This window comes from Trichosurus vulpecula, chromosome 2 (assembly GCF_011100635.1).
Source record: "Trichosurus vulpecula isolate mTriVul1 chromosome 2, mTriVul1.pri, whole genome shotgun sequence".
NCBI lineage: Eukaryota > Metazoa > Chordata > Mammalia > Diprotodontia > Phalangeridae > Trichosurus > Trichosurus vulpecula.
The window spans coordinates 118,640,943-118,743,960 of NC_050574.1; the positions used below are offsets into that span (position 1 = coordinate 118,640,943).

General features: G+C 41.1%; 1 protein-coding gene across 1 annotated transcript; it reads left to right on the plus strand.

Annotated features, from left to right (window-relative positions):
• Positions 1-20,326: 20,326 nt before the first annotated feature.
• On the plus strand, positions 20,327-92,769 carry GDPD4 (glycerophosphodiester phosphodiesterase domain containing 4; the record flags this gene model as incomplete). The annotated part of the gene is made up of 20 exons (XM_036743924.1): positions 20,327-20,608; positions 24,202-24,305; positions 29,487-29,580; positions 34,184-34,243; positions 38,615-38,713; positions 38,794-38,887; positions 39,959-40,030; positions 42,704-42,849; positions 49,446-49,528; positions 51,097-51,247; positions 55,647-55,871; positions 57,625-57,782; positions 74,373-74,520; positions 75,870-75,952; positions 81,725-81,774; positions 85,282-85,374; positions 85,993-86,058; positions 87,170-87,238; positions 89,665-89,730; positions 92,744-92,769. Coding segments are annotated over exons 1-20 (2,169 nt in total), but the record flags the coding sequence as incomplete, so codon positions are not given.
• Between the last annotated feature and the right edge of the window lie 10,249 nt (positions 92,770-103,018).

Consider the following 103,018-nt stretch of genomic DNA (forward strand, 5'->3'; position numbering starts at 1 on the left):
ATCAGGAAATCAGGCTGGAGAGGAGGATGGGGGTGGGGCTGGAAATCACCCCTGGTCCTTATTAACTCACCTGTGCCCTGCTCTTACCTAAGGGTGTATCTGGTGAGAAAGGGCCTTGCCTCAGCTCCGCATCTTTTCCTGAGAGACACCAAGAGCAGAGATTAACCACTTCTTTATTTTCTTCTTTTTCTCCACTCTTCTATTCTTCCTCTTTCCCCTTATTCCGCCTCTTGCTCCCCTTTTGTCCTTTTCTCTCCTTCATCTTGAATGATAACTCATTAATACAGCGTTTTGAAGTTTGCAAAGGTTTTTACACATGTCATGTCATTGGAGCCTGACAACAACCTTGGAAAGTGATACAGGCATGATTATCTTTGTTTTATAGATAAGGACAGAGAGAGATTGAATGACTCATTACTGCTCCAGAAGCTTGCTGTGTCAGAAGCATGATTTGATCAGGTTTTCCTGACATCAAGTAGAGTAGATCAGTTCAGGCCGCCTTCCTGAACAAGAAAAACATAGCCACGCTCTTTATGCTTCTCTTCATCCTGCCCTTCACTTTCTCACCTGAAAGACTGTTGAGTTGGGAGAGTTATGTCACCTGGCTTGGAGTCCTAGCTTTTACCATCTTTATTTGATTATTGAATTTGCCCAATTCGACTTATCCTTCATTGTTGAATTTGTCCAATTCGACCTCTCCTTTCTGGACCTCATTTATCTCTTCCAGCTCCCAAGCTTTATAATTTTAGGAACATAAAACCATAAAGGGGCCAGCAATTTTCAACCTGGATCTGTGAATTTTAAAACTTACTTAAAAGCATATTTCAATAGAATCTATTTTATTTGTGATCTATATATTTTGTTGAGTATGTTAAGAAACCTTATTGTGAAGTCTATATAGGCTTTGCTAGACTGCCAAAGTGGTCTGTAACACAAAAATGGCTAAGAACTCCTGCCCTAGTCAAGTTAAAATGCATGTGTTGCTGGAACGCACAAAAGGAGATTATTCCAGTAGCATAAAATGAAACGATAGCTTGTTTTCAGGGAGAGGGAACCTCTGTAAGAGTTGCGTACTTCACAGAACTTAAAAGGTTTAAGATTTTGGAGACTCCCAGAGGGGACTCTCCCATGAAAAAAGGAATATCTACCCTCAGCCTTAAATAGAGGAAATCTAGGCGGACCCTGCTTTCTTTGCCCAAAATCACTTGTGTAATAGTCATAATTTTTTGCCTTTCTTTAGAGTTCTATGGTTTTTTTCAGTCATTTCAGTTGTCTGACTCTTCGTGACCCCATTTGAGGTTTTCTTGGCAAAGAGCGGTTTGCCATTTTCTTCTCCAGCTCATTTTACAGATGAAGAAACTGAGGCAAACAGTTACGTGATTTGCCCAGGGTCACATAACTAGTCAGTGTCTTGTGAAGGATGAGCTCTTTGTTCACAAAAGCCCTTCAAGGTCAATAAGCAAGTCATTCCCGTTTTACAGATGAGGATGCCAAGGTTTGGAAAGGTAGAGTGAATTGCCCAATAGCTAGTGCATCTGCTACTTTCAGGTTTTCCCATAAAGCTTCTGGAGAAAGGACCTGCTGCTGCTTAGAAAAGGGGAGATTGCTACAATCTCTGGAAAGCAAATTGTAGATACATGGTGGTGATTAAGTCAGAACAGTGTAGCTGAGGTTCTTGATCAAGAATTGCTCCCCAAACGGTTGAAAGAGTCAACAATTGTGATCACTCTTGTCGCCGTTTGTCATACCTTAGTGGTGTTGAGTGTTTCTGTCCCATTCAAAAAATTTTTTTTAATTTTATGTAAAGGAAAAGTTTTTTATTATTGAGTTAGTCTCCAACAAGTAACATATATTCCTATGTGCAGGCATGAGCTTAAAAAAATGGAGAAGTATTTTCATCTTAAATTTTATTCTCACAAAATAAACCACTGCCCCACCCCCCGATGGTAAATTATTGTACCTGTCCACAAACTTGTTATTTGTGATTGTTAACCTCATCTCTAGAGGAGTTTCTTAATGTTTTTTTAACTCTCTTGATTGTGTCCATAACATCAGTCAGTGGCTGCCTTTGCAATCTTTAGGTTGTGACCATTGTTAACCATTTAGTTTTTTTTTTTTTACTGAAAAGGTATGAATTAGCTTTATTCAAAAGAAAGTTCATCCTATTTCCAAAATAATAGTATGGCCATAGAGGTAAAGTTCATGGTAAAAGAATGGTATTTAAGTAATGTATTAACTTTTAGGTTTTTTTTTAAAATCCATATGTTATTTGACATTTTTAGTTTTGAGCATTGATTTCTGCGAGGAGCTTTATTTACAGCTCTCGCGCAACTGTCCCCCCCACTGCTAGCCCGTCCTCTCACTCACCAAGTCGCAGCATGATGAGTCTTCGGGGCGCCACCGGCCTCCGCGACCCTCGCGGAGGAAGAACCAGACAGAACACCTGAGGTAAACAGGGAGCTCTTTATTCTGTCGCGACTACATCCCTGAACGCCGCACTTCCCCGAAGCGAGTGCTCTTATATCTTTACCCCTCCCTATGCGAGCTCTATCGTCCAATCACAGGCTGAGTCCTACTTTATATCCTAATATGGCAATTACAGCAAGCTAGCTCTAAGTGTTCCCGCCCCCAACAGATTTCCAAAAGATTTTGAGTTACAGATTTTTGCCCCATTTCTACTCTTCCCCCCTACTCCAAGGTGGAACATATTCTGATTGCCCTGTTCCCCAGTCAGCCCGCCCTTCTATCACCCCACTCCCCCCATCTTTTTCCCCCCTTACTTTCTTATTTGCCTGTAAATCCTATTTCTAAGTTGCATGCAAAAACAACTTTTTTTGGGCATCTGCTTTTACAACTTTGAGTTCCAAATTGTCTCCACTCTTCCCTCCCCACCCACTCTCCCTAAGAAGGTGAGCAGTTCAACATAGGTCACACATGTATCATTATGCAAAACACTCCCACAAATAGTCATATTGTGAAAGACTAACTGTATTTCCCTCCATTGGTATCTTGTACCCCTTTATTCACATTTCTCCCTTCACCCTGTCCCTTTTCAAAAGTGTTTGCTTTTGATAACTTTTTCACCCTATCTACCCTCCAAAGGGTCCCCCTTTTTTATCCCCTTCCCCCTACTTTTCTGTGGGGTAAGATACCCAATTGAGTGTGTATGTTATTCCCTCCCCAAGTCAAATCCAATGAGAGCAAGATTCAGTGATTCCCTCTTCCCTTTCAATAAACTGCTTTTTTTTTTTTTTGCCATTTTATGGGAGATAATTTACCCCATTCTATCTCTCCCTTTCTTCCTCTCTCAGTACATTCCCCTTTCATCCCTTAATTTGATTTTATTTTTTTAGATATCCTCCCTTCATATTCAGCTCATTCTGTGCCCTCTTCCCTTCAACTACTCTAATGCTGAGGAGGGTCTCATGAATTACACACATCATCTTTCCATGTAGGAATGTAACCAAAACATTTCCACTTAAGTCCCTTATGATTTCTCTTTTATTGCTTACCTTTTCACGCTTCTCTTGATTCTTGTCTGTGAAGCTTGAAAGTCCTCTATTTTATTGAAAATCCGTATTTTGCCTTAGAGCGTTATATACTCAGTTTTGCTGGGTAGGTGATTCTCGGTTTTAGTCCTAGCAAATTTGACCTTCAGGATATCATATTCCAAGCCCTTTGATCCCTTAATATACAAGCTGCCAGATCTTGTGTTGTCCTGATTGTTTCCACAATATTCAAATTGTTTCTTTCTGGCTGCTTGCAGTATTTCTTCCTTGATCTGGACTCTTTCAATTTCCACTTTACCCTCTGGCTGTAGAATATCAGGTCAGTTCCCCTTGATAATTTCTTGAAAGATGATGTCTAGGCTCTTTCTTTGATCATGGCTTGCAAGTAGACCAGTAATTTAAAATTATCTCTCCTGGATCCATTTTTGAGGTCAGTGGTTTTTCCAATGAGGTATTTGACATTGTTTTCCATTTTTCCATTTCTTTCGTTCTGTTTTATAATATCTTGATTTCTTATAAGGTCGCTAGCTTCCACTTGCTGCTCCAATCTAGTTTTGAAGGTAAAATTTTCTTAAGTGGTGTTTTGGACCTCCTTTTCCATTTGGTTAATTCTGCCTTTCGAGGCATTCCTCTCCTCGTTGGCTTTTTTGGAGCTCTTTTGCTATTTGAGTTAGTCTGGTTTTTAAGGTGTTATTTTCTTCAGTATTTTTTTGGGCCTCCTTCAGCAAGTCATTGACCTGTTTTTCATGATTTTCTCGCATCACTCTCGTTTCTCTTCCCAGTTTTTCCTCTACTTATTCATATTTTTTTGGAGGCTTTTGATGTAGGCTCTTTGACTTCGTTGACTTCTTTTGGATGTATGTTTTTTGGTCTAATTTGTCACCAAAAAAAGATTCCAAAGTCTGAGTCTGAATCTGAGTCTGTTTTCGCTGCCTGTGCATGTTCCCAGCCAACTACTTGAGCCTTGATCTGTCGTTGGGGTATGACTGCTTGTAGAGTAGTCCCAAGCTTGAGGGGCTACACTGTTGTTTTCAAAGCTGCTAATACACCACCGACTCAGACTACAACCCAGATCCAAGCTGGCTCTGCACTCCTGCTCCGATCTGCCACTTATTTCTTCCCACCGGGTGGGCCTCGGCCTGAGCTGCACCACTTCTGTGCCCCACCGGGGCTGGGGCCGATGTGCACTCCTTTAACTCGGATCCAGCAGTTTTTCCCACTAACCTACTCTGTTGTCTTTGGCGCCTGTGGGTTGAGAAGTCTGGTAACTACCATGGCTCACTGCTTCAGGGCCCTACGCCCTGTTCCATCTGGCTGGCTCCCAGTCTGGTTGGTCCAGGCACGGCCCATGCTGGGCTCTGCTCCACTCCCCTCCCAATTTTGTGGGATAGACCTTACCCAGCAACCATCCAGGCTGTCCTGGGCTGGAGCCCTGCTTCCTTCTGCTATTTCGTGGGTTCTGCAGTTCTAGAATTTGTTTAGAGCCATTTTTTAGAGGTGTTTTGAGGGACCTGGGGGAGAGCCTAAGCAAGTCCCACCTTTCCAGCCACCACCTCGGCTCTGCCCCGCCCCACCCCAATTCCCTTGTATATAGTAGTCACTTCTAAATTCTTGTTTGTGTTGCCCTTGTTGTGTTATCTGTCTTGAGACAATCTCTATGTATGGTAGTAAATAGGCTAATATCCACTGAGGGATGTTGGTTCAGTAGTTTACGTATTGAGGTACCTTCACTCAGTTGATGTTTTATTTTTCAGCCATTCTCTATGGCAGACTGCATACCTATGAAAAAGACTTGGAGGGAACATGCTAGTTTTCCTCTAGTATCTGAAGAACTGCTCTTCTGGGCTAGACCGGATGCAGGCTGGTCTCATATGGTTTAGCTTTGATACTGGAACAAAATGAGGTACTAGACGGCAACTCGATATTTACCAGGGGTTAGCCACGGCTGGAGGAAAGCTGTCCCACAAGGACAAGTAGTGTGGCTGCATCACATGAATGCACCCGAGAGGACTTCCCTGGCCCAACTTGTAATCATTTAGTTTTACTTGGTTTACTTTGTAGCACTTAATTGATCTTTCCATATTTTTACGAATTGTTCAAAATCTTTGTTTCCTATGGCATGATAATATTCTTTGCATTTACGTGAGCCAGTTATTCCAACAGTTCCACAATTGTTTGTTTGTTGGCAGTTTTAACTTTGTTCTGTGGCAAGATTCTTGTCAGCAGGTCTCTCTCCCTCCTCTCCCCCCTCTCCCCCCACCCCCTGCCATCCCTGCCACCTTCTGGATGTAACCTCTTTAAGGTAGCTTATACTGCTTGTGTGGATGAATCTGCACTTTTTTGTAACATGTTTAGCAATTCCGTTTGTCTTTCCGAAAAGGTTGGACCATCAACCAATTCTACTAGCATTATGGTAGCATACAAAACTGTAAGTGTAGGAATTGTTACGTGAGGTTTGCAGTCTGAGGCAGATTTAAAAGGACCTAAGTTTATAGACACTGTGTCCTTGGAATGGTAGTTATGAGACATACGGATGGCTCGTGAGCATGCCCCCAATTGGAGAGGGAAAACTCTTGAACAATGGGCAAGGGGGATTAGGATCCTAGCTTTGCATATGGAAAGGTTGCTCTCTCTCCTCTAGATGTCCAGTGACACCATGCCTCAAAGGATGTAAGGAAATGCACAGGACAGGGTCAGCCACAGGAGTTCATAAGAAATAAGATTATACCAATGAGATGTGGTCATTAATGGACTAAAAAAAAAGTTTAGTCAGGGGGTTGGGGTTAGACTACCGGTTCCTTCATGTTGGCGTTTTGGGGTTTCTCTGAAGTGCTCCAGACTCCTAACCCTTGTCCTTGTCCCTTCGAATTTACACCTGGGTTTGAGGAGGGAAACAGCCACATCTCAGTTCTCTGTGTATTCTTTTTCTTCCCTCTTGAGGGCACAGTGGGTAGAGCACAGGACCTTGTGGCAGGAAAACCCAAGTTTAAATTCTGCCTCTGACCCTCACTGACAGTGTGACTCTGGGAAAGTCAACTTGACCACTGTCTGGCTCTGTTTCTTGCATGTATAAAGTGGGAATAATAGAAGCACCCACCTTCCTAGGGTGGTTGTGAGAGTCAAACGAGATGATATTTGTGAAGCACTTTGCAAACTTTAAAATACTACGTAAATCGTAGCAATTATTATAAATCCTTAAAACTCCCACTGCAGGAGGAAATTTCTGTCTTCCACAGGTCATCTTACTATCTTTCTGAGTTGGAAAGAAATGTGGCTTCCAGAAATAAAGCTCATGATTTGGCTCAATCAGGTTTTTAGCAACTTTGGCCGCTCTGTGTAAGAGCCTTGCTGGAAGAAATGTTTGTCTGATGAACTTTTGATTAGAAATGGTAAGCAAGACGTTAAAAGGAACAGTGTTGTCTCAGTTATTACATTTGTTGCGAAGTCTTGGGTTTTGGGGTGGAGTCAAGATGGCAGAGAAAGGGAAGGGACTTGCCCGAGCTTTCCCAAATTCCCCCCAAAATAACTTTAAATAGTAACTCAATTTGAATTCAGGAGTGGCAGAAACCACAAAAGGAGGGGGGGCTATAACAATTTTCCATTCAAGACAACTTAGGGCGGCAGAGAAGATCTGTCACAGTGCATTGTGAGTGGAGCAGAGGCCATGCCCAAGCAAAGCAGTAGCAGGACTTTGGGGCAACTGAATGAGTGAGTAGTGGCAGCTTCTAGATCTCTCAGCTTCAGACAGCAAGGGAGTTGGACAACTGGTCAGAAGATTATAGGGGTTCTTTGCTTCTTGCATTGCCTATATGCAGATTTGGGTCACAGTCCCAGGCATACCAGAGCTTACAGCCACAGGGAAACATGGACCTGAGTCACAGTTACAAGGTCTAAACGAATGCCTTGTGATTGCTCAAAGACCAGAGCACAGGCCAGGACATACTTTCCTTGTATCATACCACTTTGGAAGAACCAAAAACTTAAATACTCAATAGCTCTGAGAACAACAGCATGAAGAGCCTGAAACTTGGGACAATGTATTCTCTACCCAAGGAACAGAGACCAACTTCTTAGCATGTTTAAAAGTCAAGAAATAGGTTAGGAAAATGAGCAAACAGAAAAAGAACCTGACCATAGAAAGTAGCCACGATGGTAGGAAAGATCAAAACACAAACTCGGAAAACAAAGTCAAAACTGCTACGTCTAGAACTTCAAAGAAAAAATGCGAATTAGTCTCAGGCCCCAAAAGAATTCCTGAGAGAACTCAAAGATTTTATTTATTTTAATCTTATTTTTTATTTTTGAGATTTTTTTACTTTTAGTTTACAACGCAAGATTCTACGTAATTCTCCCCCCCTCCCCCCAGACGGCTTGGAATCCAATATATCTTCTACGTATAACTTAGCATTGAACTTATTTACACATTAGTCAAGTTGTGAAGAAGTGAATTTTAGCCAATGGAATGAATCATGAGAAAGAAGAAACAGAACCAACCCCCCCCCCCCAAAAAAAAACAAAACAAAAACTAAGGAGAAAAAAAATGGAAAAAAAGGCAAGGATGAAGTGTGCATCAATCTGGATTCAAACTCCATAGTTCTTTCTCTGGATGTAGATAGCATTCTCCATCGTGAGTCCTTTGGAGTTGTCTTCGCACCTTGTGTTACTGAGAAGATAGAAGTCTATCGGGGTTAGTCGTCACAGAATCCATTTATCTGTGGTTGTGTATAATGTTCTTCTGGTTTGCTTGCTCAGCATTATATCATGTAGATTATTCCAGGTGGTTATGCAGTCCGTATCTTCCCTATTTCTTACAGCACAGTAGTATTCCATTACCTTCATATACCACAACTTGGTCAGCCATTCCCCAATTGATGGGCATCCCCTTGATTTCCAATTCTTTGCTACAACAAAAAGAGCCACTATAAATATTTTTGTACATATGGGTCCTTTTTCCACTTGTGTGATCTCTTCGGGATACAACCCTAGAAGTGGTACTGCTGGGTCAAAGGGTATGAACATTTTTTATAACTCTTTGGGTATAGTTCGAAATTACTCTCCAGAGTACCTCCACCAGCAATGTAACAGTGTTCCAATTTTACCACATCCCCTCCAGCATTTCCTGTTATGTCATTTTAGCCAATCTGACAGGAGAGATGTACCTAAGAGTTTTGATTTGCATTTCTCTAATCAGTGGTGATTCAGAGCATTTTTTCATATGCCCATAGATACCTTTATTTTCTTCCTCTGAAAACTGCCTGTTCAATTTTGGGGAATGATTTGTATTCATGACTTGTATTCCTATATATTTGGCTCAGTTCCCTGTATATTTTAGAGATGAGGCATTTATCAGAGACTCTGGTTGTAGAGATTTTCTCCCAATTTTCTGCTTCCCTCCTAATCTTTGTTGCATTGGCTTTTTTATACGAAACATTTCAATTTAACGTAATCAGAATTATCCATTTTGCATTTTGTAATGCTCTCTATCTCGTGTCATGAATTCTTTTCTTTTCCATAAATCTGATAGGTAAACTATTACTTGCTCTCCCAAATTGCTTATAGTGTATCAGCCTTTATTCCTAAATCCTGAACCCATTTTGACTTTATTTTGGTATATGGTATAAAATGTTGGTCTATGCCCAGTTTCTACCCTACCATTTTCCAGTTTTCTTAACAGGTTTTGTGAAATAGTGAATTCTTAGCCCAGAAGCTGGATTCTTTGGGTATATCAGAGTTAGATTGCTATAAATGTTGACTTCTCCATCTTGTGGTACCTATCCTGTTGTACTGATCCACGACTCTGTTCCTTAGCCAGTACCAGGTAGTTTTGATGACTGCTGCTTTACAGTACAGTTTAATATCTGGTACGGCTAGGCCACCTTCCCTAGCATTTCTTTTCATTAATACCATAGATACTCTAGACCCTTTGTTCTTCCAGATGAATTTTATTTTATCCAGCTCTGTAAAATAACTTTTTTGTAGTTTGATTGGTATGACATTGAATAGATTGATTTAGGTATAACTGTCATTTTTATTATATTAGCTCGGCCTAACCATGAGTGACTGATATTTTTCCATTTATTTAGATCTGACTTTATTCGTGTGAAAAGTGTTTAATAATTCTGTTCATATAAGCCCTGGCAGATAAGATTCCCAAATATTTTATAATGTCTACAGTAACTTTGAATGGAAATTCTTTCTATCTCTTGCTGTTGGGTTTTGTTAGTAACGTATAGGAATACTGAGGATTTATGTGGGTTTATTTTATATCCTGCAACTTTGCTAAAGTTGTTTATTATTTCAAGTAGTTTTTTACTTGATTCTCTAGAATTCTCTAAGTAAATCATCATACCATCTGCAAAAAGTGATAATTTATTTTCTTCTTTGCTTATTCTAATTCCTTCCATTTTTTTCTTCTCTTACTGCTACAGCTAACGCTTCTAGTACCAAGTTGAATAGTAGGGGTGATAGTGGACATCCTTGTTTCACCCCTGATCTTAATGGAAATGCATCTAGCTTATCCCCATTACAAATAATGCTTGTTGATGGTTTAGGTAGATGCTATTTATAATTTTAAGGAAGGCTCCATATTCCTATGCTTTGTAGTGTTTTTAGTAGGAATGGGTGTTGTATTTTGTCAAAGGCTTTTACTGCATCTATTGAGATGATCACATGGTTTCTGCTAGTTTTGTTGTTGATATCATCAATTATATGGACAGTTTTTCTAATACTGAATCAGCCTTGAATTTCTGGAATAAATCCTACCTGGTTGTAATGCATTATTCTTGTGATAAGTTGCTGCAATCTTTTTGCCAGTATTTTATTTAAAATTTTTGCATCAATATTCATTAGGGAAATTGGTCTATAATTTTCTTTACCTCTTTTGGGTATTAGTACCATATTTATGTCAGAAAAAGAATTTGGTAGGACTCCACCTATTTTCACAAATAGTCTACAAAGTATAGCAATTAATTGTTCTTTAAATGTTTGATAAAATTCACATGTAAAACCATCTGGCCCTGGAGATGTTTTTCCTAGGGAGTTCGTTGATGGCTTGCTCAATTTCTTTCTCTGATACGGGGTTATTTTTACTTCCTCTTCTGTTGACTGGGGCAATCCCTAAGGTGGTCAAATTTATGGACATACAATTGGGCAAAATAATTCCTAATTGTTTTGATTTCCTCTTCATTAGAGGTGAATTCACCCTTTTCATTTTTGAAATTGGTAATTTGATTTTTTTATTTATTTTAATCAAATTGACCAAAAGTTCGTCAGTTTTATTGTATTTTTTTCATAAAACCAGCTCTTTGTTTTATTCAGTAGTTTTTTCAGTTTCAATTTTATTAATCTCTCCTTTGATTTTCAGTATTTCTAATTTGTTAATTAATTGGGGATTTTCAATTTGTTCTTTTTCTAGCATTTTCAGTTGCACTTCAAATTCATTGATCTCCTTTTTCTCTATTTGATTCATGTAATCATTTAGAGATATAAAACTTCTCCTAAGAACTGCTCTTGCTGCATCCCATAAGTTTTGGTATGTTGGCTCTTAATTCCCTTGAACGAAGTTATTCTTTCTATCATTTGCTCTTTGGCCCACTCATTCTTTAGAATTAGATTACTTAGTTTCCAATTAATTTTTAGCTTATTTTTGCATGGTTCTTTATTACAAATAATTTTTACTGCATCATGACCTGAAAAGTATGCTTTGACTACTTCTGCCTTTCTGCACTGGATTGTGAGGTTTTTATGCCCTAGTACATGGTCAGTTTTTGAGTCTGTGCCATGTACTGCTGAGAAAAAAGTATATTCCTTTTTATCCCCATTCAGTTTTCTCCAGAGGTCTATCATATCTGCTTTTTCTGAAATTCTGTTCACCTTATTTATTTTGAGGTTAGATTTATCAAGTTCAGAGAGAGGTAGGTTGAGGTCTCCCATTATTATAGTTTTGCTATTTCTTCCTGTAACTGCCTTCTAACCTCTCATCTATGAATTTGTATGCCATACCACTTGGTGCATATACATTAAACAATGACACTGCTTTATTGTTTATGGTGCTTTTTAGCAGGATGTAGTGTCCATGCCTGTTTTAATTAAAACCATCTTTTGCTTTGTCTGAAATTAGGATTGCTACCCCTGCTTTTTTTACTTTAGCTGAAGTGCAATATATTTTACTCCAGCCTTTTACCTTTACCCTGTGTGTTTATCCCCCCGTTTCAAATGTGTTTCTTGTAAACAGCATATTGTAGGATTATGGCTTTTAATCCATTCTGCTATCTGCTTCTGTTTTATGGGAGAATTCATCCCATTCACAGTTATGATTTCTATCTGTGTCTTTTTCTCCATCCTATTTCCCCCGTTTATGCTTTTATTTTTCCCTTTCCCTTTCCCCTTCCTCTCCGCAACAAAGTTTTGCTTTTGACTGCTGCCTTTCTCAGTTCACCCTCCCTCTTGATTCCTCTCCCTTAACTTAACGTTTTCCGCTTGCTACTTCTTCCCTCCCTTCTGACCACCCCACCCACTCCCTTTTTTCCCCCTTTCCCCTCCTACTGCCCGTAGGACAAGTTAGATTTCTATACTTCTCAGGGTATGCTATCCCTTCTTGAACCAGATCTGATGACAGTAAAGCTCAAATACTGCTCTTCCCCCCCCCTTCTTTCCCTCTATGTGTTTTGTGCCTCTTGGTTTGATGTAATTTACCCTTTTCTACTACCTCCTTACCTCTTCTCCCATAACCCTCCCTTTACATCACTTAATTGTTTTTTAATCCTTATATCAGTTATTTTATACAGACATCCACAGTCTATGTGTATCCCTTTCAATTGTCGTAATAGCTGTACTATTCTCAAGAGAGACATATATATGTATATATATATAAAACATAAGATGATATAATCCTATATAAAGATGCGAATAATTTGCCCTTATTAATAAGGTTTGTCGGGGGTTTTTCTCCCATTTACCTTTCTATGTCTGTGTTGAGTTTTGTATTTGGAGATTAAATTTTCCATTGAGTTCTGGCATTTTTATCAGGTAGGTCTGGAATTCCCTTATTTCATTGAATGTCCATCTCCTTGCCTGGAAAATTAGGCTTAGTTTTGCTGGGTAGTTGATCCTTGGTTGTAGTCCCAGCTCCTTTGCCCTTCGCAATATCATATTCCAATTTCTCCTGTCATTTAATGTAGAAACTGAAAGATCTTGCGTGATCCTGACTGTAGTCCCACGATATTTTTATCTTTGGCTGCTTGCAGTATTTTCTTGACTTCGTAACGGTGTTTTCAGTTTAGGGTATCTTTCGGGGTGTGATTGGATTCTTTCAATGACTATTTTGCTCTCTGGTTTAGGACCTCTGGGAAGTTATCTTTGATAATTTCTTTGAAGATACTGTCAAGGCTCTTTTTTTGGTCGTGCATTTCCAGTAGACCAATATTCCAGGTCAGTTGTTTCCTCAATCAGATATTTCACGTTTTTTCTATATTTTCATTCTTTATATTTTGTTTTACTACTACTTGATGCCTCATAGAGTCATTAGCTTACATTTGTTCAACTCTAATGGGCTGCTGTCTTCATTTTGCTTTTGAGTCTCCTTTTCCAGTTGGTTGATTTTACCTCTCAGAGTGTCATTTTCTCTATTTAGATTTTGAATCTCCATAGCCATTTCGCCAATCTTATTTTTTAAGGACTTGATTTTGTCAGTGGTTTTTTCCCCCATTTTTTCCAATTTTTCTTTTATCTCCCTAATTTGTTTTTTAAAATTCTCCTTTAGCTTTTCCAGTAATGCTTTTTGGGCTTAAGACCAGTTCTCATTCCCTTTTGAGATATCAGATGTGGGTCTAGTGTCATTGCTATCTTCTTCCGAGTTGGTATTTTGATCATGCTTGTCTCCATAAAAAGAATTAATGGTCCTTGGCTTTTTTGTGTCGTTCTTCATGTTGGTTAGCTTTTTTTCCTGGCTTTACAGTAAATTTTTGCTTTTGCGTTTTAGGGTTCTCTGTCCCAGGTTTCTTGTTCTGGGGATTGTGAATCTAGTTACTGGCTTTGTGTGTTATAGCCTTCAGTTTCTTGAAGTTTGGGGGACGGGTCTGGCTGCCTGAAGTCTTCTCTTTCCCTGGGGCTGCTTTCCAGGACTGTTCAGTTTTTGTTGTTTGTGCTGGTATCTGGCACTTCCCCTGGGGGTGCAAGGGTATGTCTGGGCTCCTGGTGTTGACCCCTGCTGGCTCTGCCCCTCTGGGCCTCAGGAACTCCCACTGCTCAGCCACTGAAGCACCACTCCTGTCTCCTGTATTCCAGTGTTTTTTCCCCAGGAATTCTCTGGGTCCAGAGAGGGGGGTGGTGGTGGCAGGAGAGAGATTAGAGCCATGTACCTGGCCATCATGTCTCCCGGAAGTTCAAGAAGATGTGTTTCATACCTTTGGGCTGCAAGCCTCAGGTGTTGATGTCTCACGGCCAGTGGTGTTGCGCAGCTGCCTCTCGTTGCTTCCACAAGAGTCCCATCGCGAAGCCTGGGGATCTCCGCTGGCTTTGGGCACCCAGCTTTCTCCAAGTCTATTTCACTGGTTGGTTTCCACAGTTGCTGCTGCTTTGGTGCTGTCCTGTACAGTTCTGCACGCCGAGCACTCTCCCAGCCTACAGATCTTACCCGTTGGCCTTTTGGACTCTCCTGGCTTCGAAATTTGCCCCACTCAAGAGTGCTTGTGGTTTCTAACTCTATCATATCTGCTCGCATTCACTTTTTTATAGGTATCAGAGAGCTTGTGAGAGCACTGTGGTAAGATGCTGTTTTCACATGGCCATCTTGGCTTCACACCCTTCCAAAAAGATTTTAAAAATGCAATTAAGGGAGGTAGAAGAAAAATTGGGGGAAAAAATGAGTGATGCAAGAAAATGATGAAAAAAGTGAACAGCTTAGTAAAGGAGGCAGAAAAAATAAGAAAATAACATCTTAAAAAACAGAATAGGCCAAATGGTGAAAGAAGTAGAAAAATCCACTGAAGAGAAGAACTCCTTAAAAAGGAGAATCGGCCACATAGACAAAGATGTATAATTGGCCAGATGGAAAAGGAGGATACAAAAGCTCACTGAAGAAGATACCTTAAAAATTAGAATTGGGCAAGTAGAAGCTAATGATGCCACGAAATACCAAAAAACAATAAAACAAAACAATGAAAAACAGAACATAATGTAAAATATCTCGTTAGAAAAACAACTGATAAAATAGGTTGAGGAGAGATAATTTAAGCATTACTGGACTACTTGAAAGCCATGATGAACAATAAAAAAAGTCTAAACAACATCTTTCAAGAATGTTTCCAAGGAAAACTGCCGTGATATTCTACAACCAGAGGGTAAAATGGAAATGGGAAGGAATACGCTGAACACAGTTGGAAAATAAATACCCAAATGAAAAACTCCCAGGAATATTTTAACCAAATTCCAGAGCTCCCAGATCCCAGGGGAAAACATTGCAAGCAGCCAGAAAGAAATAATTCAAATGTGTTAAGCCATTGTCAGGATAACACAAGATTTAGCAGCTTCTGGGTTAAGGAGCTAGAATTACAAGCAAGAATAATTACCCAGCAAACCTAAATATAATCCTTCAGGAGGAAATGGATATTTAATGAAGTAGAGGGCTTTCAAGCATTCCTGATGGAAAGATGAGAGCTGAATAGAAAATTTGACTTTCAGACACAAGACGCACGAGAACCAAAAAGGTAAACAGGAAAAAGAAATCAGGGATTCAAAAAGGTTGAATTGGAAAGATATTTGTAACTTCTAAGACCTTTCTCATCAGGGCAGCTAGGAGTATACATAGACGGAGGTAATGAGTATGTATTGAACATGATGGAATGATATTTAAATAAAATTAAGAGGTGAGAAAGGAATGTACTGGGAGAAAGGGAAAGGGAGAGGTAGATTGCGGTAAATGATCTCAAAAGAGGAATAAAAGCTTTTGCAGTGGAAGGCAAGGTGGGAAGTGGGGGGCGGGCACTTGAACTTTAGTGTTACCAGAAGTGGCTCAAAGAGGGAATAACATATACTCAGTTGCATATAGAAGTTTATAATACCTTACAGAAAAGTGGGAAAGGGAAGGGGATAAGAGAAGGGTGGCAGTGCTGATAGAAGGGAGGACAAATGGGGGAGGCATACTCAGAAGCAAAACACTTCTCAAGATGGGACAGGGTAGAAGATACTAATGTGTTGTCAGTTGTAAACGAATTCAACCACTCTGGAGAGCAATTTGGGAGTATGGCACCACAACTACTACATCTGTATCCCAAAGAGATAAAAAACAAAGTGTGCATACACACATATGTATACACATAAATATTTATAGCAGCTCTTTTAGTGGTGGCAAAGAATCAGAAATCAAGGGGATGCCTGTCAATTGGGGAATGGCTAAACGATTGTGGTGTATGATTCTGATGAAGTACTATTATAAGAAATGATGAGCAGGATTCTTTTAGAAAAACCTGTAAGGACTTGGATGAACTGATGCGAAATGAAATGAACAGAATCAGGAGAACGTTGTACACAGCACCAACAATACTATATGATGAACAACTGTGAAAGGCAGCTAATCTCATCCATATTGTGATTCAAGACAACTTTGAAGGAGAGTTGTAATGAAAAATGATAACCATCTCTAGAGAAAGAACTGACGTGGTATGGATGCAGATCGAAACCTTTTTACTTTATTTTTCTTGTTTACCTTTCTGGAGGGGGGTCTGTAGTTTTTCTCACATGTCTTAATATGAAAATATGTTTTGCATGACTACATGTATAACCTATCAAATTGCTTGCTTTCTCAATGAGGGGTGAGGATGGGAAGGTGGGGAGATAACTTGGAACTCAAAATTTTAAGAAACGAATGTTAAAAGATTTTACAAATTTTTACATGTAACTGGAGAAAAATAAGATATTTAATATGTTAAAAACAAAGGATTTCTTTTTGAAAAATATTTAAGGGGAGTTCCCTGTTAGAGGAGGAAATATTTTAAATTAAAATTTTTAAATTAAATTTAATTAAAATTTAAAAAAATTTTAAATTAAAATTAACATTGTATTCAATTCAACAAGTACCTTTTACGTGTAAGGCCGTATATTAACAGCTAGGAATGCAAAAACAAGAAATGAAACAATCCGAGCTGTGAAGGAGTTTATATTCTAACAGAGGCATTCTTTATTCACTATGCTGTTCAGTCAGTCTGACTGTAGAGATGTCATCTGCCATGTAATACTGTATGGGGAAGCTTGCCTGTTTACTTCTCCCGTTTTCATGAAGGATTCCCTTGTTTATCTGTCTCCATCATCTCTATCTCCCTCAGCTGTATTCTATCTCGCTCCCTCCCTCATCTGTACCTATCTATAGAAAAAAACTTATTTATGGATTTCTATTTATAGATATCTTTCTACATGTATTTCTGTCTGTCCATCTGTCTAATGTTCATAAAGATTTTCTAGAGGTTGCAAAGTAGGCATAAGGATCAATAATTATTAATATGCTTGTGACCATGGTTTCTCAGGAACTGGTCTACAATTTATTTTTCCTGAGAGTTGGGTATTCTCCATTTCAGTCAGTAAGAATTTGTAAGTGCCTACTATGAACCAGATGTTGCGCAAAAGACAATTCTTACTCTTAAGGAACTCACAGTCCAATCGGTGTGTGTGTGGGGGGGGGGGTGGGGTAACAACATGTAAACAATACAAACGATATATACAAGGTAAGTTTGATCCCTTGATGCCCTTAAAATGTTGCTTCTAGCATGGATTGCTTCTATGTATATAGTTGTCTGTTTCAGATAGTCTTCCTGTCTTTTTTTTAAAAGGCCTTTAATATTTCTTAATGCAGCATGTCAGTGATATTTTAGTCTAATATGTTATACTCTAAATGCTCCGTGATTAATATATATGTGATATATATGCTTTACTAATACTCTATTCTCCAAATGTGGTAGCTCCAATTGTTATTAGTGGTGAAAAGAGTTTGTTAAAGAAACTGACCATTTTGGGAAGAGGGGAGGAAGGGAGCAAATTTTGGAACTCAAAATCTTGTAAAAATGAAAGCTAAAAATTGTCTTTGTATAATTAGAAACACTTTTTCCGGAAAAAAAAGGTGACTTTTTTTTGGTTACCCTTCTACCAGTTTTGTCCTAAATGTTCTTGGGATGATTTAGCTTAATAATTAGGTCTCAAGTTAAGCTTTTCAAAAACCTGTCTTTCCCTCCACCACTCCTTCCTATTTTGTGAGAGCGGCAATGCTCATAATCTTTCTCCATCTGTAAGAATCTCCTGAAAGATTGTATAGGCAGATTTATATTCGAAATTCGTTATGCCTTTGGCTGCTGTAACTACATAGTAAAGAGATTAAGGTTTTCTGGTTTAGGTGATTTCTAAAATCTTTGGGTGACTTTGCAAAGATTAATTAAAATATGTTCTCCTTCCTTAGTTAATGGTGATGGTGTGGATATCTGCTCTTTCATCCACTCCCCCCCCCCTTTTTTGGTGTCATCAGCTTGTTTAAGCCCATTTGGAGTTTTCTAATGTGTGCTCTCTTTTTGCAATTTTGTTTTAATTTCTGTCCTGACAATTTGATGATAATACTGTATATCAGAAACTGAGAAAAGTTTTCCACATTGGTAACTTAACATTTGTTGTTTTTAGGCCATAATCCATTTCATTGTGACCTTCTTTGGGGCATTTCTTGTTAAGCACCTACGACCGACTCTCTTCTTGAAGATCAAGTGTTCATGTGAGGTAATGAACTCGAGTTGCAGGATGAAATATTTTGATTGAACGTGTGTAATTTCTTCCAAGGGTTTTGTTTGTTTTTTTCACTTCGAAGAGAAAGTACTTGTTCATTGAAAAGATTTTTTTAAAGGAAAGTTTTGACCTTTATAGGATTGATTTACCAGTTTTTGACCTCTCATTTATGAACCGTTTACTCTGTTTGCGTTGTTGTTTTCACCAATGTCCCCCATTCCTCAAAGTCACTAGGTATTAGAATATGTTGATTTCATTTTCAAGTGAATATCTGTTACTTTATAGAATTTCTCTGTGTCTCAGCCTCTGAAGCACACATTTTTTGCATATTGACTACAAATATTCTTGTAGTGTTCCTTTAAGAAAAATTCATACTATTTCAGAGGGTCAATGGAAAGACCATTGAATTCAAGGTCAGAGGAGTTTGGTTCCAGTCCTGGCTCCGCTGTTTACTACATGTGGGCCCTAATGCATATCTTTTCACCTTTCCGAAATAAAAATGGAAACAGCAAAGTTATCGACACACTGTCTCCTTTACCAGATTGCTTCTCCTAGGGCAGGGATTCTTTTGGTCTACATGCGGTCCTGGGCTTGGAGTTTGGAAGATTCGGGCTCCAGCACTGTCTGGACAAGTTACTTTACCTTTCTCAGCCTTGTTTTCTTCATCTTGTAAAATGAGGATATTTCCAAAGTGCTATGTAAATGCTGTTATCATCCTCTTACAGTATGTTCACATATTGTATATCATTGTCACATCATCATCATAACATTTATCATCATCACAGTCACCATCATTATTGTTTCCTGATGCCTTTTTACCCTTTCTTCTTTCTGAAAAATCAGGCCACTCTACTAGGATTTGGAATAATGACTTCACTTACTCACAATAAAAGCAAGATTACAGTTCTCCCAGGTAACGGGGCCCCAGGAAAGAAAATAGCCCCATTTAGAGATCAGCTAGCCCACCTGTCATCCGTATAATCAATAAATGAACATTTCTTAGTCTGTTGTTTATTATGCACAGTGAGTACTCTCTGTTCATGACTGCAGCATCCCCAGAAGAAGAATAAAAATAACTGCCAAACTTGAAAGGCATTTGCAGATACATGTGTGTGAGAAAGATGGACCCACAGAAACATCCCTCACACACATACAGATAACTACAGGTGACACGATCCCCAGTTAATGATCGAGCTGTGTCTATTTGGATGGTTGTTTGCCAAAGTGGCAAAACATATAGTAAAGGGCTCTGACTGGATGGTGTTTTGGGGGAGGGAGATGACCCAAATAGTCCATTTTTAAAAAGTGTTATATCTTAAAAGGTAGAGGGACAGTGTCATGTGGTAAAAAGGGTCCTAGATTATTATTCCCAGTATTGCTTTTGCTGTTACTGATAGTACTGTGGGGTAGTGGGTAGAGAGCTGGCCTGGGAGTCAAGAAGGCCGGCCCTGGCTGTTTAACTTTGGCTGGGCAAGTGTCCCATCAATTCTCTATAGCTAGAAAGGGTGGAGAAGATGCTCCCTTGCATTTGTAGAGGATGTTTCCTCACCAGGGATTTCCTGATACTAATTAAACCACAAATCAAGTCCCTGTCTTTCTTGCATGCCACATTTAACTTTTCAAAGCATTTTCCCATCCATTAACTCAACTGAGTCTTTTCAACTATGTAAAGTGTGTTAGGGTGTCATCATTTCAGTTGAAAGAAGAAAGCTTTTTGACACTGGGTCTGCCCATCTATTATAGGCCTTGAAATAACAGCAGCCACACAGGCCCAGTCTCCCTGGTGATGGGCCTTTGCTCTTCCTTAGGCAGCATGGGGACTCCCTATTGTTGGTGTGCAACCTGGTTTGGCTATCTAATTGACTTAGCCCAGAATCCTGGGATTCAGGTGATCCACCAGCCTCTGCCTCCCCAGCAGCAAGGAGTACAGGCATGTGACACCGTGCCTGATCAATTGCCAATTTGACCAGGGCCACACAGCGTGTTTGTATTGGAGTAGAAGCCCATTTTGAGGTTCCTAGTCCAAGGCCATACCTTGTGGGAGGGTGGCTTCCTGTTGGGTAATGGGAGTTGGAACCAGGTTAGAGACTGACTTGGCTGGAATCAGAGACACTGACTCTCTCACCTTGGTCCTTCCAGAAACACGCATGCTTTCGCTGCCTGTACAGGGCAGGTTTTTTGATCCTAACATACTGAACGTGAGCAGACTAAAGAGGCTGAAGCGGAGGATAACCCAGCATTATGAACGACGTCACTTCATCACTCTCCTGCAGGGCCTATACAGCTGCCGCTGGAGACGCTACCAGTGGTTTGAGCTGGAGTCTCGTACCACTTGCTGTTTGAGGGTAAGGGCTAGTGGGGGAAGCGCCTCCCCTTCCCCATTTTTCCTGGGGGCAGCTTGGGAAGGTGGTAATCAAAAAGATGAAAATAGGGTATTTGGGGACTGAAATCCCCACTTGCCACACCTGAGCAAGGACAAGTGAGAACATCTGTCTCATCATGTAGTCATAGGACTTAATGGTTGTAAGGGACCTCAGCCAACATCTAATCCTGTCCCTTACCCAAAGAAAGACTATCTCTGTGTCCCTGACCAATGGACATTCAGACTGAGCCCGAGGACCTCTGAGGCCTACAACATCCCAAGGCATCCCCTACTCATTGTTAGGATATTTTCACTTAGATCAAACCTTAATTTGCAAGCTTACACTTCCTAAACCCAACCAGAATAAGTTAAGTTGCTCTACATAATGGCTTTCAGATCCTTGAAGACCTCCACCATGTTCTATTACTCCTTTTTTTCCACAGAATAAACAGAAGTTGCTCCCACTAATCTTTATAGAGATGAAGCTTATTAACTTCCTTCCTGGAGGACATTTTTTCTTGCCCCATAAATATTTGGTCATCTTTTTTTTTTCTCTATTTCTTCTTGGAAGTATTTACGAATTACCTAACACATACCAGATACTGTGCTAAATGCTTTTTGACTATTGATTTCATTGGATCCTCAAAACAACTTTGGGAGGTAGATGCTCAATTTATTCTCTTTTTACGGATGAGGAAACTGAGACAAATAGGTTGGGTGAGTTGTCCAGCATCCCCTACCTAGGAAGTGACGGAGTATAGATTTGGATTTGAATCTTCCTGATTCCAGGCCCAGCCCTCCATCTATCGTACCACCTAGCTGCCTCTTCCTTTTACCTTCCCATTCCCCTCCTGGTCCTTTACACCACCTCTTCTTCATCCTTTTAATACAGACACAAAGCAGAAAGCCAGGAACAGAACAGGGTTCCTTCCTGCACCCCCCCCCCCCCCCGCCCCAGCCTTGAGGGCTGGAGCTTCTCAAAAGAGGCAAGGATCAGCCAGTATTACCCTGCAGCCTGTTAGGATGAAGAGATGAGGTTGAAGGATTGGACCCTGCTACACTCAGAAGATCACAACTGGAAGAGGCTTTAGAGATTATCATCTAATCAAAGTCCTTAATTTTGCTCTCTGGCTGGGGAGACTGGATGCCCAGACGTGAAATGTTTGGAGAACATAAGCCACCTGTCATCAAATGCCAATAAAACAGGTTTTAGACATGCTACCTAAGATCCCCAGTCTTCAGATCCAGGAAGTTTTCTTGGTACAACTTAGATGATTGGATGATACTTGAGGTCCTTTCCAACTCCAATATTCTGTGAAAATGAGTGGTACAGACCATTTATAGTACTAGTTCACATTTATGTTGCATTTCATAGTTAACAGAACACCTCTATCACGTAGAACATCTCAGTGGAGCATCATGACAGGGTAACCCATTTTATAGGTGAAAAGACTAAGGCTCATAGAAAGGCAGACAGAAATCTGAAGGCTAGAACAAGGGGGATTCCTCCATTTTCTGCTGTGGCCATATTATATGTGTAGCAGTGTTGAGGTTGGTTCTGTACATTAAGAAGGATATTGACAAGCAGAAGAGGGGGTCAGGGACTGTGCTCTTTGGGTGGTAGTTGGATGAATTATAAATGGTTAGCTTGGGCGTGAGAGTAGGGCGCAGAACTGGTCTTTCCTTGAGTATGTGTGTTGTGGCAAAGAAATCAGACCTAGGACCAGATGGTCGTAGGTTGAGAGCTAGAAGGGCCACCACCTTTAGTGGCCAGGATCACACGTAGCTAGTAGGTGTCCGAAGTGGGATTTGGATGCAGTTAGGTCTGTCTCCCTATATCCTACACCAGGCACCAGTCCTAACCTTTTTTTGTTTTGGACTTTATTAGAATGTTTTTTGCCTCCATTTGTGATGGAAGGAAATAGTAAACTGCAATTAGTGATTAGTGAAAATAAAAATACATTTTCCTCATCCACAGTCATGGTCTCCGCCTTAGGTTATGAATTCCTACCTTACACCATGCTTAGCCCTGGGGGGTGGGGAAGAGAGAGAGAATCCTTGGGAAAAGATAATTCTTGGATATTTCAGGCTAAATATTCTTAGTTCATCCAACTGGTACCCGTAGGATATGGTCTCTAATCCTCATTGGTGCTTGAAAATACTTCTTTATAGGGGGTTCAGTGGAAAGGGGTGCTTTCCTACAAGCAAAAGGCTATAGATTTATTCCTACATTTCTTTCCAAAGCATTCCCTTTTTCATCATTTCTTCAGTTCTGATTACACTAGAGACAGAGCTTCTAATTTCTCTTGACCATCTGTCTTGTGATAGCTAAGGAGGGTTGCTTAACCTTTCTTTTGAGCAAGGGGTATTCTAAGGACACCTAGAGAGAGCAGTCTCAACTCTTGAAGAGAAGGTATGTGCTGGCAACTTTGTGAGAAGCTGTTTGGGCAACGCCTCAGATCCCCAGTATTAAGATTCATGAAGTTTTCTTGGTACAAGGTGGACTAGATGACATCTGAGAACCTTATCAACTCAGATATTCTGTGAAAAGTGAGTGGTCCTGACCATTTGTAGGACAGGTTCACATTAATATTGTGCTTTATAGTTCTCAAAACACATCCCATACAACATTTAATTGGAGCCTCATGACAGGATAGCCCATTTTATAGATAACAAGACCAATGCTCACAGTGATGACATGGCTAAACCAAGGGCACACGACTGAACAAGTAAGCCTAACAACTCCATAAAGTAGAGGCCAGAGTTTACATGATTATTTTCATAGCAATCAAAAATACTTTTTCTCCCGAGTTTCTTTTCATCTAATTTTTGTCATTACGACACCTTCATGAGGTGGACAGGGTTGGTGTTCATATTGTCCATTTTACAACTTGGGAAATTGAGGCCCTAGCAAGTTGGATACCCTACTGTCTACCAGATTCAATAGTGAAGCATGTTCTAGTGAAGCCAGGTCACCCTGGGCCCTGGCCAGACCACGTTTGGGAGTACTGACTTTTGTCCTGAGTGTTACATTTTAGGAAGGACATTGAGCTAAAGCAGTGGTTCTTACATACTTTTGTACTGTGGGCTCCTCTGATGGTCAGTGTAGTAAAGCCTGTGGTCCGCTTTTGAGCATCGTGTTTTGCATCATGTTTACTAGGTCTATGACCTGTCAATCTATAAAGCAAAGGGTTTGTGCTGGATGATGTGTCTTTCAGAGCGGTTTAAGGGCATTTCTAGAGCTAAAATCGATGGTCTCTCCACTAAATCTCTATTTTGAGGACCTTTGCAGCTCTGAACTTACATCATTCTATGAACACAAACCCAATTTAATAAATTGTCTGAGCCAAACATTAAAAAAGGAAGTTAGCATCTGTCCCTTCCCAAACACGTGTGCACATATGCATACATACATGTACACAAATAGATCATGGGATTACCTCCTGTTTGGCATTTACTCACACCATTGCACCTGTGCAGAAAATTCATTTGTCTGTCTTGAAAAGGATATGCTAAGGTTTCTTTAGGGCAGCTTGAATCAGAGATAAGCCAGGCTAATTTTCTTTTCTTTCTCAGGGAGATCAGATATTTTTCCCCTTCATGGTTGCAGCATTATGCATGTCGTCCATATTTCTATACATGTGGCTGGAAGCAAAGAATGACTATGCCAGTTTTGATGAGTGAGTTTCCCCTTTCTGATTTTGTCCATGCTACAGTCTTGCTACAGCATCCCTTCTCCAGGGCTCTCTGGGGCATAACAGGAAGAGTTGTGAGATGCCAGAAGCCTGGGCTATAAGCTAGCCTGGCTCATTGCTCACTCTGTTTCTTTAAGCAAGGCACTTTTTCCTCTGTGGGCCTTGGTTTTTTACCTCTGGAAAATAAGAGGGGAGTCCAACTGGATGGTCCCTGAGGTCCCTTAAAGCTTTGGAGCCCAAAGCTTTAAAAATGAATGTTAAAAATTGTTTTTACTTGCAACCGGGAATTAAGATGTATTGGGGTATAGAAATCTTATCTTGTCCTACAGGAAAATAGAGAGGAGGGGGATGGGAGAGGAGTGACAGAAGGGAGGGCAGATGGGGGGGAAGGGGTGGTTGGGGTGCATGCTGTCCTGGGTTGGGGGGAAGGGAGAGATAGGGAGAAAATTTGGAATTCAGAATCTTGTGGAAGTGAATGTTGGAAACTGAAAATAAATTTTCACATATATACATACACACACACACACACGTATAAAAACAAAATTGATCTATATAACCTTTTTGGTTATTTATATACTTATGCATGTAGGTATAAATAAATTTATGCATTGTATAAAAAAAGCTTTGGAACTTCTGACATCCTTCAGGTGTTCAGCATGTACCCATCACTCCTGTGTTTAAAGCAGTGGTGGATTGGGAGCCGTGGACCTCCGATCCTGGTCTTGGTCTGGCTTCCTGCCCCTTCCATCTCCAGACAGAGTAGTCCCCATCTGCATTGCTTTCTCTGTCTCCGATTTCAGGGCTATTGTATGAGATGACGAGTGATGCCCAGTGTCTAGCTCTATTCTTTAGGTGGGTTCCCCATGTCTAGCACAATTTTGCCAAGCATAGGGCCCCTTCCCCATACACACACTGTAGGTGCTCACTGGATAACGGTTAAAGTGATTGCTGTTCTTGAACTGCCCAGAATCTTTGATCTGGATTTCTCTTTTCTCTTACATCTACTTCTCTCCGCCTCCTTGTCCTCATCTAAAATGAATTAATAGCAGCAGCTTCGTCCTAGGGCTGTGTGAGGGTGAAATTGAGGTCATTTTGGTAAAGTGCTGTGCAAACATGACCTGTTCCTTAATACCAAGATTATTCTTACTTCATTGTCAAAGTGTTACTCGTCTATACTGGTTGTGTGTTGATCCTTTCACCTCACTCCCCTGCTCTAGAACTCCAGGGGCATTTATATGTTACTGTTGAGTGGTTTTACTTGTGTCCGACTCTCCGTGACCCCATTTATAATTATTGGCAGAGACACTGGAGTAGTTTGCCATTTTCTTCTCCAGTTCATTTTACAGGTGAGGAAACTGAGGCAAAAAGGGTTAAGTGACTTGCCCAGGGTCACACAGCTAGCAGATGTCTGCATCTGGATTAGAACTCGGGTCCTCCAGATTACAGGCCTTGGTGCTCTATCCACTGCACTGCCTAGCTGCCCAGCATTTACATAGTGCCTACCATGTGCTAGGCCGCTGTATTAAGTTTTTTAACAAATATTTCATTTGGTCCTTCCAACAATAATGGGAGGGTAGGTACTATTACTATCTGCATTTTAGAGATGAGGAAACTGAGGCCGACTGAGGTGAAATGACTTGCCCAGGATCACACAGCTAGGAAGGAATCTGAGACTGGGTTTAAACTCAAGCCTCCCTGACTCCAGGCTTCGTTCTCTGCCCACTGCACTGCCCAGCTGCCTCTATCTGCCACCTGCTGCTTACTGAACAGTGACCAGGCACCTTTGTTTAGCGTTCCGGACCCTTTGTATGTAGTACGTGTGTTTGTTTCCTCTTGTCCGTGCCTTGTACCTTCCTACCTCCGTGTCTTTGGTCAAGCTGAACCTCTTTGCAAAATGACTCGGGTTCATCGACCATAGATTGGAGAGCCGGAAAGGATGCTTCAGGCCAGTCTCCTCATTTTACAGATGTGGAAACTTGGGCCCAGAGAGTCTGAAGGATTTAGCGTCTGTCTGCGTCTGAGTGTGTCCGTGTCTCTGATTTTTATCGAGGAGGGACTTACTCTTCAGGTCACCTGCATTTTTGAGAGTCATCCTGCTAAGCACCCACTGTGTGCCTGGAGCCCTAAGTGCACCATACTCTGGGGGATACTGAAGTTACCTGTCTCTCCTTCCACCTCTTCTCCCTTTCCCCAGCCCACATATTTGTCTTTTGAAAACTGATGCATCCTTCAATGTCCAGCTTTGAGATAATGTCACACATACCCCCCTGCCTGGGAAACTTTTCCTCCTAGCTGGAAAAGATCCTTTCAGCTAGGTGGCACAGTGGATAAAGCACTGGGACTTGAGTCAGGAAGACATGAGTTCAAATCCAGCCTCAGACATTTAACTAGCTGGGTGACCCTGGGCAAGTCACTTAACCCCTAAATGTCTTAGTTCTCTCGTCTGTAAAAATGGAAATGATAATAGCCCCTCCCTCCCAGGATTGTTGTGAGGTTTGAAAGAAATAATATTGGTAAAGCGCTTAGGCTAGTGGCTTGATGCAGTCATTGCTATGTAAAAATGCTAATTATTATTAAATGTTAGCTGTTGTTGGAGAACTTTCTGGATCTTTTTATTCCGTTTTGCTGTGTAAGGTTTGTTTTGCTTTTTTGGATTGGAGCTATGATATCCTTGGTATACGGCATTTCCCAATGAGGGAATTCTCTTTCCTTACTGATGCAGATGGCATCTTCTCTATGCAGTGTCTAGCTTGGGAGAAACCCCATGGGAGTCACTGACGGGTTACTTGGCTTGCCAGAGGTCCTCCCTTCAGTATGTGTTGTATGTACTTTGTAGTTCAGTGACACTGGTTGTCTTGTCCTTCTCTTAATATAATAAATACCCCATCTCCACTGGCTTTCTCCCTTGGCAAGAATTCTCTCCTGCCTCATCTCTGCCTCCTGGCTTCCTTTCTTCAGGTCCTGGCTAAAATCTCACCTTCTGCAAGAAGTCTTCCTTGATTCCCTTAAAGGGGACCTTCTAGGGTTATCTCTAATTTATCTCATCTGTATCTTTCTCGTATTTGGCTGATTGCATGCTGTTTCCTCTGTTAGGGTGAACTCCTTGAGAGTTTGGGGTTTTTTTTTGTTTGGGTCATTTTTTATCCACTTTTGTGTCCCCGATGTGTAGCAGAGAGCTTGGAACATAGTAGGCACTTAATAAATGCTTGTCGACTGACTGTCAGGAACTGTCGGGTTCAGGGGCAGGGTGGAACTGAATTGCTGTGGGAAAGTGGTAGCGATACTGGCTGCAGTAATTCATATGGGCATGTGTGTGTATACGTGTATATATATATATACACACACATATAAATGTGTACACATATGTAGATGATAGCTGTAGTAGTTGTAGTAATATATATATATATACACACACACGTATATACACATATTTCTATATATGAATTACCACAGCTGCTATAGCCACCGTGTGTGTGTGTGTGTGTGTGTGTGTGTGTGTGTGTGTATAAGTAGGTGGGTGTGTGTATAGTCTCCCATTCACAATTAAAAAACATACACAAGTCAAAAGCAATTAAGATAAACCTTATTTTTATTTACACAAGTCTAGCTTTAGAGTCGGGCTATTTAAATCAGTTAAAGAAAAACAACTTAAAAGAACAGAAAACTAGAATTAAACATTTATATTTGGGGCAGAAAGGTAGCAGGGAAAGGAGGAAGACAAAAGAAAAAGAGATACTTCACCGGGGGAAAATCTACCAATAGTTAGACGTGCCCCACATTTTGGTTACAGCTCCCCCTTGGTGAGGGAGTTTTTATCTCTGCTCTTGGTGGAAACAGACCTATTGCCCTGGTGGAGTCTGAAGCATACTCCGTGTCACTTCCTTCCCAGCCTGAAAGAGTGTGTGTGTGTGTGTGTGTGTGTGTGTGTGTGTGTGTGTGTGTGAGCTGTGGTCTTGAGCTAATTGAGAATTTTGTGGTTTATCAATTTTGGATAAATGTTCCAAAAGTCACAATTAAACCAAATCCATAGTTCTGTAGACCAAAAAGAAAGCATAGTATTATTTTGCTGGCTAGGACAAGGTTGGGCTGTTAAGTCACATTGCCTCACTTATTCTTTCCCCCTGCCCCCTCCTTCCTTCATCTCAATGTAAGGAAGGATCTTAAGGATAATGCTTAGGGAGTAGGAATTGGCTTGTGGGGAAAAGAAAAATGTATGGCTGGATCTGCCCGGCAACACCCACATTCCAAAGGTGTGAAGGCCAAAAGAGGGTGCAGTCACTTCCAAGCCTGTATGTGGACAGGAACAGAAAGCTCCATAACACTAATCCTTAAGTCTTGCAGCCCAAAGAAGGTCTTTCTTACTGTATGCTTCCCAAGATCGTACCTTTGCTTCCCCTGAACTCTTATTTCCTCCCCCCCCAATTTAGTGTTCATGTTTCCCTCTCCCCCCTCTCCCTCTTTCTTTCTCCCCCTCTCCCTCTTTCTCTCTCTCCCTCTCCCTCTTTCTCTCTCTCCCTCTCCACCTCTCCCTCTTTCTCTCTCTCCCTATCCACCCTCTCCCCCCCACCTCTCTCTCTCTCTTCCTCCCTCCCTCCCTCTCCCTCTCTCATCTGTCTATTAGCATTCAGTTTTTAAACATTTTGAATTCCAAATTCTGTCCCTCCCTGCAACCTCCTCCTTTACCCCACTGAGAAAGCAATCATGTTAATTTGTCCAAAAGTTTATTGGAAAAGAGAAGACAATAACTAGATAATTTAAAGGGAAAAGTTCTTTAGGTTAGGAGACCCCTGAGGATATTTATGGAAAATGGAAGGGGGCTCTAGGAAAGGGCCACTGACAATAAATAGAAGATTGAGGAAATGGCTGATAGAGTGAGGCCTTGGAGAAGCTCGGAGTGGACAGGATCAAGGGTACAAGTGGAGGGATTAATCCTAGCCCAAAGGAAACAGGAAGGGAGGAGAGAAGGGGTGAGTTCTGAGGTCCGGGGAAGTCAAAGATTTCTCAAGGCCATTCATGATAAGGCTTCTATGTTAATTTTCAAAGTTTCTATCCATCCTCTCCATGAACCTTCCTTCTGCCACAGCCAGACTGGTCTCCCTCTCCCCTATACAGGCATTACTTGGTTTTCACATGTTTTAGACAGTGCAATGCCTTGCTGTGTTTCAGGTACATTTACCAGTTCACAAATTACTGGTTTTTCTGGTCCTTCTTTCTGGTGGTTGCAGCTTCAGTCATGTTCACTTACATCATACTGCTCATGGTGAGTATTGGTAAGCTCCCTGCACCTTAACCCCTTGTGGTGTTTGGTGCTGGGAGCCTGGTTGTTCCCTTGGCCTGGGGGCGGGGGATGGCTTCTAGTAGTCACCAGCTGTTCATAGAAAGAGACCATGTTTCAGCTAGAATATTCTTCGGTCTCCCCAAACTCTGGGATCCTATCTCCTTAGGCAGCACCTCATCATAGTTGAACCAGCAAGAGACAAAATTGTGACGTGCATGAGCTTGTCTTTTACCTTCCAAAGACATTTTTGGTTTCTTTCCTAAGCCCCTGGAATTTTATTATCTATGCCCTACGAGTGATGAGATGAATTTGCAGACACACGATCTCCTGAGAAAATAACCAGCGCTTTCATACCTTGCCAGTTCAACCCTATTTTAACTGCAGAAAACATAGATCAAAGCATTTAAAGCTGGTGGGGATCTTAGGGATATCTAGTTTTACCTCCTCATTGAGGGAGAAATTGAAGCCTGGATTATATAGTGCGTTAACATTGTTCTTCTGAGACTATCCCCATCATTAGGACGGACTGTCCTCTCTGACTGCTACCCAATGCTGCCTCTCAGCCACCCAGTGGTTGTTGCTGCTTTTCTTCTCTCCCTTCCTCTGAATTTGCTGAAACGTCTTTGTTCTTTCTCTCTTTTATTCCATTGGAATAAGGCTCTTTATGCCTTCTGTGGTGACGGTTACAAGCTAATGGGATAAAAGGCCGAAAGGGACAGTCTTTTCTTCCAAATCATTCCTTTCTGGACAACGTGTCCATTTAACTAGTAGTTTGCAGAGATGATGTCCCTTTTACTGTCAAAGTTTCAAGCAATAGGAAGAGACATAGACTTTCATTAAGGCAGACAGATGGTGAAGATGTCTCTAGAGTCACATGAGATTTTGTAGTATTCCCGTATCAGACCATGTAGGCAGCCATCTACACCTATAAATAAGGCCGACCTTGGTCCTTTACATGAGTTCATTTCCCTGTCTTGCTACCAAAATGACCCCGTGACCTTGCAGAAGAATTGTTTCGTTACACGTAACAATCTCGTGTAGATTTTGGACCTAATGTGGTTTAAATGATATTCCTCAAATCATGGAAATGTCATAAAATAGGCACCAGAGATGAACAAGTTCAGTCCTTTAGTTGATTGTTCGTTCTAGACATTGCAAATGGAGTTTATTTAAAAAAAAAATTAGTACCATCAAGAACTTGGAGAGAATTTCATGACATTACCATCTTTTTCCCACCTAAGATCATCGCACATAGCTATTTGGTCATAGTGTAGTGGGAAGAGCGGCCATTCAGTCAATAAACATTGACTAAGTGTGCCTACTATGTGCCAGGCGCTGTGTTAAGAATTGCAAGTTAAAAAAAGACAATCCCTGCTCTCAAGCTCACAATCTAATGGGGGAAACAACAAACAAATATGTACAGACAAGCTATATACAGGATAAAAAGAAATAATGAAAAGAGAAAGGCACTAGAATTAAAAAGCATTGGGAAAGTCTTACTGTAGAAGATGAGGTTTTAGTTGTGACTTGGTCTGTAGTTAGAGCAGGAGAGTATTTCAGGCATGCAGAAAAAAATTGATGTCTTGTTTGTAGAACAGCCAGGGGGCCAATGACACTGAATCAAAGAGTACATATTGGGGAGTAAGGTGTAAGAAGCCTGGAAAGGTAGGAGTACAGGCTTCAGAATTAGAAGACTTAAATTCTTTTCCCCACTCCGTCTGTGACTCACTATATGGATTGTATAAATCACTTCTGGGCCTCCATTTTCCCACCTATAAAATCCTAGTTCTCAGGTTATTGGTGACATATGAGACCGTTCTTTAAACAAAAGTATAAAGTGTCATTTATGACCTTACCAGAGGGATTATGCTTTTAGAACGTCCTTTACTACACCTCCCATCCCCAAGGCTTCACTCAAATTTAATTTTTAAAAAAATCGTATTTATTTTTTTAAAATGTTTTATAGGCAGAAAATCATTCAAAATGTCTTTATAAAGGGCCGAGCCAATGGCTTTCCCCTCATACTCCTCCCAAACCTGGTTTCTTTGGAAGGAAACAGGTTCTTTTATTTCATTCACTGAATGAGTTAAACTACAGATGTGGCAGGAAGGTAGCCAAATGAAATGAGTATCTAATCCTGTTCCCCACCATCCCCCCGAAATAGCAAGGTGTGCTAAAGAGAGTAAAAGAGCAACAATGGGGCAGCTAGGTGGCGCAGTGAATAGAGCACCGGCCCTGGAGTCAGGAGGACCCGAGTTAAAATCTGGCCTCAAGACGCTTGACACCTGTACTAGCTGTGTGACCTTGGGCAAGTCACTTAACCCCAATTACCCTGCCAAAAAGAAAGCAACAACAACTAACAGAGGAGATAGTAGAGTATTCATCCCTAGGAAGACCTCACAGAAAAACCAGCAGAGACGGTAGAAGTAGTAAACAACAAATTTTTAAAAATAGGACAATGAGCAAATGCTATGGAAAAGGAATGTGAACCCCCCCCCCAAAAGAGAACTCCAGGAATGATAATGGGACCACAGTAAGATCCTCAAAAGCAGTTAGAAGATGAAAGCAAAAATCAAAGGTAAAAATAAGGATAGGAACTACAAGAGAAATTAGAGTTGTCAAACAAGAATTTAAAAAAAAAACAAATGAAAATGGAATATTTAGAACAAAAAATGGAGAATGTCTGTAAAATTGATGGGGAAAAGACAGTAGCATGCCTGGAACTCAAATGCAAAAAAGAAAAAAAATACATTGGAACAAAATTCAAAGACAGTGATATGAGAAGAACACCTGATCTCCGCCTAAGAGGCAAAATAACTGGTCTTGCAGATGGAATGCAACAAGAAAATCTGAGAACTATTGCTCTTCCAAAAACGTGATGAGATTAAAAAAAAAGTCAAATAATATTTTAATGAAGGCATATGAGAAAATTGCCCTTAAGTATTGGAAACTGAATGGATTAATAGAATGTAAACAGAGACTACCCACCCCCAAAATCCGGGTTGCCTCAAAACACTGTGATCGAGTTGCAGACCTTTAAGTACCAAATATCACATGTATCCATGAGAAAGCCTTTTGTATAACATGGAAAATCAGAATTGCTCAAGGCTATTTCTTGTCCAAGAGAAATGAAAGTAAAAATTGGAACAGGTTATTCTGAAAAGCAGAATTGCCTGCATCCTAAAATAATGTCCTTCAGTGTAAAGCTTAACATCAGTGGAAAAAAAGAAAAAAAAGAAAAAAAAATTTCCAGCAAAAGGAAAAATCTCATTCCTCCTGGGGGGAAAAAAAGCCAGAAGTGAGCAGAAGACAGAATATATCAAAGAGAAGAAACTTAAGGAAGGTAAATAATCCTGTAGATCATGAGAAGACTAAGAAAAGAAGCTTATGTACTTCGAGGACTAAACAAAGACACTGAATTTTTAAAATCCTCACTTTGACTAAGTATCAGCGAGAACAAAAAAGCCATTATCAGCTAAAAACAAGCAAACTTAGGAAAAGAGATGGAGGGAAGATTGAATTCTTTCCATCTCTTTTTTAGCTAGATTTGTTTGTTTTTGCCTGAATTAAGTGGTTTCTTAGAAACAGGTATCGCAGATGATGGTCCACTCAAAGACATGGGGAGATAGGGGAGAAATGAACAAACACACTGCTGAGGAAAAGAAGCAAAGGAGACAAATCGATGCCCCATTGGAAATCTCACTTTGACAGTCATTTAAAGAACCAAGAGAGAATACTGATGGGCAAAATCAATGAGAGAACATATGAATTATCCTCGTGATATTGAGTAAAGGGAAGAAGGGGTAGAATTCAACGTTTCTAGAAAACTGGGAAGAGAGGAGTGTGTATACAGGGAGCTTGGATTCACACTAAGTTGGGCTAGGAAAAGGAGGAAAGCCTATTGTCTTACAGAAGCCTTACTATTATATATTGTTTTATATGATTCATATTTTTAAACATTTATGTCATAATGATGTTATAGCCTATTTATGTAGTACTGTAAGGTTAAAAAACCACTTTGCATATACCTTGTTTGATCCTTGCAACAACCCTGGGAGATAGGTGCTATTATCCCCATCTTACAGTCGAAACCAAGGTAGAAAAGTTAAAGGACTTAACTGGAATCACACGGCTAGTGTTGGAGACAGATATTTGAGCACAGAACGACGTAAGTAAAGTTGAGAAAATCTGAGCTTAGGTTGAACAAAACAGTGGGAGTTTAGATGGGTTAGAGAAGGGATTAACTTTTTTTGTGACAGAGATGCATTTGGCACTCTGACAAAGCCTGGAGACTCCAAAATAATGTTCTTAAATGCATAAAAGAAAATGGGTAAATTTTAAAGGAAATCAATTATATTGGAAAAATAGTCATAAAATATATACACATATGGACATATATAATACATACATGTACATATATAGATATGTATGTATACACATATACACATTCACAGACCCCAGATTAAGAAACCTTGGTAGAAGGAGGGACTGTTACTGGATGACTGAGGAAAACAACGCAGGGATCCAGTGCTAGTTTTAATGATTTTCGGAGCCCAGCCTCCGTCTTTCCCGTTTTTCTTTGCAGATCCTAGGGATGTGTTTGCTAGCAGAAGGCCAGCAGCTATACCTGCATTGGTGCAATAAGGTAGGACACACGAAAGCCTACAGTCTGCTGTACATCCCATTGTATGCCTTCTCCACCCCATCCTACAAAGTCTGAGGAAGAAGGATGCAAAAACTGTGCCTGTGGAAAGCATGAGAGGGATATATGCCTGGAGAGATTAATGGGGTGGGGCATAGGTTGAGTTGGATTTAATAGGCTATTGATATGTGTTTTTTTTTTTTAAATAGTGATTCTTTGTTTTACTGCCTAGATCGACTAGCAGGTCAAAGCTGCCTGTTTCCCCTCCAGGACCACATCAGTTTTGCCCTACAGTAGGCATCAATACTTTAATTAGCATTTTGAGTGTTCTAATTTATTTACCTATATCTACTTAACATTCCCCTAGCCCATGTCTTGGTCTTGTCCACAAAAATATCGTAAGATACTTTAAGCGCAGTAGTGCAATCAAGATAATTTATGGCTACAGTGTTCCTTGATTGGCCAATCTAATAACTGCCAAAAAAGGACGTGAGGTTATCCTAGCATGACCTTTTATTTGTGAACCTATATTGATTATAAATGATTATTTTTTTAAGTGCCCATGAAACACGTTCAACAATAACACTATCATTTTGCAAGAGATCCATGGAAAGCTGAGACATCTGTAGTTTCTGGGATGTATTATGAAGGCAGAATTTACGATTTCAAAGAGAGTCATATATATGTCTGAAAGGTTTGGAACCACAGGATATAAGGAATTCTCTAGGTAGAAGGCAGAAGAATTAAAGCATGTATTTAAGCTCCAAAGTAACAGACCCACGAACCAGTGTCCCCATTTTGATATTTTGATCAAAAGCTTCCAGGCCCAATAAGTCCGCCTCACAAGGGTAACCAGCAGTAGGCCACAGAGAAGCATGATGGTATAGAGCAAAATCATATACATGCTTCCTCTCTACGGTAAGATTACCCACTGGCCTCAAGTCCTTGCTCAGCACTCCTCGGCCCACATGGGCAGGTTGGCTCTGCTACCGGCAGCTCCTGCTTCAGTTTCGGCTGTAGCTGTCTCTGGCTCCGACAGGAAAAAGGGATCTTCAAGCTGTCTTCTTTCCTCTTACAGAGTTTTTGACATCATCAAGCATCATCTGAATGACCAGAGCCCAGGCTCTGGTGATTGGTTCTTGAGTTGGCCCCTCCCCTTAGGACCCTGGGAGGTTCACATCCACATAGATTAGGTTAACACCCAATAGGGCATGGCTCTGGAGTTAACACCTCCCCTTAGCCAGCCCCATTTTGGGCCCCACCTTAGTTGCCAATCCACACCCACTAAGGTTTTACACCTAACAGGGGTTTGGGCCTGGGGCTTAGCACTTAGTAAGACTCAATCAAAGACACTGAATTAATCAAAGGAAACAAAGGCCAAACTTTTCAAGGGCACTTGTTGAATTAAGTGCTAAGGAGCCCATTTTGATTACCAACACAGATGTATCTTCTCCTCCTTTTTGGCTCCTCTTTTGTTTTCTTGGGTGTTTCTTAAAGGTCCTGAACAGAGATCCCTTTGTCACATCTACATGTTCTTTCCTAGTTTCTATTTCATCTAGCCTTGGAGTCTGGAAGTCATTTAGAGTAATTAAAATTTGACTACTAATTATTGGATGCTCTCCTAGTATTGAAGGAACTGGGGGTATGTAGATAAGGTAAGAAAAGACTAAGGTCATGAACTGTTCCCAAAAAGTGACTGTCGTGCAAAAGAGGATTAGCTTTAGCATAACTCCTGGTCCCCAGGAGACAATGGATGGAGCTTGTAGAGAGGTTAATTTTGGCTTTGTGGGCCGTCTCCCATACCTGGAATGCTCTCCATACTCCCCTCTGCCTCCTGGCTCTTTTAAGACCTAGCTCAGATCTCACCTTCTGCAAGAGGCTTGCCTCTTCCAGTTCCCTCAACTGCTAGTACCCATCCTCCAATATTGCATAGTGTTTCTGTTTGTATCTTCAGAATGTTGTTCTCAAGCACTTCCTATCCTACTAACCTGCAGAATTTCAGTCCATTAGCTCCTTTGTCTGAACACCTTGAAACTGAGTCTCCAAAGAGAAAGCAAAAAATGTATATATGTATTGTATAGATAGATATGCATGCATAGACTTATACATATATATATATACACATATGTACATACATCTACTTATATATATTCCTCCAAGTAAACTATCAGAGAGAGTAACAGCTATAGCAGAAGGAAGAACACCACTGTAGAGATGTTCAGGAATTCACAAGAAACAGATTCAAAACCCACAGCCTGAAATGTTGATGCACATGTGCATAAATGTATAAACGACAAGCAATAAAACTTCAGATCCTCATGTGAAGAAGTAAATTTGGCCTTAGAAGTATCACTGAGATTTTCTGGGCTTGAATTTGTGATTGGAATATCACTCTGGAAAGGAATAACTTATTCAGAGGAACAGAATTTTCCCCAGTAGATCAAAGGATCTGAATAGGCAGTTTCCAAAGGAAGAAATCCAAATTATCATCAACCATGTAAAAAATGTTCTAAGCCACTAATTAAAAGGAATGAACACTAAAGCAACTTCGAATTTTGCTCATCAGATGGGGAGACATGATGAAAAGGGGCAACAGGCTCACCACTGGCCTGTGGGTAGAGATGTGAATAGGTCCAGCCATTTGGAGCTGTGCCCCAGTATTTGTCTTTGTGTCTCCTGTCTAGCCTTGCACGTAGTAGGTGCTTAGCAAATGCTTCTTGAATTGGACTATTTAAAGAATAGGTGGGGCAGCTAGGTGGCGCAATGAGAAGAGCATCGGCCCTGGAGTCAGGAAGACCTGAGTTCAAATTTGTCCTCAGACGCTGGACACATTTACTAGCTGTGCGACTTTGGGGAAGTCACTTAACCCCAATTGCCCTGCCTTCCCCCCTCGAAAAAAAGAACAATTGGCTAGTGGGGCCCCTTAGGATCTCTGGACCTAACAAGGAAAGGATGTGGAAGGAGGGATGGTGTCCTTGTGTGTCTCATGGAAACTACCTGATGGATTAATAGTGTCATTTTCCCATTTCCTCCCATGTGGCTGTGTGGTATCCTATTCTGAACATTATGAGAAACCTTGGGATCTGTATCCCAGGGTATGATCCCAGCCAGCACGAACCCCTGAAGAATATGGGACTCAGAAGCAAATCACTCTGTGTCTTCTTCCTCCGCAGCATTTTGTTGTCCGGTCGTTGCAGTCATGTCTGACTTTTTGTGTCCCCATTTGGGATTTTCTTGGCAAAGATACTGGAGTGGCTTGCCGTTTCCTTTTTCAGTTCATTTTATAAATAAGGAAACTGAGGCAGACAGGGTGAAATGACTTCCTCAGGGTCACACAGCTAGATTTGAACTGAGGAAGACAAGTGTTCCTGAATCCTCTCCGTCCGCTGTGCCACTTAGCTGCCCTTACACAGCATTACAGAAGAGTGAAACCTGGTTTGAGCAAACATCTCTGATGATGGAGGGGAAAGCAAAGGGAGGCCACGTGTGTGAGAGCCCACAGTGCCAAAGGGATTGACCTTAAGCTCAGTCTGACCGTGTCACCCCCTATTCCATAAAGGCCAGTGGTGGTTTTCCTATTACCTCCAGAATCAAATACAAGTGTTTGGCTTTTAAAGCTCTTTGTAACCTGGTCCCTTCCTGCCTTTCCAGTCTTAGGCTTTACCCCTGCATACTCTTTGATCCAGTGTCACCGGCATCCTTGCTGTTCCTCAATAAGGCACTCCCATCTCCCAACTCGGTGCATTTTCACTGGCTGTTCCCCATGCCTGGAACTCTTTCCTGCCTTATCTCTACCCCCTAGTTCCCCAGGTTCCTTCAAGTCCCAGCTAATATCCCAACTTTTGCAAAAAAGCCTTTCTTAGTTTTCCTTAATGTTAGTTCCTTCTCTCATGAGATGATCTCCAATTTGTCATCTGTCCATCTGTCCATCCATCCATCTGTATTTTGTTTGTACATAATGATTTATATAGTATCTCTACGATCAGACTGTGAGCTCTTTGAAAGTGAGGAGCTGCTTTGTTGTTTGCCATTTGTATTCCTAGCACTTTGGCACAGTACCTGGCACATAGTAGTTTCTTTATAAATTCTTATTGATGATGGTCGTCACCAGGCAATTCAGGATTGTTTTGGTGGGCTTTGTGGGTATATGTAGTTTTACAGAATTAGTGTATGGAGATGAGCCTCTGGTTTTTTGATTGCCTCCCACTATGCCACCTCTTTCTCTCAGCTCCCAACTTCCAGGCTTGTTCTGAGTCACTGGACTCTCCATTCTCCCCGACCCTGCAGTAGATTAGGGTTCACAGAACCCTATGGGTTGGGCATGGTTTATTGCACCCTGGGCATGCTTCCATCACAAGGTGTTTGTCTTTGCAGATTGGCACCCTGCTGGTCTTGAGCATATGCATCTTTGGTTTTCTAATCGTAAACTTACTTTGTGAGGAAAAATGGAAAGCTGCTGAGGTATCACTACAGGTAAGCATACCCCAAAAGGGTCATAGTTGTATGTCCATTAGAAACTGATCTCAGCCTAAATATTCTGATTTTCTTGGCAGATAACTGCTCCCTACATCCACATCTTTGGAATATGCATGATGGTAGTTTTCTCATGGCCTATTGCCCTCTATTTTGCCAAGCTGAATACAACAGGTAGGCCAGGTTGCATAAACCTGGAGTTTATTGGGCAGTAGGGAGGAAAACACAGGTCATGGAGGCCCTTAGAGATTTTGCCAGAGGAGAAGGGCTTAGGAGGATTCTTGATCAGTCGTGACCAGAGGTATTGACAGTCTTGCCGAGTACCAAAAGATGTGTTTGGAACAAATATTACCCTCAGCTCAGGAGGACGTGTAGTGTAGGGGACTGAGGTGGGAGAGTGGTTACTCCCATCCCACCATCGGATAGTTTATGATTTTAACCATTCTTACTGAGAGGCAGGGAGCTATCGTGTATAGAGATTTAGATTGCAGAGGCATGAAGAGCTGCCTTCCAAGTCCAAGCCTCTTGATATACGCTTAGCCTCTCATTCTTAGCTCTAGGCATCTCTTTAAGACTCTAAATTTCAGGGAAGCTGCCAATGGGGATAGGCGGAGGCCCTTTTCCCGCTCTAGAGTTCTATGAATGCAATCACTGCTCCAGAACCTAGCCCATTGCCCCTGCTAAGTATTAAGCTGTGCTGTTTGTTGCTGAAGGACTGCAGATTCCAATGTCAGCTGCCTCTAAATTAGGACAAAGCTCTACTTTTCCACACTCTTCTTCCTGTCCCCAGGAATAGCTTTGTATTTGATTTATTATTAACCCTTTGCCCAATTTGCCAGGTCACCAGCTCTCCTTGAACTCCTCAGAGATGATGATGAGCTCAAGTATAGTTGTATTCTCTGTTTCCAGAGTAGAGGCAGTCTCACCTGTAGGGCCTCTGAGTTAACTCTAATCTGAATAGAGTAGATGTTCCCTGGGAGGCCTTGTCTGATAATAAGCATTTATGCCAGGGCCAGAGAGGAAGGATGACTGGTAAGTCATAGCTGCAATCATAGGATCGTATATTTAGACCTGGACCCTGGAGGTCCTCTAGATTCTAGAACAACTCCTTCATTATTCTTGTAGTTTGGGGAGGATAGTGGTGCCTGGAGAGGGATGGCTTTATCAGGGTATGGGACTGCCATAGAAGAAGAAGAAACTAATAAACTCATGGTGGTTCTATTTTCCCCTTTTGTTAAGCTTTAGCTCTTATGGAGGTGGAACACAGAGGTCAGAAAGAAGCCTATGAAAAGTCTAGGAAGATAATGAAAATTAGAGGTAAGGGTTGGTGCAATAGATTTGAGTGTCTTTTGGGAGATAATTGAAATTGGGGAAGGGGAGCAACTCCTACAAGTGAGAGAGGACAAAGGCACGCTAATCAAATTTTTGGATGACACAAGGCTATGAGGGGAAACTAATGCATTGGTTGAGAGAATCCACGAAGATCTTAGAGCAGTGAATTGAATCTACTGAGATAACATCAATGGGAATAAATGAAAGGCCTATACTTGGGCTAGAAAAAAATCAGCTTTCTAAATACCCAGTGGGGGAGTCATGGCTAGACAGCAGTCAGGCTGTCAATAAGCGTTTATTAAATGCTTCCTATGTGCCGGGGACTGTGCTGATCTTTGAGGATATAAAAAAAAGGCAAAAGGACAGTCCCTGCTCTTAAGGAGCTTGCCACAAGTGACTTTTGCAAGTCAAAAAAAAGTGACTGCAAACTTACTGTGAGTCTGCGAGTATAGTAAGGCAGCCAGACACCTTAACCAGCATGAATTAAAAGCAGTATGGGGCCAAGAATGAGAATCATCCGCTCTACTCTGTACAGACTCCGTGTAGAAGTAACTACCTCGTAATTCTAATAGCATTTGAGTTTTGCAAAATGCTCCTTTTATAAACAAAATGTCTGATTTAGTTCTCACAACAACCCTGGGAGGTAGGTGCGTCTGTAAAATGCATCCACATTCTACAGATGAGGAAACTGAAGTAGACAGAAGTTTAGTGACTTGCTCAGGGTCATACAGCTAGTAAATGTCTGAGGCTGGATTTGAACTTGGGACTCCCTGACTTCCAGTCCAGTGCTCACTCTGCTATTCCAGACACACCCGGAAGCCCCTGAGTTGTTGTTATCTTCATGGCAGCCTGCTTGTCCCAAGCACTAACTGCAGAGCAAGGTGACCAAGTATTCCATGACATGCTGCTTGTTGTCTTTGAGTGCGTGATGAAACCAACTCACGCACCCAAGGAAAACCTTGGAGTCGTCATTTGTCCTTAACTGCAACTTTATAAGGTCTCCTGATTTCATATTTTTTTGTGGGAATGTCGATGTGGACACAGTCGATTTCCTTCAGTAGTATATCACCTTGGCAGTCATCAGACAAAAGATCCCACATTCAGAATGCCAACAGTTTAATGAGTGTTTATAACTGGTCTAAAACCTGTTGTGATTCTTGTCTCCTCCCACCCCCTTTACTGCCTTTTTGCCACCGTTATGGTGGAAGCAGATGGAAGGCACAGGAACGAGGGCCATTTTATATTTTTGTGTATTTCGTGAGTCACCATGGCCCAACTAAAATTCTGTTTTCTATAGGAAGTCTTCTCCATCCCCTCCTCATTCCAGTGCCTTTCCTCTATTAATTTCCTGTTTGTCTTGTATGCATACATTGCTCGCTTTAGATATATTTGTTTGCGAGCTCCTGGAGGACAGTGATCCACCTTTTTCCTCTTTTTGTATCCCCAGTGCCTGGCACAGGGCCTGGCACATAGTAGGTGCTTAATCTTTATCGATCGATTGGCCCAAGAATTTGCCTCGTGGTGACCTGCCTGTTGGTGTTGAATCCTGTTCTATTTAGGGAGGCTCTTCTAAGTGTGTGGGCATGATATAATGCTGAGAGCTTGTACTTTGTTGACAAAGCCCCTGAGAACCCCAAATTACTTCCATGACGTAATGAGACATTGGAGCAGGACTTTAGTGGAGAAAAGTGCTCAAAATATCATGTTTTTAGTATCATTGTCATTGTAGGAATAGGGACTTAGACCTATGTTTTTGTTGATACGGAGGACTCCTTGTGTAAGAGGACTCTCTACCAATGCAGTAGTATAAGCCAACAGCTTCTTTACTGAAGCTTTGTAGTTTCAGAGTTGCTAGAACACAGAGATTTAAGAGACTGGCCCAGGGTCATATAGCCCTGATGGTGTTATGTCAGAGATAGGACCTGAACCCAGATCTTCCTGGCTCTGACAAGCTTTCTACCCATAGTGCTTTGCTGCCTCTTCCATTCCACTTTTGAAGTCAAACAGTTTCCCCAAGATCACAGAGCTAATGAGGGGCAGGGCCTGGGGCTTGGAGTGTAGTCTGTCTCTTAAGTCCGTAGCTCAGATCAGATTGTGAGGCACTCTACTATACACATGCCTCTCCCCCTGCCCTTCCCACATGCACGTTTGTGTCCAGGTAAGAGCAGGTTAAAGTATATATAAGCCAACTTTAACAACAACTTTGACAAGTGACAATACTTTGACGAAGAAAGCAGAATATACAATCTTGGTGGGAAGGATAGGACTTTCACGCTTGGCTCTGCCTTGGCAATGGTAGGGGATGTTGCGGGGCATTTGTATCCGTATGAGGTCTCTTTTCTCCCCATCCAGCATCCCTCCTTGACTATTGACTTCCCAGGAGAGAGCGTGGGACTAAAGCTTGGGCCTTAAAGGGCATCCCCCCCTTGATTTGTGGTACTTAAGGGGTGGCTGGATCTTCTTGGGAGTTCCAGTGATGGAGGGTAGAGGAAGGTCTTTGGCAGCAAGAAGTTGAGGGAGGAGTGGTTTAATGCCAACCAACCATCATAGGAAGTGGAACTTACAGGGCATATAATGAGACAAAGTACTTCATGATGCGAATCCCCTTGGCTTGTCCCTCAGTGAATGAACTTCTCTCTCTGCTTCAAATTCTTCCAGCCATTCAGTTCATCATCATTATTTTCTTCCTGGCCGTTCTTCTCATTATGTACGTCATCCCCCTAGGGATACGTTCTCCCTGTCTCCGACAAAACAAGACACTGGGACCCAAACCAACTTTCTTTGGGCACAGAGGCGCACCAATGGTAGGTCTGAATGTGTGGGGCAGATGCTAGGGGTAGGGTTAGTAAGAGAGCAGTCAGAGACCAAAGACTGTGGCTGGGACTTTGGATCATAGGCTTCATAATCGTAGGCTTCATAGGATTTAGAACCTGAAAGGACCCAACCCTTAACTTGGTTAGTTAGGAGGCAGGGTTGTGGACTCCCAAGTTAGAAAAACTGGAATCCTGCCTTTCCCCCTCTACTTATTAGCCGTGTGACTTTGTATCTAAGGGCCTCGCTTTCCTCATCTGTAAAATCTCATAAGGTTGCTAAGGTAATCAAGTGAGATGATGGAGGTCATGGGTGGCAGAGGCAGAAGGACTTGCCCCCCACTCCAAAAGCTTGACTCAAAGGGCAGAACTTTTAACTTGGCTCAGATTTATTTGGGAGTGGATGGGAGATATATACAGCCTCTCCCAAACTTGCAGTTTTCCTAAAAAGCATTTTTCTTTTGAGCAATAGAGCAAATTTTAAATTACTTGAGTTAATTCAAGGATATGTGATTTCACCAAATGTGTGCTCTTCCGGGATGATCTTGACCCATCTTTGCTTTAGGAGACTGTCTTCATGCATTGATATGGCTGAAGAAAAAAATCATAAGTAACATGATGGTCATCTCTCTTTGAACTTAGTGTGTTCCCTTGAATGACAAATATGGTTCATTACTGGTCCCCTACTTGGGATCTTTTCAGCTTGGTAGGATCTAGTGGAGCTTGTACCTCAAGAAACAGGGTCCTCTTCACCCTATTAAAGAATTAGAGGAATACATCGGTAGAACAGGGCAGGTGTAGCACAGATTGATAATTAAAAGGCATTGAATCAAAAGCTTTTTCCCAATAGTTCTGAGGAGGGGAAGAAAGGGGTAGCTTTCTCCATAGATATGACTGCACAGGGACTTCTCTGCTGAATCTAAATTTTAAAAGAACACATTAAAATAGGATTTAGGGCATGTAACACTGAAAGAATACAAAAGCTGACATAGTACTGTAACTCCTAAGCGTGAAAAGTCATAAAGACAATAGAACAATCTTTTTTTTTGTTTTTTGGGCGGGGTATAAGAAGAATAAAGAATGGATGAACTTGGGGTGAATAGGACATTAAAAGAAAATAGAAAACAAAACTACCGATTTCCTATTTTGCCTCTTTTTTTCTATACTAAGGCGAATCATCTGAAGATGAAAAGGATAGTAAAGAAAAAAAGGCCAAAGGGAATTGAGCCTCAGGTTAAAGAGAGATGAGGGTACTATAATAGCAAGTACCCTAGCATACCCAGGATGGCCGGCTAGCACAGGTTCTTTCATCTGCTTTTCTAGGAAATACTGCTCAAAAATGGATTAACAATCTTCTTTAATTACATTCACTAGTTCAGGGGAAAAGTCAGCCCCCTGAACTTCGGAGAAAATACAAGCAGATAAATTAGCACAAAGACCAACAGACAGGGCTCTGACTGCATGAATCAAGCAATACTGCTATACACTTCATGTACAACCATTGGATTGAGAGAGCCTCTACATCTGAGCAGTTGGGGAGCTCTGAACGTATGGCTACTCAGTCTCCACCAGGAAATCAAAAGGTCCTTCTCATAAGCAAGCCCCCAAAGCAAAATACCAACTCAAAGTATATGTACACTTCTCAAAGCCAGAAGGCATCACAACCTTCGTGACCTAATGAACTTAGTACCAAAAGGTACAAAGCAAGCCTCCCCTGAGCAAGTTTCCCTCCCCCAATAGGCTCTGTGATTTAGGATGTATCACAGCTGTGGGCTGGGCCAGAGCTCAAAGCAGGTCACCTAGGCCTATAATGGATGGGGAAGATCTTCCTATTTTATTAACATTGCAAGTACAAAGTGCACCTTGCTGTCTTCATTGGAGTCCACAGAATTCAAAAAGGACTGCATGGTCTTCCAGGCCAACCCATACCTCTGAAAGAATACCTTCTTGGTTCGAGTCATCTCATCTAGAGGAACTACATCTCACAAGAAGCTTATGTATGTGATTGCTGAAACACCATCCATGGCCTTGGAGAAATCCTGGTGAACCAGAGAGAAGCTACAGGAATGGAAATGTGTAAAGGTCATTCCTATTTGTTTCAGAGTTGAATTCTTTTCACTTTGAGCTAGTGAATTTGGTATCCATCTCTGGAAAAATTCTGGATTATTAAGCCATTTATAAGCCAGTAGAAAGGGAAGTGGTGACTACTAGGAGCCAGCATGGGTTCCTAGAGAACAAATCACACCAGACTTGTGGCATTTCCTTTATTGACAGGGTAGCTCAAGGAAATGACATAAATTTTAGACCCCTGTTGCTGGAAGTACTCCACAGAAGATGCTATAGATTTAGATGCAGAACTAGGTGAGGATTGGATAAGATGATCTGACTGCTAAGGACCCTTGTAACTTCAAGATTTTTGGGACTATGACAGAGATTGAATTTGGCTTCAAGGGTTTTAAAAGAATTTATGATGCTCTTTGAGAAAAGTATATTCATTTCTAGGGAGGAACCTCAATCTTATAAAATGATAGGGTGGGATAGATGATCTCTAAGGACCTTACCAATTCTTAATATACTTCACTTGAAAATGGAGATGTCATTAAGAACAACTATTAGTTTCTCTTAGTGACACATAAAATAGTAGATTGAATATGCTGCTGAAATATTTGTTAGTTTATATTGAAGAATAAAATATCAAGAATATCGGGGGAATTGATGAAAAACATAAAGAGACCTAGCATTACCTGATCTCAGACGATTCCACAAAGCTGTAACTGTCAAAACAGTTTGGTTCTGGATAAGAAATAGAGGTTAATCGGTGAAACTGATTCAACATGCGAAGTATGGAAGCAAATGAACACAGTAACTTAGTTTTTGAGAAATCCAAAAGAGATCCTTACTATTGGGGCAAGAACTCACTATTTGATGAAAACTCTTGAGAAAACTGGAAAACTTAGCATGGACCAATATCTGACACTAGGATAAGTTCCAAATGGGTATATGATTAAGGCATAAAAGGTGACACCACAAGCATATTAGAGGAACTTGGAAGAAATTAACCTTTCAACTTTCCGGGTAAGGGAAGAGTTCATGGCCAAACAAGAGGCAGAATGGGCAGTTTGGATTACATCAAATTAAAAAGGTTTTCACACAAACAACCAAAATTGGAAAAGAAGAAACTGCCACCTTGTTAGTTCAAGTGTTTAAAGCATAGATAGAATAGTTACAGGCAATTTGCTCCCAATTCTGTAGTATCACGACCAGGAAGTAGCAAAGTTGGCACCTGTTTCAAAGCCTGGCACTCATTTCCCTTTCCCCATGCCAGCTGCTTGAATACCTACAGAGAAGAGCTTAAAATAGAACGAACCAATTCGTGGAGTGGTTCATTGGATAGAGTGCCAGGACTGGAGTTAGAATAGAATTGAGTTCAAATCGTGCCTCCGATACTTACTAGCTGTATGATTCTGAGCAAGTCACTTACTCTGCCTCAAGGATTGTTGTGGGGATCAAATGAGATATTATTTATAAGGTGCTTAGCAAAATGTGTGGCACACAGTAGGTAATCCATAAATGCCTATTCCTTTTCCTCCTCTCTTCCTCCCTCCCATCCTTTGTAGGTTCTGATTGCTAGAATAGTCTTCCTGGCATGGAGTTAGAATTTATTGGTTGATTGTGGTCAGCTCCAAATGGAGGAGAGGGTTACCCTGAATAAATCATCCATGAATCCAAGCCTTTCAATTTTAATTTTAGAGAACATCAGAGCTATTTAAATGGCTCTGTTGACTGGCTGGACTTTGGCCTCACCACTACCCACCTGGGCCTGTGTTGGAACCTTGAAGAAAGCTCACTGATCTGTGTGTCCCTCTAGCCTCTGCCTGATAGCTGGAGGGAGGCAATGTGGCATAATTAGCATTGTATTTGAAGTCAGAAGACGTGGTTTGAATTCTAGCTCTGCTCTTTGTTACTTTTATGACCTTGGACTAGCCACTCAATTTACCTGGGTCTCAGGTTCCTGTTCTGTGAAATTCAGGGGCAGCTCTCGAGCCTATGTACAAGGTTTTTATGTAATAGGCAGTAACAGTGAAGAAACATTTATAAAGCACCTTCTGTGTGCTGGGCACTGTGTTAAGCTCTGGGGTTACAAAAAGCAAAAGACGGTCCCTGCTCTCAGAGAACTTAGAATCTAATGGTGGTGGCAGTGGAGAGATGTTAGAAGTCAATACACTCAACTTTTCCCAGGCTAGAATCTGGAACCCTTGTTGCCCAAGATACAAAAGTGGTTCAGTAAGGAAAACTTTTAGAGCCTATTGGTCATTGAAGCCACAGCCAATATGAAGTGATACTCTTGAAATGGTGAGTTGTGAGGAGAGAGCCCACTAGTTCATAGCATATCCAGTGATCTGGGGAAGAAGAGAATCCGAAGAAGTATAACATAGTGCAAATAGCCCAGGACTTGGAGGAAGAGGACTTGGGTTTGAGTGCTTGGGCAAATCATTTCAGTCTAAGCACCATGCTATGGTTTCCTCGAATGACAGTCTCAAGATTGGGAAGAAACCTGAGAGTACATCCACCTTCTTCCGCAGTGAACCCAACAAGTAGCAAACCAGCCTTCCTTTGTTAGGGGTTCAGCGATGGAGAACCCACTAGCTCCTAGGTAGCCTGACAACTATAGCCTTTCTCTGAACCCTTGGAAATCTCTTTTCTCTAAATCTGTGTTATATGACAAACTGCGTCACGCTTTCTTCTCCTCTGCTACGGATTCTAAGGCGGGGTGGTCACTTCCCCCCGAGGTTCATCATTCCCCCCATCAGTTTCTTCTTGTTTCTAAGCATCAGGTCACGAACAGCTTTTTCCTTCATTTTTTCCTCCACTTTTTGAGGAATGAGGTTATCATCAAGGCAAGTCAGGAAATTCTTAGCTGCTACTCTGCTGTCGCCAGAGAGAGAATCACAACAGATGTTAAGAAAGTTAAATCTCTTAGCATTATCATATCAGGCTTATTAATGATTCCCAGCACTCGTCCTTCTGACCATTCAAGTGGTCAATAGTGTTAAATTTAGTGATAATATTGCTTCTTTTTCTGCCTCTTGAGTCAGTTTCCTGCTTCTGGGGTGAGGAAGACCTGAATTCAAATTCTGCCTCAGACACTTATTAGCTGTGTTACCCTTGACAAGTCATTTCACCTCTGCCTCAGTTTACTCAGCTGTAAAATGGGGATAATAATAGCCTTTACCTCTCAGGGTTGCTGTGAGAATTGCCTGGCACATAGTAGGTATGATATATAAACATTAAGATCTCTGCTTTTTCTTCCTTACTACCCATGATTGTTTTCTTTTATATGTCTAAGGCCATGGACGCTATTCTTGACTTTTGGGATTATTGGGGATGGGGAGGGAGAGCTGTCGATTGCTATTATTATTCATACTTTATAGCTACTCCCTTGTAACCAATATACATAGCGAAGAAAGACAAATTCCCACAGTGCCCATGGCCAAGGATGTGTGTCTTCCTCGGCATCTTGAATCCCTCACCTATGTCAGAGGGAGGGTTACACAGATCATCATCAGTTGTCTGGGATCTTGACTGGTCACTGCATTGAAAGTAGCCACTGCAGCTACTTTCAAGGGGACATAGCTTTGGTAGATAGACATGGTGTTCATTCTCTCTTCCTATTTCATTTCAAAGCCCCTCCGATTAGATTTGCAACTCTCTAGGTAAATACCTTTTTACACTTAGGTGAGTTTCATTTCTGACCAGGAGCAGATCCCTATATTTTAAAACAAGTCCACAAATAAGTCCACAAATTGAAAACCTACACTGCCTTCTTAGTGACTTTCCCAAATCTGCTCTTTTCTTTTGATTGACAACAGTGAGAAAAATACAACCTCTCCCCCTAAGACTTTCAGATTTCTTGCTCCAGTCTTCATAATCCTTCCTGCTGCTTTCTGGATTCTTTCTGATGGTTTTAATTGTGCCCTTGTGAGTCTTTGGACAAGTTTGGTAGCCATCATAGTGGCGAGTCTGGGGAGGGTCCCCATTATATCTTCTGTATATGCCAACAGACTTCTGTTATTAATGCCAAATTGACAAATAGTTGTCTCCACCACAGAATCATCCTAATTCCTCCCCTCCACACCCAAGTAATGACTAGAATTTTGGTGTGTTCTATAAGTATATCTCAAGCCTGAGTATAGTGTCCTATGGCCAAATTATTCTGGGAAACTATCATCTAGTCTGACCCCCTCAAGGAGGAGGGAACTGGGGCTCCGAAAGAATAAGTGACTTGTTCAGAATCACATAGAGGCAAATCTAGGACCAGAAAGAGATCTCTTGGCCACCAGTCTGATGCTCTTTCCCCAGATGACCAGTGTTCCTGAAAGTAGATGGAACAAAGGGACCTGGTGAGTGTTAGGTCAGACTAAAGCTATTTTATTGGGCAATTCCAGGGCTGCAAGGAGAGGCCATGGGCAGATGGGAGGCTGTGGGATCTCCTCCTCCCCTCTTGTTGGGAGATGATCCTTCCCTTACTCTTAGGGAAGGTAAAAGAAGGGATGTGCACCTCATTCTGATTTCCTGTTCCCTTTCATTAGCTGGCGCCAGAGAATACCCAGATGGCCTTTGAGAAGGCTATTGAACATGGTGCCGCAGGGCTGGAGACTGATGTCACCCTCAGGTAAGAATAGAGGCAGGACATTTTGTGTCAGGGTAAAGTATCTGCACATACAGAGACTCCACCTCACTAACACACACATATCACTACCCCGCGCAGGCGCTACCTAGCCACCTTTCACAAGAGCACAATGTCTTCCAATCCACAAAGAACTGCCCCCCCAACACAGACACATGCTACACAATTTCCTCCAATGTAGATGAGATACCTTCTCTCAAATATGCACAAATAAACCGTGTACAAAAAATGTACATCATACCTCTCCGTACATAAATGCCCTGTCTCCATACCAAATAAACTCCTCCAGCACCCCACATTCCCACACATATACACACACTGTATATTCTATAAATTACGCAACCTTCCTACAAACATGTATAGTTCTCTGCCACCCTTTTTCTAAACACACCATACAACTTCTCTACACACAGTTGTGATGACCCGAGTGGATCACAGCCACATCCCTTCAGTGTTAGGTCATGGCCTGGCATATAAGACTTCCAGAGGGAACGCACACCCTCAGGCAGATATGGAAAGACACTCAAGAAGTATGTCAGTATCTTTGATAAAAACAGGAGGAGGAGGGAGAGGGTGGGGTGGCATACCCATGATGGTAATAATGGGATGGACCCTGTGGAGAGAGTAGAGATAAGGACCCTGAGTCCAAGGTCAACTGATTTCATACTTTTGCTGCCAGTAGCCTTGCCCAAGTCTGACAGTAGCAACCTTCAGCAGACCCCTACTGGCCTTTCAATAACTTGAGTAAATATATGCATGGGGGCAGTGATAGTCAAGCTCCCTATGATGGCACAGTGTAAACAGTGAACGTGTGAGCAGAGGGAAGAGCCTAGGCTGCTTGGGCCTGTTACATTAATTGTCCTCGGGATAACTGGAAAACAAAACAATTGAAAGTCAGAGCTTTTCAGGTGCTGGTGGTTATCTAAAACAAGCTGCATCATTATGGGTGATGCAGAGAATATTGCAGCATTTCTTGAAGTGAATGAGGATTCAGGGTAGCTCTGGCTCATGTGAGTCTGTGTGGGCCCTTTTGATTTTTTAAAAATAAGTTTTATTGGAATCATTTTTTTACATCACCATAATTTCCTCCTACTATCCCTCCCCCTCTTCCCCCCAGAGCCACCCCATATAACAAATGATATTTTTTAAGACAAAAAGAATAAGAATTTTTAAAAATCAGTATAACAGGTCATCACACTACAAAAGTCTAAAAATACGTGTGCTGTACTTCGTAGGTTCTTTATGTGGGCTTCAGACTAAGGAGTTGGCATTGTCAATATTTTGGGACAGTGGTGAACCCTAGAAAGATTATATAGGTCTCTCTTTGCAGCTATTGGGTTATGAGTATATGTATATTGGAATAAATTACAGTCATGACCTGGAATTTGATGCACACGATCCCAGACTCCATTGGTTAAGCATGAGTTTAGGGGGAGCTTCCATCATTAGAATTCAGTAGCCAGAAGATGAAACTAGCTGACCCTTCCAACCGTCTTCCCTTGGGAGATGCCAATCAAGTAAATACCCCTTCCTTGTCCTCTGTCTGTCCACAGTTATGATGGTGTTCCTTTCCTTATGCATGACCCCACCCTGAGGAGAACAACTAATATCCATGAGATCTTGCCGGATTTCTCTGACATGCCTGCCTCTATGTTCACTTGGAAAACCCTGGAAACCCTGAACTCAGGCCAATGGTTCTTCAAGGTAACAGGGCCCGGGTCAGAGCTGGCCAACCTGGAATGACACACGGGCCACACTAATTGGGTCTCCGTGTCAGAATTACAGGATTTTAGAATTGGAAGGGACCTCAGCAGCCATTTAATCTGACCCATTCCCAGACAAGTGATTGCCCTGCCTGTGCCCTTAAAGTTCATGTCCGTTTGGGTGGCTCACCATTAATGTGACTGTTGGCAGGAGACAAGAAAAAAAGTCATAGACTTGCAAAGAGAACATAAAGTTCATCTGTTTTGTCCAAACTCCCTATTTTATTCTATAAATGAGGAAATAGATCCAGAAAGGAATAAGAGACTTGTTGCTCAGATTTGGAAAGATTTTGGGGGGTGAACTAAGATTTCTTCCTCAAACATGGGCTACTAAAACTTTCACTCAAAGGTACATTTTAGATCAACCTCTCTTTCAAACCACAACCCATGAGCCCGCATCTGATGCTTGTTTTTACCAGGCCACACCAGAATGCACATTAAGTCAAAGCAAAAGCATCTATTAAACAGAATATCAAGGTAGATAACAAAGAAGGAAACTCCTCCCCAGCTACCTCAAATGACATATTTGTAAAGCATTTAGCCCAATGTCTCGTACATGAGTGGGTACTTAATAAATTTTCATGCCCTTCCCCTCCCCCGCCCTGCCTCCTTCCCCTCTATCCTAAATGCCATAGCACACTCTCCCAAAGATTTCCAGACTTGTAGTAGAAGATGAAACAGGTAAAGCTTGGATAACTCACACTGTTAGAGCCGTAAAGGTCACGCAGGTCTAGTCAAACAGATTCGTTATCTCATGCTTCTTTCAGTTAAGGTTGAACAAACTAAGAACAAATTAGTAAAGAGACTAAGTTACAGATTTAAACACTCAGTTTGCAAAAACCTTATACTTATAAAACTATAATGCTATATTTTAAAGAAGTTACAATGCACTAATTGAAGGAAGGAGATTTAGATATGACAAACGTAACCAAAGGTTGAGCATCAGGGGGAATCCTTCCAGCAGTAAAATTCCTTGAAAGGTTTTTTTTTTAAAGAATTTGTAAATGTCTTCATTCCCTTCTTTCTCTCATTTGGTTTCTTATCTGAGGAATATCGGAAGTCTTCCTTTAATGCTAACATTCAATGAGTCAGGTTTTAGCCAGGTGAGGTTAATAGTAATAGAAAATAGGCTTCAGTTACCAAATGTTCCAAGAGGCATTGCCCTAAGTTCCAAACAATAAAATCCAATGAAAAGAATTTTTTAAGATATTCTTATAACATTTTATAAAATTCTCTTCATATTATCATCTATCTCCCTCCAGCTCACTGTCTCTCCTTTTTCAAAGAGTCAATCTAACTCAGATTTCCTTTCCATCCCAACCCCTGTCCCTATTTTGGTGGCTTCAAAACCATGACATAAGTGGATTTCCCCTTATATGGCCTCTTGTCCAAGTTCGTCAGACTCTTCAACTACTTCCCACAGAATGGATTCCTTATAATTTCCCCAATGCCTAACCCTTTTTCAGATTTTCCTGTCTCTGGTACCCCATCCTTCCAGTAACCCTGGTTCACAACCTTGGAGTTATCCTTAACTCTTCCTTCTTCCTCAGTCTTCATATCTAAGTTGAGAAGTCTTGTGCTCCTGTAACCACAACATCTCTTACATCATATGGTAGGCCCTCAGCACCTGTTGTCTAGACTGTACTAATAGCCTTCTAATTGGTCTGTCTACTTCTAATCTTCCTTCAATCCATCCTCCACACAGCAGCAAATTGATGATGCTAAAACACCCATCTGGCCATATTGCCACCCCTGTACCTATATGATGCCTTTTGTACTCCCAAGAATTACTATTACTGGGTCCCTCTTGAAATTATTCTTTATGATAATACAATTATTTGTCCATCCTCCTTGTAGAATATAAGCTCCTTGAGGGCAAGGACTATTTCATTTTTGTCTTTGTATGCCCACTGACCAGCACATTACCTCGGACAACAGTAAGTGCTTAATAAATGTTTCTCAAATCAAATTTTGTTCCTCCGAGTTAATTTTGTTATTGTTTTGTCTGGTATTTGGCAGTTAAGCTGGAATAACATTGTCTAACTTTTTTTTCCTCCAGAAGTGATCTGTGGGTTCTATTCATTAATACTTTGTTTTCTTTGTTCAGAAATTTAGAGAAGTTACTGTTATTATGGGGCTTGGTCATTTTGTTTGTTTTTCACTTGTGTTCCTTTGGTAGATGTGTAATTCTTAGGTTGTCTCTGTGACCTGTCTCTGAGATCATTATGTTTGACTTGTATGGAGATCATGTTTTCTTTCAACATCATTTCTTGCTTTTCCTTTTCTAGGTTATCTTTCTCTTATGTGCATTTGTATCCCCAGTCAGTTATTCCCTCATTTGCTTCTTGAGTGTGACTTGCTATAATGAATTAAAGATTTTCTATTCCGATTATTTCTGCCTTAAACCATGCCTTCATTATTTCTCTTCTAAACCAGTCAGGAACTTTCTGTTGTTGCACACTCTTTTTAGAATCCACAAGTCTTCTGCCTCATGAATCTGCTGATTCATGTCCCTTTGGCTTATTTTTTTTCAGAGATGTCTGTGCACTTTTACTTGATCAGGAGGTCATATTACCTTTTGTTATTGATGTCTTTCCTGTTGGTTTATCTGCTGCTTAAGGTCTTTGAATTTTCTTCTTTTTAAGACCTTTGGTAATGTCACTTTTTATAGTCCTCTATTGCTCACTTTATGATTCCTTTCCCTTTGATTATGGTTTTCCTGGGGACTGAACCTCAAATCTATTTAGCCCCCTTCTTCCCCTTTACTGGGAAGTTCATGATTTTACAGCCTCTATTTCTTCCCCAAGTAACTTCTTGGAGGACAACTGATCCTAGCTGGATTCTGGGACCTTTTGTTCAGACTTGCTAGAAGGCCACACAGTCACATGTCCTGCCTCAGTTCCTTGTGTTTCTCAGTTCTTTGGCTGAGTTCTTTTAATAGTCATTAAATAACATCCTTGCTTTATCCCTCTACCTTTGAGAAAAATTTTCGGTGCTTCCCCATTGAAAAAAATGCTATCATGTGATCTTGGCTATATAATTTTGAACCTGTTAAAGATGAGCCCTTCCATTCTAATCTTTTTTAGGGCTATTTAAAAAAAACCTATAAGTGCTATATTTTGTTAGACTTTTTCTATATCTATTTATATGATTAATTATAGTAGTAGTTGTCCTACTCTTGGACTATCATTGCATCCTTGGTATAAAAACCCACCTTTGTCATAGTGAATAATTTTGTGGATAGATTAAAGCAATCTCTTTCCTAAGATTTAATTTAAATTTTTTTGCATTGTTATTTATTAGTGAATATCACATAGTAATCTCTTATCTAGTACTATAGTAATATATAGTATTATATATAGGTATATATTTTCCCCATTATCTTTCGTTAGTTTGAATTCAAGACTATATCTCATAAAAGGAATTTTACACAGTGTACATTTTAATTATTAGAATATTTACAGCAAAGATATAAATTACTATTTGAGTATTTGATAGACTTTACTTGTAAATTCGTTTGGAACAGAACTTTTTCCTTTGATTAATTTATTTTTTGCTTGATTTCCCTTTCTAAGATTTTGTTTTTCTTGCTAATCAGAATATTTTGTATTTTTTCAGATAATGATCCATTTTCTTTAAATTTTCAGTTTTCTGGTATTTAATTAGAGAGAGTTTTTGGATGATTCTTTTTATTTCCTTTCTCCATGTCAATTCAACTTAATCATTTTTATTTTGAATAATTCAATTTTCTTCTTTTATAGTTAATGATTTATTGATTTCATTGGTTTCTTAAAAACAACTTAGTTTTATTAGTTAAAACTTTTTTCCATTCTCTTATAATTTTTAAGATTTCTTCTTCTGTATTTGTTGTTAAGATTTTGATAATTTATTTGTTTCCTAGTTACTTAGGTTTCATGCTCAGTTCCTCAATCCTGGGACCAGTGTGCAAAAGTTGCGGAGGCAGAGTTAGGCTCAGTGTAATTAAAAAACTTTCTAACGATGCACTGACCAGACATGGGATGGGCTTCTTTTTGAGGTAATGAGTTCTTTATCAAAGACTAGAAGTCTTGGAGTAGAGTTTGGAGGAACACTTGTCAGACAGTGTGTAGCATTGAGGATTCCTGCTTAGGCATGAATTGGACTAGATGGCTCGTGAGCCCTCTTCTAGCCCTGATTCTGTGATTTTGTAAGGAGCAGAAGAGAGCAGAAAGGTCGCCATAAGGAGATTGATTCTGCTTTGTACGTGAACAACACATAGCATGGGAAGCTGGGAAATATTTGTTGTCGCCACTGTATATTTCTACTCCACTTTATTTAATGCCATTATTGCTTAATTCTAGGCTAAGCCATATAAATACATGGCGCCACTGACTAAAAAGGATGAAGAGATGGCAAAGAATCAGTCAATTATGAAACTAAGCAATTTCTTGAGACTTGCAAACAAGGAAAATAAACTGGTGATATTTGATCTCTACCGTCCCCCAAGGAAACATCCTTACAGACATAGATGGATCATGAAAGTGTTAGAAGTGATGATCAATGAAGTCGGGATTAAAAGTCACCTGGTAGGCCTGTCAATTAAATCAACCTTTTTTTTTAAAAGTGTCTGCTGTGTGCCACATAATGTGCTAAGTGCTAAATTAGGAGGGGGGAGGGAAAAAGAAGAATGAGAAGTTTATCATGTAGTCCTAGTGCCCATCAGTCTCCCTTATTTGTTGCTCTTACTTTCTGAAGGCCCCAGGGGTTGGACTCAAATATGAATGGTGTTGGCCCCCTGAGCATCAACTAGAGTGGTATGGAAAAAGTACTGTACTTGGTATTGGGAGATAGAGATTTCAGTTCCTGGTTCTGCCACTTACTGCCGTGTAACTTGGGCAAATCATTTAATAGAGATTAATTAGGCCCTGATTTTTTCTTCTGGAAAATGGGGATAATAATACTTTGTAGGGGTTTATAAATTACAGAGTGCTGTAGAAATGTTAGCTATTCCTTGCATGTTTCTTTATTTTTGAGTGGTTAATGTCCTAATAGGAATATCCATTTGCAAATGAGCTAAGCCTGAATTGGTAACATTAACCAAATTTTATTTGGAACCAAGTGAAACATCAACCCTCTTTTAAGAGAGGCATAAGTATACAAATAGCTATAGCTATTTCTTTGCCATTTGCCTATTTCTGCTCATAGGTCCCATTACTTACACCAAACTCATAGGATTTAGCGCTAAAAGGGACCTTAGACACTATCTCTTCCAACTCCCTCATTTTATAAATGGGGAAACAGAGCCAGTGGGGGGAATGGATTGCCCAAGGTCACAGAATAACCAAATAATCCTAGACTAATCTCTCATGAAGGTGTTGGGTGGCATCAACTGGCCTCCAGCATAAGAGTCTCGCTTAATAGTGGGTACCAGGCTCATGGTGTGGACAGCTGAAATAACAGTATTCTTGAGGAACCCCATTCTGGAAATACTTCAAGGAGGGTTCCTGGAAGAGCTTACCTGCTGAATATTTGTTGGATTGATGCTCCAAAGCTGGCGATGGGATCCTCTTTTGTCAAGCTTCACAGGGATGGAGCCAGTTCCAAATGGAGCTTGGGAATGTGCCAGGGTGGGGGAGAAGGGGGTTTAGTTCAATGAAGAAAAAGGAAGACTAAGGAGGGGTGGTGGTGTGGAATGGAAGAGAAATTATATTTGTACTTCTTCGCCACCGAGTTGCTGAGGGGGCAGATTTTGATTTGATGTAGGGAGAAAACTTCCTAACAAAGATGTCTTGAAAGTGGAATTAATGGGTGCTTTATAAGGTAGTGAGCTTGCTGTAACTGGAGTTCTCTAAGAAAAGGTGAAATGATCATTTGTTGGGGATACCACAGAGGGGACCCTTCTTCAGGCACGGTTTATATCAGATGCTCTTTGCAGTCCCTTTTGACTCTTTGAGGCTTGGTTTAGGGACTCCATTTCCCCTCCAGAGCATCCCCTTTGTTTGGTGTGGTAGAAAGAACGCTGGCCCCTGGCTCTACCAGTCACCACTGTGAGTGAGGCACATTTGCCTCACTTGTCTGGGTTGCAGTTCTCTCATCAAGGAAGAGGAGACTTCAGACTAGACTGTTCTAGGATCTCTTTTAATTCTTAGAGCCTTCGACTCCTTGGAATTTCTCATCTGTCAAATGAAAATTCTAAGACCTGATATTTTTTTTTTGGCATTGGTGTGAGGATCCATGTGCTAGTTTTGACCCTTCTGAATCATTAAGTGCCTTCTAATGGTGCCTGCAATCATCTTCTGCCAGTGACCTGACAGCTGGCGTCTTCTTTGCTTTTTATAGGTCCTTTGGTTGCCAGGGCAGTACAGGTCAGATGTTCGAATGATAGCTCCACATTACACACAAGTGTTGGGAGCGAAGTTACCTCTCGTTGACCTCCTGAGAATGGGAATTAAAGGATTGAACCTTGGTTACAAGGACATGAACAGCAAGGATATCAAGTAGGTGATTCCCCAATAGGGGATGAGGACACCTCTGTCCCTTTCTACCACAAACCTTTCCTTATATCTTATCATTCCTCTACACCAGAGGATTTAATCTGGGGGTCCATGGACTTGGTTTTTTCCATTATTAGCGTAGTGGTAATTCTGTTTCACTATAATTTTTTTCCTTTAGGTTCATATGTATTTTATTTTGTTTGTTTTTTATGTATATTTAATTTATGTATATTTAATTATGTAATTTAATTCTAAGCTTCAGTCACTACCTAGACCCTTCACTCAAGTCAAGTTATTGTGTTCTCACCTCTGTCTCTCTACGTATGCAAAGATTTAGTCCTTTTATTATACCTGTCTTCACTTACCTATCCATTGATCTATCCTTCAGCTTCCTTCAGGAAGCCTTCATTGATTTTAACCCAATCAATCCTCTGACAATTTGAGATACTGCCTCTCATTTCTCTTAATTTTGTCTGTGATGTTGATTATTTTGTAGGCTTAGTTTTCTAAGGCCAGCTACATAAAAGTTAGTAATTCCTTCCACGAACTTCTGGAGAGAAATAAATGATTATTAATAACTGATGACTTGGGGAGATTCCAATTTTTCCTTTTTTCTTTTATTCTCATTTCAAGACCTCAGTCTCTGAAGGTTGAGCTAACCTTCCACTCTATCCAGACCCCACCCAGGTTGGGAAGCCATAGTCCTCTATGAAGATTTGGGTAGGGATAAATTCTTTGAATAGATTGCCCAAGGCTGGGGGTAACTTAGAAGTGAATGGCACAATCAAAGTTCATTTGAATAGATTGACCCCTTCATTGTATAATATTCATTTTCTCGTTAATTCTTAACCAGTCAGAGTTGATTGCCACCCTCAGGAACAACCCCCTTCCATTGGGCCTATAAGTCATGAGGATTCCGCCATGACTGTCTTTGGTCTGAGTGAAAGATGGCCAAATGACTAACCTTTTATTAAATGTTGGCATTATTAATAAAATGATTGAATTGCCCAGAAATTACATCTCTTGAAACTTTTTAAGTTCCACATCATGCATGGGTGCACAAAGTGGTACCTCAGTCATGGCCCTGTGGTTCAAATAGGCAAATTTGATGAGTAATCGGAAGGAGAACTTTATAATCTTTTTTTAAAATTTTTATTTTTTTTAATTTTTAGTTTACAACACCTGGTTCTATATATTTTTGAGTTCCAGATTTTCTTCCCTTCCTCCCCAAGATGGCATGGAATCCCATATATCTTCCACATATGATTTCACATTGAATTAATTTACACACTAGTCAAGTTGTAGAGAAGAATTATGACCAATGGAATGAATTATGAAAAAGAAGAAACAGAACCAAGAAAACCCCCAAAAACAAAAGAGAGAAGAAAAAAGGGGAAAAAAGGCGAGCATAAAGTGTACCTCAATTTACATTCATACTTCATAGTTCTTTCTCTGGATGTAGACAGTATTCCTCATTGTGAGTCCTTTGGAGTAGTCTTTGCACCTTGTGTTGCTGAGAAGAGCAAAGTCTGTCAGGGTTAGTCATCACAGAATCCATATATCTGTGGTTGTGTATAATGTTCTCCTGGCTGTGCTCCGCTCACTCAGAATTATGTTGTGTAGGTTTTTCCAGGTGGTTAGGAAGTCCGTATCATCCCCATTTCTTATAGCACAATAGTATTCCATTACCTTCATATACCACAGCTTGTTCAGCCATTCCACTATTGATGGGCATCCCTTTGATTTCCAATTCTTTGCTACCACAAAAAGCCACTATAAATATTTTTGTACATAAGGGTCCTTTTCCCACTTGTGTGATCTCTTTGGGATACAACCCTAGAAGTGGTATTGCTGGGTCAAAGGGTATGAACATTTTTATAGCCCTTTGGGCATAGTTCCAAATTGCTCTCCAGAATGGCTGGATCAGTTCACAACTCCACCAGCAATGTAATAATGTTCCAATTTTCCCATATCCTCTCTAGCATTTATCATTTTTCTGTTTTGTCATTTTAGCCAATCTGACAGGAGAGATGTGGTATCTAAGGGTTGTTTTGATTTGCATTTCTCTAATCAGTAGTGATTTAGAGCATTTTTCCATATGCCTATAGATATCTTTAATTTCTTCCTCTGAAAATTGCCTGTTCGTATCCTTTCACCATTTCTCAATTGGAGAATGACTTGTATTCCTATATATTTGGCTAAGTTCTCTGTATATTTTAGAAATGAGGCCTTTATCAGAGATACTAGTTGTAAAGATTTTCTCCCAATTTTCTGCTTCCCTCCTAATCTTTGTTGCATTGGCTTTTTTTTGTACAAAAACATTTCAATTTAACATAATCAAACTTATCCATTTCGCATTTTGTAATGCTCTCTATCTCTTGTTGGGTCATGAATTCTTTTCTTTTCTATAAATCTGATAGGTAAACTGTTCCTTGCTCTCCCAAATTGCTTATTGTATCAGCCTTTATTCCTAAATCATGAACCCATTTTGACTTTATTTTGGTAGATGGTGTAAGATATTGGTCTCTGCCAAGTTTCTGCCCTACTATTTTCCAAGTTTCCCCACAGTTTTTGTGAAATAGTGAATTCTTAGCCCAGAAGCTGACCTCTTTGGGTTTATCAAAGAGTAGATTGCTATAGTCATTGACTTCTCCATCTTGTGTTCCTATCCTATTCCACTGATCTACAACGCTGATTCTTAGCCAGTACCAGGTAGTTTTGATGACTACTGCTCTATAGTACAGTTTAATATGTGGTATGGCTAGGCCACCTTCCCTAGCATTTCTTTTCATTAATATCGTAGATACTCTAGACCCCTTGTTCTTCCAGATAAATTTGTTATTTTATCCAGCTCTGTAAAATAAATTTTTGGTAGTTCAATTGGCATGGCACTGAATAGATAAATTTAGGTAAAATTGTCATTTTTGTTATATTAGTTTGGCCTAACCATGAGCAACTGATATTTTTCCATTTATTTAGATCTGACTTTATTCAAGTGAAAAGTGTTTCATAATTATGTTCATATAGTCTCTGGGTTTGTCTTGGCAGATAGACTCCCAAATATTTTATAGTGTCTACAGTAACTTTGAATGGGATTTCTCTTTCTTTCTGTTGCTGTTGGGCTTTGTCAGTAATGTATAGGAATGCTGAGGATTTATGTGGGTTTATTTTATATCCTGCAACTTTGCTAAAGTTCTTTATTATTTCAAGTAGTTTTTTACTTGATTCTCTAGGATTCTCTAGATAAATCATCATACCATCTGCAAAAAGTGATAATTTAGTTTCTTCTTTTCCTATTCTAATTCCTTCAATTTATTTTTCTTTTCTTATTTCTACAGCTAAAATTTCTAGTACCAAATTGAATAATAGGGGTGATAATGGACATCCTTGTTTCAGCCCTGATCTTATTGGGAATGCATCTAGCTTATTCCCATTACAAATAATGTTTGTTGATGGTTTTAGGTAGATGCTATTGTGATTTTAAGGAAGATTCCATTATTCCTATGCTTTCTAGTGTTTTAATAGGAATGGGTGTTGTATTTTGTCAAAGGCTTTTTCTGCATCTATTGAGACGATCATATGGTTTCTGCTAGTTTTGTTGTTGATATGGTCAATTATGCTAATAATTTGCCTAATATTGAACCAGCCTTGCATTCCTGGAATAAATCCTACCTGGTCATAGTGTATTATTCTCATGATAAGTTGCTTCAATCTTTTTGCTAATATTTTATTTAAAATTTTTTCATCAACATTCATTAGGGAAATTGGTCTATAATTTTCTTTCTCTGTTTTGACTCTACCTGGTTTGGGTATTAGTACCATATTTGTGTCATAAAAAGAATTTGGTAGGACTCCTTCACCTATTTTCCTAAATAGTCTACAAAGTATAGGAATTAATTGTTCTTTAAAGGTTCGATAGAATTCACATGTAGAACCATCTGTCCCTGGAGATTTTTTCCTAGGGAGTTCATTGATGGCTTGCTCAATTTCTTTTTCTGAGATGGGGTTATTTAGAAATTTTACTTCCTCTTCTGTTAACCTGGGCAATTTATGTTTTTGTAGATGTTCATCCATACATCTAAGGTTGTCAAATTTATGGGCATACAATTGGGCAAAATAATTCCTAATTATTGTTTTGATTTCCTCTTCATTAGAAGTGTACTCACCCTTTTTGTTTTTGATGCTGGTAATTTGATTTTCTTCTTTCTCTTTTTTAATCAAATTGACCAAAGGTTTATCAATTTTATTGGTTTTTTCATAAAACCAGCTCTTTGTTTTATTTATTAATTCAATAGTTTTCTTGGTTTCAATTTTATTAATCTCTCATTTGATTTTCAGTATTTCTAATTTGGTATTTAATTGGGGATTTTCAATTTGTTCTTTTTCTAGCTTTTTCAGTTGTATGCCTGGTTCAATGATCTCCTTTTTCTCTGTTTTATTCATGTAAGCATTTAGAGGTATAAAGCTTCCCCAAAGAACTGCTTTTGCTGCATCCCATAAGTTTTGGTATGTTGTCTCATTATTGTCATTCTCTTGAATGAAGTTATTGTTTCTCTGATTTGTTCTTTGGCCCACTCATTCTTTAGAATTAGATTATTTGGTTTCGAATAAATTTTTAACTTATTTTTCCATGGTTCTTTATTACAAATAATTCTTATTGCGTCATGATCTGAAAAGTATGCTTTGACTACTTCTGCCTTTCTGCACTGGATTGTGAGGTTTTTATGCCCTAGTACATGGTCAGTTTTTGAGTCTGTGCCATGTACTGCTAAGAAAAAAGTATATTCCTTTTTATCCCCATTCAGTTTTCTCCAGAGGTCTATCATATCTTCCTTTTCTAAAACTCTGTTCACCTCCTTAACTTCTTTCTTATTTATTTTGAGGTTAGATTTGTCAATTTTAGAAAGGGGGAGGTTGAGGTCTTCCAATATTATAGTTTTGCTGTCTGTTTCTTCCTGTAACTCCCTTAACCTCCTCTCTAAGAATTTGTATGCCATACCACTTGGTGCATATATGTTAAACAATGATATTGCTTCATTGTTTATGGTGCCTTTTAGCAGGATGTAGTGTCCTTCTTTATCTCTTAATTAAATCTATCTTTACTTTTCTTTGTGTGAGATTAGGATTGCTACACCTGCTTTTTTTACTTTAGCTGTAGTGCAATATGTTTTACTCCAGCCTTTTACTTTTACCCTGTGTGTATCCCCACTGTTTCAAATGTGTTTCTTGTAAACAGCATATTGTAGGATCATGGTTTTTAATCCAATCTGCTATCTGCTTCCGTTTTATGAGAGAGTTCATCCCATTCACAGTTATGATTTCTATCTGTCTTTTTCTCCATCCTATTTCCCCCCGTTTATGCGTTTATTTCTCCCTTTCCCCTTCCACTCCTCAACAAAGTTTTGCTTTTGAATGTCGCCTTGCTCAGTTTACCCTCCCTCTTGATTCCCCTCCCTTATCTTACCGTTTCCCACTTGCTACTTCTCCCTTCCCTTCTGACCACCCCACCTACTCCCTTTTTCCCCCCTTTCTCCTCCTACTAACTGTAGGACAAGTTAGATTTCTGTGCTTATCAGGGTATGTTATTCCCTTCTTGAACTAGATCAGATGATAGTAAAGCTCAAATACTGCTCTTCTCCCTCCCTTCTTTCCCTCTACTAAAATGTGTTTTTGTGCCTCTTCATTTGATGTAATTTACCCTTTTCTACTACCTCCTTGCCTCTTCTCCCGTAACTCTCCCTTTACATCTCTTAATTATGTTTTTATCCTTATATCAGTTATTTTATACACACATTCACAGTCTATGTGTATCCCTTTCAATTGTCATAATAGCTGTACTATTCTCAAGACTGACAAACGTGTATGTGTGTATATATATATATATATATATATATACACATATATATATAAAACATACATAAGATGATATAATCCTATATAAAGATGCAAATAATTTGCCCTTATTGATTAATAAGGTTTGTGGGGTCTTTTCTCCCTGTTCACCTTTTTATATCTCTCTTGAGTTTTGTATTTGGAGATCAAATTTTCCATTGAGTTCTGGCCTTTTCATCAGGAAGGTCTGGAATTCCCTTATTTCGTTGAATGTCCATCTCCTTGCCTGAAAAATTATGCTTAATTTTGCTGGGTAGTTGATCCTTGGTTGTAGTCCCAGCTCCTTTGCCATTTGGAATATCATATTCCAACTTCTCCTGTCTTTTAATTTAGAAACTGAGAGATCCTGCATGATCCTGACTGTAGTTCTACGATATTTGAATTGTTTCTTTTTGGCTGCTTGCAGTATTTTCTCCTTGAGTTTGTAGTTCTGAAATTTGGCTATAATATTTCTTGGTGTTTTCAGTTTGGGATATCTTTCAGGGAGTGATCGGTGGGTTCTTTCAATGACTATTTTGTCCTCTGGTTCTAGGACCTCTGGGCAGTTATCTTTGATAATTTCTTCGAAGATACTGTCAAGGATCTTTATTTCATCATGGATTTCTGGTAGGCCAATAATTCTTAAATTGTCTCTCCTGGGTCTATTTTCCAGGTCAGTTGTTTTCCCAATCAGATATTTCACATTTTTTTCCTATTATTTCATTTTTTACATTTTGTTTTACCACTTCTTGATGCCTCATAGAGTCATAAGCTTCCACTTGTTCAACTCTAATTTTTAATGAGTTGCTGTCTTCATTTTGCTTTCAATTCTCCTTTTCCAACTGGTTGATTTTACCTCTCAGGGTGTCATTTTCTCTATTTAGATTCTGAATCTCTGTAGCCATTTCGCCAGTCTTATTGTTTAAGGACTTGATTTCGTCAGTTCATTTTTTTTTCATTTTTTCTTTTACTTCCCTAATTTGGTTTTTAAAATCCTCCTCTAGATCTTCCAGTAATGCTTTTTGGGCTTGAGACCAGTTCACATTCCCTTTTGAGGTATCAGATGTGGGTCTAGTGTCATTGCTATCCTCTTCCAAATTGGTATTTTGATCATGCCTGTCTGTATAAAAGGAATCAATGGTCCTCGGTTTTTTTGTGTTTTTCTTCATGTTGGTTAGCCTTTTCCTGGCTTTATGGTAAATTTCTGCTTTTGGGGCTGAGGGTTCTCTGTCCCAGCTTTCTTATTCTGGGGATTGTGAGTCTAGTTACTGGATTAGGGAATTGTAGCCTTCAGTTTCCCGAGGTGTGGGGGAGGGGTCTGACTGTCTGAAGTCTCTTCCCCGAGGGTTGCTCCCCAGCACTGTAGTTCTTCAGCAATGGTCTCAGCTCTTTGTTGTTTGAGCTGGTGTCTGGCACTTCCCTTGGAGAGCAAGGGTACATCTGGGGTCCTGGTGTTGACCCCTGCTGGCTCTGCCCCTCTGGGTCTCAGGAACTCCCACTACTTGGCCACTGAAGCCCCACTTCTGTCTCTTCTATTTCAGCATTTTTTTTCCGAGGAATTCTCTCGGTCGGTGGGGGAGGGATTAGAGCCATTTACCTGGACATTATGTCTCCTGGAAGTTCAAGAAGATGTGTTTCGTACCTTTGGGCTGCAAGCTTCAGGAGTTGATGTCTCACAGCCCCAGTGGCCTTGCGCTGCCTCACGTTGCTTCCACAGACTGCCTTCCTGTGTTGGGAGGCCTGGGAATCTCCACCAGTTTCAGGCACACAACTTTCTCCCAGCCTGTCTCCCATGTTGGTTTTCCTGGCCGCTTCCGCTTTGGTGCCGTCTGGGGCAGCTCTGCACGCTGAGCGCTCTCCCAGCCTACAGATCTATTATCTTTTTCTAATGGAAATAAAAGCAGAATTTATTGACTTATTTCAGTAGGGATATTAGTATCAATAAATACAATATTTATAAATAAACAATTAGAGCAATATTTGGAGAAATATGAAATAGGTAAATAGGCACATTGTATTATATCAGTATATACCTGGAATATCCATTCTGTGATGGTGCTCTGAATTAGAAATTACATTGAAAAACTAGAGTGCATCCAGAGGAGGGTCATAGTGATATCAAGGAGGTGACTAGATAAGAAATAGTTGAAGGGACTGGAGGTGTTTAGCTGGGAGAGGAGAAAATTTGGTGGTCTTGGGGAGGGGGAAGATGATGTGTACATTGTGGTTCTTGCCTTGAAATATTTGAAGGATCCTCTTGTATAAGAGGGAGCGGACTTGACCCTTGTGGACAGAACCAAGAGTGATGAGGAGAGGTTATAGAGAGGCAGCTTTTGGCATAATATAAAGAAAACTTTCTAATGGATATACCTGATAGTAGAATGGGCTGGCTTGAGAGGAAGTGAGTCCTCCTCAACTGGAGGCAGGATGAATGTATGTTAGCAGTATTGTGGGGGGGGGCATTTCTTTTAAAAGGATCAGGCTAAATGAACCTTTACAATGCTGAAATTCTTTGCTTCTATGAAAACCTTGTTTTGCTATCCACATAATTCGGTTAGAGCTGTTTTCTTTGAAAAAAGAAATTATTCTGAATTGAACACCAGTCCTTACCCCCAAGAACATTTCCATTTGCACAGTAGAACAGGAAAAGAGGATTATATATGAAACAGCAGATCTCTGTTACATACAGCTTGCTTTTTTAAAATATGTAATAAATTCAACATCTTACTTTCAAATCTGTCCAGCTTTTCTGTGTTCCCTTCTGAAGATCTTTCTGTTCTCTTCTGTGAGATTTTTAAAATGCGTTAATAATTTTCTTTCTTTTCTTTTTTCACCTCTTTTGGAGACACTACCACTAGCTCCCCTGTCCTTTTCTCTCCAAATTCCGCTTCCCAATGAAATAAGAAAACTACAATGCTTGTAACCAATGTACTTAGATAAAACTAATTCACATGTCTGCTTTATAAAAAAAAAAGTTTTATCCGGTTTCTTAAGTTCCACACCTCACTATAAGGAAGTAGGTGGTATGCTTTATCATTGGCTCTCTAAAGTCATGGTTATCATTGCACAAGTTCTTAAGTCTTTCAAAGGTGTTTTTCTTTATGATATTATTCTTACTGTATTCATTGTTCTCCTGGTTCTGCATATTTAGCAGTATGAGTCTTGCCAGGTTTCTCTGAAACTGTCCCTTTAGTAATTGCTTATGGAAAGTAACATACTTCTTAAGTATGTCATTATATTCATATACTATGATTTGTCATTAAATTAATATACTATTATTTGTGAAGACAATCCCCAGTTGATAGGCACACCTTTGTTATCAGTTCTTTTCTATAGTAAAAAAGAGCTTTTTTGAAGATTCTTATAGATGTAGGTTCTTTTCTGCTTCCTTTTATCTCTTTGGGGTTTAGGTCTAGTAGTGAGTGGTTTTTCCAGTCCAAGGCGTATACATAGTTTACTGACTTTTTGGGACACAGTTCCAAATTGCTTTGCAGAATGGCCAGACCAATTCACAGTCCCAGCAATACTTCCTGCCTGTGCCTTTTGTTGTTGTTTCTGCTCATCTTTGAAGCATGAAGTAGAACCTAAGAGTTGCTGTATATTGCATTTTTTTCATCCATTCATTTATTGAGCTTTTTTTCCAGCTCTCTAAAATAATCCTTTGGTAATTTGATAATGGAGGATAATGAATCAGTAGATTAATGTGGCTAGCACTGTTATTTTTATTATATTACCATGGCCAATTACTATTGTTCAACTTAAGGCTGTCTTTATTTCAATAAAGTGTTTTGGTTCTTATGTATGTCTTGGTAGGTGGATTCTGGGGCATTTTATGTAATCTGTAGATATTATGAATGAAATCTTTTTTTCTTTCTCTTCCTGCTGGGTTTTGTTGGTAATATGTAGAAAAATTGATTTGTGTGGAATGCAGTATTTATAACACTCCATTATAAATGAGCTGTCTGCTCACCAGGGCAAGAGGAGGTCCCTGACCCATACCAGGGCACCAGGATGAGAACATGTGCTAACTGGCAAGCACTCTCCAGTTCCACATCAGAGATCCAGGGTGAACTGAGGTAGGGACCTATTGGTCTAGGACTGGCTTTCTAGGGTAATGAAGGTTGCAGGCCCTAGATGGTGTAGTGAAAGAAGTAAGCATTGGTATGGCTCAGGCCCCCAGGAACAGAATGAGGTCTCAGCTCTAGCCTCCAACTAAATCTGAAGTCTGCAGAGGAATAAGCAAGTCAGAAATCCTGGACTGAAGAGGAGCCTGCAATTCTGTCCCTCTGAACCAGCAGAGTTTCCTAGCTGGCTAATTGTAGTGGTAGTCTACTGTTGCTCAGACCCACACCCAGGTCTAGAATTTGGCCCTAAAATCAAGTTCAAAGTTGGAAAGTATGCCTGAAGAATGAGCAAAGAATGAACAACAAAACAAAAAAGAATCTCACCATAAAAAGCTTTTATGATGACGGGTGCTCAAGGCCCAAACCCAAAAACAGAATGACTCCAAAACATTTATAAGCCAAGCTTTAAAGTATAAGCCAAACTTTAAAGGAAAACACGGTCTGGGCAAAAAGTCAATTAGAATCCTGGGAAGAGATAAAGCAAATGTTGTAAAAAAAAGTTTAAAAAATTTTTACAAGTGAAATGAGAGCACTAGCAGAAAAAATTGGAAAAGAAATGAGAGCTATGAAAAAAAGTATTGGAGAGGAAATTAACAGCTTAAGAGGTATAAAATCTTGCCCAATCAGTGAACTCCCTGAAAATTAGAATGGACCGAATAGAAGCCAATGACTCCATGAGACCAGAAAAAAAAACAAAGAAAATATAAGGTATCTCATAAGAACAACTGACCTGAAAAACGTCATACATCAAGAAATATCAAAAGAAAGTTGCCCAGATCTCTTAGCACCAGAGGACAAAGTAGAAAGAGAAATAATCTACTAGTCACTTTGGGAAAGAAACACCAAAGTATAAACTTCCAGGGACGTTGTACCCAAAATCCAGATTCCAAATCCAACAAAATATACCACAGTCAGAAAGCAAGAATTCAAGTATAGGGGGACCACATTCAGATTGCATGAAATTTAGCAGCCACTACTCAAGGAGCAGAGAGCTTAGAATATACTTTTTCAGGAGGCAAAAGAGATGTGGGCTTCCAGCCAAGAATAAATTATCCAGCAAAACTGAGTAAAATGGTCCATTCAAGCATTCTTGATAAAAAGCCCAGAGCTGCAGAGAAACTTGGAAGTTCAAACATAGGCATTAACGGAAACCTAAAATGGTAAATAAGAACAAACTACCATAAGGACAAAAAAAAGGGTAAACTGCATACATTCAATTATGAGAAGATGATATGATACGTATATCCCCTCTGAACCCCATCATCAGGGCTCATAAAGAGAATCCAGCTGACAGTTCCTGAAAGTAGTTCTGTTATATCCTGATGACCTTAAAAGAAGAATGGAAGGAGAGAGGAAGATAAATGCACTTGGTGGAGGGGTGGAGGAAGAGAAGGAAAAAGAAGGTTGGGAATAATTATCTCACTTAATCAGAGTGTGCAAGTGGATATCTATACAAAGAGGAGGGGGTAGGGAGAAGTGGTTGACACCTTCAAAGGAAGGAAGAATACATACACATACACACAAACACAGAGTTAGGTATAAAGATACATTTCACTCAATAGGGAAATAGAAGAGGAAGGGTATATTAAAAGAAGGATTAGTCCTAAACAAAACACATTCTAATTTAGGGAATACAAAAGTATTTTTAGCTCTTTCTGAAGTGGCAAAGAATGGGAATCCAATGGGGTATCCATCATTTGGGGAATGTTGAACAAGTTATAGTATTGTAAGTGCTATAAGAAATTGTAAAGGGGATGGTTTCAGAGAAGCCTTAGAAAAAGCTTATATGAACTGATGCAGAGTGAAATGAACAGAACCAGTAGAACAAATACAATGATAGCAATACAGTAAAGACAAACAACTTTGAAAGGATTCGGGATTCTAATCAGCATAATAAGCAACCATGATTCCAGAGGACTAATTATGAAACATTCTACCTACCGCCTGCTAGGTGAAGAACTCAGAGTATAGAATGAGATGTATTTTTTTGGGTCATGGCCATTGTGGAAATTTGTTTTTCTTGCCTATACATGTTTGGATCAGTGCTTCTGTTTTTCTTTCAGTTGAGGTACGATGTGGTTAAAGTGAGAATGAGAGAAAGCAGATTTTTATGATTGAACGAAAATAGATTTTTAAAAAAATAGTTTGCCTTCAACAAGTTTGCAGTCTGCTGGAGGGAATATGTCATCAGCATGAGGTATGGCATAAGGTACTCTAGATCCAAGACAATGCCAAAGGGCTTTTGATGAAAAATACTTTCCGCTTCCAAAGTAAGAACCGAGGGAATCTGAATGTAGATCAAAGCATACTTTTTCTTTTGCTTACTTAATTTTCTTGGGTTTTTGGTCTGTGTTCTCCTTCACAACATGACTAACATGGAAGTATATTTTTGCATGACTTTACTTGTATAACCTGTATCAAATTGTTTGCTTTCTCAATGTGGGGAATGAGGAGGGAGAGAATTTGGAACTCCACATTAAAAAGAAAACTAGAGCAACTAGGTGGTGCTGTGGATAGAGCATGGCCCTGGAGTTAGAAGGACCTGAGTTCAAATGCAGCGCCCAGAGACTTACTAGCTGTGTGACCCCGGGCAAATCACTTAATCCTGATTACCTCTCAAAAAAGTAATTTAAAAATCAATATTAGGAAAATTCAATATTAGGAATTGTTTTTACATGTAATAGGGAAAAATAAAATACTAAAAACAGTAATGCATTCTAGGATACTTTGAGCAGCTGGGGCAGGAATGAGAGAATGCCTCAGTTTGCGTAGCCTTTTTTCAAACCAACTTTACACTTCCCCTTTTTGCATTCTCTGTTTCAGTCAGATTCATCTGCTTGCTGTTCCCCACACCCAAACTCTCCTTCCACCATCTCCCCTTTGCACAGGCTGACCTGCACATCCCCACACTGAGCTTTGTACTCCTTTTTTCCCACCAGTTCTTAGAATCTTAAGCTTTCATTAACCCTGAGCTCAGGTGCCACTTTCTGTGGGAAGGCTTTATCTTTCTGGTTGTTCTCATTCCCTCTCTCCTCAAATTAACTTTTAGTTACTTTACTCTTTTTGTGTAGTCTTCCCCGGCAGAGTGTAAGCTTCTTGAAGGTAGGTTCTTGTTTGCTTTTTGTCTTGATATCCCCAATGCCTTGCACACAGTAGGCATTGAATAAATGATTGTTAATTTGAGATTAAAAAATACATTGGGGCAGATAGGTGGTGCAGTGAGTAGAGTGTCAGCCCTGGAGTCAGGAGGACCTGAGTTCAAATGTGGCCTCAGACACTTGACACACTTACTAGCTGTGTGACCTTGGGCAAGTCATTTAACCCCAATTGCCCTGCCTTCCCCAGTCAAAAAAGATACATTACTTTCATTCAGTTTTATATGACCTATATTTCTCAAATGATTCCTTCTCCCTTCCTTTCCCAGAGAGCTATCCCTTTTAACTAAGAATAAAAAAGAAGAAAACAGTTCAAAACAGTTCAGCAAAACTAAGCAACACACCCACCAAGTCCAACCTTGTGGGCATCTTCCATATCCATAAGCTCTCACCTCTTCAAAGAAGAGAAGTTCATTTTAATTAATAGCAGTTTTTGTTACAAACCTAACTTGGAGGTGCTTTGGACTATTTAGGTTCACAGTCTACTTTCAGACCATATATTCTGTTTTCATAATTTGTCTTTAGAGCTCTATATCTCTTATTTGGGGCTAACGTTTTTCTTTTTACATTTTAAATTTTTGTTATTTTGGACCTGACAAACACCAGTAAGCAAATACAAAGAATAGAAAAAAATTGTATTGCATATGAAACCAAGACTGTCCTCTACAAGCTTTTTTTTTTCAAGTATATAATCAATTCAGCACATTGGTTTCAAATTTGTCCTGCATGCCTGTGTCTCCTCTGGACTCCTGTTCCCTCTTGAACTCCCCCTTCACTATGGTGTATTCTTTCAGAAGCTTGGCTGACACTCTTTTCCTTCATTTGGAGGAAATGAAGGAAGGGGCAAGGCCCCACAGCCCTTCGCTAAAGTGTGGTCTCTCACTTGATACTGTCTCCACCCTAGAGCACAGCTAAAGACAATGAGGTGAAGAGAGGATCTTTATGAAGATACCCTCAGTTCTGGCTATGTAGCCATTGGGAAAAGGCTTTTCCCAACCCTATGATTAGCCAACCATAACCAGTTCCAGAACTTCCACGTATTTCCCACAGTCTTTTCAAGGTACCTCCATTGGCCATTATCACGATTCTTCCAGAAGCAGCCTCCAAGTGTCCTTTTTGTGGTGAGATGCCATCAGCTGCCTAGCCTCCTCCACATGGAGATTCCATCTGAGGCAGCAGACCCCCATTACACTTGGTGTGAATCTCTTCCTCCCCCCCCAGTTAACTATTTCCCTTCCAATTTAAACTTGTGGAAAAACATCCATTTCATCGTCTCTTTAATCCATCCCTTTTTTGGTCAGGAATTCTTTTTTCCTGTCTATAGGTACGAAAGGTAAGTCCCTTCCAAGGTCACAGCATGCAGTTTTGATTGTTGCTGTGGTTTCCATTGTTGTGTTCATTGCGTATTCCTGGTTTTCCATAATTTGCTTTGTTTCATGGAAATCTCTTCATGCTTTTTTGTATTTGCCATGGTCATAGTCTTACAGCACAATAATAGTTCATCACACTCATGTAAAGACTTGGGCCTGGGCTACATTACCATTTTCAAATATTTTTATGCAAGTAAAACTGCTTAGAATATTTTGATCCAGTGGTAGCTTTTATAAATGTGCAAAAAGAGAAAAAAACCCGAAAAAGGCCCTTCATCAGTCCCTAGTTCATGGCTCTTTTTGCAATCATTTAGGAGTGAGGAGGATTCAATCCACTGCAGGAAGTTCAAAAAGGCTGAACCAAAGTGATACTAAAATCTGTACCAAAAAACCTTGACAAACCAACCCCAGTTATGATCATCAGAGAATAATAGAAGTTAGTGAGTTGAAGTGGGTCCAGGAGGTACTACATTTCAGGAAGAAGTCTCTTGAGAGTAGGGTTGTGTGCGTTGTTGATGGAGTTGTGAACTGATCCAACCTTTCTGGAGAGCAATTTGGAACTCTGCGTAAAGGGCTTTAAAAATGACCCAGCAATACCACTTTGAGGGTTATATCCCCCAAAAATCATACAAGTGGAAAATAGACCCACGTGTTCAAAAATATTTATAGCAGCTTTTTTGTGGTGGCGAAGAATTGGAAATCAAGGGGTTGCCTATTAATTGGGGAATGGCTAAACATGTTGTATATGAATATAATGGAATGCTGTTGTCTTATAAAAAATGGGGAGCAGATCGACTTCATAATAACCTGGAAAGACTTATGTGATCTGATGCCGAGTGAGGGGAGCAGAACGAGGAGAACATTAGACACGGTTACAGATGCATGGTATCTCTGATCACTAACTTCGATAGACTTGGCAAGGTTCTAAGACAACTCCAAAAGACTCATGATGGAAAAAGCGATTCACATCCCGAGAAAGAATCACAGAGTCTGAATGCAGATTGAAGCAAACTGTTTGCTCTCTTTTTTGGTTTGTTTTTGTTTTCTTTCTTCTTTCTTGTGGTTCATTCCATTGATTATAGTTCTTTACAACCTGACTATTGTGAAAAATATGTTTAGTGTGAAGGTATACATAGAACCTACATCGGATTGCATGCCCTCTTGGGTGGGGAGAGGCGGTAAGAAAAGGAGGGGGAGAAAATCTGAAACTCAAAACCTTGAGGAACTGAACATTGTAAAGTAAAACTAAAAATAAATTTAGGGTTATGATGTTGGAACAAGAGTAATTAGCCATCCAGCCAATGGAAGTAAAGAGCAGATCATCTCAGGCTCTACAGCCATTTCCCGATCGTTGAACATCTGTTTTGTTTCCTACCAAAAAAGTGCTGCCAAAAATATTCTGGTGTATATAGGACCTTTCTGTTTATCATTAATTTCCTTGTAGTATTTACCTAGCTGTTGAAATTAACTGAATTGAGGATACTTCCATGGAAAGGAGGATTTCAGTAGGTGGAAATAAAAATGAAGTGCTTTCCAAGCAAGGAGGATGGTCTATGTATTCCAAGACTCAAAGATGAGAAGGGGGAAAGATGAGATTGAGAAACCACCCTATTTCAAACCACCTCCTCCAGGAAGTATCCTTAGATAGACAGACACCAGTCATCTGTATTATAGTAAGCCCATGAATGGCAAGGAAGATGCTCTTCTGCATCTTTCTCTCCCTTCTTTTAATTCCTTCCCTTATCCCCAAATACAAATTTTTGTTCAGTGGTCAGAAGTTAGTAGATACTCAGCAGATGTTATTAACTTGCCAGCTGAAGTGTGTGTGTGTGTGTGTGTGTGTGTGTGTGTGTGTGTGTGTGTGTGGTGATGGGGTACTTGGGGGGATAGGAGAATGCCTTACTAAAATCCCACACATTGCATTTCCAGCCCCTTTATTCCTACTGGGTTGTCATTGTAGAATCTGCTTCTTTTCCTTAGTGGATTTTTAGTGACACCAAAGTTATGTTTGATCTCTCGTTGATGGGAGGAAGAAGGGATTGTCGGTCATTAGAGGTTTTGTTTTCCTTCCAGGGAATATGAGAAATATGGCATCTTCACCAACATATACGTCATCAATGAGCCCTGGTTATACTCCCTGGCCTGGTGTGCTGGGGTTCATTCGGTCACCACTAATGCCATCCAGATACTGAGGAACGTGAAAAGGCCATACTTCTTAATGGTAAGTTAGTTGCCTGTATTGATCTTCCCAGCTAGGTGGCACAGTAGATGGAGCACCACGACTGGAGTCAGGAAAACCTCAGTTCAAATCCAACCTCAGATAATTACTAGCTACGCAACCCTGGGCAAATCACTTAACACTGTTTGCTTCATCTATAAAATCAGCTGGAGAAGAAAATGGCAAACCAGTGTAGTATCATTGCCACGAAAACCCCAAATGGGGCCACAAAGAGTTGGCCTGACTGAACAAAATTGATCTTTTCCAGGGGTCCAGTCTAGCAGATATTCCCATCAGAGCAAAAGACTCTCCAAGCTAGAAGGGACCTGAGAATTCATTAAGTCTGAGCCCTACCTAAAACACACGAAGCCCTTCTGTTTGAACACCTCCAGCGATAGGGAATTGACTGTCTACCAAAGTAGCCCATTCCATTTTGGATACCTCCAGTTAGGAATTATTTTTTTTTAAATACTGAGCTGAAATCTACCACTGTAGCTTCTACACTGGTCCTAGTTCCGCTCTCTAGGGCCCAGCAGAACAAGTTTCTTCTCTGTGAGTCAGTGTAGTCTGATGAAAAGAGTTCTGGATCAGAAGTCAGAATCTTGGGCTAGCTGCATCCTCCCCATGTGACTCTGGACAAGTCTCTTAACCACTCTGGACCATGGCTTCCTCAAGTCAAATGGATTAGTTTCGATGGCCTTTAAGCTTCTTTCCAGCTCTAAATCCTATGATTCTGTGATCTCTTTAGGTATTTGAAGTCAGTAGTCAAATTTAACTATTTTCTCCTTTGGACTAACCATCTCAATTCCTCCAGTTCTATATATGGCATAGTTTCCGTGCCTGTCATTGAACTACTCACCCTCCACTCATTGAGCTCCAGCTTGCCAATGCCTCTCCTAAAATATGACATCCAAAGCTGAATGGACAGGACAGAGGGCAGCAGTGTGTTTATTCTTTTTTCCCTGGCAATCAGTGTTAAGTGACCTACCCAGGGTCACATCACTCAGTGTCTGAGGCCTCTTGACTCAGGACCTCCTGACTCCAGGGCCTGTGCTACCAAGCGGACCCCAGTGTATTTATTCTTACAGCCTGTGACTGAGTTAGCTTTTTTGAGCCCCCACCCCTTACTACTGACTCAATATGGAACCCTTAAGACCATTCCATCCCCACCGCAGAGCCCTCTGCACATGAACAGTTCTTCCATCCTGGCTCACTAGGATTTCCCTAGAGGCTTGGTACGCCAGCCAGTACAGGATCCGAGGTCCTGCCCCCATGGGGGAATCTAGCAGCTCATTTCTCTATACCTCCACCTCTGCCAATTTGTGCCTACTTCTGTCTTGTTTGTTTTCTAGACGCCGGATGAGTATATGAGAAGGTGGATACTGCTGGACTTCATTTCTGCCTTAGTCATTATGGTTGTGTTTTTTTTCCACTGGTAATTATTTCTTAAGATTCCCAATTTTCTGACGGTTTCCTGGGCACCTGTCCCCTGCCTAGTCCAGCCGGAAGTTGGAGACTTGGATTTGAACTCTGACTTCTAGGTGGCCCTGAAGGCAGAGCCATTGCCAGGGGCCAGAGTTCATTCCTCTGCTCTATGAACCTGACTTTCTTTGTGTGCTGGTGCCCCGGGAGTTGCTGCCTTCCTGTTCAAGGAGAACAGTACAGCTTTAAAAACATGGGTGAAATGGCAGCTGGGAATGGGTATGGGAGGCATACACATCCTTTCCCAAGTAGGCCAGGCTGCATTCAGAGAGAGAGGCCGTTGTGTGGAATATCTGGGCACCCAGGGCCCAGTTATAGCTTTCTTCACTGGGAGTAGAAAGAGGAAGCATAGTATAATGAATTGAGCAAGGGATCATGAAAGTAGAGAAGACTTAGGTTCAAGTCCAGCCTCAGACACTTATTAACTGTGGGACAAGGAAATGGCAAACCACTCCCATATCTTTGCCAAGAAAACCCCAAATGGAGTCACGAAGAATCAGACACGACTGAAAAATGACTCAACAAGGGAGTCTGAGTGATGGAACTGAGGGGTTACCAGTGATCTCATCAGCTCCAATAGATTTGACTAGCATCTCAGTGCAGTGATTCCTCAGATTTGTGTGTTCATCCCTAGCCTCTGCTGTCCAGCGTCCCGTATCCGGACATCTTAAACTCAACATGTTCAAAAATGAACTTACTTCCCCCTAAACCCTTCTTCTAATTACTGTTGAGGGCACCACTGTCCTCCTAGTTACCCAGACTTGTTACACCCTAAATATCATTCTTGATTTCTCTCTCTCCCTGTACCCCCATATCCAGTCTGTTGCCAGTTACAACTTCCTACCTTCTCACCAAAAGCCCCCTTGTCTCCTGACACTGCAACCGCCCTTATCGTATGTGGGCCCTTATGTCGCACCAGTAGCCTGCTGGTGGGTTCCTTAAACCACTCTGCCCCCAACTCCCACTCATACCCATATGTACTGAAAAAGATAAAAATGAGGAGATACTGTAATTGGCATACAAAAATTCACTGAAGAACAGCAAGGAGATAATGCCTCAATTTATGACCTTCTCCATTGTCCTTCCCACCCCAAACATAACAGGTCTGGGTCCTTACTCCCCACTCTCCAACTTACTTAAGTATCTAAGAGTTTCAATGACTATCTGTCAAGCATTAGTTGGTCGCCATGTTTAATTTCTGGCATCTGCTTGTCCATTTCAGCCTTGTATCCTTTGGAGAGCAGCTGGTTTTAGTTTTGATTGTCGAAGAACCAAAGAAGGATGTTGGGAGGCTAAGTTCCAGTCCTGGGTTCCTTACTGGTCATATGATTTTAAACCCTGTCTCTAGACCGAAACTGCATTGCTTCAACTGCTAGATCTAATGCATTTTCATCAGTCTTTATCCTATTTGCTTCTCTGTGATCCTTAAAACTATCACCTTCTCATCCTGAATACTCTTGTCTTCCTTAAACTTTATATGACATTTCTCTTTCCTGGTTTTCTTCCTACCTCTCTGACCACTCCTCAGCCTTCTTGGCTGAATCATCATGTATCCCCTGCCCCTAAGTGTGAATGTACTCTAGCTTAGGTGCCACATCCTATAGGAAGCCTCTCCTAACCCCCTCCTTCTCCCCTGCCAGTTGCTAGGACAATGTAGGGGTTGTCTACATCTTACATTTACTTGCGCGTGATTTTTGTGTTTGTATACTCAATGCCTAGCACATAAGAAGCTTTCAATGATTGTTACTGAATGCATGAGTGGTGTGTACGTAGATGTTGCAGAGATCAAGATGAGATTTGATTGGTGTTGGGGTGGATAAAGGAGAATAAAGAATTGAGAATGACTCTGAGGATGCAAAACTGAGACATCCAGAAGGATAGGGAATGTAGAAAGAGAGGGGCTAGTTTAAAGAGAGAGAGAGAAGAATCTTACTTGGGGCATGTTGCATTTGAGATGCTCGGGGCATGCCTAGGTAGATGTGGCAATTGGCAGTTGATGACACAGTATTAGGGCTCAGAAGAAAAATGAGGGCTGAGCACATAAGTTTGAGAGTAATTTGCTATGGGGATGACATGGCATCATTTGGTGAGATCCTCAAAATAGTGTAGAGAAAGAAGAGGGCTTTGATCAGGGCCTTGAGAGATGATCCAAAAAAATAGGCACCTCCTACTGGGCAGATTTAAGAGAGTGTAGGGTTGACAACAACAAAAAGGGAGGAGATAGTTTCAGAGAAAAGAGTGATCATCAGTACCCAAAAAGATGGATTAAGAACGATGAGGACAGAGATAAGTCATTGAATTTAGCAGTTATATCTTTGATAACCTTGCAGAGAACATTTTCAGCTGAGTAGTGAGATCAGAAGCCTAATTGCAAAACATTGAGAAGTGGGAGGTGAAGACCTGGGAGGAAATGAGGATATATAACTTCTAGGAATTTGGCTACCAGAGTTCAGAAGAAAAAGACAGGATGATAGCTTGAGGGGATGGTGAGGTCAAATGGAAAGTGTTTTTTTAAAGAATGGGTAGATAAAGATTTAAGATTATAGAAACACCCAGATGATCAAAGGGGAAATCTGAAGGAGAAGGGATCAAGGGCACAGGTAGAGGGAGTTGGCCTTGGTAAGGAGAAGAATCATCTATTTTCTTGAAATGGGAGCAAAGGATAAAAGAGTAAGGGCATGACAATGAGGCCATTTGAGGTATAGCAATGGGACGCAAAAGGAATTTTCTCAGTAAAATTATATAAAGCTTGCCACTCTCCTGAAAGGGATATAGGAATGGAGGGAAAATAGGTGACTTAAGAGAAGGTTTGGAATAGATGCTGTAGGGCCTGTGTCAGGAAGTCAACCAGGGAAGATCAGTGAGGGTCCCATAAAGATTGGATGAGCACTGGCCGTTACCAAGGGGATCAACCCCTATGGTGAAGGGGCATGCCCTTCTTGCCACCACCAACCCCACCTGCTACTGATCTGTTCCATGTCTGCCATCGAAGGGCAGGTATACCCAAGAGCCCTGGTAGAGCAGCATCTCCAAGCCTACTTCTAGCCAAGTGACCATTGTCTAGGTGGAAGAATTCCCTTTGGATAAGGGGCCCCACCATTCCTGCCACCACCAACTGCCAACCAACTGCCACTGACAGGCAGGTAAGCCCAAGAACACCGGAACTCCCAGCAGCTCTCCACAGAGTTACCTGCCTGGCTTCCAGCCCGGCTCCCAGTCCGGCTCCTTTGGCCATCATCCGGGGGAGAAATCCCTGAGGATAAGGAGCCCACCACCATCCTTACCATCCTCAACATCAACTACTAAGCAACTACCATGTATAAGCAGGTAAGCTCAAGCACTCTGGGAATTGCAGCTTTCCCCTCTCCACATGCCCCGTGTCTAGATTGCCCCAAAGCTTCATCCTCCAGGGAGGCAACCCTTGGTGGAGATGAAGCCTGGTGACTGTTCCTCTAGGTGTTATCATGCGAACTCCTCAGTAGGCATAGATTTTGAAGACCCCAAAAATAGCATTCTGGATGCCAAAGCTGTTGGCATAGTCAAGTGGTCTAACAGATACTGATCTGGCTTTACTAATGGGAATGACACCACAGAAGATACATGATTATCTCCCATCTTTTTCATGAGGACTTCTTTCCCCTATACCCACCCCTGATCCCCTCCTGGTTTCTTCTCTTTGGAAATGCTTCCCATTTACTCTTTATAGATCTTGTACGTGCCTAGATATCTACGTGTGATCTGCCCTATTAAAATATAAGTGTTTTGGGGGTGAGAAGCACTTTCCCACCTTTCTTTGTATCCCCAACACTTAGTTCAGTTCCTGGCCGGCAAATGCCAGCTCCTTTGTTGTTTTACCCTTGGCTGAAACCTAAAGGTGTTTTATACACCCTATTAGACTGTGAGCTTCTTGAGGTCAGGGGTTGTCCTTTCTATATGTATTCCAGATCTTAGTACAGCGTTTTGTACTTAGTGAGTGAATATTTAATAAGTACTCTTTTATGCATTCATTCATAACACATTTTTATTCCGCCCAATCAACCCAGCCATGTAAACTTGTTGGGGTCAAGGATTGGCATATTTTTGCCTTTGTGTTTGTCTGTCCAGCACTCAGTGCCTTGCATATACGAGATGATAAATATTTATTGAATTTTGATGAATACGAACAGAAGCATAGAGGTCAGTAAGTGTGTAGCAGTTCAGAGGGTAGCAGGGTATAGTAATGCAGTTAGACTTAGTGACAGTATGTTTGGAAAGGAGCACTACGAGATGTCTAGGAGAGTAGGTTGTTGAGAACCTTGAAAGCCAGGCGAAGGAACTTGGGAAGATAATAAGCATTAAGGGGGTTTGAGCAGAGGAGTACAGAAACAACCAAGGTGATGCGTAAGAGAGATTATTGTGGCAGTAGTAAGGTTTGAAGTGGGGGGCAGGGAATGGAGGCAGGCAGACTTTGGGGACTGGCCTAGTGACTGTAAGACTAGAGAGGAAGGGACAGATGTGGATGGTGTTGCAGAAATTGAATCAATAGGATCTGATAACTGATTGGATATGAAAGGCAAGGGGAAGAAGAGAGCCGAGAAAGCCTCAACATGACCATCATCTCCATAATGGCCAAGACCAGCAAAGACCATTGAAGTCCTGCCTTCTGATTCCCAGCAGACTGTTTCTCCAGTACAGCCACATTGTCAGCACCATCCCATCCAGAGACCTTGACTCCCATGGAGTCTCTTTTCCAGCGGTTGCCCTACTAAGAGGCTTTCGAGATCATCAAACCTTTCCCCTATTATTGATGAGAAAACTGGAGAGGAGAAATAACTTACCCAAGATTGTGCAGTGGATTTGTTACAGAGTTGGGACTAGACCTCAGTTCTCATAATTGGCAGGACACTGTTCCCTCTGCCACAGTGGGCTGCCCCTTGTGGCTGGATTAGGCAATGGACTCCTCCTCTCCCATATTGCTGGATGCAGGCTTTTCACAGAAGACCACCTCTCCAGCTTAAAAACTCCATGGCAGGGACTCCTTGCTGAGGGGCTCAGAATGGGTGGCTCTGCCTGGTTGACAGATCTGGCTGTAGCCAAATTCAGGCGTCCCTTCCCGTGAGCCTTCATATGTCTTAACCTCCTACAGTTGCCTTCTCCTCTTTAGGTTCATAGTGCTAAAAAACTTTAGAGGTGATCCATCTTGTAGAAGAAGGTCTGTATAAGGTCTAAATTTCTCTCTGGCGATAAATATCAGAGCTGGGATTTGAACCCAAGTCCAACCCTAAATCTAGCACTTCCTCCCATACCTTGCTGCCTTTCTTGCCCTTTGTTCTATCTCATTTAGGTTATTTACAACTTAGAATTGCTGGCATTTATATAGCAAGGCATAAAGTGCTTTGCTATGATAATCTCATTAATTTAAAATCAAGAGGTGGTAGCTGTTTTTTCATATATTTGAAGGGCTGCCATGAGAGATTAGGCTTTTTTCCTGTTCATCCAAAAAGGGAAGAATGACAAACTTAGGCCTGATGTCAGGAGAAGCTGCTGCAAAGTGGACCAAGTTTTCTTGAGAAATGGGTGGGGGGCTCCCCCCCTTTGGAGATTTTCAGGCAGAGGCAGGAAACCACTTCTGGGGTATGTCTATACTTGAGATTTGATGGCCTCTAAAATCCCTCCCAGTTCTGAGATGCAGTGATTTCTGGGTGGCCTTGCTTCCGCAGGTAAACTGCTTCATTCTTTATTCCAGGTGGAGACAGAAAGGATGGTGTGAATCGAGTGTGAAAAACTCAAGACCAGGTAGGTAGAGTTGGGAGATTCCTGTGAGAGGAGTCAGCAGGGAAGCCCCGGTTGAGTGGTCTCAGGTCCCTCCAAGGTTCCCTGACATACTTATGAGTGGCCCCCAGGAGCCTCCTATGTCCCGAGTCCCTCCCCGCCACAGGTCACAGCATACCCCTGGGTGCCTCAGTGCAACCAGACACAGACTGGCCTGTGATCAGTCTCTGTAAACTGTGGTTTTCTTTCCCTTTTCCTTCATCACCTGTAGCATCATGCCCCATACTTTTCTTCTACCTGAACACTCTGATCTTTGGACATAACTGTGTGGAGTGGTGGACAGAGTCCTGGACTTGGAAGACTGGAGTTTAAATCCCTTACTTAGCTGAGTGTCTCTGGGGAAGTTGCTTAGCCTCTCTCAGCTTCAGTTTCTGCATCTGGAAAAGGAGGATAATATGAGCTCCCTCATAGGGCTGTTGTGAGGATCAAATGAGGTTTTTTTTAATCTATGCATATGTATGTTATTACATATACATATATTTGTATAACATACATATATAATATTAGGGGCAAACAGGTGGGGCAGTGGATTGAGTAGCAAACAGAGTCTGGAAGACTCCTTCCTGAGTTCAAATCTGGCCTCAGACACTAGCCATGTGATCCTGGACAAGTCACTTAACTCTGTTTGCCTCAGTTTCCTTGTCTGTAAAATGAGCTGAAGAAGGAAATGGCCAAACATTCCAGTATCTCTGCCAAGAAAACCCCAAATGGGATCACTAAGAGTCAGACACAATGCTCCAACACTTATGGAAGAGGCTCCAAGGAGACTGTTGAGCCAAGTGCACTGCACACTTAAAGCAGGGACTAGGTAAATGTCATTTATTCTTAAGACACAGGAAGAAAGTGAAGTCCCGCAAGAAGCGATTTGCCTGTGGTCATATATACTGTAAGGGGGAGAGCTGAGAGCTGAACCAGGTCCTCTGACTGTCTATGAGAGTTGTGAAAATGGAATCCTGATTGGGCTAGTTGTTAACATAGCACAGCCTGGCAGGCCTGTACTGTGGGGAGAATGAGTAGGATTTGAACCAATCCAGCTAGCATTTATTAAGCACCTATGGTATGCTGAGCATTAGGGATACTGAGGAATAATGAAGGAGAGTTCCCGGCCCTGAGAGAGTTTCATTCTACAGGGGGATGCACCATATAAACAAGTGAAGAAATGTGTGGAAACATTAGGGGGGAGAGAACACCAGCATACATAAGGAACAGGAAAGGCTTTCTGTAGAAGGGGGAGCATATGCTGGGCCTTGAAGAAAGCCAGAGATTGGAAGATTTGGAATGCATGGCAGACAAGGGTGATCTATTGACTAAGAAATCATCAGTAACTTTGGGAAGAGCAGTTTCATTGGAAGGATAAGGTCAGAAGCTGATTGTAAAGGAGGGATTAAGAAGAGAATGGGAGTAGAGAAAGTGGAGGCACCTATTCTAGACAACCTTTTTGAGGAGTTTAGCAACAAAGGGCAGAAGAGAGATAAGGGTGATAGTTGGTGGGGGTGGCAGGATCAAGTGAGAGTTTTTTCCAAGGTGAGGGAGACATGGGCATGTTTGTAGGCAGTAGACGAGAGAGATTGAAAAGAAGTGAGAGGGGCTGACGTGGGAGCAGTCTGCTGGAGGGGACAGGATGGAACGGGATCACTTGAACAAGTAGAGTAAGGCTTATTGGCCAGATGTTTGAAATTTGTTGGAGGTGTGAGTTTGGAGGTCAGCAAAGAGGTTAGAAAAGGATAGGGAGATTTAAGAATCACCAGTATGGAAATGATAATTTCCATATCTGTGGGAGCTAACGAGATCGCCAAGGGAAGTAGTATAGAGGGAGAAGAGAAGACGCCCAGGATAGAACCCTGTGGGACAGGGGTTAGAGGTTATTTGAAGAAGATTGCTAGATCACAAAGGAGAGAAGGAGCGGTCAGATGGGTAGAAGGAAAACCAGGAAAGAGCGGTATCCTGAAAACCTAGAGAGAAGGAAGTATCGAGGCTAAGAGGATGATCAGTAGTCTCAAAGGCTACAGAGATATGGAGGAGAAGGAGGATTGAGAAAAGAACATTGGATTTAGCAGTTAACAGATCTTTGGTAACTTTGGAGAGAGCATTTTTGGTGGGATGACAAAGTTGGAAGCTGGATTGTTAGGGGTTAAGAAAAGAGTGAGAGAAGAGCAAATGAATATACTTATTGTAGATGACCTCAAGGAACTTAGACACTAATGGCTGAAGAATATAGGTCTACAGTTAGTGGGGTTGGAAGGATTGAGTCAGGGGTTTTGGGAAGATGGGAAAGACATGGGTCAGGGAAGGATCCCGTAGATAGATCGAAAATAAGTGGTAGAGCAGGGCTGACAGAGGAGGCAATCTTGGAGAAAACAAAATGGAATGAGCAGCCAGAAGGGTTAGCCTTGGTAAAGAGTAAGCCCACCTCTTCATGTGAGATAGAAGCGAAGATGGAAAGAGTGGCAAAAGGCACTTGAGGGATAGGAGATGAGCAAGAGAGAACAAGAGGGAGCCTCATTTTTTTTTCTATAAAATATGACACTAAGTTCTCATCTAAGAGATTGGTGCAAGAAGAAGCCATGGGAGGTTCGAGGAAAGGTTTGAAAGAGCCACTGTGGAGAGTGGGAGGGTGAGTCCGTCAGGGAGATCTAGAATTGCCTAGCAGCAGTGAGGGCCCATTTGGGACTATGTAATACAAATTTGCTGTGGACCCAGTTGGAACAGTTGTGTGATTTTCTCCATCTTTGTTCAGCAGCACATAGGTAGAAGTGATGGACAGTTATCTAATGCTGAGGCTTGGTCAGGGAGCAATCAGCAAAATGGTATGGGAGCCAGAAACTCAAGAGAAGAGGGGCAATATAGAGTGAAATTGGTTCACCAAGGGATCGTGGGGAGGAGAAAACAGAGTGGCCAGTGCAGGGAAGATGGCCTGGGAGAGAGCCAATCGGAGGTCACAGTGTGGAAAAAGTCGGGTCTGGTAGGGGAAGACAGGGAGAGGTGGAAAGTCTGTGCATTATGGTCAGGTAAGGGAATTAGGGAATTCTTGAGCATGGAGGTGGCGTACTTGTGAGGGAAGGCGCGTCTTTGTGTGTGGCAGAGGTGGGGTGGAGGAGTAGCTCATAGGAGGGGAATAGATTGAGAAATTAGTAATTAGGGTGTTTGGGAGAGCGTCAATAGGTGCATTAATTGACTGGCAGATTGCTGGATTTAGAATTCAGAGACCTGGGTTCAAATCCCAAGCTCTGTTACTTTTACCTGCTTAACCGTGGACAGGTCACTGACAAGGTTAAATTAGGTGGTCTTTCTGGTTGCTTAGGTTCTAGATCTATGTTCCTGTGACTTGAGGGATGGAACAAGCACAGACCTGGGGAGCTATGGGCATATTTCCAAGAACTCCGATGTGTCTGGTGACTTCTTTCCGTCTCCTGTAGGTCACTTATTTATTTGGTTTCATCCTTTGCTGACTTTTCTTTTCTCTTTCCCCAGAATTTCCAATGTCCGGGGTTACAGGTATCAAAGAGAATATCGAGGAGGTCCAACAACAGAATAAGAACAATGAAAATCAGAAAGAAATACCAGGTAAGGAGACAATAAAAACATTGATCAGGGCTGGGCCGGGGACCCAGAGCCTCAGTCCCTTCATTCCCAGGCCATTGCTGTGTTTCAGTCCTCTCATCTGTAAAGTGATGGTAGTCCTGCCGATCTTTGAGGGCAGCCCGAATTAGATGGTGGATGTGAAAGGTATGTGGACAATGTATGAGGTGATGAAAAATACTGTCCTCCTGCAGAGAGAGAACTGATGGCATCTGAATGCAGATCGAAGCAGACTTGTTTTTCCCTTTTTTTGTGTGTGTTTCTTTTTCCTTTGGGTCTATGTTGTCTTTTACAACATGACTAAATGGAAATATGTTTTGCATGATTGTGTGTGTTTAACCTATATCAAATTGCTTACTATCTTGGAGGGGGTAGAGGGAGAAAAAACTCAAAATTTTTAAAAAATGTTAAAAGTTGTCTTTATGTATAACTGGGGGAAAAATAAAATATTATTTTAAAAAAGAAAGAACATGTATGAGGTCTAGCACAGAATGTGTTTCCACCTAAGGAACTGGAATATGCCAGGGACTGATTGCTTCCTGTGTAGGAACATACTGGTTTCCTCCATTGTTTGTTTTTACCACCTCTTTTCTTTCTCCTCAGTATCACCGAGTTCTTCTGACAAAAGCACAGCAGATTATTGGGATTCCCTCTTAGAAATGAAGCTAGGTGAGTAGATGATGGGGCCAGAAGAGATGTTAGGACCTTTTCTCTATCAGTTGCTACCTGTGTGGCTTTGGTCAATCATTTACCCTCTCTGGGCCTCAATTTCTCATCTATAGAACAAGGGGCCTGGACTAGGTGACCTCTGAGATCTCTTTCCCTTCTTAATCTATGTCCTCATGACCCCAGGACACCTCTGCTTAGAAGCCCTCTGAAGCAGACATCCTGACATCTTGATTTGAGAGCCTTGCTGGGCTGGGTAGAGAGCAGGAGGACTTTCCCTCCAGTGGCCAGGATCTCGTTTATTACTCGTCAGACCTCCTCCCCATTGATTTTATTGTTCAGTGTGCCTGTCTTGCAATCTTCCAGCACCTAGGCATCTGCCTCCCCCTGAGTTGGGGGGTATTTAATGGGTGAGGAAATGGGAGAAGCCTTTCAGAGCGAATCTTGTCCCGCCAGCCCCACCCCCTTACCTGTCTCCAGTGAAGTGTTTTAATATAATGGCCCCCGTTACTCTAGCCCTCTGGAGCTTGCAAACACTTTCTACAACAGCTCTAGGAAGGAGGGATATAAGTATTAGGACCCCATTTGCATGAGGAGGCTCAGAAGAGGAAATAACCAGGCCTTCTGACTTTTAAGTCCAGTGTTCATTCCACTGTGCCAAGTTGCCTGAGTACTTCGTAAAAGCAATCAGTTAACCAGCATTTATTAGGTGTGGGGCTATGGCTAGGTAGAGGACGTCCCCAAAGGCTCATTGCCGCTTTATGTTTTCAGGGTATTAATAGAGTTAAAATGATAATGAGATTTTTGGGGGTACCATATATTGATCAAGAAAGGTCTTAGGGCAGAGTTGTGGGGGCACTGTTAGCCTGTGTGTCCAGGGCAGGTATTCAAGCCTAGGCCTGCGTTATTTAAAAAGTTTTGCCTCCTCTTCTCCTCCAACAAATAAAGTGAAACTGGCACATTCCTGAGAAGTCTAGAAGGAATGACCCTGAGAGGATTTGACTGGCCAGTGTCCCAAGAAGAAGAGGGCAGAGGACAAATCTTAGAATCTCCACCTTGCTCCCTCTGCCTGCCTCACTCACTGGTTTCAATTTCCTCTTCTCCCTCTTTTCAGAAAACATGAAAATGACCAGGAGCCTGAGCACAGAGAGTGTTATGGGATCGAACGATGAAGATATGCAAGGTAACCTGACGGGGAAGACCCAGAACCCCAGGTCTAGAAGGAACACTGAGACCTCCCCCATTGCCCCCTTCTCCTGGTTCTACTCCCGAGGGCATCTGGGTGGGTCTTGGGTGTCCCAGCCCAGAGACTCGGAGCTCCTTGGGGACCCACAAACCTCTTCATCCCCTTAAACCAGTATCAGACATTCCTTGTCATTTATTCAACAAATATTCATGAACTAATTTTTAAAAATTGATTCAAGAAAGGAAAGTCCTCACTCCTCTTAGGGAAGTTTCTTATCTGAGCTGAGGATCATCTTCCTATAACTTCCACCCATCGGTATTAGTGCTTCCCAAGAGGGGCAAACAGAGTTCCTTTTCTGTAGACACATCTGTCAGATGTTTCTCCTGAGTTTTTGCTTTTTTAGGTTTGGTGATCTTTCACCTTTGTGACATGGTATTAAGAAGTGCTCAATATTTTAATTATATGTATCCCCCACCCTATCCCCAGGCTACTCTTCTAACTAGATCTCTGCACTGATAAGTTGACTCCCAAAGGGTTACATATTGCCCAAGGTTCATGGGTATGAATTCCTAAAACTGTCATGGGTTCCAACAAGTATGCTTACATTCAATAGTCAGTGAATACATACACTTAGCTCAGAGTGAAGCGAAATACTTGGATGTCATAGCTACATAGCAACATGACATTGTGCTCTGGGGCACACTCCCCACAAATACACCCATCAGCCATGGGGAGAGCAGGCACATCCATGGAGTTGAATGGTGATGAGGCCTACGTGTGGCCGGGACAGCTTACCGCCTCCACCACCAGCACTGTGGGACCCAATGTCCTTTCTTATCTCATGGTGTCCTCATGCTGCTTCCTCCTGAGTGGAGGCGGTTTCTCAGCTAGGCTCCCTGGGGATGCCCATCTCTGCGGCTTCCAGCTGCTGAGGCGAACCTTCTTCTTCTTCCTTAGATGGCTGCCAGGTGTTGCCATCCACTGATTCTCTGTCTTTACTCCCTGTTCCCTGTTGGATAATGTCTCTCCTCCAACCAAGCAGCTCTTCTATATGACATCATTGGGAGGGAGAAGAGAGGAGAGAAAAATCCTCTCCACTGCCCTCTGGGAGAGGCACAAGGAATCCCCTCTCAAGACCTGGGTTCTTCCGCCCTAGTTTATTATCCTCTGACCTAACAGAGGTCACACTCATTGGAGCTGTTTCCAGCTGTGACACTCCCTCTAGGGAATATGTCCTGTTTGTTGGGTTTTTTTAAGGTTTCTAAGGTTGCATCTGATCTTTGGCCATTGGATGACCAAAGGATGCCATCCAGTGGCCAAGCTGCCCTTCTAATTCCATCAAGGAAGAACTTTTTAAATTCTTCATAAAAGAGTAGCAAGAACGAAAATGAAAACGCTTATTTGCACTTTAAGACATTAATATCTCACTGTCTCTGTCAATTGGTCAGGGGTGTCTGGACCAACTCCCCCTCATTCCCCACCAATATATAAAATAATAACTTATTACCTTCTAGCTGTCCAGAAGGGGTTGGGGTGGAGGGAGAGAGAATAATTACTCCTCTGACAGCTCTAGATAGACTAGGTCTTTGAAAATGGTGCAGTAATGGGCCATGGGAATAGAGGGAAGGCTTTCTGTTGCTAATAAAGCCAGACCTCCTTGATTCAAAACTTTAAAAGCAGCTCCCAGAGTTTGAAATGCAGAAGGTGTGATTATTGCCTCTGTCCTTCAAGAAAAGCTGAGAAGCAAGGTGAGTAGAGATTGTAATAAGAGGAACAGGAATTACACATGAACTAAATAGACAAGGAGCAGGAACTGACTATAGGGAAAACACCTATAGGACTTCCTTTCTCTGGCTCTCTCTAACTAGAGTCTGTGTCACATACTGGTGCAGAATGTGTTCATAATGTTTGTAGATCTACAGAGAATTTGGAGGAGGGTCAACAGCTTTGGTTTCCAGGCTTCTCACCATCCTAGTTGCCCTCTTGTGGGCACCCTCCAACTTGTCAGTGTCCCTCCTAAAAGATGGCACCCCAAATTGAATTCCGTACTTTCGATGTCAACTGATCAGAGAAATGACAAAGACTCTAACCTCCTTCATTGGGAAACTAGGTGGTCTAATGCTATGTCCACATTTGATGCCCATCTGAGAACTTTATAAAGAATGCGAATGGTACTCTTTCTTTGCCAGTCTTAAAAAATGTAGCCACCACTCAGCCTTCCTAGCACCCTCCCTTAGTTTGTGATTCAAAAACGTGTGTACAATTGAAAGGGCAAAAGAGATGGAAGAAATCCAAGAGGAACCCAGAAGACTAGGTGGAGAGGTGGATGTCCAGAATCCCAGAGCTGGAAGGGGCACTGTGGCCTCCCTTCTTCGATTATCACCACCTGCCCTCTTTTAACTTCTTTTCCCCCCTCTCTTCAGGAAATATGTTTCCTACAAGCATAAGCAAAGACACTGGGAAAGGATCAGATGAAGAAGAAGTACTAGGTATGCAGATGGGAGAATCCCAGAGTGACAGAGCTACAAGGGATACCACCATCTCTAGTTCTCCTTCCCCCTCATGACCTCAGGGCCATAGAAACCTCTCCCTCTTGGAATCATGGCCCTAAACCCTCTTGGACACATAACCATGTCTTGAAATGGGTGGAAAAAAAGGCATCCCCTATGTGTGGAATCTAATGCCAATGGTTGTTTTTTAATAAACTCCACACACAACTAAGCTTTACATAATTTTTATACATTCAAGAATTTAACTAGGTTGTCCCTCCTCATATAGAAGTGCTTCCTTAAAGGAGCTGAAATCCTACTCCTGATAACTTGGAAGGGAGAGCTAGACTAGGCTCTAGAAGTAAATCCCCATTAGTCTGCAGATGATCCAACTATATTCCCCAGAGTTTACTTCTCCAAGGTGCACGTCACTAATGTCTCCAACAGCATCGTCCCACGACCCACAGTCATCACCTTTCTTCAGACCTGCTCAAAGCTCAGCCCTTCCTTCCATGGGACTCAGACACTTTACCACAGTTCTCTGGAGTGGGGCCTGATTGGGGCCTAGCAAAACTGGACAATTGTTGCTCTTGCCCTAGACATTTTTTTTTGATAGCTGCACTTTCAGTTTTGAATTGTACTGGATTTGAAGTCCCCTAAAACGCTCAATTCTTCTAGACAAGAATTGCTATCTGGACACATTTCGCTAAACGACATTGTTTTCGAGTCGTAAAGGTTCGAAGCTCATCCAGCCCCAACCCAAAGCAGGTTTTACCCTCCAAAACAGCATCCACCAGCGTCTCCCTGGAAAGACCATCCACTACAGGAAACTCATCTCCCTTCTCCCCCAGTCCGTTACATTTTTAGGCAGAAGTTTTTAGTAATTTTTTTATTATATTGATTCAAAATCTGAATCACTATAACTTCTACCCATTGGTTCTGGTTCTGCCTTCCAGAACCAAACAGAACAAATCTAATCCCCCTTCAAGACGACAGCCCTTCAGATATCTGAAGAGACGAATCAGGCCTCCGCCCAAACTCTACTGTTCTCCAGGTTAAATTTCTCCACTTTCTTCAACCCAATGATAATTTATGTTGCTGTCCTTGGTTTTTACATCATCTTCATCTCCATGCATGTATCTTACTTCCCCCTCCCCATTATGCTCTCCCTTATAACAAAGAATACCAAATATAGAGGGAGAATACTTCAACAAAACTAACACACACATCATCTTAAGTCTGACGGTGTATGCAGTGTTCTGCCCCTGGAGTCCCTCACCTTTGCAAAGGAGGAAGGTGCATTTTCTCATCTCTTCCTGAAGGCTAAACTTGTAGTCATGATTGCATAGCATTTGGTTTCAGGTTTTTGCCATTTGGAAAGTTTGAATTGTGATAATCATTGCATATACTATTTTCCTGGTTCTGCTTTGTTTTTTCCATTCATAAGTATTTGTGCACCTCTCTAAATTCTTCATCTTCATCATTTCTTACAGCACCACGATATTCCATTACATGAAAGGTTTCATAATTTGTTTAACCATTTCCCAGTCCAGGGCCGGCTATTTTGTTTCCAGTTTTTTTGCTCCTTCAAAAACTCCTACTAGGACTATGTTGGTGGATATAAGACCTGTTGTTTTCTTTGATGTCAGTGAAGATGTCTACCAGTGGGATTTCTGGATCTGGACATTTTAGTCACTCTCTCAGCATAATTCCATATTGATTTCCAGGATGGTTGAACAAATTCACAGCTCCACCAGTTGTAATTTTAGGGTTGCCTGCCTTCCCATAACTCCCCAGCACTGACTATTCCATCTTTTGCCATCTTTGCTAATTTCCTAGGTGTCAGGTGAAACCCTCAAGGTTGTTTTAATTTACTTTTATCTTGTTATTAGTAATTTCAGACAATCTTTAACAGCCATATGGCTGTCAATTTTTTGTTAATGTTAATTTATTTTGTAGTTGTTTACATCGTATGACCACTTAACCACTGGAAAATGGCTTTTGGTCTTAGATATTTGCGTTAGTTCCCTACACATCTTGGATGTTAGGCCCTTATCAGAAATCTCTGATTCAATTTTTTTTTCCCAGTTGACAGCTTCCCTTCTTACTCTGGTTGCATTGATTGTTAGTGCAAAATCTTTTCAATTTAATGGAATTGAAATGATCTATTTTATCTTTTATGATCACTTCTGTCCCTTGTTTAGTTAAGAATTCTCTCCCTAATCAGCTGTACAAAGTACCGGATATAATTCTTTTCTCATTTTTTAAATAGTGTGATATTTTAATGTGCAGGATATGGATCCATTGTAAGCTTATCATATGGTATGTTGTATAAGAAGTTTATCCAAACATCTTTCCAGTAAAACCCAGACATTTTTGTTAACTTTTTTAACCAAGTAATTTATGGTTTCAGGTTTATACTATACTGGGTTATGGAATTTATTGTTTTCTGAGTCTTCCTTTTCTATCCTGTTCCCTTGATCTATTTTCTTGTTTTTAACCTAGTGCCAAATAGTTTGATAAGTTTGATATGATTACCACTTTGTGTGGTATAATTTGAGGTCTAGAATTGCTTTGTGCCTTTCCCTCTTACTTTGAAAAAGTATTTCTCTTAAGATTCCTCCAGTGAATTTTGTTATTTCCTGGTTCTATAAGGTATCACTGGCGATTCCATTGGTAAACACTATACCTACAAATTACTTTAGGTTAGTAATATCATTTTTTTTCTCTATTGGTGGGCTCAACTGCAAACAGCGAATATGCCTCCTAATTAAGTAGTTCTTTATTACTTTAAAGAGTGTTTTATAAATAAAACTGAATGCTGTATAACTTGACCAAATTTATCCTTGAAGAAGAGATGAGAAAATAATATCATCCTCCCTTTCTTGGAGAGGTAGGGGAATAGGAGTGTGAAACATTTTACGTACTGTCAGAACATATTCATGTGTTACTTAGTTTTGCTGAATCGATTTCTCTTTTTTCTTCTTCCTCTCTTTTTAATTTCTGTTACAAGGCATGTCTCATTTTATAGGAGAAGAGAAAGGGGGTATCTTTGGAAATGAAGGTGATTTAAAAAAAAGATATCAATAAAATTTTCTTAAAGTGTTTTATAACTGTATTTCCATAAGTTTTAAGTGTACCTTGGTAGATTGACTCTCAGATGTTTTATGCATTTTGTAGTTATTTTGAATGGGACTTTGCTTTCTATTATTTCTTCATGGATTTTGTTATAGCTATGTAGAAATACTATTGAGTTTTGTGGATTTATTTTGTGACTTGCTATTTTACTGAAGCTATTAATTGTTTCAGTTAGCTTGTTTGCTGATTCTCTGAAGTTTTCTAAGTCACCGTATCATCAGCAAATGGATAATTTTGAATCCTCTTTGTATTTATGGTTAAAATTTTTTTCTCTTACTTTTATTGGCATTTCCACAACTATGTCAAAAAACAGTAGAGAATAGGAGCTTCTTGGTTTCTCCAACTGTAAAGCAAAAAAAGTAAAATAAAGCACTAGCTTTTGGTTTTTGCTACATACATTATATAATATTAAAAATGGTCCTTGTGCCTATGCTTTGGAGGGTTTTTAGCATAGAGTGTTGCATTTTTTGTCAAGGGCTTTTTCTACATCTATTGATCTAATCATGGTTTGGAGTTTTCTGAATAATGATTTTAATATGATGAATTATGTTAATTTTATCCTAACATTGAACCATCCTTGCATTCCTGGTATACATCCAACTTGATCATAGCGAATACTTATTAAAAATATATATTCCTATGGTCTTTTGATAGGATTTTATTTACATTTTTAACCAATATTCATTAGTGACACTAATCTAGAGTTCTCCTTTGTTTTATTCTTCCTTAGTTTAGGCACTAAAATTATATTTATCCTATAAAAGAAATTTGGAATGGAGGATTTTCTTTTTTTTTCAGTTTTTGAGGCTAACTATACTAATAACAATGGAAGTGTTGTTTAAATTTTGATAGAGTTTGTCTGTAAATCCATCTGAACCAGGACTTTTCCCCCCTCTTTGGTAATTGGATTGTTTAAGATGGCTATTCCGTGAGTGCTAATTTGGGCTTTTTTTTAAAAGTCCTATTTGTTTTAAATTCTTAACTTTATTAGCATATACTTGTGTACAGTTATTTTTATTCTCTATTTGTTGTGATTTTTGCCTTGGTTTTTTTTTAATTTTGGTAATTTGATTTTTCTGTCTCTTATTTTTGATGAGGTTAGTGTAAGGTTTATTAATTTTTTCGAAGCCTTTTGTTCTTTCAAAGAACCATCTTTAAATTTTGGTTATCCATTCTATACTCTTTTAATTTTCCATTTTATCTCATCTAATTTTTAGGATTTTCTTTTTGTGCATATTTGTTCATTTTTATTTTTTATATTTTAATTGTATATTCATTTTATTAATCTTCTCTTTTTCTATTTTGTTAATGTATGTCTTCAGAGATGTAATTTTTCCTTTGAGGATTGCTTTAGCTGCATCTCAGAAATTTTGGTATGTAGTTTTATCATTATCATTCTCTTTCACACAGTTATTAAGTATTTTTAAGATTTGTTCTTTTATTTATTATTCAAGATATCATTATTAAGTCTTCATTTAAATTAGTATTTTTTGCTTGTGTTCCCTGTATCAGCTACTAAGTATCTGAGGCCAGATTTGAATTCAGGAATATTAGTATTCCTGACTCCAAGCCCAGCATTCTTTATCCACTGAGCCACTTAGCTGCCCTGCTTTTTTTTTTTATAATTCTTAAATCATTTCTATCACATGGTCTATTTTCCTTAACAGGACCAGGTAGGACTGAGAAGTATGTTTGTTTGTTTTTGAACTTTTTATTGATATCTTTTGATTTTTAAGTCACTAAAATTTCACCCAGTACTCCTCCCCCTTCCTCCTCCCAGAGAGGCATCCAAAAAAAACCAAATAGGTGATGCAATGGATAGAATGCTGGGCCTGGAGTCAGGAAGACTCATATCCCTAAGTTCAAATCTGGCCTCAGACACTTAACTAGCTGTGTGACCCTGGGCAAGTCACTTAACCCTGTTTCCTCATCTGTAAAATGAGCTGGAGAAAGACATGGCATAGTATCTTTGCCAAGAGAACCCTAAATGGGGTGACAAACTGTTGCACATAGCCAAAATGACTGAACAACAGCAAAGGAAAAAAAAGAGAAATAAAATCAGCAAAATTGATATATCAAAAAAATTCTGAAAATATATGCAGTATATCACATTTATTGACCTACTTCTTCAAAGGAATAGGGTAGGGGCTATCTTTTCATATCTCTTCTTTGGAGCCATACTTGTTGTTTATCATTTTTAAACATTTACTTTTTATTTTTTTGTAGTTCCCCCTACCCACCCATTAACACTATAGTTATTGTGTATGTTGTTTTCTTGGCTCTGCTTACTTCACTCTGTGTCAGATTGTTCAAATCATTTCATGCTTCTCCATATTCATCACATTCAATACTTCTTAAAGCACAGTGATATTCCATTACACTCATATCACACTTTAGTTAGCCATATCCTAGTCAATGGGCATGTACTTTGTTTTCAATTCGTTGCTACTACAAGAAGTGCTGCTCTAAATATCTTATCAATGATCTTCTTTTGGTATATACTTTTAACCATTTCATTCATAAGATGCCATTTCTTTCAGATTTCAATTCTCCAATACCTTATTCAGGTCTTCATTTTCCTTTTTGTTTATCTTTGTGTTAGATTTGTCTACCTCCAAGAGAGGAAAATTAAAGTCTCCTACAATTACTGTTACTATTTTTATCTTTTTGCAACTCAGTTAAAATTTATTAATTTTGTTGCTATCCCATTTGATGCCTATATGTTTAATACTGATATTGGTTCATTACCTACAGTTCCTTTAAGCATAATGTAATTTACCTGTTTATCTATCTTGATTTGTGAATTTGTTTGTAATTAAATTAATAATTTTAATTTAAATTTTTGCTTTGTTGATGATATGATTGTACCTCAGGTTTTTGGGAATCCATCTATGAATAGTAAATTCTGTTCTACCTCTTATCATTCTGTATTAATGTAATAGTTTGAACTCCCTTGCTTTTTGGAATCTACTATTCAATTTTTTTCTGTTGCTTTCTCATGAATGGGTATTAATCATATATTATTCAGATCGCCTTTCTTTCACATTTGAAGGTTTATCTTTTTACTGATTATAAAATTTGTTGATATTTTTCATTGAAATTGTTCCATTTAATCACTTCATATTTTGAGTTACTTAGAATTTGGAACAGGCCTTTTTTTTTCTCCTTGGCAGAAATTATGATTGTCTCAATCAGTGCCTTATTGTTTGTATTTAGAAGTTCTGGACCATTATCTTCCATTATTTCCTGCATTATTATGTTATTTGAGTCTTTAGAGTTACCATATTTTTCTTGGAGACCTATGATCCTTAAGTTATCTCTGCCCTCCTGCCTTTGAGGTCAGTAGTTTTGGCTCTTGTTGAATTCATGTATACCAACAATGTTGCTGTTTGCCTTGTCCTGAATTTTCTTTCACTTAGTATTTTTGTGTTCCAAATATGTTATTCTCTCAGAGCACCTTTCTACCCCTTTGGGAGGTTGTTCAATCATGAATTCAATTTTTTTCTACTCTGCTTTTTTTTAAAAATTCTATATAGAGAGGTCTGGTTTCACCCTAAATTCATTCCTAATTTCTTTTATCAGTTTCATCTCTTCTTTGAACCATTCTGTAGTTTCCCAGTCTCACCACATGTTTCTGAATGGGCCAAAAGGTTCCCTCTCATCTGATCATTTTGGCTGATTTTCCTTAGAAAGAGTGATGGCATGAGGACCTGGGTTCAAATCTCACATCTCGTACTTACTAGTGCTTACTATGTGAGTGAACTTTGGCAGGTCACATCCCCCCTGTCTCAGTCTTTCTGTCTTGATGTTTTAGGTTTTTCATCTTCTTTTTCCAATTCCAGTCAGTCTCTTGCCTTTGAGAATCTTCCTCCCTCTTTATCCTCCTCTCCTTCCACAGCTGTACATTCCTCCCCTCCTGGCCCCTCCCCGTCCCAAGGCTAAGCTGTTGGCCAGCCTCACCTTCCTCATGTTTGGGGATATGCCAGGACCTTGCCCTGAGTGTGTTTCCAGGGGGAAAGGACTGGGCCCTGCTGGGCTTTCAGGCATCACTTTGTTATCCTCTCCCCTCTGGCAAATCTTTGACCCTACACAATCCTTCTTTTCCCCTTCCTCTTTTCCTTTGCTTTTCTTACTACAACCCTTTAAGTAGGTGGTACAAATACTACAGTCTCCATTTTACAGATGAGGAAACTGAGGCTAGAGAAGTTAAGTGACTCTCCCATGGTCACACAGCTAGTCATTGGCAGATATGGGACTCAAATTCAAATCTTTTGGTCCTATCCTTTTCTGCCACACTATCCCATAGGTCACCATTCATTTATAGGATTCTCCTTAATGGCTACACAGAGTATTGCTACAGTATTTCAAAAGATCCCCTGTGATTTCTTCCTCCCCAGGGCTCCTTCCATTGAGGCAGAGCCCGACTTTTCCGTGGCTCAGCCGATGATCAGCGTTGCTTGTTATGACAAATCTTTCTAGAACTTGGGGTGGCCCTCAAAAAGCCAGATACACAGTCCATCACCAGGACCATACTCATACCCTTTCCAGCTTGGTAGAACCAGCTAGAGCATGAGATTTGATGCCATAAGGTGCACCATGTTGATTAAGTTTAGAAAAGTGTTTCACCATCTAATTAAGATGGAGTTTCCTATAATGCCTGTCCATTCAAGTTCTCTTAAAATGCATTTATGCTTCATGGAGTGCTGTAGATATCACATAGTATTTTGACATCTGAAGACTTTGGCGAGGGGGATGCAGAATGAGGGCTCGGTGCCGGCTCGTTGGACTTCCTGGGGTACCAAAGGGCTCTCAGTGCCATTAATGAATGGGCCCTTAGAGAATAGGCAGGATAGGGAGAGTGAAAGGCCTACAAACCAGTGGGAAGTAAGTGTCCTGCGGCGCAAGCTCTGTTTGACTATGTTTGGGATGGGGAAAACACGTTGTAAACCTGAAAGTTTTCTCATTTTTCATTTTTATTTTCCCTACAGATGTGTCCATCATTACATTGGAAGACTCCCGCAATGCCATATCCAATGAAAAGCTTCCCAAGCCTTCTGCCCTGTCAAAGTTCTGCTGCATCTGCTGAGTCCTGGACCATGGCCCAAGAAGATTGCCTAGACTCCATCTCCCCTTCTGCATGTGGACACTAGTCAGCCCTCTCTCTACCTCTTTTCCCATCTCTCTCCCTCTCTCTGCATCAGGTAGTGGTTGTAGGAGGAGGGAGGGAGGAAACTGAAGGCCTATCAAAGATGGTTTCCTGAGAGTACAGCTTGTCATCTGCTCTGGCCTTGAGCAAGAAGGTCTAGACCAGGCTGAACCCCAGAGTCCCATTCCCCTGCCCTCCCCCCAGAAAGCCTACCATGGCATAGAGGGGAGGGAGCTTGAAAGAGGCAAGGGCAAGGGCCTCCCCTCCACCATCACCTTAGTGGAGCGGCAGGCTGCTGGGGACCTGGTCTGAGCCAAACCAAGGCCCGGCAAGGAGCTAGGTTTGATCCTGCCACTGATTCCCCTAGACCCTGGTTCCTGCCTCCTGATATTCCAAGGTGGCATAGCTGGATTTGGGGATGAGGCATGGATAGCTTAGGAGCCCCCTGGGTCCTTTCTGGGGTGAGAGATATCCAGGAACACTGAGACACGTCAAGACCTTTGCAGAAGAGGCTAGGCACCACTTCTTCACCATGTCCCACTTAGGCTCGTGATAGTTTTACATCGGCCACTGGAGACCCCTATGCCAAGATCACTGATGAGGCCCCTCTAGGGACACCATCAGTGGGGACTCTTGATGTAGTCATTTGTATTCTTACTGTAGGGATAACACAGCCCATCTCCTGCCCCTCCTCATGTCTCTAATCACTTCGGGAAGTCAGGCTTCAGTAAACACCAACTCTTCAATAAAGGAGACAACAAACCTCTTGTGAAGCCTTGGAGTCCGTAGTGTGCTTTCTGACCCCCCACTTCCATGGAGGATTCTCTGATGCTAGTATGGGGGCTTAAGGGAGGACAAAGCACAGGCATTGCAGGGGGCTGAAAGAAGGCTTTGTCATTGCTTCTCTGAGACTCGGTTTCCCCAACCCATTCACACGTACATCATCATACACAATTTTTGTATTCCCTACCTAACATGACTGTCCCAAGATTTTTGAAAGGCTCTGGGGCCTGTAATGGTAGCTTTGGTATTGGGAAGACCTGGGTTCAAGTCCCACCCCTGATGCCTACTGTCTGTGTGACCCCACTGGGCAAGGGATTTAGTCCCTTGGTGTTCTGGGCAACTGTTCAAACAGTGGCAGAGAAGGTGCCTGCTTTCATTGGTAAATGGAGAGGTCCCTTAGAGCCGTCTACACCAGTGAAATCATACAAGAAAGAAGTAGTGAATTGTTAGAGCAAGAGAGTGGCAGGACAGGCATGTATGTACAAGGAAGTGTATTCAACTCCAGCAGCACTCGGATCCAGCGCCCCTAAAGGACGTGATCGAGCCTCAGCCTTGGACTCTGAGCTTCCTGAGGGCAGCCATCTTTGGAATTTTTTTGTATCCCCAGCACTTAGCACAGTGCCCGGCACACAGTAGGTGCTGACTGATTGTTGGCTGACTGACAAGTTCATTTCTTCTAGAATTGGAAAGAGCCTTAAAAACTAATCACTGTTATTTATAAATGTAAATATTTATGAGGAATGCAAAAGGTTCTCTTTATTCATAGTTTATATACGTACATAGCTTAATAATTATATGAATAGTAGATATTTATATGTGTCCATATATATGTTTAATATATTCCTTCAAATGGCCCTGTGACATTTATGATTAAAGGATTATTTTCCCCATTTAGCAGCTGAAAAGCCTGAAGCTCAGAGTTTTAAGCCAGTTGCCTATGGTCACATAGCTAGTTATCAGAGGCAGGATTTGAACCGTGGTCTCTTATGTCTCCAAAGTCTGGCCCACCATTCACCATCTAATGCTGCGTCACAGTATATGTAGTAGGTCTAACCCCATTATTTAAAGGCTAGGGCTCCGTATCTTAACAACGATCAGTGAGTGAGCAGGGCACCACTGGCAAGCTGGGATGGTTCAGCCCTCGCTGGGCCATTTGGTGCACCCAGTCCTCCTCTCTTTCTGAGGGCTCACCCTGTCAGTAATGGATCTCATGTGAACACCAGCTTGGCTGTATATCATGGCAGCTCAGAACTCTACCAGCCCCAGCCCTCCTGGTAGATAGGACTAGAGATGTACACCACCATGCCTGGCAGCTTCTTCAGAGGACAGAAGAGGAAACGGATTTCCTCAAGGTCACACAGCTAGTTACTGTTGCGGCCAGAAGTGGACTCCAGACCAGTACTTTGTCCACTGTACCCTGCTGCCAAACTTCTGTTAAATAGGGGAAAGAACTAGGTCCTGTACCAGTGATGCAGGCAGGGTCTTTGTCCCCTTGTTTGAGGACCACAGTCCAGCTGCCTATTCAGAGGAATCCATCAGAACAAAGGGACACTTAGATGTTGCTTTATCTTGTGGAGATAGAAGAAAAGAGGCAGGAATTTCTAGTCTTTACCCGCTGGAAGAGCCAGAGCGCTTTGGCGATGGGAGCCAAGAGACCCGACCTGTAGAAGGGCTCCTGCTGCTAATACAGGGTGACCTTGGGCGAGTCACAGCCTCTCTGTAGAAAGAGGCCATTCTAGCAGATGGCCTCTGAACTCCCAACTCTACCACGCTCCCACTGGAGGAGGCAGTGAACCCTAGGACACCTGTTGCTTTTGTGGGGGTCGGTCACACTTGGATTGCCTTTTTTTTAAAGCATTTTCTACCCATTTTCATTTTATAAACAGGAACCTCAGGATGATTTTTTAAAAATACATGTTGAAAGTCATTTCTATTTCCTGGGTAGCAAAGACTGATGCAGCAAGGTGGGTTGCATGATTTCATACCAGGAGAAAGGGAGAGATGTGAGTGCACATTTATATAGCACCTGCTGTGTGCAAGACGCTTTACAAATATCTCGTTTGATTCTCACAACAACCCTGCAAGATAGGTGCCCTTTTACGGTTGAGGACACTGAAGCAGATGGAAGTGACAGGACTTTGCCAGGGTCACATGGTGTTTGAGACCAGATTTGAACTCAGATTTTTCTGACTGCTGGAAGCTTTGTAACTACAACCCTCCCTCTTTCCCCCTTCCCTAGAACTCTTCCCCCATATCCCTCACCCTCACCGTAGGGAAGGAAAGTTGTTCTGGAGGGGTAGGGGAGAAATGCTGGAGCCCAGGGCTTGGGACTCCGTCACGGGCATAGAGCTGGAAGGCTAGGCCAGTCATATCATTGTACTGGGGAAGTGACAGGTGCAGAGAGGGAGAAGGGGTCATGCTGAAGGCCATGTAGTGGACAAGAACCCAACATAGGCAGCCAGGAGGCCCTGGATTCAAATCCTGCCTTTGACACTAGCTGGTGATCATGTGGTGAGTCATGTAGGCTGAAGGTCAGTTTCCAACGAGTGATGGCCGCTGCCCGGTGTCTGTGGTCACGTGTCCCCAGATGGGCAGGCAGCTATTTCTGTTGTACCATCACCGGGTCTCTCTAAATCATTTCTTCTCCCTACCCTATGAGAGTGACATTAACTTATCACAAAGTGAGGACTCCAGGCAGGAGAGCAGCAAGATGAGGACCTCAGCTGCCGTGAGACAGGATCTTGCCTTGGACTGTTCAAGGGACCGGGATTGAGACTTGACTCTTCCCCTTCTGGGCAGAGATTGGCATGTTTAACGAGCCCAGAGGGGGCAGCTAGGTGATGCAGCGGACAGCACACCGGCCCTGGAAGCAGGAGGAGCCGAGTTCAAGTGTGGCCTCAGACACTTACTAGCTGTGTGACCCTGGACAAGTCACTTAACCCTGTTTGCCTCCAAAAGAAAAAAGAGGCCAGGGAGGAGTGTGACTTGCCAAGGGCAGGATTTTAGACATGAAGATAACTAGATGGGGACAGATCATGTAGGCTGGTGGGCCCTCAAGGGTCCAGGAGAAAGTAGGTGGGCAGGAGGAGGTTTCTCTGCCTCTTACCCTGCATCCCTGAAGGTAATCCTGCTTTGAGAGACATCCAGAAAGCACCCCCCATCCCCAGTCCCTCCTCTCTTCCAAACCTGGCCCCCCAGTCCTCTCCTTTTGCAGACAAGGGAACCGAGACTCGGGGAAGTTCTAACTTCACCCAAAATCACGTTGCCAGTAAGCGGAAGAAGCCCCAAGACCGAGTCCTGACTGTCTCTTCTTATCTGTGTGAACTTGGACTCGTTATTTAACCTCCTGGGCCTTGGTTTCCCCATCTGTAAAATGAGGTTGGGCTAGATGAATTCTAAGGGCATTCACAGAGCATCATTCCAACCCTGACCCTAGTCTGAACCACGTGCTGTTATCGGCATGAACCAAACTCACAGTTTTTCTTCTGGAAGAACCCTTCCTTCCTAGAGATAAAGCCATTGTCATGAAAACAAGAAAAAAGAACACTAATGGTGGACGTATCAGGCACTGTGAAGGACTAATGGGAAGATGTCAATCAAATCCTAATCAGTCCGTATGCACAGGGGCCCAGGCCAGGAGCTGTTCCTACTATTGCTGTGTCCCCCCTCTTAAAAAAAAAAAACAAAAAAAACCTTTTAAACTGCATTCAGTTTATAGAAAGAGTCTGAGGACAGATTTCCTGGTCACTCTCCTACTTTCCAGTAATTGTGCCCAGAGCTAGTGCTCCTCCCTGACCTCAGTAGGTGAGGATGGAGCCACCCTCCTGTCCGGGCCCAGGCACCCCTGATAGGTCGGGTACTCTCTGTTCCACCCTCCCAAGGCCTTCAGGGGGTGGCTCTGAGAAAGCCATTCTCATCAAGGCCAGCGAGGCCATCCCAACTCCACCAACCCCATTCTCGAGTCTCAGAGAGGTAAGGCCGGCCTGCTTTTACATTTACATGAATGAAAAGATCCCTACAGATTCCCAGTCCCCAATTGACAGCTTAATCAGTGGCAGTTTGAAAAAATAAAATCTTCAATCCCGAGGGATCTCAGGCTGTGTGAAGACAAGCCTAGTGTCCAGGAGAAGGGAGGTGGTAGTCTGGCTACCCTTAATGCGGGCCAGGCATGGCCAGGCTAGGTTACTTTTAGTGCGAGGGTCCCTGTGGTTTAGAAAAGCA